This window comes from Cupressus sempervirens, chromosome 4 (assembly GCF_028749045.1).
Source record: "Cupressus sempervirens isolate cs-2001-9-10 chromosome 4, ASM2874904v1, whole genome shotgun sequence".
Classification (NCBI taxonomy): Eukaryota; Viridiplantae; Streptophyta; class Pinopsida; order Cupressales; family Cupressaceae; genus Cupressus; species Cupressus sempervirens.
In genome coordinates, this window is record NC_143121.1 from 389,597,147 (window position 1) to 389,741,325 (window position 144,179).

Sequence of the window (144,179 nt, forward strand, 5' to 3'; positions counted from 1 at the left end):
AGAACATGTTAATATAATTGAGGACAACTAAGATATATAATTTTGTTTTTTTTAGATAGAACTTTTTTTCTTATATCTCACTACTAATAAGATGAGGAATAGTATAAGATTAGGCATAATATACTTCACTTTCATATTTTTCATTGATGAATTACTAATTTGAATTAGTATGTATTACTTGTAAAACTAAATAAAAATGAGAAGTAAGTGTACCTAACCCATTGACTGATTAATACTATAAGTTATTCTTATATTAAAAATTCAGGTAGATTTTGAAATTGAACCTTCATGAAATTATTCAAATACTCTCATATTTGGTTGTTAATTGGATATTCTATCGAATGATTTTTTTCTTTCAAAAAAAAAAGGATATGTAAGTCTAAATTCTAGATGGAAGTATTTTGATTTTATCTTTAAAAGCATAATTCAATTATGATGTACCAAACATTCTTACTATGTTTGTACAAGACATTTTATTTTGATCATTCTACTAGTGGAAAATAGATTTGAATTGAGATTTTTTTTTTTTGTTTTTTTAATCAAATAGAAACAACTTCGAATTATCATGCATTTACTATATATAAGTAATTTGGTTTCAATATAAAATTTGTGCCAATAAGGAATCTTTATAACCCGATTTATTGAAAGGGATGATGGATGAAAAATTGTCCATAAATATTTCAATATAAAATAGTTTATACCCTTTGATTCTATCGAATAGGGCATTTAGAAATGGTTGAAATAGTTAAATAGGAGGATTACTATGACTATAGCCCTTGGAAAGTCTTCCAAAGAGGAACAAACTTTATGTGATATTATGGATGACTAGCTATGCAAAGACCGTTTTGTTTTTGTGGGTTGGTCTAGTTCATTGCTTTTTCCTTGTGCTTATTTTGCACTAGGTGGATGGTTCATGGGCACAACCTTTGTGACTTTGTGGTATACTCATGAGTTGGCCAATTCCTATTTGGAAGGTTGTAATTTTTTAACTACTACAATTTCTATGCCTGCTAACAGTTTGGCACATTCTTTGCTACTATTATGGGGTCCTGAAGCACAAGGAGATTTTACTCACTGGTGTCAATTTAATAAATATTATTATCTTGGAGTTAAATTTGATTAGAAAAAACTCTTTCAATGGGTAAGAAATACCCTTTCATTTCTTAAGGATGATTCCCAAATAGTGGGATGCTACCTATCTTGCTTGTTAAGAGCAATGGATAACATTGAATTGCATTGGATCTACAATAAGTAGACAAAATACTTTTAGGTGCTAGATTCTAGTACTTTAGGTTTCCCAGGACTTGAACTCGGAGCTCATCGAATGGAGTGGATTATTTTCTCTTTTTAATAGGAGCAAGAAATCTCTCCCCAAACCATACTTGCAATTTTCATTGCACACGGCTTTCTCCATGTAGTGATTTGATCAATCATTTGGTTAGATTTCTAGTTGGAAAAGATCTATAGCATCATAAATTGATTCTGGCAATTGCTCAATAAGAATTTCATTGGTCAAAATCAATTTTCTATTTCTTTATTCTACATCTTTTGCCAAAAAATAGCCAGGGGGTGTATCTGGCTAATTTCTAAATTCCAAATGCATTCTCTTTGTGAACAATTTTTTGAAAAGGACAAAGAAATGGATTCTCTTTCTTTTGAAAATGATTTTGTAAAGAGTTTCAAACCCAATTGTTCTTGAACTACATGTATAGTACATTTGTGTTTATAGGCCAAAGTTTTAGCACATGAAATTAAAAGTATATACTTTATATGATATAAACCATCTTGATTGATGGATCCACTATAGTAATGAAAAATATTTATCCAAATTTCATCAAATCGATCGAGAATATCATCATCTGATAGGCTGGTCCAAGGCAATTTACTAATTGGCCACCCTAAGATGTTGAAAAACTATTCTTTGGGTAAAGAAAAAATAATTGATTTAATTAGAGCTATTGAGTTTAATTCATTGGTAATAATATCGATAATGAATAAATCATCTAGCATTTTGGCTCTAACCATGAGAGGTCTCATTTTAACATGCATAAAAAACCCTGAAAAAGAAAAGGAAATCTTGGATAACCAAAGGTGAAAATAATATTGCCAAAAATGAAACAGATGATATCTACATTTTTTCACTTGAAGATGCATACCCTTTAGAGCTATAAGGGATCTTTCTCCATATCTCACATAATGGATGAAAGAATCCTTCAACAAACAGATCTTTTTTGTTGAAATTTTTTTAAGAGGAAATATAACAATATCTTTGATCTTTTTCTCATTTTGATTTAAGGAAATAAATATTATTATCTTGGAGTTAAATGTGATTAGAAAAAACTCTTTTGATGGTAAGAAAGACCCTTTCATTTCTTAACAATGATTCTCGAATAGCAAGATGCTACCTATCTTTCTTGTTAAGAGCAATGGATAACATTGAATTGCATTGGATCTACAATAAGTAGACAAAATACTTTTAGTTGCTAGATTCGGGTACTTTGGGTTGCCTAAGATTTGAACCCGAAGCTCATTGGATGGAGTGGATTATCTGCTCTTTTTAATAGGAGCAAGAAATCTCTCCCCAAACTGTGCTTGCAATTTTCATTGCACATGGCTTTCTCCATGTAGTGATTTGATCCATCATTTGGTTGGATTTTCGATTGGAAAAGATGTATAGCATCATAAATTGATCCTAGCAATTGCTCAATAAGCATTTCATTAGTCAAAATCAGTTTTCTATTTGTTTATTCTGCACCTTTTGCCAAAAATTAGCCAGGGGGTTTATCTGGCTAATTTTTGAATTCCAAATTCATTCTCTTTGTGAATGAGTTTTTGAAAAGGATGAAGAAATGGATTCTCTTTCTTTTGAAAATGATTTTGTAAAGATTTTTGAACCTAATTGTTCTCGAACTACACGTATAGTACTTTTATGTTTACAGGCCAAAGTTTTAGCACATGAAATTAAAAGTATATACTTTATATGATATAAACCATCTTGATTGATGGATCCACTATAGTAATGAAAAAGATTTATCCAAATTTGATCGAATCAATTGAGAATATCATCATCTGATAGACTGGTCCAAGACAATTTACTAATTGGCCACCCTGAGATGTCACAAAACTTTTCTTTAGCTAAAGAAAAAAGAATTGATTTAATTGGAGCTTTTGAGTTTAATTCATTGGTAATAAGATCGATAATGAATAAATCATCTAGCATTTTCGCTCTAACCATGACCCATGGGTAAAAGCACAAACCTGTGTCACCTTTTATAAAGAAACGTGATATCAAAATGTGACAGTTCAACATTAATGACAAAAAAAATGGTATTTGTGTTTAAAATATGAAGATGATGTAAACTGATGAAATGTGTAGAATTGTATGAATTTTATGCCTATAATTTCTATAATTTTTTTGACTAACAATTTATTCATTTTATTTTATTTTGAAGTCCCTTTTTTAACTATAAAAAATATAGGATGTAGTTTCTGTCAAACAAGTATGTGTAAATCATCTTTTTTTGTTCTGATTTGAAAATATTTTATAGATGACATGTATAGCTAGTGAACAAAAAAAGAAATAATTATTTTTGATGTATATTTTCTTTGTTATAAGTACTCAAGTTTGACCTTGTCAGAATCCAACAATTTTTTCCTCCCGTCAAAACTTTCCTATCAAATCTATACCTTCTTGAAAAAAAATTAGATATTCATGAAGAGGATTCTCTCCTCTAGTGATAAATATTATTTTTTTATTTTTTTGATATGATTTACTATTTATTTTTATTTTTTGAGAGAGCATCTTCTGAAATGATGAAATATTGACTTATAATATTTTGAGATTATAACATATTATAACTAATCAAAACACTCAAAAATTTATATAATGATGATATTGAATCTGAGATCTATAAAAGGGTATTTTTAGTTTTAAAAAAAAATTGAGTTTTGATAGAGAAATGAGATTTGACCAAAACAAGTTTTTGTATCACAAATGGTGACACAAATCTGTGCTTTTACCCCCTGGATATAGTACTGTAGCTAACACATTAAGTATCCCATTTGGGAAGTAGGTTCACAAGAATGAAACTCAAAGGAATTGACGGGGGCCCATGCAAGCAATGGAGCATGTGATTTAATTTCATGCAAAGAAAAGAACCTTACCAGGGATTGACATGTTGTGAATCTTTTTGAAAAAGAGTAGTACCTTTGGGAACATGGACATAGGTTGTGCATGGCTATCATCAGTTCATTCCGCAAGGTGTTGGGTTAAGTCATGCAAAGAGTGCAACCCTTGTGTTTAGTTTGCATAAAGTTTGGAACTCTGAATAGACTATCAGTGTTAAGCTGAAGGAAGGTGAGGATGATGTCAAGTCATCATGCCCCTTATAACTTGGATGACACACGTGCTACAATGGCTGAGACAAAGAGTTGTGACCCTGCGAGGGTAAGCTAACCTCAAAAACTTGGCCTCAATTTAGACTGTAGGCTGCAACTCATTTGCATGAAAGTAGGAATCACTAGTAATCACCAGTCAACCATACAGCAATGAATTCATTCTTGGGCCTTGTACACACTACCTGTCACATTAGGGAAGCATGTCATTCTTGAAGTCATTATCTTAACTACAAGGAGGGAGATGCCCAGAATGACTAGTTACTAGAGTGAAGTCGTAACAAGGTAGCTGTACTTGAAGGTGTGGCTAGATTACCTCCTTTTTAGGGAGAGCTAATGCTTGTTGAGTTCATACGCTATTATGCTTGTGAAAGAGAGTGAGTGACACGAAGATGCATCTACAAGAGCTTAAGTCTCTTTTGGTTTATCGGCTGTGAAGTTCATTATAGTCATGTAAGTAAGAATGAAGTTCATAAGTAAGCTCCTTTTTCTAGGTTGAGACAAGTGGATAGTCTCCTATTTTCTATGCTTGTTTTAGTTTATTCAACCATTTAGTATCTTGAATTTATACATTAGAAAAATAGAAAAATCAGTATTTACAAAACAAATAGAGACAATAGAGACAATGATTTCAATTTTGAAATCATTGTTTCTATTTTTTTAATTATATATATGCCTCTATCTTTATTTAAGATGTGATTAATTATTCATTTATTGAAGAATTTTATGGCTATATTTAAAAGACTTATATCATTAGTTTCTTATTTACTTAGGTTAGTTTCTTATTTTCTTAGGGCATTTTTAACTTTATTTAAGAAGCTTTTGGCATTGGTTATTTATTTAAGAAGCTTATGGCATTGGTTTCTTTATTTAATTTCCTTATGACGTTGGTTACTCATTTATTTAAGAAGCCTATGGAATTGGTTACTTATTTATTTAATTTGCTTATGGCATTGGTTTCTTTATTTAATTTGCTTATGTCATTAGTTTCTTATTTTCTTAGGGCATTTTTTACTTTATTTAAGAAGCTCATGGCATTGGTTACATATTTATTTAAGAAGATTATGGCATTGGTTACTTATTTATTTAAGAAGCATAATAAGATCCCCAAAAAATGAGAGAGGTTATTATAGGTCTCCACAATATGGTCCTATAGCATCTATAATCGCATCCATACCTCACACAAGCTCTGAGATATGCCTTGTCAAAGATCATGACCCTATGGCATTTAGTGACTCTTAGGGATGATTCAATTTGGCATGCCTGAGAATGTTCAAGCGCTCAACAAGATAGGAGGAGCATAGGGCTAGGGTTTACTTGGCCAACTAGAGCTAAAAAAATAGATAGTTTTATCCCACAAAAAAAGGTGAGAGAGATTCTATAGTTGGAAAATTTGTACTAGCCAACACTACAAGTTTTAGCATCACCCGAGATGGGGTCACAAAATCAAAACAAAATAAGATCTCCAAAGAGAGAGAGAGGTTATTGTCAATCTCCACAAAACGGTCCTATAGCACCTAAAATCACATCCATACCTCACATAAGCTCTGAGATATGCCTTGTCAAATATCGTTTCCCTGTGGCATTTAGTGACTCTTAGGGACGATTTGGTTCAACATGCCTGACAATGTTTAAGTGCTCAACAAGATGAGAGGAGTTTGGGGCTAGGGTTTACCTGGCCACCCAGAGCTAACAAAATAGATAATTTGATCCCACAATGCATGGTGAGAGAGATATAAATAAGATATCTATGCCTAGGCCTCTTTGTGCAAGATATGAGAAAAGGTTGCTAATTAGGAAAAATTGGGTCTTTTGAGCTTTTGGTCAAGATAGCCTAGGATTAGGTGTTATTAGTTGTTTTTTAATATTTTGGAACCTTTTCCAAGTCCTACAAGTGAAATCTAGTGACCACCTTTTTAATACAATGACCAATAGTTGGCCTAACTCCCCATGCCTTCTCATTCCTATAGAGAAAAGATTAATATATAGAGGAATTGCAACTACATGTATTAAATATATAGAGGGAGATATAGAAAACCTGCTTAATAGAGATATTAATCTGAGAGAAAAGGACATTTTAGAAGAAAATGGTTATCTTGGTACCATCTAGAGGATGCCAATTACTTACGATGAAGATAAAAAAATCTACAACTATTGAGAAAGAGTGCACATGTACACAGACACAAAAATTTTTAGATAGAGAAGTAACATGTGCTATAGAATTATCCATGGAGCAATGTGAAGTGAAGCCTCAAATTTTCTCTTTAGTAGGCAAATAATTTGGTCACGCACTTCATTCCAACACCAAAAATGTTTCAATTAGAAATTTCTATACATCAATGGCCTCGCATTTATAGGACTTGGGAAGCTAGGATACTCAAGTTGGGTATGTGATGGGGAAGCTTGGGATAGACTAGCTAGTCTATGCTCCTAAACCTCAAGTGAATCTAAGTGTTCTTTTGACACATCTAATAGTTTCTAGGATTCCTTCATAGCCAAGGATCCCCTAACCTACCCAAACCTACCCACCAAGTCAAGAATTCAAAATCCTTAGCATTGCAAGTTTTCTCTCTAGCAACCATTAACTCTCTATAGGTTTATAAGGGTCATTTATGGTTTTTCACTAACATAAGATCTAATATGGATTATTAGGAGTTTTAAAAATATTTTACAACCTATTCCACATGATCAAATTGATATTCAAGTTGGTTTGATACCCAATTGAATAGTTCCTTCATAAATAGGGCTACTAGAGGAGCCCCAACTAGGCCCCCTTGCAGATTTCTAGGGCTTTTACCAACATTTCCTTAAGGTTTCATAAAATCTAGTAATAATAAAAGTTGTTTCCAATGACCTACCCTAAAGGATTTTTTGGGTCCTGAGCCACCAAAAATCCATACATCAATTATGTTAAAATTAAGGGTTTTTGGGGATTTTGAGGGTTACCTATTGTCCTCACTTTTTAAAAACCTTCCCAAACCTATCAAAAATTATCCTTCACAACATAACACCTTCTAATACTCCTCTTTAATCCCTCCAAATGGTTTATCTTAAAACCCACTCCTCTTCATTCTAGAGCAAATTTGTTGTTGTACACTCCTAGCCAGATACTATTGTATTCACCTAGGGAAAGCTCAACAAAAAATGCTACATGTGCATCCAAGGGCCCTACACTTTTGTAAAAACAAAATGGGGTCTAAAATTAAAGATTCAAAGGTTCCATGGTTTTCCCATGGTGGAAACCAAAGATACATCCACTAATTTACATGGTATGCCAAAACTAGTAGCACACTGTATAGTTTGAAAAGAATATTATAAAACACTACCAAAAATACAATAATCTAAAATAATGCACAAAAATGAAGCCCAAGACACTCTTAAACAATAGTTCATTAAAAATTTACACAAAACTCCACTCTATCCACAAGAAATCAGTCATGAAAGTGATTGTTCCTCAAAGATTATTGCATACAGTCTGTTATTTTGAACTTTAGCCTACAATGACTTTCGCCAACTCTTGGTTTAGGGTTTCTCATCACCTTTATATTATTCCCATCAGCATTTTTTTTTTGGTTATGGATTTTTAGCCTCTTATTAAATTTGGAAAAAAAAAAATAAGAAAAGTTGCTAGCAAGTTTTTGTTGCTTGAACAACTTTTTCTCATACATTGCCACTGACTATTGTAGGTCTTCATAAAGCACAAATGTGCTTAAAATCAAACCAAATTTATATCCTTAAGCTTCTAACCAATCATTGAACTCCTTATGCATTCATCAAAATATATTAATGATCTTAACAAAATAGAAAAAATCTCATTTCCACCTTTAAATGGAGACTTGAGTTTTAATGGATATTGTCAGTTCCCAAACATGTCTCAATCAAGTAGATGACCAAGATGTTTCTTGAGTAAAGGGGATACTAGTTTATTAAGGTATCTTTATGATCCCACTTGAATTTAGTTACTATTTTTTAAGCAACCACCCAACTTCTTTGATATGGGATTTCTATAATATATAATGTCCTCATACAAGTACATGCCATTTTTTGTTAAAAAAATCTATTGTAAAGGATTAGTGAGAAATATTTGTAATGTCCATTTTCAAGACTAAAGAATATAACTATTAAAATTGAAAATCTTCCATGAGCTTTGTAATGGATATTATGTGCAATATCATTTTGCTAATTCTGATTTGGTCAATAATACTATATACATATATAAGAATAATTAGTTTCATATATATATATGTATGTATGTATGTATGTATGTATGTATGTACATACATACATACATACAAAGATACATACATATATATATATATATATATATATATGTATGTATGTATGTATATATATATATATATATATATATCTATATATATATATATATATATATATATATATATATATATATATATAGATACATACATACATATATACATATATAGATACATACATACATAGATATATACATATATAGATACATACATACATATATATATATATATATATATATATATATATATGTATATATATATATATATATATATATATATATATATATATATATATATATGTATGTATGTATATATATATATGTATGTATATATATATATGTATATATGTATGTATGTATATGTATATATATATATGTATGTATATGTATATATATATATATACATATATATACATATATATATATGTATGTATGTATCTATATATATATATATATACATACATATATATATATACATATATATATATATATATATATATATATACATATACATACATATATATATATATATATATATATATATATCTGGTTTCCAATTTTTTGACTATTATGAATTACTTATTGTCTTTGGTTTGGAAATATCTTTGTTGTATACAGGTGATTCCACAATAATGGGTTCCACTTTTTGACCAATTTTGACATTGAAATCAATATTTTTGCAACAAACATCACGTTCAACTGACTATAACTCGAAAACTATAAATAATTTCAAGATGACATAGACTAATGATTTTGAGTACTCTATTCCTAATTTGTAACCATATTTTTTAATCTAAAAAAAAAATTATTTGGGTCAATTTTTTCATCTCCTTTGAAAAGTGGTACATAATAAAATTCAATATTTTTAAAGAGTGAGAGTCTGTTTGACACATATAACTTTTTTTCTAGAAATGATAATGATGTAATTCTTTTAGTGTTAGATTTTTAACATCAATATCCAGAGGATGCATTTGGTTTGATTCATTTTGGTTGAATATTGTATAGTTTATGAAGTTTTGAAGTGACACGAATTGTAATTCAGACATACGTTCCGTTTGACATAGATAATTTGAAGTCAATCTATCAGAAACCTTTTTTATTTTTTTGAATAGAAAGGTATCTCAATAAGCTAGTTCCTATATATTTTTAAAAAAAAATTGACCTAATTTACTAATTTTCTCGAGGTGTCGAAGTCGATTGATGCTGAATTGGTAATGAACCTATAATGAGTTAAACTCATATTTGAAAGTCTTAATGAATATAATATGTATTACAATTATAGTCGTTGGAAAGCTTGCTCCGAGTAGCACAAATTGGTATTTTTTATTTTATAGTAGGAGATCATTCAATCTCAATTTTAGGGGTCAAAAGACCCAATTTCATTTTTTCTCCAGAAAACAACACCAAAAATTTGTAATTTGAGAAATATTCTGGTAGTCAAAAATTTAATCCGGCAGCTAGAGATTTAATTTAATGTGTTTGCATGAATATTTATAATAATTTTTGTTTGCACGAACATACAAAAAAGGAAAATTTATCAAGATCTCAAATGGAGAAGTGGAATTTTAATCACAAAATCATCGTTACAAATATGTTGGCACGAACATATTAACAAGGTATGTTAGCATGAACATACCTTATTTAAACTCAATATGTTTGCACAAACATATAATTCTCATATGTTCACATGAACATAGCTACCATGTTCGGGTGAACATACATAAAATTCTATATGCAAATTTTTCATCATTTCGCGATTTCCTTTGTCCCCCATAAGTAGTACCCAATATTGTGGGTTCACCCATACAATACTCAATACTTGTATAAGTTAATGTTCATATATGCATATAGATCCTTCAATGATGTTCCTTTTCTTTATTGGATGCACTTGCTTTAGATTCTCAAAATGACTATTTATTACCTATTGGAGGATTGTGTCTCTTTGGCCCCTCTCTCTCTCTCTCTCTCTCTCTCTATATATATATATATATATATATATATATATATATATATATATATATATATATATATATATATATATATATATATATATATATATATATATATATATATATATATATATATATATATATATTCAATCTAATGAACCAATTGGATCTGCTCTACATTTTAATGTCTCAAGTATTCCCTCATGGTATGACTCACAAACTTTCCAAAGAGTCCTATTATGTGGTTTTCCACCATATTTTATCAAGTGGAAATTTGATGTGATAAAAATGTTCAAATAATGAAGAATATTCCTCTCTATTTTCCAATCCTTGAATAACCACAAGTTAGGGTTCTTCATAGAATATCATCTGAGCCGTGTGCCAGTTATAACCATTGAACTTGATGCAGGAGCATCTTGCATGGAAAATTAAATTATTAGAAAAAAAAAAAAAGAGAAAAAAAAAGGAAAAAAAAAAAAAAAAAAAATTCGTGGAAGAGAGAGAAAGTGACGAAAATGGAGGGAAAATAATTAAAAATAGAAAATAGGAAAAGTGGAGAAAAGAGGAATTTCTATTTTCAAGATGCATAGGTGGCGTAAATAGAAAAATAATAAAAATAGTTGTTATTCCATTAATCGAGGTGTGTAGGTGGTATCTTAAAAGTTTGAGGAAATTTTCTTAAATCATGCATTTAATATTTGTTGGGTGCTTAGTTGTATTTGGGTGGGAATTTAATATTTATTTAAAGGTAGTTGTATTTACCTTTTATCCCACATTGGTTGTGTTTGTAATGTCTTGGGTTAGAAGTGCCTATTTAAGCAAGGCTTATAATCGTTTGTAATCAAGTTCAAGAAGTTCAAGAAATGGAAGCTCTTCTAATGGAAGTTGGAAAAATAGAAGCTCTTCTAATGGAATTTCGAGAAATAGAAGTTCTTGAATTGTAAGCTCTTCAAATGTAATCTCTTGTAATGGATTTCAAGTATTAATGGATGCTTTATGAAGCATTTTTGTCATCTCTCTCTTGTCTCCATATTGTTGCATTTTTGGTTGTGAGTTGGTACGGGTGGTGTGGCCCGTCATCAGTGGTATCAGAGCAGGAGTTCCTGAGTGTGCGGACAGATCGCTGAATGTGAGGCAGTTTGCACCAGGACCTTGAGTTGGGTGAAGTTTGTGAAGAAGTTCTTGATTGTGTAGACAGAATGCCGACTGTGAGGCAGTTTGCACGAGGTTCTTGTTTTGGATGAGATTTTTCTTCTGAAGACTTGATTATGGAGAAGAGAAATAAGAAGATGACTTTTGTGATTGGATGGATTCTGAGGATTCCTCGACTTGAGAAATTTAGAGCAAGAAATCAACAATCATTGCTAGTTGATTTGCAGAAGCAAGTGAATGAATTAGAAGCTAAGTTGCGGAAACAAAGAGCATGTCACCAGAAAAGAGATGTTGATAATTCCTTGGATGTGGAAAAGAAAGATGATCCAGTGGAAGAGCAAGCGGATGAAGAGGAAATTATTTGCGAACCTAAAGTTGAAGAACATGAAAGAGAAGAGGAAGAGCATAAAGATGACAAGATTTATGAACCTGAAGTAGATCAAGATGATTTGAAGATTGCAGCAATGGAGGAAGAGTATAGTGCCTTAGTTGGAGATCAAGCAAGTGGAGTAGTTACGTGCATTGTTGATGACATAAAAGAGGCAAGCAAAGATGAAGATGTCAAATAGGTAAATTCTTATGAATCATGGGATGTTGTCTTTGATATGAATTTAAAAGATATTGATGATGGTTTGCATGAGGATCTTGTTAGTCATGTATGGTATGCAAAGGAAGATTGGTATGGTGTTGCTGGATTTATTACAAGTGTGATTAATTCAACAAGATTAGATGAGGATGAGATTTATACTTGGATAGAGTTCATTGCAAAGGAGAAATTTCAGCATTGGATACTTGTTCCAGCTATGTGTTGGAGGAAAAGAAAAAAAACTTTCAACAGTGGCTATTTCATTTTGTGAATCCATATTCACAAAATTTTTCCTACCATGGGAGTCGGATGCAGGAGCATCATGCATCAGCAAAAAAATAAAATGTGGAAGATTTGTATGTTGGTTTTCTTGTCCCTATTGAGGTGGAAGCTTGTGGTGAAGATGAAAATGGTTCTATATCTTTCTTTTGACATCAAAGTGTGGGACACACTTTTCTATCTACCAAGGGAGTCTGATGCAGGAGCATCTTGCATGGAAAATTAAATTATTAGAAAAAAAAAAAAGAGAAAAAAAAAAGGAAAAAAAAAAAAAAAAAAAAATTGTGGAGGAGAGAGAAAGTGATGAAAATGGAGGGAAAATAATTAAAAATAGAAAATAGGAAAAGTGGAGAAAAGAGGAATTTCTATTTTCAAGATGCATAGGTGGCGTAAATAGAAAAATAATAAAAATAGTTGTTATTCCATTAATCAAGGTGTGTAGGTGGTATCTTAGAAGTTTGAGGAAATTTTCTTAAATCATGCATTTAATATTTGTTGGGTGCTTAGTTGTATTTGGGTGGAAATTTAATATTTATTTAAAGGTAGTTGTATTTACCTTTTATCCCACATTGGTTGTGTTTGTAATGTCTTGGGTTAGAAGTGCCTATTTAAGCAAGGCTTATAATCGTTTGTAATCAAGTTCAAGAAGTTCAAGAAATGGAAGCTCTTCTAATGGAAGTTGGAAAAATAGAAGCTCTTCTAATTGAATTTCGAGAAATAGAAGTTCTTGAATTGTAAGCTCTTCAAATGTAATCTCTTGTAATGGATTTCAAGTATTAATGGATGCTTTATGAAGCATTTTTTTCATCTCTCTCTTGTCTCCATATTGTTGCATTTTTGGTTGTGAGTTGGTACGGGTGGTGTGGCCCGTCATCAGTGAGCATCATGCATCAGAACTGATATGGTATTGTAGCACCAAAAAATGGGTTAAATGCATAACATACTATGAGAAATCACAAAAACTCAATCACCATACATTAGCACCCACTAGTCTACCATGAAAGCCAAACTAATAAAGAAAGCAATAAAAACCCCATCTTTTATTTGTAGCTCCCATGTCCTTCTTTCTTCTCCAAATGATTGTAGCTCCAAAGTTGCCTGTAGTGCACACAAAATTGAAGTAAAATTCTATGATGTGGATAATGCCATGAGAATACTAGAAGTGTGATTTTAGTGTAAGAGAAGATAGTGTGAAAATGAAAAGAAGCTAAGGATCTAAGGACTTCGAAGACAAAGAATTCAAGGATTCGAGGATCCAAAAATGAGAGAAAGAGTGTCCATTTTATAATTGACATGGAGGATAAGAGCATTGGATTTGTCACCCATAGATATGGGATGTGGCAAGAGATTCCTTTGAGAATCCATGAGACATATGACAAAGTATGCCTATGGTGAGATTCTATGATGCATGGATGTCAAACTTGGCTAAACATGGAAGAGAATCTATGACGCGTCATAAGACACCTCAACCCACTTAAGGCCAAGAATCTATGATAAATAAGCCAAATAAGGACATGCGTAAGAGAATAAGAATATTTGGTTATGACATATCTTATCCAAGTTTCAAAAGAGAATCCACGAGGTGTTATATCAAAGTGTCATGATGATGCAATATTTTATGAAATATTTGAATTAAAAATCCTTTTATTTCACAATATAAGAATTAATAGAAAATGGAATTAATGATGGAAAATGGAACTTAGGAAATTTTAAATTTTCATGGTTTGTAGATAATGAATCAATTAATTAATAAAATTAATTAGTTGAGGATGATAATTAGGAAGAATAATAGGATTAAATTATGGGTTATTTAATCATATAGAAAAAATTAGTAAATGATTGGTCAAATTGATTAAATGAATGCAACTGTATCCTTTGATGAAAATGTGATGATGATATAGATATCGAATAAGATGATGATAGATAGACCAAAGCCATGGTCAAATTGATTGATAGATTGAAATTGATAACATGCCAAGGACACATGACATGAATTGGTTGATATGTAACATTTAACTGACATTGTAAATGCTACAGGATTGAAATTGATTGATAAGGTTTGATCATAATAACATCGACAGACACTGTCAATATTATTAAAATGGTTGATGATGCTATGATCCAACATTGAAAGCCTCAACAACATCAAAGATTGAATGACATGAATGATAGTTTGACCTAGCACTAAGAGCCATGACAGTACTAAGGTCAGATTGATAAGATTGATAGGTTGATAGATTTCCAAGGCACTGAAAGCCACAAAAATACCTAGGATAAGATAAATGATGATTGATTTGGGATGTTTGATATGTTTTGGGTTGATTAGGACTAATTTTGAGTGATTTCAGGTTGATTTGGGGTGATTCTGAGTTGATTTGAAATGGTTTTGAGTTAATTTGATATGATTTCGAGTTGATATGAAATTGATGTGAAAGGGGATACAAATGACAAAATATGGTCAATCTGGCCAAAATATCAGAGTTAGTAGAATGAGAAAAATTGGACAAATTAGTATGAAGAAGTGATGAAACCATAGATGCAAACCATTTTTGAGCATCTACATTTTACCCCTCTTTGATACAATGTGATTTAGAGCATTGTATCAAAGAATAACTGATGAGAAAGACACAACATGCCCTAGTAGGGATGATATATATGGTTGCCCCCTTTAGAAATTGACTAAGATAAGCATATGATAAGTCAATTTTTTGACAACAAGAAGACAAAACCATAGCAACTAACAGAATGAAAATTAGAGCTAAAATGTGAAAGTTATGAGGCCCAAAGTGCAGAACAGGGTCAATCGAGAGCCCAATAGTAATTACATGGGTTACCACTCAAGAAAAACACAAAATGATGCAAATGATAGTTCATTTTTTCCAAAATGAAGATACAAATCCAATGCAACTGAAGAATTGTAAATTTGAGTTAAAATGAAAAACTTATGGGCTTCAGAGTGCAACATAGGGGCTCCGAGAGTAGTTCTGGACATCCTACTATCCCAACTATACCCAAAACTCAACCAAGTGTGTCAATGATGCAATTGGTAAGCCCAAGTGCACCATGATAGTACCAATTGTGTCAACGACACACTTGGGAAGCCCAAGTGGACTCGAAAAGTGCAAGATGTGCCCAAAAAGGCTCTAAGGCCAAAATCAACATGACAAGGGGCAACTAGAAGCCCAAGAGTAATTTCAAGGATTATTACTCCATATAGTGACCAAATAAATAAATTGATAGCTCATTATGTTCACAAGAAAGATATGAGTCCAACGCAACTAATGGTTCATAAATCAGAGTTGAAACACAAAAGTTATGGCCTCCGAAGTGCAACCTAGGGGTTCCAGGAGTAGTTCTGGATAACCTAGGTCCCCAAGTGCATCAATGATGCAATTGGTATGACCAAGTGCATCAATGATGTAGTTGGGAACCCTAACTGTGCCCTAAAAGTGTAGATTATGCCCTAAAAGGCTCCAGGGCCCAGAATCAGCTCGATTGGACTTGGAATGATCTGAAACTATGTGTGCATGGCCAAAATGATGGAAAGATGGTAGAGCATGAGTAAAATCATCAAAAATGGTCATATTTGGTCAAAGATGATGAGAAAAATCTCAGATTGAGGTTGAACTAGGTGGAAAGCCATAGAAAGTTTATTGACAATGCAAGATGATGCAAGAATGCATGAATGCAAGATGAAGATGATTTGGTGAATTAGAAGACATGATCATGATGATGGAGAATGAGATGAAAAGAAAGATGAGATGCAGAGATGTTAGTATGATGGAAATAATTTTACTTCTAGAAAGTGCACTATATGTCAAATGGAGCTTTATTTTGATATGGCAAATAGAATGCAATGCATCATGGCATAAAGGGCCAAAGTGCAAATGCAAGCCTTTTGCATAAACAAGCATGATGTAGACAAAAAATGACCTTGTCCTTCTTGAGGCATATGTACATGCCCTAGACTCTCAAAGGTACATTGTAACAGGCAAAAATAGAAAAAGATGACCATGAACCATCCTGGTTACTCTCATAGATGAATTTATATCATTGAGTAACATAGGGACATGATCAAAGAAAAAAAAAGAAAAAATAAATCACTCACTAAATAGCATGAGCCAACAGCTATTTTTGTCCATTGTTACTTGCTTTTGAGTGCTTTTAGGTGTTTAGATGGTGTTTGATAGGTTGATAATGTGATAGCTCTATTTGTGGATTCAATTGATAGGTTCATAGTGATATGTTGGATTGATTATTAGTTCACGTTGCCTGGATAATGTGATTGTCTTGAAAGTGTAGTGCTTTGAGTTTTAGTCTGCAAAGTGTAAGTGTGTGCGCAAAAGAGATGGTTATGCACAATGAATATGTACAAGGTTTATTGCAAATTTTTGATGGGTTTTGTGATTTTTAGGGTTTTTGAGGATATTTGATTTTTTTGTGACTCATTTTTTCAGGACATTTTACAATTTTTTAGGGTTTATTTAGGACATTTTATGATTTTTAGTGATTTTTTTAGGATCGTATTTGAATTTTTAAGGATTTTTTTAGGATCATAAAAGCATATACAAGTGTTAGCTCCAATTTGTTATGCGATAGGTGTAATGTATAAAAAGAACTTAGGGATATGCCCCTAGTTCAAATTCAAACTCATGCACCATGTAGGCAATATTCCTCGAGACAAGACACACACTGTGTACAGACGCCAATGATAGAGTGTGTGTAGATTGGGGATTCTTAGGCAAGGTAACAAAGGACATTAACCAATCCATGAGCCATGATAAGGGACCAAGGATGTCTTGCAATATGAAGGATATTATATAGGAATGACAGAGGGGAAAAAGACCAGATGGAATCTTGATAGATGGAGGAGCAACAATTGATTACACATGGTGCTTGTTTGATAGGTTTCACCATGGTACTTGCCCAAAGTGCCTATTTGCCAAGTTTTGACTTTTGGATGGAATTTCTCTCTTGACTCAAATTTTTGTGCCAAGATTCTTTTTTGCTAGGTTTTCATCAAGACATCCATTTTCTCATGACTTTTTTCACTTTTTTCTTTTCTTTTCTAAATACTTTTTGCTCTCTTTTTTTTGATATTTTTTGATGACTTTTAGATGGAATCAAGAAGGTCACTAACAAATACTAAGAATATATCTATTCTTGGTGCTGCTAGCTGATAAGCTTTGGATCCATGACTGACCATAACTACATAGGATTTGTTCTAAGTCTATAGCTAAAACCAAACCACCAAAAAGGCCTCGAGATATACCATCGTGTACTGTATGTAAGACAATGTCTATCTCTTGTGAGTCAACTCATGTGAGGATAATTGGGTCAAAGGATGTTGTGTATGGAATATCATTGATGATGAAATATGAAAAGGCTTGTTGGATAAAGATTTGATCTTTGTGTTGTGAAAATTAGGTAGCTAGATGTGGGGATAAACAACTAGATATAAGGGAGGGTTGAGACCAATGACCTTCCACATGAATGCTGATTGAGAGAGCTCCAAAAGACTTTGTGGCATGTTGAACACTGGAACACTAATATTCATGGCATCATATTTTTCATTTTGTATCCTTGGGATCTACTTAGCTTTTGATTTTTCATGGGCTAATGGTGCCTTTCAATTTTTACCAAGAGACCTATGCTCATTATTATTTTCTTTGCTATCACGTGGAGTTGACTCCCAACAATATGCCAATGTGTTCTCTTCAGGAGAAATTACTTCTTTATGATTATTGTCCATAATGCCTTCATATATTTCAAAGTCTGTTATAAGAGTGTCATCATTGTCGAATTGATCAAAAATTGGTGGTCCACATTGGTCCCAATCCAATAGTTTAGGATAACTTGAGGGGATGTCATCATCAGTACTAAATGGGCTTTGGTTGAAGGTAGATATATGGGTAACTAATTCAACTAGTTCATTAAGGTTATGCTCAGAAGCTAGAGGATTGTTGGTTTCAAATGGGATATCCTCAGATGTCTTTTCATTGTTCAAAACATCCATAGTCTTACACATAGGTATCATAGTACTAGAAGGACCTATTCGTAATGGTTTAAATCCAAGCCCCAAACTAGGAGGTTGTCCTTTTGTACTGATAGGTTCAATGATTCCTTGTTTCTGAGATCCAAGACCACTATAGCCATCATAGCCTTGTTTCTACATGATAGTAAACCCAAGTCCATACTTGCTAGAAGATATCAAAGTGGGTTCTTGTTCTACTTTTGCTTTCTCAATACATACGGATGTATTCTTATTGATAGAAGTGGCATTTTTTGTACTGATGGGAGAAAGTGGTGACTCCTTGATGTGGGATACATGAGACAAAAATTATTCTCCACACCCATTGTCTTCAATCTTCATCTTTTCCTTGGCCTTACTGAGGAGTATATTAGCATCCACATACTTAGACAAATTTGTGGGTTGTGCTTCATTGTTTGTTAGGATTTGGTATGCAGTAGCATCTCTTAGATTAGCACAAAATTGGAAAGGATCTAGATCATTGGGGATGGTAACCTCCATGTTGTCATATGAAAATGTTAGAAATTGATGATATGTAGAAGGGACTGCTTTCATAGCATGAAGCCAAGGGCATCCTAGTATCATGCTGCAATTCATTTCGATGTCTAGGGCATGGAACAATGTGTCTTCAATAGTTGGGCCAACTCTAATAGGTAATATGATGATGCCCTTGGAGAAGTGTTCACCATCATCATAAGCTTTTATTGTGATTCTTTGAGAGGGATCCACATCATCTTCAGAATAACCCAAACTTTTAACAACCTTAAGAGTACAGATGTTTAGTCTTGCTCCTCCATCTATTAAGACATGTTTGACTTTGGCATTATGGTTGAAGACTTTAAGGTGGAGGGGATCATTGTGGTTGGTTTTTTCTTTAGGAGCATCTTGAAGGGAAAAGGTGATATATTTTGAGGTAGATAAGTTCCCAACCATGGCTTTGAATTGGGAAACATCAATGTTATCTGGGACTAGTGACTCTTTAAGGGCTTGCTCTAAGATCTTTTGGTGTTGGGGAGATGCACGTAGTAGGTCTAAGATGGATATTTGCATAGGGGTCTTGTGAAGTTGTTCAATGAGGCTATAATCAAATAAAGTAGGGGTAGTAGGTCTACCAAGGGGTGTAGGTCAAGTAGAAGCAGTAGGTCTAGATGGATCTCCAGGTAGGGTGATCTTGGTACGGCGTGTAGTGATAGTACAACAAGGGTCTTCAACCTTCAATGTGAATGTGGATATGTGGGAATCAGACTCATTGAAATAGTTGACAGTGTAGTCATATCCCATGCATGTGTAATTCACATTAGCTTGTGAGTTTGAGTTTTAATTGGAGGGCTTCTCTTTGTCATGATTACCCAAAGGATCTCTAAAAATAGTGTGATCAGAGTTGGATGCTAACAGTGATGGATCAATTGTGATTACACCAGCATCAATAAGGTCTTGTATTGCATGTTTCAATTAGAAGCATGATCAAGTCTTATGTCCTTTGGTGTGATGGCAATCACAGTACTTTTTGTCATCCTGCCAATCGGCTTTAGTTAATGGTTCATCTTTGATTGGGGGTAACTATATGAAGTTATTACTCAGTAACTATTGTGATGTAGTCTCAAGAGGTATCCCCAATGGTGTGAATTTTTTGTCCTTGGTTCTAGAATGTCTTCAATATTTTTCTTGCATGGAAGTCTCAGTTTTCTATTGTTGAGGTGTTGTTTGATTAGGAGTTTGTGAATTTGTGGGGTTTGCACCTTTCAAAGTCAATTGAGGTTGTGTTGTGCTAATTGTGTGAGCATCCACAATGCCATCATTAGTCACATTCTTATTTTTCAAGAAATTTTTTGGCTTCTCATTAGACGAGTTGGTATTGGTGTTGTCCTTGTTTGTGTTGAGGATTCCCTTACAGATAAGAGCATTTTTAATACTAGCCCCTTTTTTCATTAGTTTAGAAATGGTGCTTGGGCTCTTGATTTTGAGTTCATACATTAAGTCTTGGACTAAGTGCTCAATGCACAAGTTAACTTGTTGTTCTTCAGGAATGTCTAGTGAGCATTGACTAAATAAGCTTCTCCAAAAGAGTAAGAATGTGATGAATGACTCTCCTACCTTTTGTTTAGTTGAGCACAAATCAGAAAGTGTCACCTCATTTGTAATGTTAAAGGAAAAGTGGGAGATGAACTTTTCTGTGAGTTCCAACCAAGATTTGATATTACTAGGAAGTTTGGAGTACCATTCAAGTGTGGCCCCACCTAGAAAATGAGGGAACAATCTCATAAGGTAAGTGGGCTTATCACTGAGTTTGGTAGATGAAGCACAAAATTCTTGGATGTGATCAATAGTGTTGCCTTTTCCTTAATATTTTTCAAACCTTGGAGCTTTAAAGTGTTTTTGGAATGGAGGCATATATAGACTTTTATCAAATGGGTTCGAACATAGGTCCCTTTCTATATATAGAGCCTATTTCTTTTGGACTCCCAATGCCTCGACTTTTTTGGAAAGTTGTTTGAATTGTTGTAATAGTTCTTCATTGGCATTTTGCATGATGGTCTTGCCTTCAAGTCTTTTGTGTCTGTGAGTAGACCATTTGCTGTGGCGAAAACTATGTCTACTTGGTTCTGACATTTTTGTATCTGATGAGTATGGTGAAGTGTCGCTAGGTGGTGGAGGTATGTTGGCACCTCGAAGACAGAAGGGTCCTTGTTGTTGAGGTACTTGTTGTGGGATTGATTGTAATTGTTGTACCATGTGTTGTTGTTGTGCGATGTGTTGTGGTTGTTGTTGGGATACCTCTGTTGGTTGTATGTGAGACCATGTATGTGAGTGTTTTTGTAGAGGTATCTGTTGAGGTTGTTGTGGCACTAGTTGTTGTTGTAACAAATGCTGCTGGTATGCAATTTTTTGCTCAAGGTGTCTTTAATATTCCATTTGTTGTTTGAGTTGTTCTTGTTGTTTAGAAAACATGGTTTTTTGTTGTTGGAATTGTTTCTGAAATTGTTTTTGATAAATTGTGTGTAAGTCAAGTGGGTTCACATGGGACTGCATATTAGGAATGTTGGATGTTTGCATCACTTGAGGTTGTTGTTGTTGTGGTTGATGTTGTTGTTGATATGTGGGATGTGTGTTAAGTGGATCTATACTTGATTGATGGTTGGAAGTGTTAATTCCTTGCACCACCATAGGTTGATGTTGTCATGGGAATTGACTAAGTCCTTAGGAAGTGATCGTCATGTTGGTATTGTTGTTTTGGCTCCTTTGTTTTTTGGAGGTTTTTGCTTGGGACATCATATTAACTTGATAATGAGGTTCATTCCTTTTGGGAATTAGTGTAATGTTAATAAGACTTTTCCTTTGTATGTCAATAGGGACTGTTGTAGATGATGTTGCACATAGTGCACTCATGGGAGGCTTTGTAACACTTGATGTCATATCACTTGGAAAAGTTAGGAACAAAGGTGTACTTTGTTGATTTGCCTCCAAAAAAGGTTTGTCTGGCATCCCTAGTGCACAAGTCCCTTTAGGTGCATCTTGTTGTTGCATCATGTGACTAAAATCAAGTCTTAATGTCCTTTTGGGGTGTTTAGGGATTGGTGGTATTTCATCGAACAAGGGGTTAACATTGATGTGTTCAAATGTACTTTGGAGGATTTCAATGGTTAATTCCTATGGGACATTATAGGTGTCATTATCATGTTTGAAAAATCCAAAGGCTTTTTTCCCTTATCTAAGTCCAAATTGATCATGGGTTGTATTTTTTCAATAGTTGTGTTGGTTTGATGTTTGGACTTGGGTCCTTCCACGTTTGGGTAAATTTGACAATTTCTTGGGCTACCAAAAGTTTGAAGTTTTTATGGAATTTTTTGTCTTGACATGCCCTAGACATTTCTTCATCAGCGATGCCATAGTCAGTGTCAGAGTCATCATTGAGGTGTACAGTACCTTGTTGTATGTTTGATGTGTTATAGTTGAAGGTACTTGTGCTAGGTTGGCTAAATTTGAAGGAATGTGATTGTTCATCTTTGGGTGTGGTTGGCACACTTCCTCCTCCTGGTGGTATTGGCACAAATATAGGTTCAAAGTATAGAATCCACTAAACCATCCCATGTGTGGGGTAAGTATTTGGAGGAAATCTCATGGTAGGTGCATTCTTTAAGTTTTTTTGTTTCATAGCTTGATTATGGTGCTCTTGTGGATACATGTTTAAATGGTCTGCAAGTAAAGGTTGTGATGCCTCAATTTGTTCTTCGTCAATGGTTTGTTGGGTTTTCTTGATCTTTCTTTGTCTTAGATGAGTTTTTGGTTGTGCTTGTGCCTTAGAAAATAAAGTTTGATAGAGTTCCTCAAGTCTCTGAGCTGATTGTGTCCTAGTAAGTGCTGGCATGATATGTAATAATGCAAATACAATGGAAATTTTGAGTGTTTTGGGTGATTTAGAGTGGTGGGTATGCAAGATATGAGTTTTTTTGGGATTTTTAAGTGTTTAGAAATGTTATGCGATGTGAGGAAATGCTAAATAAATTAGGGTTTTGATGTGAAAAGTGAAAATGTCCTAGGGATGTTATGCCAATGCAAAATGCAAGGTGATGTTTTGAAGTTTGATTAGAGGGGATGAAAATGACTCTAAGGTATGCAAAATGACAATTTGGGTTATGTTTTGGACTTCCTAAGGATGCTAAAGGTTGGTGTGTACAAGGTAGACTATGTATGGGGTTGTGTTCAAGGGCTGATAATGACGTTTGGGACATGCAAAATGAGGGTAAATGCTTAAGAAGGCAATTTGGTTGATGGACAATTTGATAGGGTTTGGTAATGAGAATGATGCTAAGGTTTGGACCATGCAAGATGAAGGGGATATACCACTAGGGTAAGTAAAAATGATGTTTGGGGATGCTAGGGATATGATTATGCTATGACAAGGGTATATGGAAAGTTTTGAACTTAGGTAAAACCTTTTAGAAAGTATTTTGTCTAGAAGTTTAACCTTGTGATAAAGGACTTTGGATCTTGACCAAAAAGTGATAAAAGATGAAAAGATCAAAGTGATAAAAGATGAAAAGGTCAAATCTATCAAGACATAGATAGATTTTGACCAAAGAAAGTGATAAAAAAAGATAAAAACACTAGTCAAGATCCATTATCTGTCAACACTAGGAGATACTCTAAGACTCATACTTTGTCTAGATTTTTGACTAAATTCAAAGGTTTTGGCAGTTCAAAATGATGTTTTGAGGATTCAAAATGGTAGTGATATTGACTAGATATGTGATATGGAAAATTCATATGATGCAAAAGGGGATTTTGGGAGCAAGATGCAGTTTTGGGTAAAGTGTAGAATGAGGAGGTGTAGAGGCTCCTAGATGTAGTTTTGGGGTCCTAAAGTGCAGTTTGGAGGTGCAAAATGGTCATGTAGGTACCCAAGTGTACCCTAATAGTGAAAAGTGCACCCTAAAAATTCCAATTGCATCATTGATGTAGTTGGGGCTAGTTTGGGCGCAGTTGGTAAGCTAGGAGGAATGTTTGCTGATTTAGAAAGGTATGGTTGCCAAACTGATATGCCAGGAAGCTAAGATGCTAGGGTTGAAATTAGGATGGGTTGGGAGATGTAAAAAATAGTTCATGATCTAATTATTGATGTCATAAGTAAAGGTAATGAAGACTAGGTGATGCAGAACACAGATCTGGGCAAGCTAATGCAAGGGGAACTAAGCAGGTACCTAAAGACATAATTAAAGCCCCAAAATGTTATCTGGAATCCAAAATTGGGTCTTAGGACCACCAAGTGTGCCTATATAGTGAAAAATATTTTAATGACATAGTTGGTAGTTTCTAGCTACAGTTGGTAGTTTCTAGGCACAGTTGGTAAACTGGGCTGAAACCAAGGCAATTTTGGGAGCTATGGTTTTAGGATTGATGTCACAGAGAGGTAAATAGTAGGGGATAGTGTTAGGGCCAGTATGAATTCTCAAAATGATGGTTATGACACTTGAAATGATGTTTAAAGTGGTCAATATGATGAATAGGTATGTAAAGATGCAAGGTGGTGAATGCAAAGTGCTAATTTTGAGATGGGAATGAAAAAGTAAGGGAGGTAAACCAAACACAAATTGATGCAATATGAAAGGTAATGCATACTAAATGAGGACTAAAAGGTGCAATATGAAGTCTATATGATGCACAAATGAATCCTATACTAGGGTGAATGCAAGTGAAGTCTATGCAAGTGTGAGATCTACATTTTGCCTAGCACATTTAGGAGCACAAGTCACCATGTTTCCCAAGGTTTTAGTGTGTTGAACCAAAGTTTGAAAAGTTTGAACAAGGGCTAAATTTTTTTGACAATGTGTAATGTTTTGACAAGTTCAAATGATATCCAAAGTGTAAATTTAAAATTTTGGCTTTTATCTTGATTATGTTTTACACACACGCAAGACACATTAAGACAAGAATAGTTGTTGTTAAAAGTTAAAAAACACACCAGAACCTAGTCTTTTAGGACTGTATCCACTGAATTCCTACTTGAATCAAAGTTTAGCCATGCTTATCCAAAGTAGACAACCTAGGATCTTGGCACCACAGGCTCCCCCTTACAACACACTCACTTCTCGAGGCTACCAAGATCCGCTTCCCAAGGGGCATGACTTCCCAAGGGACTATTGCCTCTACTAAGGATGGAAAGAATGTAGGATGTCTTCACATGCATGGGTGACCCCTTGAGCCAGTGGATAGAAAGGATTTTGGCCACTAAAACACAATTTTTAGTAAGGGCATTTCATTTAGAAAGTGAATGATAAACTTTCACATAAGGTCTCCAAGCCCCGAGAACCAAGGTTTGACACACCACAAGGCTTCTGGAGGAGAGTTATCACACATCAATACCACCAACATGGCTTTCACCATAATCAAATTTTATATAGTAGCTAGAATTTTGAATTGGCTTTTGGCCCATTACCGCTCTGAGGTCATCCCCTAGCATACCCAATATCGAGTATCTTGGTCCAAAATAGGCCTCCTATAGAATTTACATAGATTTCTCTTACACCCAAGATCCACAAATGGTGAGGGGAGAGGATATGTCCAATGCAACTCCTAGGGATTTAACATTGTAGACACGCCAGACAAAAAAGAAAAAGGTTCATTTTAGGCACCAAATGAAATATTGTCTAATCTAGGAAATCCACACACATGGTTTTGACAAGCACACAATGGTCTTCGACAATGTCCTACAAAAAAAACATTAGTATTTCATGATCATGTCTTCATCCCATGATTGCCACATGCTACAAAAAAACCATCAGTAACACAAAATCATCTAAGCTAAGTTCTAGAAGGAAATGGAAACCTTATGTGCAGATTCTTATTAATGTATGTGCTTACTATGAACCAAGTGTGCTCTAATAGAGAAGATTGCACCCTAGAAGGGGCATAGTGCAAACTGCATCAATGACACAATTAGGCCCTAGTTAGGTGCAGTTGGTAGTTTTTCGGTGTAGTTGGGAGCCCAGCTACAAACTGTGGGGAATTGGTGCCTAGATAAGACCCAGAAACTGAATTTTTTTGACACCTATACTACCAAGTGTGCCCAAACAGTACCAACTACATCAATGAAGTAGTTGGTAGTTTTATGATGCATTGGTAAGTTAGAAACAATAGGAAGGGGTTTTGGTGGCTTCTAGGCTCCTAAAATAGCTCCTAGGAGTCCCAAGTGCACCCTAACAGAGCAAAGTGCACCCTAGGACAGCAAGTTGACAAAGTGGGTAGAATGAAAGGATACAACCATCTTACTAGACCCCTAATTAATCTAGGTGTGAAAAAGAAGATTAGATAGTTTTTATACCCTTCCAAGTGAGCTCCTTCCTTTCACCTACAAGCACAAAACAAGAAAACCCAAGTTAGATGTGCATGTTCACGTTGGGTTCACCAAAGGTAGCACCAAAAAATAGGTTAAATGCATAACATACTATGAGAAATCACAAAAACTCAATCACCATATGTTAGCACCCACTAGTCTACCATGAAAGCCAAACTAATAAAGAAAGCAATAAAAACCCCATCTTTCATTTGTAGCTCCCATGTCCTTCTTTCTTCTCCAAATGATTGTGGCTCCAAAGTTGCCTATAGTGCACACAAAATTGAAGTAAAAGTCTATGATGTGGATAATGCGTGAGTATATTAGAAGAGTGATTTTAGTGTGAGAGAAGATAGTGTGAAATTGCAAAGAAGCTAAGGATCTAAGGACTTCCAAGACAAAGACTTCAAGGATTGAAGGACCTAAAAATGAGAGAAAGAGTGTCCATTTTATAATTGACATGGAGGATGAGAGCATTGGATTTGTCACCCATAGATATGCAATGTGGCAAGAGATCCCTTTGAGAATCCATTACCCATATAAAAAAATATGCCTATTGTGAGATTCTATGATGTATGGAAGTCAAACTTGGCTAAACGTGGAAGAGAATCTATGACACATCATAAGACACCTCAACCCACTTAAAGCCAAGAATCTATGACAAAAAAGCCAAATAAGGACATGTGTAAGAGAATAAGAATATTTGGTTATGACATATCTTATCCAAGTGTCAAAGGAGAATCTATGAGGTGTCATATCCAAGTGTCATGATGATGTAATATTTTATGGAATATTCAAATTAAAAATCCTTTTATTCCACAAAATAAGAATTAGTAGAAAATGGAATTAATGATGGAAAATGGAACTTAGGAAATTATAAATTTCCATAGTTTGCAAATAATGAATCAATTAATTAATTGAGGATGATAATTAGGAAGAATAATTAGAAAGAATAATAGGATTAAATTATGGGTTATTTAATCCTATAGAGAAAATTAGTAAATGATTGGCCAAATTGATTAAATGAAAATAGAATGGAATTTTTTGTGTGTGGATACTCCATGAACTTGCATCAAAGCTTCTAAAAGAGTGTGACTACTTGATCCTGTTATTGTGCAAAAATCCTCATATGGTGCAATGTTAGTATTATCTATCAACCAAAAAAATATAAGAAATATAGACTCACCTTCCTTACCTAGAACCATTGTAGCGTTATGCCACTGGAAAATGGATTTCAAATATGGCAATATTGCTCCATCTTTTTACTTTAGTTCTTCAAGAGCTAAGGCTCTTTTGATGCATGTGCCTACACAATCATGCTCTCCATTTCCATGACTAGCTTCTATGAAATTCCACATATATTAAATTCTAGACAACCTGTGCATCCTGCTTAACCAATAGAACATCCATGCATTCTTGAATTGAGATGCACAATTGTCTAAGCAAATAATGTGTTGATGATATGATATGCTCATGTTAACCAAATCTTCATAAAATAGTATCTAGTAGAAACTTATCCTTGCACAACTTGAATTACAAATCTATCCATCGAGCTCTATGTTGATGCCTTGCATACTCGTAAATAATATTTTCACAAAAAATCCTCATGAACTTATACATTAGAATCTTTTCAATGACTAAATCACATCTTTTACCCTATTTTCCATGTTTTAGAGCATATCTCACTATCTTATATTTTCCATTATCTACTATTTCGTTTCCAATTGCATGTGTACTATCCATATATTCACAAGTTGATAAAAGTTTCAAAGAACCACAAAATAAACATGTACCATCCAAGCATGATGCCTTGTAAAATTGTTGGCCATCCCCTATTTCACATAAAATATTAGATATGAATTCCCTTGAAGATCTAGGTGGCTCATTCATCTTCACATAAATATGTTTACCCATCTAAAAAAATCTTTGACTTATTCAAATTTGAGGATACATACCAATAAATTTTGCAAAAAATTGTGTTTGAGTTGAGTCCAAAAAACTGTTTCCCATTTGGGTCACAAATTTGGCTACCAATCCTCCTTCTTAAAACATCTCTTTGATTATGGGAAACACATGTGTTATTTGTCCAAAATTATTCAATCAATGATTTCAAAGCTTCGCTAATTTCTTTATCCTTTCATGGTAGCCTACCGCTAAGTGTCTATAACTCATTTTTTGTTGGATATTTTAATCTCTCATGCCTTAGCATGGCTCTCCTTAGAGTACTTCTACCAATTTTCAATGTTTTTCTTGTCTTTTTCATGAGTCAAGCTTGTTAGGATTAAACCAAAAATAGAAAACAATAATTACATGCAAATATAACTAATGACAAAAAATAATAGATCACATAGAAAAGAACACAAGGCACCAAGATTTAAGGTGGTTCACCCAATCCTTGGGCTACATCCACCAAAAAAAAAGTATGATATTTTTATAATCCATTGATTACAACCTAATTACAATCTGTAATCCATTATAGGTCAATACCACTGTAAGAACCAATTTCACATCACAACTATGAAATAACCCTAACCCTAAGCACTTTCATACAAGTATTAAACAATTTTAGGGTTACTACATGTTGGCCATTAATTAGCCATTACTTTAGTGGCAAATCTATGAATTGCGGTGATGCCCCAAGCCCCAAAGAATTTGTGAAGTATGTATAGTACTTTTTTGATCAGTCACCACAAACTAACAAAGCTTTCTTCATTTGGGTACTTACTATTGTCGATGTTAGTACTCATCTTGTGATATTAGTATCTTTGGTGTGTGATTGAGAACCCACTTTTTCATAAGCACTCATTAGATTTTTTATAATGTCTTTTTCATTTGAATTGTCCATTGTTCTTAGCCCAAGAATCTTTGTGATAGGCCTAAATTTTAATTCCTCATTATTTATAAAAAATAATTGGCATTGACCTGTAATATTTAGTTCTTCAAAGAATAATCTCCACATACAATTAATTTTTCTTTGAAACATATGCTTTCTAATCTTGTTACGCATTGATTTCAAAATGTTAGTATCAATATCAATCAAATATTTTGGTCTTCTAAAATGAATTCTAGAAGGTGTTATAATCTCTGCCATTCCCTCAACATTTTGAACATCAACATAAGGTTGAGTGCTTTGTGTACCTTAAACCAAAGATGATGTGCCTTGGCAATAAGATGCAAAAGATGAAATATCACCTACTTGGTATGTTGATGTTGTGCCTTCAACATCAACAAAGAATAATCTCCGCATACAATTAATTTTTCTTTGAAAAGTATGCTTGCTAATCTTGTTTCGCATTGATTTCAAAATGTTAGTATCAATATCAATCAAATATTTTGGTCTTCTAAAATGAATTCTAGAAGGTGTTATAATCTCTACCATTCCCTCAACATTTTGAACATCAACATAAGGTTGAGTGCTTTGTGTACCTTAAACCAAAGATGATGTGCCTTGGCAATAAGATGCAAAAGATGAAATATCACCTACTTGATATGTTAATGTTGTGCCTTCAACATGAGATGATAGAGTGTGTACATCATCAAATGTACAAATTAGTGTCTCTTCAACATGAGATGATGATATGACTCCAATATTGGAAGATGGTGTAGCTTCACAATTCAATTGTCTTCTTGAGCATAATAGTCTCATTCATTCTCTTTGTCTATCCAATTCTTCCTCTTTATTTCTTTGTATTAGTGGTTCTTATTCCTCTTTGAAAGATAATTATTCATTATTGCTTTATAATTTTCTTTGTTCACATAGTAGTTTCATTTTATCTCTTTTAATTGCCAAATCTCTCTCTCTCTCTCTCTCTCTCTCTCTCTCTCTCTCTCTCATTGTTTGAGTTTTGGTTTCTTCCTTGGCATGATAATGATTTCTTATATGTCAAATTATTCAAACATCTGAATTACTTACAATTTGTAAATTACAAATCATTCAAATATATATACAAATTATAATTATTTCAATGAATACACAATATATATTAAACAACTTATCAAATTTCTAACCATTTCCAAATAACAATTCATTCAAACATACAAATTTCAATGAATTCACTATATATTAAATAACATGTCAAATTATAATCAAATTTGTTTCTATATAATAAAAAAGACTATTTAAAAAGGACTGCACTAACCTTTTCTATATAAAGAATATTCAAAAAGCCTTCAAATAGTGTATCTAGTGATTGAATTTGGTGTTTGATAGCTTCAAATAGAATGAAAGAATGTTCAGAAAGCCTTCAAATAATGTTTTCTAACTTCCAATAGCATGAAACCTATATTTTCTCTTGGAACAATAGAATACACAATAGACAAGAAACAAAATACATATTAGTAGGGATCCAAACTTTTGTTATGACCATTTTTTAGTATTTTCATATAGTGTGTATGCACTATAGCGCATATGCACTATAAAGTGCATATGCACTATAGTGAATATGCAATATAATGCATATGCACTATGTGGAAAATAATCTCTCCCTATCCCACCATCCCCCATCCCCTACTCTCTCTCTCTCTCTCTCTCTCTCTCTCTCTCTCTCTCAGACTACTCTCTCTCTATCTATCTCCCTCTCCCACTACTTACTCTCTCTCTCACTCTCTCTCCCATCCCTTACTCTCTCTCTCACTCTTTGTCTCCCATCGTCTACTCTCTCTCTCTCTCATATCCCCTACTCTCTCTCTCTTGCTCTCCCTCTCCCACTGTCTACTCTCTCTCACTCCCTCTCCCATCCCCTACTCTCTCTCTCTTGCTACTCTCTCTATATATCTTCCTCTCCTACCACCTACTCTCTCTCTCACTCTCTCCCTTCCATCCCCTAATCTCTCTCTCTCTCGCTCTTTCTCCCACTCCCTCTCCCACTACTTACTGTGTCTCACTCTCTTTCTCCCATCCCCTACTCTCTCTCTCTCTCTCTCTCTCTCTCTCTCCCTCTCACTCTCCCTCTCCCACTGCCTAGTCTCTCCCAACCCCTACTCTCTCACATTCTCCCACCCCCTACTCTCTCTCTCTCAATCTCTCTTTCCCCAATCCCCTACTCTCTTAGGCTTCTCTCTTGCTCTCTCTCTCTCTCTCTCTCTTCTCTCCCATCCCCTACTCTCTCTGTCTTATAGACACACACTCCCATCCCCCCTCTCTCTCAATCTCTCTCTCTCTCTCAATCTCTCTTTCCCCAATCCCCTACTCTCTTAGGCTACTCTCTTGCTCTCTCTCTCTCTCTCTCTCTCTCTCTCTCTCTCTCTCTCTCTCCTCTCCCATCCCCTACTCTCTCTATCTTATAGACACACACTCCCATCCCCCCTCTCTCTCACTCTCCCTCTCCCACCACCTACTCTCTCTTTTTTAATCTCTCTCTCCCATCCCCTACCCTCTCTCTTACACACACTCCTATCTCCCCTCTCCCTCTCTCTCACTCCCTCTCTCACTCCCTCTCCCACCTCCTACTCTTTCTCTCACTCTCTCCCATCCCCTAATCTCTCTCTCTCTCTCTCTCTCTCTCTCTCTCTCTCTCTCTCTCTCTCTCTCTCTCTCTCCCATCCCCTACCCATCCCCTACTCTCTCTTATACACACTCCCATCCCATCTCTCTCCCTCTCCCTCTCCCACTCCCTCTCCCACCACCTACTCTCTCACACACTCTATCCCATCATCTCTCTTTGTGGCTACTCTCTCTCCTCTCCCATCCCCTACTCTCTCTAACTCTCTCTCTCATTCTCTCTCTCCCACTCCCTCTCCCACCACCTACTCTATCTCTCATTGTCTAGACCTTTGTCATCCCCTAATCTCTCTCTGGGTAATCTTTCTCTTGCTCTCTCTCCTCTCCCATCCCATACTCTCTCTCTCCTCTCCCATCCCATACTCTCACTCACTCTCTCTCCTCTCCAATCCCTTATTATCTCTCAAGCTGCTCTCTTTTTTATATATCTCCCTCTCCCACTCCCTCTCCCATTTCCTACTCTCTCTCTCTCACTCTCTCTACCATCCCCTACTCTCTCTCCCTCTCCCTCTCCCACTCCCTCTCCCACTACCTACTCTCTCTCACTCTCTCTCTCACTCTCACTCTTCCCCTCTCTACTCTATCTCTTACATCCCCTACTCTCTCTCTCTCTCTCTCCTATCCCATACTCTCTCTATCACCCCCTACTCTCTCTCTCACACTCCCTCTCCCATCCCCTACTCTTTCACTTATACACACTCCTATCCCCCTCTCTATTTGTCCCTCTCCCACTCCCTCTCTCACTAACTTCTCTCTCTCTTCCATCCCCTACTCTCTCTCTCATACTCTCTTTCCAATTCCATACTCTCTCTTACACACACTCACATTCCCCTCTCTCTTAAGCTACTCTCTCTCCTCTCCCATCCCCTACTCTCTCTCTCTCACTCTCCTTCTCCCACCACCTACTCTCTCTCATTGTCTAGACCTCTCCCATCCCCTAATCTTTCTCTCTTAGGCTACTCCCTCTCTCACTTTCTCTCCTCTTCCATCCCCTACTCTCCCTCTCACTCTCTCTCCTCTCCCATCCCTTACTCTCTCTTGCTCTCTCTCCTCTCCCATCCCCTACTCTCTCTCTATCTCCCTTTCCCACTCCCTCTCCCACTACCTACTCTCTCTCTCACTCTCTCTCCCTTCCCCTAATCTCTCTCTTATTGTCCCTCTCTCACTCCCTCTCCCACTGCCTACTCTCTCTCTTTCACTCTCTCTCTCCCATCCCCTACTCTTTCTCACTCTCCTCTCCCACCACATCTCCCACTACCTACTCTCTCTCACTCTCTCTCCCTCCCATCCCCTACTCTCTCTCACTCTCACTCTTACTCTCACTCTCTCTCCCTCTCTACTCTCTCTCTCCCTCCCATTTTCTCACTCTCTCTCTCTCCCATCCCATACTCTCTATCTGTCATCCCCTACTCTCTCTCTCTCTCACACACTCTCTCCCATCCCCTACTCTCTTTCTCCCTCTCTCACCCCCTCTCCTACTACCTACTCTCTCTTGACCCCTACTCTCTCTCTCCCCTCTCCCATCACCTATTCTCTCTTTCATACACACACTCTCATACCTCTCTCTCTCTTGTCTCCCATCCTCTACTCCCTCACACACACACACTCCCATCCCCCCCTCTCTCACTCTCCCTCTCTCACTCCCTCTCCCACTACTCTCTCTCTCTCTCTCTCTCTCCCTCTCTATTATCTCCCTTTCTCTCCCATCCCCTACTCTCACTCTCTCTCCCCTTCCCTAATCTCTCTCTCTTTTCCACCCCCTACTTTCTCTCACATCCCCTACTCTCTCTTGCTCCTTCTCCCATCCCTTACTTCCTCTCTCTCTCTCTCTCTCACACTCCCATCCCCCCTCTCCTCTCTCTCTTGCTCTCACTCTCCCACTCCCTCTCCCACCACTGACTCTCTCTCACTCTCTCACTCCCCATCCCTTTCTCTCATTCTCCCACCCCTTACTCTCTCCCCCATCCCCTACTCTCTCTCTCTTCCACCCCCTACTCTCTCTCCCACACCCTACTCTCTCTCACTCTCAATCTCTCTCTCATCCCCTCTCTCTCTTTCTCTCCCTCTTCCACTACCTCTTCCACTACCTACTCTCTCTCACATCCCTACTTTCTCTCTCTAACTCTCTCCACCATCCCCTACTCTCTCTCTCTTCGTCTTTCTCTCTCCCATCTCCTCTCTCTCACTCTCCCTCTCCTACTACCTAATCTCTCTCTCATTCTCTCTCTTCCATCCCCTACTTTCTCCCCCACCCCTACTCTCTCTCTCTCTCTCTCTCCATACCTATTCTCACTCTCTCCCATCCCCTATTCTCTCTTTTTCACCCCTACTCTCTCTCCCATCCCCTATTCTCTCTCTGTCACCCCTACTCTCTCTCCCATTTCCTACTCTCTCTCACACACTCCCATCCCTCTCTCTATCTCCCTACTCTCTCTCTCTCTCTCACTCTCCCATCCCCTACCCTCTCTCTTTCTCTCCCATCCCCTACTCTCTCTTTCTCTCTCTCTATCCCTCTCTCCCTATCCCACCTTCTTCGATCCCCTACTCTCTCTCTATTTCTCCCTCCTACCCTCTCCCCCTATCCCACATCCTACTCTCTTTCCATCTTCTAATCTCTTTTTTTTTCTACCCTCTATGCCTGTCTCCTTCCCTCTCTATTAAAATTTAGGTCTTAATAGTGTGTGTGCACTAAAGCACATATGCGCTATTAAGACCCAAATTTAAAAAGCTTTAAATAGCATGTGCACACTATAGTGTGCATGCACTATTCAAAGCTTTGTATTCTACCAAACCTAACGCTTGGTTTTTCCTTGGGGATCCAACCCAAACATTTGGAGTCCCTAAACTGGTCTGTGATGTGTTTTGATGTAAACATACAAAAAATGATTGATTTTTCTTGTGTGCTCTCCTTCAAGTTTCCTTGTGGTTGAGCATCAATAAAATTAGATTTCACAAAATTGTAGGTCTCTGTGTTAGCTATATAACCATATAATTTATTTTTTATATGAACTATTTCAAGCCTTTCAACTATAATTTCTTTTGAATTTATGTTCATTTTCTATCAAAAATCAACATGTACTAATTGGGTTGTAGGTTTTAGCTCATTCATCAAATTTCACAACTTAGTTTTTTAGAAACTAGACTCGATTCTACACACTTAAAAAAAGACAAGTTTTGATTTTAGATTAGTTTTCAATAATTTCTAGGGGGAGAACATAGATATTTGAAATTTTTGGGATGTATCCAATTAAAAAGTTCATAAAAAAATATACATTATAAAATTTCCCAAAAAATATGGGATAAACTACACAGTATTAGGTAACTTTTGACCAGAGTGATTAAAGAATTTCAAAAAAAAACTTCAAATTTTAGGGGGGCTACACTTTGCACTATGTTATGTTTTTTCTAAACAAATAGTACCACACTTTGTGGGCCCCTTTTTTGAGGATCTAAAATGAAACCATTTTGAAAAGAAAATAGTTGTTTAGAAACTAGATTCAAAGGACTACTACAATTGTTTTTGTCATATCTTAAAATTTTGAGTGTAACTATCTTCAAATTCTTGTTGAAGTTTAGAAATTATAGATTTTAGGAAAAAAAAAGGTGTCCACTTATACCCCCTTTTGGCACCACAACTTGGTGCACTTACCCCATGTTCTTCATTACCCAAAGAGAGAGAAGTAGCTAAACCTTTATCCACACAAAATGAATTTGGATTTGGTGATGGTGGAGCTATTTTGGGTTCTTGTAGCTGAGGCAAAAATTGAATCCAATCTTCTTGTTGAGGTTGATCAATCAGAGTATCCCTCATCTTATCTCCCACCAACACACTATCAACAACCATCAAATCAAAAAATAACATCTAAATGACATCAATCCATTGTTGCAACTCATCCTTTGAAGTAGTAGGCTGAATAGGCTAAGTGGGAATGGATGGTGGTGTAATGGTGGAGCTTCTTCTCCACTCTAACTCCATGACCCTAGCAAGAAAAGTCCTTTGACACAAAGGTAGGTTATCTTATTTTCTTCATCATCCTCTTCTTCCTCTTCTGGAATGACCTCTGACACTAATGGAAAATTGATAACCTTTCTAATCACCTTTTGTCTCCTCTTGACTACAATTTTTATCTTTCTTCTCTTAGGAGCCAATGGGGAGACTTATACCTCTTGTACATGTGGAGATACTTCCTGTATTTATGCTTTAGTTCTTCCTTGCCATTTTTCTATCAGTGGCACTTGAGGATTATCTTGGGTCTGCATAACTTCTACTTTCTACACTCCTTGTAGATTCTTTGCCTCTTGTTGTGGTGGTACTTGAGTTTATCCTTCTTCCAACTTAGCTTGTTGGGGAGAAGTTTTTTTCCTCTTTTCTTTACCCTTCTGATCCCTATAGTATCCAACTTGTTTGTTAAGTTGGTGCACTTTTTCTAGCCTCACTAGAGACTGAGATGTGAAAGTAGGCATTATCACCTTGGCTCCTCTACCTTTTTTTGGGTGGGTTGTATCTTGGAAAAATATTGCTTCAGGAACTGGATCTAGCTTGAATGGTATTTTGATCTAGTCCTTGGTGAATTAGATAACATGCTTGGCCCTATGATTAATATCTAAATTTCCCTACTTATCAATCCCTTCATTCATAATAGGTTGATCAAAAATCTTATCTCTATTGTATAATGGATCTGGGACCTCTTGAATATCTTGCTATACTATCTTTAAAGGAACCTTTATCTCCAAGGAACTACCTTCTAGATAGAGAGTAATCCTATAATAATGCCTTGCATGGATTTTGTAGTCAGCTATTATGTTCATCCAATGATCCTCTATTGCATCTTCATGTTGGAATTGTTTCCCAACTAAGTACTACATGCTTCCAATGTTATCAAAATAGGGAAAAGGAGATTTCTATTCCTCTAAGGAATATTGATCCCACTCAGACTCAAAAGTTGGAATATCCTACTTATGAACAACACTAGATGGTCCTATAGTAATGGGCCATACCCAATTTTTCTTGTGTTGCTTCCTCACAATCTCATATGTAGACAATATTTTTCATGCAATCTCCATCAATATAAGCCTATTAGATGGATATCTAGGGAGCTTCTTGGGATTGACAGTCATACCAACTACCCTCAAATAAGTGAATATTTTAAATTGGATGTAGTAGGCACCAATTTTGGTAATCTTTGTAACTCCCTCATCTAACATCCTTTTCACATAAGCCCCTTCAGTGAGCTAGATGATTACAAAAATGAAGACATCATTCACTATTATGTAGTCCTTACTATTCTCTAAAAGCTTTTTCTTCACCAACTAGGGGTATAGTATATAAGGCTATGCATTTTCATCTTGCATTCTACCCCTTTTGAATATTCCCAAATAGTCTATTGCTCTCATAGCTAATAGGTACATTAAATAGGATGTCATATAGAACTTATGGTTATTCTTGACTACCACCAGTTGCCCATCCAAATTCTCACTAAGAATCAAAGCCAAATCAATTGGCATCTTCACTATTCTAATGGTCTCAATGAAATGTACCATCCATATGTTCAGGTATCCTGATGTCGGTAACCCCATGACTCTACTCGAAAGTATTATAGGATATTTGATATCATCTTTAATGTAGCCTCTTGTCATTTCCACTTTTCATACTTTTCATCCAAGAGGAGTCTTCTCAATGAGATATGGGGATTGAATGATTTTAGATTACTCCTCTCCATGTTCTCTATACTGCCTTTATACCTAATGATATGTCAATTTGATATACTAATCTTCTCTCATAAGATGAAATACCTTCTCTATGTTCTCAGGTCTCAAATCTAGCATGATCTCAAAAGAAAGGATTATTTTCATAATCCTTTCTTTTGAGACAGGTTTTTACCAATGCCATTATATATTCTAAAGACTGTACTGATATTGGGTGTGATGTTGCATTGACTAGACCTAATCTAATAAGAGTATATATTATTAGGAACCTCTCAATAGGTTTTTTTGCACAGAACTAGGAACATGTTCCATTCGATATGGCTATTTCAAGACCATCTTTGCAACAAGGGAGGATGATGAAGAAGAAATTGAATCTGCACAAAATCAAGATCCATTAGTCTAGGGGCAAAAAAAAAAACTATCATAAACCCTACTTGGTAAAATTACAACCCAGAATGTTAAAACTTATAGAAATAGCTAAAAAACCTAATTACTACCTCTAGAAGACAAAAAAATGTACACCTTGCACACCTTTGAGGTGTGCTAGGTGCATCTTCTTCTATGAAAAAAATCACTAAGGGTTCACAATTGCACACGTGATGGGGTGTTATAGGTGGACACCCTTATAAAATACAAAGGAAAGGAAAGGTGTTGGAAGGGGTTCCCACTTAACACACCTTGTGGGTGCCCTATTTGTACACCATTTATTTACTTAGAGGAAAGCTTGTCCTTAGTAAAGGTGCTCAACTGCACACATTTCACTAGGTGAAGGGATGTTAATTTTTGGTTTTTATTTATGTTTTGTTAATGTAAAAAGGTTCACACCTAGGGAGATGTTCAAGGTGTGCACCTTTTTGTTTGTTCATTTAACATTTGTGTTATGTGTGTAGGTCAGGGAGAAGGGGTTAGACATAGTGGAATGCCACAGCTCAGGAGGCACAATGATACGAGAGACTGGAGAAAAGATTGAAAAAAGACAAGGAAAGAGGGAAAGGTCTTGGGCTTTATAGGGTCGAGACTTAGCACACCTCTTGGATGTGCATAGCTATAAACTTCCAAGAGGTAAGTGCTTTCCTTCTTGTTACTTAGGTAACTTAGCACAATTTTTGAGAATCTAGGTTTATGGGTAGAGACCCAACTTAGGTAAAAATAGTAGGAAAAACCATAAAAAGACTTAGACCTCAAATTAGGGATCTAGAAAGCTAAAAAAAATAAAGTATGGGTTTCCCATTTCAAGGAATATTGGGGTGTGCGTTGTGAAACCACAAAAAATAGCACCAACAAAAAGGAAGAAATAATAGTTAAGTCAGAAATATGAGTGTTTTGATACTTTCAAAATATAGTTAATTCATCCATGTAGATGACTATACATTTTTTTATTAACCCCTTAAATGCTTCATCCATGGCTCGTTAAACTATAGCACCTACACTAATCATCCCAAAAGGCTTTCTTCTGTAAGCAAAAGTGCCCCATATAGTCATGAAGGCCTTCTTTAGCCTATTCTCTTCATCAACCATTACCTAATTATATCCCAAATATTTATCCAAGAAATACATTATCTTAGAACCATTGAAAATTTGTAGAACCTCATCCAATGAAGGCAAAGGATTGTTGTCCTTTTGAGATGAATAGTTCAATTTATGAAAATCCACACAAAGATAAATCTCTCTAGTCTTTTTCTATTCAACAAAATTAGCCACCCACATAGAATGGAAAATGGGAAAGATGATCTTGGCATCAACAATTTCTTAACTTACTTCATTATCAAAAGTTCAACAATAAGATTAATAGGTCTTTGCCTTTGACAGAAGGACTTGACATCTAGTTTCAAAGTAATGCCATGAATAATGATTTCAAGATCATATGTTTTGAGCTCTTCATAGCTCCAAGTAATGACATCCTTGTACTTTGTAAGCAATTTAAGCATATCTTCCCTTTCTTGTGGATTGCATGCCTTTTTGACCATTACTATTCTAGGATCTTCATCAGTACCAAAGTTGTATGAATCACATTCTTCAATCCCCTTTTCTTTGGCCATTATTTTATTAAGCTTTGATTCATCATGATTGAAAATGAACTCCAACTCTACCAATCCCCTTAGGAATAGTGTTGGTTTTTAAGTTTAGGATCCCACCTTCATCTTCAAGTTCACCATCCTTAGGTTTTTTGTCTGGAGTATCATCAATCTCTTGCACATTAAAAATGATAAATTCAAGTATATGTTGATCATCCTGAAAGACTTGGAAGTTTGTAATATTGTTTGGGATAGATGGGGCAACAACCAATTCTACTAAAAATCTTTTCAATTTTTTTCTCTCAATTGATCGTAATGCACTAGCTAAAATGGAAAGGGCATCTGCTACCATGATTGTCTTCCTTGGAATGGACTTTATATTTAAAGATTCAAAATCATCCATTAGATCCCATACTCTTTTCCTATAAGAAAGAAACCTCCTATCATTGTAAGAGTATATTGATTTCACTTGTCTTATACCCAACTGAGAATCTCACTCAACTATGAGAGCTGTGATTCCTTCCTCTAATGCGAAAAGAAGTGTTCAGATAAATGTTTCATACTCTAAAACATTATTAGTACATCTAAACTATAACCTATATGCTACATAGAAATACTTACCTTTAGGGTTGATTAACTCAATACCTATACTAGCTCCTAATTTTCATTTAGAATTATCAAAGCAATGTTTCTAGATTAGATCTTCTTTGGGCTTCTTAACCTTATGCTTATTTTTCCTTAGCTTTTCTTTCACTTGGGCCTGAAAGGATTGTTTCTTGGGGATCTATTGTAGTCTTTCATAGGGTGGACTTGATGATTTTCCATTGTTAGTTCTTGATACATGAAGTGTATGTTTTTCATTTTTATCCTAAATTTCCCCTATCAATTTTCTAATTTCATCCACTTTGGGTTTAGGATGGATGACTACTGAATTCCATCCTTGGCCTTTCACATAATGTAGATCCTTCTTTGGACTTTGATCATTCCTAGTGGAGGAGAAGACAAACCTCCACCATCTAAAGAGGTATCACTGTATGATATGTATAGATCTTCAATCTCCTCTTCAAACTTTTCCAGAGACTTAGATATGTTTGTAGAATGTTGACTTTATATCGGTTCATCTTTTGGAATGTTACCACTCTTTATTTCCATCATCTGTGTTAATATCTTGGTGATTGCTTCTTGGCAAAATGAACATTTGAACTCTGAATGACTAACTTTATGCAATCATAAAAATCCTAGGAGAAGTAGGATATTGGGGTCATCTTCTTCTCCTAAACATTGTAAATTAGTCACCATGTTGTTTATGAACTACATTATGATTTCCTACTTTGGGATTGAAACCATGGATCTTCCATCTTGATCATCTGATATTTTGGTTGAAGTTGTGTCAAAAGCCATCACTTTGTGGGATCCTAATTCTGATTGTAAAAATGCAACCTCATTTGGTGCACTGTATTCTATAATCATTGTTTTTAACTTTGGCTCTACATCTATCTTGATTTGATTATTCAACCCTTTCCATGGTAACCATTATTGGGTAAAATCCATAGAAAACCATCCTCTTAAGTTTTTTGTCCATTCTCTACTTAGTAAAAATCCATGTCTCAAGAATATCAACTACATGTATATCAATGATGTCTTGGATTTGAGGGTCAATTATCAATTGTACCCAAACATATTTTAATACACCAATAACTTTTACCTCTATTTTATCCAATTGTATTACTATTCAATTAGAGGGCTAAGAAGTGACTCCCAACCTTTGTGTTGTCAATAATGGCATAAAATTGCAAGGGGCTAATGAATCAATTAGAAAATTATGAAGATTCTTCCCCTATATCTTGATGCTAAGAAAAAATGGGGGCACCTCAACCTTGTCTTTAAACATAGTTGGCATTGCCTCTAAAGCATTAACTTGTTGAGCTACTATCTTTTGAGGAACAATGCTTTTATTCTGCGGTGCCTTTGTATGATCAAGAGTTTTCATTAGTGCCTCTCATTGATGAGAATAGTTTTGCAACATGTCAAACATGGACATGTTGGCCTTTTTTCATTTCAAATCTTCCACTAAACTATACGTTTTAGTAGACCAAGCAAGATTTTTGAAGATCATTGGCACATTTCCTTGGTTCTAATTTTGATGTCCCCTATATGAGGGCCTAATTGGTACTAGATTATTGCTTACTCTTAGATTGGGAGAAGTCAGTTGTAATTCTGGAGGAATTCCATCTCTCTAGGTTTTTTCTACTTTGTAAATTGTAAGTATTATGATTGTCATTTTGAAAAGAAAGCATCTCTTCCAATTGAATATCTAGTTCTTGACTGAATGGAAAAGAGAATTCTTCTTTGACCAGTTGTTCTACTTGTGTGTTCTATGTAGACTTGTAAGATTCTAGTAGCATGAAATTAAATTATACAGGAGGAACATTTTCATTCACTTTTGAATTCTAATTCATGTCTTGATTTCTATTGTAATATAAACCATTTTTGTTAGATGTGTTTTGATCATTGTCATATTGATTGATGTCCACATACTAAGCATTATTGTTATTGTTATCTACAAGAATGCTTACACTGTTTGTATGAGTGTTTCATTGCCAATTCTATCTTTGGAAGCCATTATTATGATCAAGAGGATTAAAATTGTTTCCTCCATTATTGTTTCTTGCATTGTTATTCCTAGCATTGTTGTTTGGACTAAAATTTCTATTGTAGTTTTGATCATAATTGTTGTTTTTGTAAGGACCAACATTGTTTCTCTAAATTTTGTCATTTTGTCTTAGTGAAAACCTCAAGTGATTCAACTCATTGTTCATTTGTAACATGGTCTTCTTTAGCTAACCAAAATTGGAGGCAAAATTGTTGTCTTCTTTAGTGGATATTGTTGATTTTTTCTCAAAGAAAGCAACTTTTGGAGGTCCATATCCTAGATATGTTATAAATAAGGTTTGTGGAGTAGGTGCTTATTGTAATGGAACTAAATTCATTGGTATGAATTGGCTAGGAATCACAGGTGCTCTGATAGGAAATGTTGGCATCATTGTAATAGCTTGGGCTGGAAGCATCAATCCTCCTCCATTAGGATTGGCTTTCTTAGTAAAGGAAATTGCTTCTAAGAAGACTTTGTCTAATGCATTGATATTTTCAATAGGAAGTCTTCTTAGAATTATAGTAATAACATGATCCATAGCATTCAAATAAATTTGAATTGCAGCTTCAACTAGTATAGTGTGTGGCATTTCTAGCTTGTAGTATCCATATGAAATCTATAGTCAAAGTGTGAAACTGTCTTAGCTAAGTCCCTTTTGATTGATATGAATTTTTGATGTATCACAATTGGGTTAATGAAAGTTTTGAATTGTTCAAAGAATGAAATTTTTTAGGAGTATCCCATTCCCCAATACAAATAGTGGCAAATTAACATACCAATTAAAGGAAAATTCTCCCAAGGAGTAGGGGAATAAGTGAAGAATCACATTCTCATTAGTAATCTACTTTTGGTTGCAAATTTCCTTGAATACTTTTATGTGATCTTTACCAGTTCTCATCTCTCCATAGATGAACCTTGGGAAAAACTTATCAAGATTCTTAGGAAGATCATTGAGTACATCTATCAAATTGATTGGTGAGTCTATAACATTTTTGAATAAGGCCATCAGAGGATTTGGTGAAATAACAATTGGTTGTTGTGGAGGCAGAACTGAGGAAGATGACAAAATGTTGAATGGAAATGGTAGAATTAGAGGTAATCCTTTTTCACTATGAGGCTTACAAAAATGGCTAGCTTTAAGGAACTCATGTGCACTAGGTGAAGATCTTAAATCTCACTAAAATGGAGATGATGGATCAAGATATTCCAATTTGCATCAATTCTAAAAAAAAGTGCACCTTTACAAAAGTGAACTTTCACAAAAATATGGTGTACCTTGGAACCTTGCACACCTAGCACACCTTGGAAGCTTAGAAAAAAAATTGAACTTGTAAAGAAAGAATAATTTTGAAATTGCAAGTTTTTTTCTTCTATTTCGAATGGTTGGGGTTCTTCTTCTAGTGCCACTTGTGTTGTGCTATCATTTTGGATGATGCTTAATGATAGGAATCCTTTCAAACTCCTCTCTTAAAAAGTTGACTTGGGATCAACTCCAAGGTTTTAGGTGATCTTGTAACCTACTAGAATCCACTCAATTAAAGATAAATGTATTTTTTCACAAGGAGGCCTTTCCTTGTTTTGACCAATTTTGGATAAGATTTTGAATTTGCTTGCTATCTCAAAAGAAAAATCACACAAAAAGAAATATATTTCTTGTATTTTATATATTTTTTAATGAATGCAATCTAAAAATGAAACTATATAAATTCTTAAATTAACCAAGTGTTTGTAAAAGTAAATAACAAAGATAGGGTAACAAGAGGTTTAAGAAAATAACTTGAAAAGTAAATTCCTAATGGACATAAGCTACAAAAACAACACAACTACGAGTTAAGCTTTTGAAAAGATTAGTAGGTAACAAATGAAAATAGGAGCAGTACTTCCTTAATTTAACTAATTCAATCATTGATTGGAATTTAGTACTCGTAAGATGTTTCACTTTTCATCAAATCAACAAGCCATGAAAAGTGTGCTCATCCGAGACAAAAGGCTATGCATGAACAAATGGAATGATCTCTTCTTGAACTAAGTATGTCAATAGAATTTTTAAAACTATAGGAAATACCAAAATTAAAAGGCCACTTAATTAAAATGATGCAATAAAAAAATTGGTTCCATTACACTCCATGAACATACATTCATAAAATATAACACACTCAGGCAAGAATCACCACACTCCAAATGCGAGCACCAAAAGCATATATTATTGCATCAAAACAATGGCATAGAATACATGTTACATTCCTAAATTTATAGGAAATATTCTCCTTAATTTGTGTTCAAAGTGAGAGATCTCTTTATGCAAACATATGCTTCTAAACTAATAAAAAATATCTATTTATGTACAAAATGACTCTCTAACTAGTGCTTAGTAGGACTCCGTCCTTATTTAAATTATTAAATGGATGCATGAGCCTTTACATGTCTTAAAATAAAGAAAGAATGAGAAACTAAGAAGAACAAAGCCATTAGATGATGTGGGAGTGTTTGGAAGTGCCAAAAATAGAAGCTTGACATTCACTATATGTTTTTAGGAATTAAACTGTCGTTAGAATGCATTGTTGGTACATGGAAAGCTCTAAATTTGGATCTGGTAGTTAACTATCAGTGCACCTCTAAATTCTTCAAAATATTTTGGTGCACCTTAGAATAATTTCACCTCAAAAGTAGCACACCTGGTGTGCCTACACATCTTGGAAGCTAGTGCAACTCGAAAGCAGGTCCAAAAAATGCAAAATTTTAGCAAGTGTCAAAATTAAAATTCTAGCTTGTGGGTTTTGTTTCCCTTCATACCAAAGCATTTTCTAGGCATTTTCTCTTGGATTTCTCTATAATATTAGTGAATTAGGCTATATCTAGAAATTCTAAAGCTTCATATTTTTTCTTCACTTTTTGCCAATAGTTTCCCACCTTGATGCGAGTCTCTACAAAATCTCCCAGTTTCACATCCAAATATAGTAATGTATCTTCAATCTTAAATGGTTGTCTAATATTTTCATCAGTGGAAGCTTCTTCAAAATTCTTCCAGAACTATTCAATAGTTACTTCTACAATCATCAATTTATCTCTTGAATAATCTTCAAAAATGTCTAAGCATGCATCACTATAATGTCTCTCTACCTCCAAAATTTTCTCTTGGGTTTGATCCTTGAGCTGATGAATATTTGCATGTAATTTTTCCATTACTTTATTTCCATCCACAATCTTCTCTATCCAATCATCAATTTTATCTAACTCATCCATTGTATATACATTCATTAACATCTGATACTTTTGACCCTTTATGGATTGTAACACTTGTAGGTTGACATAGGGAGGACATAGTTAGTAGACCAGGGCCAAAGGTACACCCAGCTAATCCAATCCAACTTGCAAGAGTTGGAATAGTGGAAACACAACAAGAGAACACAACCATAGAGAAGAGAATAAAAAATACTTTATTATTTCTTCAAATGATCAGCATACATGCCTAGCTGTAAGGCCTTCTAGGTTATGGCCAAATAAACATATATGACAATCTTTATGGACTTTCACATTCTTCTCCCCAATTCCTCTTCACTATCCTTAACTCTAAGCCTAAATATTCTATATATACTTGCCAAAATGGTTTATAGATCATTCTAGAATATAGAAAGCCACAAGTCAGCTCACAACCTATTAACTACCTATACCAAAATTAAATACAAGAAAAGTTAGCCCAAACTAGAAAGAGACACAAAAAACTCGACCAACGAAGGCTTCACAAAATACTAGCACTTGGCATCCATATGAACTCGACACCCAAAGGAATCACTTAGTAGTGACTCCAAACTCATCATCCAAAGAATTCACTCAAACAACAAAGGAATCACTTGACACCCAAAGGATCACTCAGCAACCAAAGGAACTTGACAACCAAAGAAATTGGTCAGCACCCAAAGGATCACTCGACAACCAATGAAACTTGGCAACAACATAAGAACTTGGTAGCAACTAATTGAATGAGAAAAAGTGAGGATTACAAGGCAACCTAGGATGCTCTTGCATCAAAAAACTAGGGTTGGAAGAAATGATTCTCTTGAATCATGCAAGTGTCACAACCCGAGCTAAATCCAACTTAGATTGAGAAATTCATGTAGCATCCTCAATAGGTCTGTTCTTCCACTTCACCAAATACTCATAGTAATCGTTTCCCCTTTTTCTCTTACAAATTCTTTGATTCAATATTTTTTCAACCTCTTCAATCTACTTCTTAGGATAGTCATTAGGTACAATAACTTCATCATTTGACCAATGATACTTATATAGATCAGCAAAATTGAATATAGGAGATATATCCATGTCATTAGGTAACTCAACTTCATAAGCATTACCACTATCAAATTTTTTCAAGATTTTACAAGGTCCAAAATTATTTATCTTCAACTTACTATATGTTCCAACTACAAATCTTCCCTTTTTCAGATGAACCATCACCTCATCACCAACTTGAAAATTATGATGTCTCCTAGACTGATCAACATTCTCCTTATACTTCTGATTACTTTGTTCCAATCTCAACTTCACTTCCTTATGCAAAGACTCCATAAACTTAGAAAATGCTTCCCCTACAACAATTCTCTTTTCTTTACCAATAACATCTCTCAAATCTAATACTCCCCTAGATTGCATTCTAGTGATAATATCAGAAGGTGTTTTTCCTATACTCCTATTCAGAGAATTGTTGTATGCAAATTTAGCTAGTGCCAATACTATCTTCCAATTACTTGGCTTGTCTCCAACTAACCATCTTAGTAGATTACTCAATCTTTTATTTACAACCTCTGTATGTCCATCTGTTTGTGGATGGAATGTAGAACTAAACTTTAACTCAGTACCCATTTTCTTCCACAAAGTCTTCCAAAAATAACCAACAATTTTTTTGTCTTTGTCAAAAATGATACTTCGTGGTAATCCATGCAATCTCACAATATATTTAAAGAAAATTTCAGCAACATGCTTAGAATCTAATTTCTTCTTACATGGTATGAAATGAGCCATCTTAGAAAATCTATCCACCACAAAAAATGTGGAATCATGCCCCTTCACTATTTTAGGCAATCCAAGAACAAAATCCATACTAATGTCACTCCAAGGTTTCTCAGGAATAGTAATAGGTGTATACAAACCAGTATTTTCACTCACCCCTTTTGCAACTTGAAAAAATCTACAACTCCTTAAAATTTTATGAACATCCTTATATATTTGTGGCCAATAATACTTCTCTTTCAATGAGCTCAATGTCTTTTCAATTCCAAAATGTCTAGCTAAGCCACCACTATGCTTCTCCTTGATCAAATGAAACCTCAAAGGGATACACAATTGAATACCTTTGAAAAAAATACATTCTTGAATGAAATACTCACCATACTTACTTATGTGATCTATCAAATTTGGTGCTCTATACTCTCTCCATGCCTCAAAAAAATTAGGGTCAATGTCATACAATTCTTTCATCTTATCAAAACCAAGAACTTCAACCTTCATTTCAATCAACAAAGAACATCTTCTACTCAATGCATCAGCATCTCAGAGATAATATGAGGCTTTAGATTTACCAGATGTGGCCAAGATTACTGAGATTATAGATAAATTCAAGGGAAAACATCTAGACATAGCTTTGGGATGAAAGGGAACAAAACCTAGAAGCCAAAATTTCAATTTTTACACTAAATAAAATTTTGAGATTTTGGACCATTTTGAGGTGCATAGGTTTTCAAATCTATAGGTCCACAAGTTTGTAGGTGTAATTTTCCAAAGGTGCACTGATAGTTAACTACCAGTTCCAAAAATAGAGCTTTTCATGCATCAAAAATGCATTCTAATGACAGATTAACTCCGATAAAAGTCCAGTGGAGGATCAAGTTCCATGTTTGGCACTTCTAGACACTTCGACTTTGAGTGAAAGCTTTCTTATTCTTTCTCCTCTCATAAATTCTTTGTTTTTGACATGTAAATGCTCATGCATCCAATTAATGAAGGTAAAATGGATGGAGTCCTATTAAGCACTAGTTAGATTATTAGTTTGTATATAATTAGTTTATTTTGTTAAATTAAAAGCATATTATTGCATGAAGATATCTCTCACTCTCAACACAAATTAAGGAGACAATTTCTTATAAATACTCCACTGTAATATGTAATTGGGGCCACTGTTATTTTGCAACAATATTATGCTTTTGGTGCTCGCATTTAGAGTGTAGTGATTCTTGTCTAAATGTGTCATTGTTTTGTGGATGTATGTTCATGGAGTTGTGATTGAGCCAAAAGTTTATTGTTTTGGTTTTAGTTTTGCAATCTATGAATTCTAGTGGTTGCTATGGTTTTACAAATTCCATTGACATACCTAGCTTGAGAAGAAACCATTGAATTGTACTTCCATAACTTTTTGTCTTGCATAAGCACACTTTCTATGGCCTTGCAATTTGATGAAGAATGAAACATCATATAGTTACTAAGTTTCTCACCAATGATTACATTAGTGGAATCAAGGAAGCATTGCTCCTTATTTCATTGGTTACCCACTGATTTCTTCGAAAGCTTAACTTGTAGACATGTTTTTTTTCTATGGCTTATGTCCATTAGGATTTTATTTTCATGTTATTTACTTTAAAGTTTTGTTATTTTATTTATTAACTCCCCTTTGCTAGAATAAGGATTCATACTAGTTTCATTTTTAGATTGCATTTATTAAAAAAATATAAAAACATAGTTCTTTTGTGTGTGTATTTTGAATCAAAACAAACCAGCAAAGGCCTCCTAGTGAACAATCACATTTATCTTCAACTGAGTGGATTTTAGTAGGTCGCAAGATCACCCAAAACCTTGGATTTGACTCACAAGATTATCTTTTCAAGAGAGGAGTTCACAAGAACTCATGCCATTTAGCATTGTACGTAATGACAACTCAACAAAAGTGCACAAGCACGCACCAGTGCACCACTGAAGGTGATGCACACTTGTGCAGCAGGGTAGCTGCTTAGGTGCATAATTTTTTTTTGACTTTTTACTTTTTGACTTTTCAATATTTTGACTACTAAATTTTTCAAAAAAAAAAAGACATATCCTTTGAAAATTTGACTCCCTAGTGAAGATGTAGGATGCAATTATTGGGGACTAAGTAAGACCCAATGACTTTCCCAGATCTTGAATTATGAGCCCAGGATCTAAAAATAAAGTAGGGGGTCCTCATTCCTACAAGGGAATGAGATGTGTGTTTTGTAACCACAACATCACCTAACCTCAAGATGATTCATATATTATCTCCCAACTTTCACTATTTAGTTACACTAATGTTTCCATCATTTGCATCCATCCTAGAGACATTTCAACTTGTCCTCCAAACACTCAATTTCAAAAAATTCGGTAATTATACCTTCAAAAAGGAGTGAGATAATTGAATTGATGGTTTTGGACTTCCACTATACTCTTGGTCTTAAAATCCATACACTTCTCTATTGATCCCTTCAAACTTGGCAAAAGTACCCCAATAAGGCCTAGTTGAATTAGGCCTACAAACTTGATTTTTGGACTATAACTCCAAATTTCTAGTAAAAAGGTGGAAAATAATTTATAATATGGATAACCTTTCAAAATAATTCAATATTATATAGGTTTCAAGCTCTCAAATTGTCGGTACACTACTTTGCTAAATTTATGCATGTTAACAAGGGCTTTAAGAATTTCATGTCAACACTTGCTAGGTCTAATGAAAAACTTAGAAAAACTTTTCACAAAGACTTATCCTCTCATAAATAGCTTCCTAATACATCTATCCTCCTTATCCAACTCTTAGATTGAACTTCTTAACACATTCAATCTACCAAAAGCAACTTCCAAGTGCTTCAATTGCCTAGCCATGCATCAAAAACTTGACTAGGACATCACTTGAAAATGGGAAAAAAAGATTGTCCAAAATTTTCCTTTTCTAGTACACTATAAATGGACTCTACTTCCACATCCCTTAATTCCATGATGATTCTATGGTGAGGGTTGATGGGGGAGCCATATTTCACAAAATTGTCAAAATAGGAGTAGCAAACTATTAATTTACAAATGGATTTTAAACTACAAGCCATTGAACTCCTATCAACTTGAAATATAAACTAAAATGAACTATAAGAACATGTAGTACAAGTATAAAATGGAAATAGAAGTCCTTGAATCCATTAAATCACTCATACAATGAAAAATACCAAAACTGTCAATTCTAGAACAATATTTTTGTGGCTTTTAGTTTAGGAATTCAATTTTACAGACTCCAACCCTTGGAATGGGTCTCCTTTTTGATCTTATAGGTTTTCTCAAAGGTTTCAAATAGTTATCCTAACTATCAACTCCATCTCCACAATATGCAACATTCTTGTCTAAATCTTGTCATGCAACTTTTCAAAGTTGTTGACAATATTTTGCATTTTCTAGCAACTTTGGCATTTATCACTTGGAAACTTCCAAATTGGCCCATTATGATGTATTTACCATGTCTAAGCATGATTTATCCTTCTGAGCATCAACTCATTTGATTTGGACTACTTTACCCTAGTTGACAACTTTTGCAACAAATTGAGATGTTTCCTAATATTGTACCACATGACAACATATGACCTCTAAATTATGAAAAAATATGTAAATATGCCATAGAAGACTTAGAAAACTCAAATCAAAACTTTCTCTAGACTTCTAGAGTATAAGACACATAATCCTAATCTTTTCTCCTGAAAAACTAAACACAAGATAAAAATATCTAGAATGGATTGAGCTTGGTCAAATCCATCTAGGAGAGAACTTACATGACCTTCTAAGGTCCAAAAACACCCAATTGACTTGGTTAACATTAGTACAAGCCAAAACAAAAAATCTAGAACTAGGACTAGGAGCTAACCTAAGTCCTCCTGCACCATTATCAAAATAGGATACTTTACTTTTTTGTTTCATCCATTAGGGGTATACCTACATAAAAAATCATGGAACTACATTCAAATAAAATAAAAGATGCCACTTGTCCTTAAGTTATCCATCCTATGAATTGAAGATAGTGACACTTTTGTCCTTTTTTTAACTAAGTTATGTTTAGGATAGTTGTCATTTCCCTTCTATGCTTGAAGCTTGTTGTAACTCATCCTATATAAAAGTTTTCCCAAGAAGGTCCAATTTTTCATTTTAAATGAACACACACTTTTATATTTTGAGTTAGTCCAAAGTTGTATAATTGTAGTGGTCCATAAATGCTATTAATGGAAATAAAAAGTTAAGATGGCTAAGTCTATTTTGAGTTTTTCTCAGTGAAGTTGACACTAAATTGTATATTTTCAAGGAAGATAAGACAAGAATTATATACAATCTGGATAGCCAATCTAGATCTCGTCTCTTCTTCTGTTGCTTTTGATTTATTGAATTTGATGATAATGTCTATTGAATTTTAGTTATAATTCACTTTGAATTGTATCCTAGTTCATATTTTGCTAATAATTCTATGGGTTATATAAATGCTTGATATGAATCTGGTAGAATTAAAATTTGTCTAAAAGAAGATCATGATAAGAATGAGATTTTAGATTGATTACTTTTCTCCTTTTCATAAAGTGGTAGGATAGATCTGGTTCTATGTGTCAAAATTCTATGAGTGGTAGTCTAATGAACAAGGCACTGGTCATATTTTGAATGGGTAAAATCTGGATGGATTATATAGCACAAAATTTATTCAATCAAAATATTTAAATTTTGTTATTGTAATCTTGAAAATATAGCATGCACTTGTAAATACGAAGAATTTGGGTCCGAGGATTTTGTCATCATGTGTCCCTTTTTCATCCCTAACAATAAAAGAATTAGAGCCATTCATCTATTATTTTGGAATTCATTTCAAGAAATGATAAATATGTTGAAGACTAGTGAATTCTTAGGTATACCTACTTGAATATTACATAATTAAAAGGGAAGAAGACTAAAGTGGTCTTAATAGTTGGCCCTATTTATTTTTTTAAGAATATCCATTATGGTTTTTGGTTGTCTCCTAGGTTTTTTCCTTTCTTCTTTTTGCACAAGTTCATCTTGAAAATTGATTTCATATTCATTTTGTATCTCTAGTTCTAGTTCGGGTTTAGGTTCTACTTGTAGAACAAGATTTAGTATGCAAAGAACATTAACAATAAAGTAAACATTCACAAACCAAAACTAAATTCACATATATGTTTAGACAAAGAAAAGCAAACAAGAAGTGCAAACCTCAAAAGAGAAAACACTCCATGCTTTCTTGATTTTGTAGATGTGTCCTTTGATGTGGATGTATGCTCAAGATTCTCAAAGCTGCTTCAATGGAGATGGGTAATGGAAAATTGGTAGCTTTGTGAGCTCTCAATTTGGCATTATAAGGGTATGGGTATGGATTTTGGCTCTCAAAATGGCATGATAACTTTAGCTCAAGGATTGTTTTTGAAATGGCTTGGGATGGGATTCAATTTATAGGCCAAGGGGTAAAGGGATGGAGGGCTTAGATGCTGAGAAGAACCTCCTTATAGCAATATCGTGAGAATGCTCGAAATAACAGAATACAAAGTGATAGCAGAACTCAGAATAAATCTACTGATCGCAGGCCACTTCGAGGGGGTAACCTCCTTTGAGCAAGCTCAATACAATAAATTCGTCCGTGCCCATCAAGGGCCTCAACCTATTCTTATATACTGGGTACGATCTAGAAAAATAATACTACCTATGCATGTGGGATAATAAAATAAACTCACGGGACGACTTACAAAGCATATGCGTCCAACAACTCTACTCTAACAAAATAAACAGAAGGAACACACAGGTTCCTAACATCCCCTCTCCCTTAGAAAAAAGCTTTGTCCTCAAAGCTTAAGGTGTGGAAATTGTTGTTGAATCGGAAGAAGGGGTTCCCAGGTAGCATCCTCTGGTTGCATGCCATGCCACTGAATCAAGACCTCAGAGATGGAGCGAGAGCGAAGCTGGCGAGTGCGCTGGTCAATGATTGCCACCGGCTCCAGGATAATGGATCCTTCCGTATCCATTTCAGGGAGAGTAGTTTGTGCTCTGACAGTGGTACCCAGAACTTTCTTTAGACAAGAAACATGAAAGACTGGATGAATGCGGGAAGAAGGAGGAAGTTCCAGTTTATAAGCAACTGAACCAATCTTCTGCAGAACCTGATAAGGCCCATAAAATTTTGGGGCCAGCTTATGACGCCCTTTCAGCTTTAGTGAGGATTGTTTGTATGGCTGTAGACGAAGAAAAACATATCCCCAACTTGAAATGAGCGCTCAGAATGGTGTTGATCTGCTTGTTGTTTCATCCGATTACGGGCCATGTGAAGATTATCCTGTAAGGTACGAAGAATCTGATCCCTGCTGCGGAGAACTATGTCAACTGCCTGGACTGGTGAGCTGTTGGGAGTGTAGGGAAGGAGCACTGGAGGTGCCTGACCATAGACTGCTTCATATGGAGTCATTTTAGAGGCAGTGTGGTAAGAGGTATTGTACCACCATTCAGCTAAAGGGAGCCACTTGGCCCACTGATGTTGCTGTTCGGAAGTGAAGCAACGAAGATAAGTTTCCAAGCATTTATTGACAATTTCCGTTTGACCATCAGTTTGTGGGTGATAGCCCGAACTCATCTTCAGTTTGGTGCCAGTTTTCTGAAACAGTTCAGTCCAAAAATGACTAGTAAAAGTTGCATCACGATCAGAGACAATGGAAGAAGGGAGTCCATGAAGACGAAATATCTGGTCCATGAAGATTTGTGCAACAGAGGAGGCAGTATAGGGGTGGCTGAGGGCACAAAAATGACTATATTTCGAGAGACGATCAACCACAACCAAGATCACTGTCTTGCCACCGGATTTAGGAAGCCCTTCAATGAAATCCATAGAAATATCAGTCCAAATCCGAGTAGGGATGGGCAATGGTTCGAGCAAGCCAGGAAGGAGGGTCGTTTCACCCTTGTGGCGTTGGCAAGTATCACATTCAGCCACCATCTGTTGAATCGTCTGTTTCATTCCTTTCCAAAAGAAGTTTCTCCTTGCGCGCTCATAAGTTTTGAGGAAGCCTGAGTGCCCTGCTGAAGGAGAAGCATGGAGTTCATAAAAAATAGCCTGATGTAGAGCTGGGTTCTGAGGAAGCACTAGCCGACCCTTGTATCGAAGAGAAGCACCATCCCAAGAGTAATGTGGTATAGCAGAAGGATTATTGGCTAGCTGGTGAATGATTTGAGATAAAGAAGAGTCACTGTCATAGCCCTGCTGAACAGACGCTAACCAATTGGGAATGGGCTTAGAAATAGCGGAAAGGGAAGCTTGATTATCAAATGTGCGAGAAAGAGCATCTGCCACAATATTCTCCTTACCCTTCTTGTAGGTGATCTCATAATCATACCCCATGAGTTTGCTGACCCATTTCTGTTGTGTAGGAGAGGATACCCGTTGTTCCAGGAAGTATTTCAGACTTTGGTGATCGGTTCTGATGCAAAAATGACTCCCTAAGAGGTATGGCCGCCACTTCTGTACAGCATGCAAAATAGCCATCATTTCTTTTTCATAAGTAGAGAGGGCTAGATTCTTACCAGAGAGGGCTTTGCTAGTGAACGCAATAGGATGGTCATCTTGCAGGAGAACAGCACCCAATCCATTGCCGCAAGCATCACTCTCAATAGTGAAGGGTTTGGAAAAATCTGGCATCGCGAGAACAGGTGTACTGCACATAGCCTGTTTCAGTTGTTCAAATGCAGTCTCAGCAACAGGGGTCCAGGAGAAGGCATCCTTTTTTAACAGAGCTGTCAATGGTGCTGCAATTTTCCTGTAATCTTTGACAAACTTGCGGTAGTAGCCAGTCAACCCCAAAAAACCTCGAAGGCTCTTGAGAGTTTTAGGATGCGGCCAAATTTTCATGGCATCTATTTTTGTAGGATCCACCCGCACTCCATGGTGTGCAACAATATGCCCAAGATACTCCACTTCCTCCTGGCCAAACACACATTTAGATAGTTTTGCACAGAGTTGATGATCAGAGAGAAGTTGCAAGACAAGCTCCAGATGATGGAGATGCTCAGCCCAAGTTTTGCTATATATGAGGATATCATCAAAGAAGACTAGAATGAATTTCCGGAGGTATGGTCAAAATATGTTATTCATCACTGCCTGAAATGTTGAAGGAGCATTCATGAGGCCAAAGGGCATGACTAAAAATTCATAGTGACCATCATGTGTGCGGAAGGCAGTTTTAGGTATATCCTCCTCATTAACCCGAATTTGATGATACCCAGAACGAAGATTTAACTTGGAGAAAAAATGAGCCCCATGAAGTTCATCAAGAAGTTCATCAACAACTGGAATGGGAAACTTGTCCTTTATAGTGAGATGATTAAGTGCTCGGAAATCAATGCAGAGTCGCCATGACCCATCTTTTTTGCGAACAAGCAGAACTGGAGAAGAAAAGGAACTGGTACTAGGGCGAATAATACCTTGCTTCAGTAAGTCACGGACAAGTATCTCGATTTCGGTCTTCTGATGAAATGGGTAGCGGTAGGGCCTGATGTTGGGCGGAACACTGCCAGGAAGGAGCTGAATACGGTGGTCCTCTGGACGAGAAGGAGGTAATCCCACAGGTTCAGCAAATATACCAGAATACTTGTCCAAAATGTGTTGGAGATCGGCAGGAGTGCTAGAGACTGCTGATGGCTGCATCTGAATGGAATGGAGCTGAGCGATGACACCATGTGAATTCTTCTTAAGAAGTTTTTCCATACGGTGTGAACTGATGATGCTGAGAGACCCTGGTTGTAAGCCTTTCAAAGTGTGTTGGTGCCCCTTGGCTGAAAACTGCATCCAAATTTCAGCAAAATCCCAGAGAATGGGGCCAAGAGTGCGTAACCATTGGGCACCCAAAACCACATCACAGCCACCTAAGGGTAAGGCAAACATGTCAGAGTGCATGTTATAATCTCCAATAGAGAGACGCACATTGCGACATTTCCCTTTACAAGGTAAAGTGCCCCCATTGGCAATCATGACTTCAAAGCTAGAGCAGGGATGGATAAAGCAATCAGCCTGTTTGGCTATTCGTGGATCAATGAAGTTATGAGTGCTACCAGAATCAATGAGTATAGTAAGAGGGATCTTCTTGAAGAAACCCTGGACCCGCATGGTTTGTGGAGTAGTGACTCCTGCCAAAGCATGGACAGATATCTCTGGTGGAGCTTCTGGGGAAGGAGGTTCAGGCTGGTGAGGCTCAACCTCAGCATCCACTGTTTCCTGAGCATCTACATATTCTTCCAGTTCCAGTGGAGAATCCACATCCAAGAGATAGAGCTTTTGCTGAACACATCTATGGCCCCGAGACCATTTCTCATCACAATTATAACAAAGCCCTTTGTCTCGCCTAACTCGCATCTCTGTTTCAGACAAGTGCTTGATCGGAGTAGTTCTGGGAGCTGGTATGACTGGAGGGTTGTGAGAACCTGTATTCTTGAATGGAACAAAATTAGATCTGGAGCGTTGTAGAGCACTAATCTCCGCTAACTTAGCCAACCCGAGGGCTTCCATCATTGTAGTAGGTCGAAACATTTTGACTTCTGAGCGAAGTGCATCCTTCAGACCACTGACAAAACAACTACGGAAGAATTCATCAGACAAGCCCTCTGTGTGATTAGCTAATTTTTCAAACTCTATCTGGTATTCTCTTACAGTGCCTGTTTGACGCAGTTTAGTGAGTGCTCCTGTGAAATCATCAAAGGAACTAGGGCCAAAGCGCTCCAAAATGAGGGTGCACAATTCGCTCCACGTTGGGCCTACATTAGCCTTGATGTACCAACGGAACCATTGAAGAGCTTCATGTTCCAAATGAAAAGATGCAAGGGAGACTTTGTGGTTATCCAAAGTATTATGCAAGCTGAAATACTGCTCTGCCCTATAGATCCATCCAGTCGGATCAGAACCATCGAAGCGTGGAAAATCAAGCTTTGGTCCACGGAAATTGCCAGAAGAGGACCCAGTATCTCCTGAATGGTTTCGGCTCATGGCTGACTGCTGAAAGTTAAGACCCAGAATTTTGTCATCCAGATCTTGAAGTCTGGTTTTGAGGGATGCAATTTCCTCTTCCATGATTTTTGCTCCTGTACGCGTAACAACCATAAAACAAGGTTTTTTTTTTTTTTTTTTTTTTTTTTAATTTTTTTTTTTTTTTTTTTAATTTTTGAAATGGGTAGAAGATGAGAAACAAAAACTTTTTTAGTTACGGCAAACTTGGATTTGGGTAAAACTCATATAGGAAATGGGTGTTCGACGGGTGGTGGGAGACTATCTGGGGACAAGGGAAAAAGAAAAATGAGGGTTTCAAGGGTAGGGAGGCGAAATGAGGCGAACAGTCCAAGAGGGATAAGGGAGCAAAATGAGGAATTGAATCTTGTGGCTCAGTTTGGTGGCGATTGGATGAGAGGTGAAAAAGATAGGGCAAACCCTAAAATTAGATAAATGAGGGATTTAGGGCTTTGATATGTAAAATTTGGGGTTGGGTCGCCAAGGAAGGAAGTATGCGAAATGATATTGCAGACGTTCTGCGGAAGTATGAGCAGAAACAGAAAGCAAACAAGGAAGCTACGACTAAAAAACAGAAAAATTTTTACTCTTTTTTTTTTTTTTAAAAAAATTTCTGAACAGTCGACTTAGAAAAATTCACTCATAGACAGAACAACTGAAAAGAGTTATTGCAATAACAAGAGATATTAGAAGTGAGAGGAACCTGAAGGCCACGACAGAAAAAAAAATTTGATGTAATTTCCACCCAGCGAGCCCAAGAGAGTGCTCTGATACCAGATGAGAAGAACCTCCTTATAGCAATATCGTGAGAATGCTCGAAATAACAGAATACAAAGTGATAGCAGAACTCAGAATAAATCTACTGATCGCAGGCCACTTCGAGGGGGTAACCTCCTTTGAGCAAGCTCAATACAATAAATTTGTCCGTGCCCATCAAGGGCCTCAACCTATTCTTATATACTGGGTACGATCTAGAAAAATAATACTACCTATGCATGTGGGATAATAAAATAAACTCACGGGACAACTTACAAAGCATATGCGTCCAACAACTCTACTCTAACAAAATAAACAGAAGGAACACACAGGTTCCTAATAGATGCAAGGATGGGGAGATGGTTAAGGAGGGCTAAGATGCACTCAAAGGGGAGCACATGGATTGTGCTTTATTAGCACCAATGGGAAGGTGACACTTGTCACAAGGAGGATGAGTGTGAGAGGGTAGGGTAAAGGGTTGGTTAAAGGCATGATGAGTGGGGTTGAGTATGTAAGAGAGATATAAGAGGAATGAGTGTGGAAGAGGGAAGAGTGTGGAAGATGGATGTAAGAGTCATGAGTGGGCTTGTAAGAGTATTTTATGGTTTATAAGAGCACTCATGACTTGGTGGTTGGGATTTTTGAGGGGGGACTTTGGTTTGGTTTAGGAAAGTCTTAAACTTGTTTAGGGAATGTGACATCATTAAGGGGTGGATTAGGCTTGGGTTTAGGATTAGATTAGGAATGTTAGAGATGTGCAAGTGGATGGCATTAATGAGGGTGGGTGAGTTAGTGGCTAAGCTTGGTTAGTATGGGTGGATGGGGTGGATTAGGCTAAATGGAGGGTTAGGGATAAGTTAGGGGTTTTTGGATTTGAGGATTTTATTTATCAAATAGATTTATTTAATAAATGGGGATTTTTGGAATTAGATAGAAGAATAGGATTTAATTGATAAATAATAGGTTTTTTTATTTATCAATTAGGACTATAGATGATTAATTAAATTAATCAACTAGGGATGGCAAAGGATTAATTAAATAAAAATTTAATAAATGATGCCTTTAGAGATAACTAAATAGGATTACTAAAGTGGTGTAATCAAATGTAGGTGTCTACACTACTATCTCACCATTTTTTTCTTGATGTTTAACATTCTCTTCATGAATCTCAATATCATTTTTCTAATGCTCGATACCTATAGTTTGTTACTCGATGACCTACTACTATAACTCAGCATTCATTATTTAGTATTGCTTGGTAGCTTTATTATCTTACTTAGGTAACATGAAATGAACACCATCATCCACATAAATGAATGTGCTATAATCTTGAAGTTCTGCCTTGCATTCAACTTTATTGTTTTCTACATATTAATCAACTTTTACATTTTCACATTCCATGACTTTATTAACGCTAGAGTTCAAATGTGTAAATCTTTAATCTTAGTGGAATGTCCTAGGAATATGCCTTCATCACTTTTACCATCAAGTTTTCAACTTCTATTATCTTTCAATATATAACATTTCCTTTGAAAGACTTTAAAATATTTCACATTAGGTGCATACCCATACCATAACTCAAAGGGTGTAACATTTGTAGCTTTCTTGACTTGCAATCCATTTAAAGTATAAACTATTATACTTCTAGCTTCTCTCTAGTATTTCAATGACACATTCTTCTTCATAATTAGTGTTCTAGCATAGTCTATAATTGGCCCATTTTTCCTTTTAGCTATTACATTTTCAAGAGGGGTACTTGGTGATGAAACCTACCTTTTGATTCCTTTATCATTGAAAAATATGTTGAATTCATTAGAGATAAACTCTCCACCTCTATTAGATTTCAATAACTTCAAACTCTTACTTGTTTCCTTTTCAACTCTAGCCAAATACCACTTAAACAATTTAAAAACATCATATTTTTCTTTAAGAAACATTACAGTCATCATTCTAGAGTAGTCATCAACGAATAGAATAAAATATTTATCTCCACAATATCTTTACACTCCAATGGGTCCACAAATTTGATTATGAACCAATTCCAAAATATCATTAGATGTATAGGTCTTTCTCTTGAAACTATACTTTATCATTTTCTCCAATTGACATTGTTTACACATAGAATTGGCGAGTTTCTTCAATCTTGGTAATCCTCTTATCTTTTAATCTTACTAATGCTTACAAAATTATCAAATTTTATATGACATAACCTCTGATGTCATAACCTTATATCTTCATTTTATGCAAACAAACATGTCTCATATGATAAATCTAGATAGAAAAAGTTACCTCTTGTCTTATCTCCACTTCGAATCAATTCACCACTAACATCAAATATCTTGGCATTTCTTTGATGGAATTAAAATTTTTATCCTAATTTTTTCAACTATAAAACACTCAAAAAATTATAATTAAGTCCTTCAACCCAATAAAAAATATCAAACTTGATCTTATCAATCAGTTGTATTGATCATTTACCTTTCACAAGACATGGTGCATCATTACCAAACTTAACACAACTACCTTTGTATGGTTCTATATTTTCAAAATTATTTTTATCACCAGTCATGTGATGTGAACAACCACTATCAATTATCCACCAATCATCTTTACTCATGAAATGAATAATTTTTTCTCATCTTCATCAGAATCTTCTTTCATAGCAACATAGACAACATCTTCATCATTCATTTAAGATTCATTATCAATTTCTTCTTTAGTAATGTAAAAAAAAAAAATACCTTTTTTTTTGTAGTCCTTATTTCTTTTATTGCCTTAGTCATCTCTTCTACCTTTGTACTTGCTTTTCATTTTTTACATCCTTGCATTTTCTATTAGACACCTTGCAACAATATGACTAACTTTGTTGCATGAAAAATATATTATAGGGAGTTTTCCTTTGTATTTTACTCTACCTCTTGAAGGTCTTCTAGACATTATTGATTAAAGCTCATCAAGTTCATCATTAGAAGCATCACTGCCACTATTCACATGCTTTCCTTTTCCTTTCTTACAAATAACCAATCAAGATCTAAAAGTAGATTCTATAGTAGTAGGAGTGAAATTATCAAAATTTGACATTTCAAAATTAGTAAGCCTACAAATTTCATCTTCCAAAGTTAGGTTATTACCAAGGGTACATCTCAATTCTTATATTGTAGAAACTATAGTAAGATAGATAGGAAGTAGAGTTTCAATTCCTTGTTGATCACAATCTCGTCATCAATCATTCCATTTTCTCCTCTTAAATAATTTACCACCTCTTTGATTCTTCCATAGTATTTCACAATATTTTCACCTTTTACCACTCGCATTTCATCAAATTTACCTCTCAAGCTTTCTAATATTTCTCTCAAAACATTTGTGTCCCCTCCATAGATAGTTTGCAATTTATCCCACATTTTCTTAGTAGTAGTGCAATCCTTTATGTCCTCAAACTCAACACAGCTAAGGGCTTATTCAATCTCCAACATATCTTGATTGTGTTCTTCTTTCTCTTTCATTTGTTGGGCTATTAGAGGAACTTTTATAGTCATGTATTCATGTTATGTATAGTGTATTGCACTATCTCCTATTTATATTAGATGCAACTTCATTAAACTCTATCATGCAAGGAAGTTATGTTTTTTCAAATGGTGCACCTCTTTTTTGTACATCTTGATCTTTTACTCTAAGTACCTTCAAAATTTTCTCTACAAGCACCAATGCTATGATACCAACTATTAGAATGATGTAGAGTAATTGAGAGGTGGGTGAACTAGCTATCCTTAGGTCTTGATGTGCCAATTGAAATTTCAAACACTTCAAATACTTCAGATCTAAACATTAAATAGTTTGGTCTCTATAGAAAATAATTAGTAACATAAACTTGTAGTCCACTATCCTAATAGTAAAAAAAACTTGCAGAATGTAAAATATTAATAGTAAAACATCTCAAATGACGTCCACAAAAGTATGACACTAGGATTTAATGTAAAAATCCAATTTTTGAAAAACCACTAGTAACATGTCACCAATTTTTCACTCTTCTAAAATGAGTTCTATTAGGAGCCAACCTTATTAAAGGTTACAAAAAAAACTATTAAGTGTAACCTTGTTCAAGAATTTAACCACTCTATTAGGAGTGGCCTTGTTAGAGGGCTTAAGAATATTCCATTAGAATGCCACCTTGATTAAAGGATTTCAATACTGATATAATGGTTAGAAAATAATAGTATATTTAATTTGACAATGACAACTCATGCATCAGTTTGCTAATTAAGATCACAATTTGATTCATATCTTGATGCAGTGAATGGTCTCCATTTTCATCTTTGTCTCTAATCTAATTGGCAACCGTTCAAGCAATCACTCTTCACCTCTTCACAACTCTTCTTGTCCTCCTACAAAATTTCATCAATTAATAACATCAATAATACATGCAACCTTATTAGGTCTTCACCATCTCTACTAACCTCTTTAAGTTTATCCCTTGTTTAAATAGGTAATTTTGGTCTTTTTCTACTTAAACACCACCATAGATCTTAAGGTTTGGTTGGATTTCTTAAATCCTTTAGACATTTCATCTCCTCTCTTCTCTTCTAGAAACTTCTCATTGAATTCTTAAATAGAAACATTAAAACATAGTTTATCTTGAATTGAATTTTCTAGATCACCAATCCTTTTCTTCAACATGCATTACATGTTCCAAGAAATCAACTGTGTTGGTTGGAAATCATGATTTCCTAAAAAAAATTAAAATTTTATCCATCATCCAACATTGTGTTCTAACACTTAGTCATAGCTAGGATACTTGGTTGTTACTAACTTTTTTGTTCTGCACTTATACTGTCACTTGGTCAATATTGATGCTCAATCAACACTATACTTTCTCATATTATATTGGCACTCTTTCAACATTAGCATCACTCAACATAAACTTCAAGTTCCTTAATATTTTGCTCTTTTACTCTATCAAGTCTATGCATTTGGTAATTCTTTGATCACTTCTTCTAGGCTTTTGTATAACTATCTTCTTCACGTAGGTAAAGACAATGAATTTATCTTTTTGAATTCTAAATAATCAAGTGCATATTGTATTTCATCATAACTCAACCTTTCCTCTAGGTCCTTTCATTATGTCCTTCTCAAATCCTCTTTATCAATCTGTCATGCCCAAAAATTCTAGCAAGACATACACTATCATTCCCAGATATTGTAGCTAGACATACACTCTTTAGTTATTTTTTATTTTATTTTTATAAATCTACATCTATAGTATACTCATGAGAAGAAAAACACAATGCAACTATCTAAAAATTATCTATTCTAGTTTGTAATGGTTATGTGCTAATGTTGTAAATCTCCACAAAAATAATTGCTCTTTCAAATCTTAAGATAAATATACTAGAAGATGAAATAAAATAACTTTCTTGTGACTAAACTTAGTGTTTCAAGTTTCTATTACATCATGAGAAAATCTTGCACAACTTAAATCAAGAACAAAACATAAACTTCTTACAAATTGTATCCTTAAATCACAAAATAAGTATACATGAAAAGTAGCTAAAACACTAAATAACCTTGCTCTTTTTCACCCCATCATAATGTCATTATTAGATCTCCTAGATCTTAGCCATATCCCCAAGGAAGAGAACTCATTGCAACCGAGTTATTAGATGTTATCTTATGAGTCATTTTTAAGATGTTGTGTAATATTTCCTCTAGACTACATTTTTATCACAACAAGAAGAATCCTATTCAGAAAGAAAAAGAAGTATCACTTATCTTTTACAAGCTATCCCTTATCAAGTACTCCATCTTCAAAATGAAATATTTTTCTTTCCTCTTCCTTCATCCTTCTCCTAACTCCACCAGAAAAATTGTCTTCAAGATGAAGAATGTGTGAACAAGGAGAATGTTTTCGCCTCTTCCTCTTAAAATCCCCTCCTTCCCTCCATATCTCCTAAGTTTTCTTGGGATAAATATGGGTGGTATTTATTTATCCTCCCAACCTATCCCATTCACAATAAATTTCCTTAGTTTGTGTTCCCACTTACACACCTTCAAGAGAGCATTTTTTCTTCCCAAATTTCACATTCTTCAAGAAGTGTCCTATAAATTCATCTATCTTGGGAAAGAAAACTTTTGGTTGGTTCCCTAAATCCATAGTGAGGGTTTATAAGTCTAAAATTTTACCTACCCCCTAGGTATACCATGTGGGTCTTCAAAACAAGTACTAACCCAACCTTAAGAGCCACCATTACTCCCCTTGAAACCTATGTAAAGGTTGTGTATGAGTTTCATTTACTTTTGACCATATTCAAAGCTCTTTGATCAAGGGTTTCACAAATGGAACTTGCATGACTCAACCTAAAGCATCATTTCAAACCTTGTCTTCCTCAAGTGGACTTTTTTATTTTCCACCTAATCATCTACAAGTGTCAATTAACACCATGATTACACACTACACCTTCCACTTTTTATGCCTATTACATAATTATATAATTACATATTATAATTTTACTAATTCATATTTAAGAAAATTTCCAAGTGGTCTCATTTAGGAACAAGTCATGTTTCTATAAGGTATTGCAGACCCAACTATTGCACATGGATTTAGTCCTAGTTCCTAGTGAATCTCTTGCACAATTTAATTCATACATCAATAGAAGACAAAATTTTACACCTATGAAATGTAAATAAATTATATCATCAACCAAAAAATCAATTCCCTATTTCCCAATACTCAAAACTATAACATACTCATTAGAACCATTACCATTTTAGAGTCACTTTATATAGAACATATTCATTGTAACATCACATTTATTCAATCCAATTTAATCAAATTTCTATTAATAAAAGTATGTAATTATTATGAAGAGATAAGATGTGATATTGTTCTTACCAATAAAGTTAATTTCATTAACTAGTCTAGCTATATGCATGATTATGTTAGCATAATTATAAAATTTGTCATAGCATGAAATATATCATATATAACACTTTCAATCCTTTTTTGAGGTAACATGTCCCTATTACATATGCATCATCATGTCATTGAGTTGAGAAGTTTTAAATTTTTTAGATCTCTATTAGTAACCATTTATCAATTGTATTCTTTAACCCAATTACTCTCAATGTTATATATATACATATATCTATTTTTCACACCCTTAACTATGAATAACATTACTAGTTGATCACAAGTCATGTCCTATTTTTCACAACAATTTACCTTTCCCAAAAGAGGTATTTCCTATCATGTATACAAACTTACATTAAAGGCTTTATTCTAGAAGACATCATTAGGAATAGCTCATAAGCTTAATAATTCTAACACTTTCCTTTCTATGTAAGGATAGGTTGTTTACCACAAGTATCACATACACATTTTCACATCAAAGAGTTAGATCCAAAATTGTTTCTTTAGGACCTATTAATTCTAGTTAATTCTATCCAATGATGCATAAAATATAGATAATCATATTTAAGTGAATCACAAGGGAATCATGTTATTAACTAGAGAATATAAGAATAAACCATTGAAACATGGTACATATGTTTGCTAATGGCATTATGAATATTTCTCTCACAAATAATGTTGATATAATGGGTGTTGCACACATTGCATAATATTGTTATATTGTATTCTTTTATTTTACTATGTAATGTTGCACCTAGAAGTACCTAGATGGACGTACAACATGGAAAGATTCCAATGGGATATACTTGATGAGTTGTATTGTAACATTGTGATAAGATTTCATTTAATTATTTAATATTCAGGAAAAAAATTAAATTTCCAATATTAAATGTGAGGTCAATGGGTTAGATATCACATGGTTTATGTTATACCACTTGGTAGTTTTGTGCACTAGTAAATTTGGACTCAATTTTCAATGAATTTTGGTCTTGTAGGTTGGTTGAAATTTTGATGAATACATTGGTCAAAAAGTCTTTGCTTTGATTTATCATTTTTGGTCAAAATTTTGACCAAATATTGGTAGAAAAATTTCACTAATTGGTCAAAATTTCCACCATTTTTTGATAAAAAAACTTTCCATAATTGGTGGAAATTTTGACCAAATATTGGTAGAAAATTTTCAAAATTTGGTTGAAATTTCCACCAATTTTTCGTCGAAAACTTTCAAGAATTGGTGGAAATTTTGACCAAATATTGGTAGAAAATTTTCAAGAATTGGTTGAAATTTCCACCAATTTTTGGTCAAAAAATTTTAAGAATTGGTGGAAATTTTGACCAAATATTGGTAGAAAAATATCAAGAATTGGTCAAAATTTTCACCAATTTTTGGAAAAATTTTAAGAATTGGTGGAAATTTCAATCAAATATTGGTAGAAAAATTTCAAGAATTGATAGAAATTTTGACCAATTCTTGGTGGAAAACTTTCAAGAATTGGTCAAAATTTTGACCAATTCTAGCTCATCCCACAACCAGGATGCTATGGTCATGACCAATCGGTTGGTAGAAATTTTGACATTTGTTCGGTGGAAAAATTTCAAGAATTGATCAAAATTTTGGCCCATCCCATGAACAAGATGCCACGGTCACAACCAATGAGTTAGTAGAAATTTTGACCAATGTTTGGTGGAAAACTTTCAAGAATTGGTCAAAATTTTGACCAATTCTAGCCCAGTCCATGACCACAATTACATGGTCATGACCAAAAGATTGGTCAATATTTTGACCAATTGTTGGTGGAAAACCATGAGAAGGTGGTCAAAATTTTGACCAAACTATGAGGTTTTAAAAAAAATAGAGCAAGTGAATCCCCCTACAAATTCCTACCCGTGGACTCTCTCTTAGATCATCTTCTTAGACTAGCGCAATTTTGGAAGAGGCTTGGTAGAAATTGCCATTTTCTAGCACATTTGTTCAGTTGATCTAATGGTGAGCCCTCATCTAGCATTAGGTGTCTACTTAGCACTCTAGAAATTTTTTATGAACCTATCATGGATAATGGGAGATTTGATAATGAAAGCTCCCAGTAACTCTCCAATAGAATTAGTGTTGGTGTTCGAGAAAGACAAATTTTTTAGATTTCAAATATTGGCATTAGCATACTTTCTATTGGAGGGCCATGAAGCATCCTGATTGTTATGCAAGGGCTCCCCAAAGTTGTCTCTATGCAACTTCATTAGCATAATTTTTTGAATGGTTCAATAGTGGTTATTGTTGTGGTTACCTAGAAAGTGATCTGAAGGGCGAGTCATCATCTAGCAGATGTGCTACTTATCACGAGTGATGAGGGAGCCATTTCCAAGAATGAGAAAAGGATGAATGTAGTAATAGATTCCAAATAAAATAAATGACACCAAATCTATAAGAGCATAATGAAGTAGTAGCTTGGTTGCTATGCATAGCTCCATAATGATGCTTTTCTTTCTCACTCCATTTGCACAAATTTGGGAGTGTAGTTCAATAGTGATTGTTGTTCTAGTGTGTCATTGTGGTGATCTAGAAAGTGATGGTAATGGTGAAGCTTTCATCTAGCACTTTGGATGTTTGTGCAAGTGAGTAGGGGACCTTCTATTATGCAAGCCTGGTCAGATTGAGTAGAGCTATTGGCACCATTACCAACCACAAATGAATCATTAAGAGCAGAGTCTAAATCCAAAAACCATTAGGGGCATCAAGTTTGATATTCTTAGGGAGGCCCTTCAAAGAATCAACCAACACAAGTATGTACATGAATATCTTCCATGACAGCAAGGTTTCAACATAAATGGAATCATTGTTGTGTGAAATCATAGCACACTACTTCCGACAGTGGGATCCAGCCTGGTACTATGTACATGTTGGTATTCAGGTCTTTGGATTCATCTTCAAGGTGACAGGTGTAGTTCTTGGAGTAGCATTGTATAATAAATTGGATTTCAATGTCCATGCACATAGAGTACTTGGAATATTCATACTTGTGTTGGGCATCCTTCAGGTTTGTTAATAGATCTATATATTTTACTTTTTTCTATATTTTTTTTAAGAAAAAGATATTAATACTTTAATCTCATTCCAACACTCATGGAAATGTGAAGATGGTTATTTTAGATTGATAGATAAGTGAAAAACCATCACCTCTACCACCTCCATTGACACCCCCAAAGTTTCTTACTATATGGCACATGCCATTGCATACTTTAACATTAGAAAATTAGTTTGTCTTTTTCTAGGCATTGCAGAGATGTCATATTGCAGGTTGTGCCTTGAAAATTTTAGTTCACCTCAATTTGTATATTGCGCCACCCTCTCCATCATTGCTCCTATGCCATCCCCTCATTTTCCCCTCACCATCAACAAATTAAATCCCTTGGCCTTCTCATCCCTCTGTTCCCCCCATCTATCAAGCCCCATGGAACTATGGTTTTGATAGATTTTTTTATGGAAGCATCTGTAATTTTGTTATCTAATTTTTGCCCAAAAAATAATGATAGCTCCTTTTTCCACTGATGATAAATTTTTTAATTTTTTGGTTTTATTTTTCTTTGCACATTGTTTATTACATTTTTATGAGGGAGGGTTAGCAGAATATCGTAAGCAAGGGTGTTCACCTTTTTTGATCCCATGATTAAGGTTGTGTCATGATATAATACACAAAATTTTGAGCCTTCCCGATCACACAATATTTTTTGTATCATATGATCATATAACCTTTTTTTTTTTTTGCATTGTGGTCTTCTCTAATGTTATGACAAAGGGCTTTTCATGGCATTGGGAGTAGAGAAAGGGGTCAGTTACGATCCAATGCTAAGGTGTTCATCATTAGATTGTGAAGCAAAAGATGGAGGTCTACAATCCCACAATGTAGTCGTATGGTCAGGAATTTTTATTTGAAGGCTAAGATGCTATGTCAATGGCTTTGTCATGTGATCATAGAAGAAATATGAAGGCATTGTGATGGTACAATACTCTATCATTATAAGATCATAAAGATATTAAAGGTGAATAGGGAGATGAGCTATCAAATAGGTGTCTGCTTCTTGATTGGATAGAGCAAGTGTACAAGTTCTAGGTGTGTTTGATGTCAAAATTAGTGGGACCAGAAAAGGTTTAAGTTGGGTAGCAAGCAATGGTCTCTGATCTTATGGTGAATCCTTCATTGTAAGATCTCAAGGTTATGAAGAAGGATCTCTGATGTCATGACAAGGTGTTGATCGTAAGATCACACAAGAAAATTAATAAGCCACCAATGTTACAATATGGAGGTTTTAGGTTTGGCATAGCATCATGTAAGGCAACTTGGCAATAAAGAATATAACCGTTTCCACATAACCCATAATAGATCTGAAAATAAACACGGAATTAAAATCCACATGCAAGAGAATAGAAAACATACCCACAAAATGTGACACAAGATATACCCTGGGAAACCCTCATTGAGGGAAAAACCCAGCCTCCAAAAGCATCCATCATCATGTATTATTCAGCAAAAATACCATTGCCATACAACCATGGAAGCCTTCATGGCCATAGCCACAACCGAGAAAACTATGTGAACAAGCATGAATCCACACATCCCATGACATGCTTCCAACCTTCACAAATGCTCCCTTGGCTAACCTGTCAAGCCTTGTCCCGCTCGACTCTTGCCTTTTGTCTTCTCCTTGTCACTCTTTTTTCTCTCTCTACAACAACTACCCTTGTGGCTGCTTATATAGTAGCAAGTCCCACAAAACCACCAAGTGGTATTACATAAACCATGTGCTAAAACCATGTGCTACCTAACCCACTGACCCCACATTTAATATTGGGCATTTAATTCTTTTCCCCAATATTAAATAATTACATAAAATATTATCACAATGTTACAATACAACTCATCAAGAATATTCCATGGGAATCTTTACATGTTGCACGTCCATCTAGGTACAACATTACATAATAAAATAAAATAATAAAATAACAATATTATGCAATGTGTGCAACACCCATTATCTCAACAATCTCCCACTTGTTGTATACATTGCATAGGGTCAATCCGTAGCCACACAAAAAATGAACAAGGGAACAATCCCTCCCAGCACATCCACCATCATGGATCAAAATACACCAAGTGCTCCATCCTGGTACCCGCAACAAAATCAAAGTATCCAGCATCTCGAACATGAATGATCTCACCTCCTATTATGCCACTCCCATTGGACATACATAGAAGCCATCCAAAGAGAAAACCACCCAACCTGTCGCATTAGAAGATCATAAAATCCTGTACCAACTGAAATCCAAGTACAAAAACCTGATCCAAAGGTAATCACATGTATCCGTAGTTGTCAAAATATCCATAGCTGAAATAGCACCCACAGCAAAGTGCCAAACCCGTCCAACTATCCATACCTCAAAGGTATAACAAGTGAATTCTCATATCACCGACATATCCAATCTATAACCTGCAATCACAAGCCTCAAGAGCAATATCTACCACATATATACCAAGAAGCTCCCACTGCAAAAGATAATGTCAAATCTATAACCAATCCACTCAACACATCTCAAAGAAGTGAATCCATGTAGTATCAAGGACATCCACAATACATAAACTAATATCCTGCAACTCTCATAACAAGTCTCCAATGCTCTCCCAAGTTCTCCACAACCAACAAAGGAAAGAGATAAAAAGGAATAACCATGTCATCTCTCACATGACATACATGAGCACAAACCAGTGATCACAATCTCTAACCAATCTCAAATCCAATGTAGGCAAAATTGAACATCCAGGAAGATAACCAAGACCAGAGAAACCATGCAAATCATAACCTGTATCATGTCCTTCTACACACACCTCTAGATGTAAACTGTGCAAGTATGATCTCCTCCATAAAACCCCAACAAGAAGCCTCAACAACACCCAAACCATACCATATAACTAATCATGGATGTAAGCCTCTCACAAGAAGATCAAACTCAATAAAACCATTCCTAAACCAAGGAATAACCATTCCTAATCCAAGGAATATGCCCAATAAAAAAACCATCTCCCAAACTCAACCAGCATAACAACATATGCACATGGAGATAACCAATGCTAAACCATCTCTCAAATGAACCCTCCAGAACTAACTCATGTACCATAGCTCAAGATCCATATCCATGAAAGACAAGCATAAATATAATGCAACTGAGAGAAACAATGGGCTATACCTCTCAAGTAGCAAACCGCCGAGTAGACCAAGAGTGGGGAATGAGAATGCTCATCAAGATACCCAAGTCTCCAACCAAGACTCATCTAAGAACAATCTCCTCTCAAGTCCATATCAGGTGACTGCCCCTCGGACTTCCTGCTGAAACCATCAACTGTCCCAACAAATACTTCTCTAATCCAAAAGAAATCAGCGTCACCACCGTCTCTAAGTATCCATGAGCACCTGTAACCAATCAATCCATGCCAACTCCAAATGCAACATATCAATATCATGAAGTATCCAGCTTATGATCAGTGTACTCAATACCAAGAAACTAAACCAAGATCAATGTCAAAGTTCCAACCATGGCCTCAGGAACATAAACATGACAACATGATCTTACCATCTCAACTAAAGAGATAACATGCTCCACATGAACACACCATAACATGTCACAACTCTAAACGCGTATCAAGAGTATACCATGACATAATAATGAAACCATCCTCATACCAAGGATAACATGCCAAATAAAAGCATAAACCACACCTTTGCCAAGAACCCTGTGAGTCCTCAAGATGCAACCATCTCCACACACCATGAAGAAAAACATCTCCACATACCAGGAAGAACCATCTCCACATACCATGAAGATAACCAAGAACTCCATGAGTCTTCAAGATCTAACCATCTTCAAACACCATGAAGATAACAAGTGCACCATGCAAATGTCAAAGACGCTTCTGCAGCAACAGGATCTAAGACAAACCTCCAACATCTGCAAACACTCAATAAATATATCAATGCCAACAAAACTCCCACTCAACCGTGGTACCAAGTCACCTATGGCATCATAAAATCCATCCTCTCAAAACCAAGAAGATATAAATCAAACCAGGAACTAATCCTGCACTGTCACCCCATCACTGTCACAAGCTCCCACTAAACTGTGTATCCAAGCTATCCATGACATCATGATGAAAAATAACCATCCTCTAACCATGAGAATCAACCAAGGCATCAAACCATCAAAGAACTCAAAGTGCACATCATGAGCTCCTTAAAAGAAACTAAATAACTATGATCCTCAACCAAGAAGATATACCACCATAACTGAATCAGAAATCCAAGCTAATGAACATCAAGGATGTACCTATATAACCAATCATGTCATGCCAAAATCCATGACACCATGATCACATCCATGAACCGAGCATCTGGCTCTCAATATGTCCAACCTGTCAGCATAGTCAACCACAATCCTCCACCATGACTGTACCTGGTAACAACATCTCATCCCTTCTACATGAAGATAAAATAGTAAATCATGTGACTTAGGGCATAGACAACCCAAATCCAAGCCACCAATCTGAATATGCATCAATAATGAAAGATCAATGGGCAAAGACAACCCATAACCAAGCCATAAATGCAACCTGTAAGTATAGACCGCTTACAACACTGCACAACTTGTAGATCCAACAAGTCATCATGCATATCCAAACCAAACACTGATAACCATATCATCATTAGACCAATCTGAAATATGAACTGAGTATACAATGACATCAAAACTTAAATCTCCAATGCCATAAACTCACAATGTTACCATAGTCAAAATATATCTATAAACTGTTCAGATAAATATATCAACAAATAAATCATGCCAAACCTGCACCAAATCTGAACCAATGTGTAGAGCTCTCCAAGAGCTTTCCGTTGACTACTCGAAGTCCAAAATCCGACTCCGTATGCCCAAGTTATGCCCTAATTCGTGCTCAAAATAAATAACATCTGACTTTAGGGCTCTCAAAACCTAAAAAAATATCAAAATCATAGAACCAAACCTACACCATCTTGTAGTGCTCTGAATTAGCTTTCCAACGCCTATAAGAACTCTGAAATCCGATATTCTGAGAGAAAGTTATGGCCGTTTTACTAAGACAGTCTTTTTACCATTTTCAGTACGATTTTTCATTTTTAATTTTTTTTCAGTGACGAAAATTCCGACGGGATTAAATTTGACGGCCATCATGGGCTGAAACCAAAAAACTCTTTCATTTTCTCTGAACATGGCCAAACTAGGTCATATTATATATCAAAATTTATGGAAATGTCGACCCGGATCCAATGGTGAGGTCTGTTTTTACCCAAGAGGTCATTTCTGCAAGCTACCCCCCAAAACTCTCATTTAAATGAAACATCCGAAAAAACCTTTTTGTCCAACAATTTCCCATGCCCAAATCTTTTAACATCCCATTATAACAGCAAATCCAAAATCATCAGATCTGCAATAAATCAATCATATATCTTGCCCTTTCTTTTATCCTCTCATGCATTCCCATGGATTCAATCTAGGGTTACAAATAATAAAACCATAGCTCTGATACCACTTGTAAGGCAACTTGGCAATAAAGAATATAACCGTTTCCACATAACCCATAATAGATCTGAAAATAAACACGGAATTAAAATCCACATGCAAGAGAATAGAAAACATACCCACAAAATGTGACACAAGATATACCCTGGGAAACCCTCATTGAGGGAAAAACCCAGCCTCCAAAAGCATCCATCATCATGTATTATTCAGCAAAAATACCATTGCCATACAACCATGGAAGCCTTCATGGCCATAGCCACAACCGAGCAAACTATGTGAACAAGCATGAATCCACACATCCCATGACATGCTTCCAACCTTCACAAATGCTCCCTTGGCTAACCTGTCAAGCCTTGTCCCGCTCGACTCTTGCCTTTTGTCTTCTCCTTGTCACTCTTTTTTCTCTCTCTACAACAACTACCCTTGTGGCTGCTTATATAGTAGCAAGTCCCACAAAACCACCAAGTGGTATTACATAAACCATGTGCTAAAACCATGTGCTACCTAACCCACTGACCCCACATTTAATATTGGGCATTTAATTCTTTTCCCCAATATTAAATAATTACATAAAATATTATCACAATGTTACAATACAACTCATCAAGAATATTCCATGGGAATCTTTACATGTTGCACGTCCATCTAGGTACAACATTACATAATAAAATAAAATAATAAAATAACAATATTATGCAATGTGTGCAACACCCATTATCTCAACACATCATTGAAGCAAAAAGTATCATTCACAATGTTATGAGAGGTGAGCTTAACTATGTTTGTATGATCATAGGTTAAAGAAAACTGACCCGTGATACTATGACAAGAGGATGTGCTTGTTATATTGTAATATGGTTGGGGATGCTCAATTTGAGGTGTGCGATGATATGATGGGCCCCTCTTTACATGTTCTCTAAAAGTGACCTGATATGTTCTTTACAAGAAAGAACTCCCACAAAATGGTGACTTTTCTAGGGAGTCTATGAAGGAATTCATTGTTTAAAAGTATTGGAATCTCTAGTATACATAGCATTTTCAGAATTTTTATAATAGACAAACCTAGAGAATTTGAAGAAAGATTCAATATAGTAAGTAAGAATTTGCTACAGAAATAGGGTTGTGAGGTGTTTTCCATTTCTCTACTAAAGATTCATGTCTCCCAATAAGTTTTGTCCCTAGACAGTAGTATGTTGTAAGAATTGGATGTAAATTGTGTTCTATGATTGTTATAGGTCTATCTTCAATCAATTCAATTTTTGCAATTGTTGTTGAGAGAATTTAGAGTCAAGAATGAACATAAAGTCAGTGTTCTCTTTTCCAAGTTTGTAAATCTACAAAAGTGGTTTGATGGTTTGCATTTCTCCTACAGCAAAAGATCTAGTTCAAATTTGTCAAGTGCTAAATTATATTTTATTTCTCACAAACTATGAGTAGCAACTCTCAAATATCTGTACCAGTTTGTTCCTAGTTGATTTCATTGCATAATTTGAAGGATTTTTAGTTGTATGGGGAGATCTAAAGCCTTTGATAGTGTCTTCAAAAGGAAGTTTAAGTTCTTGATAAAAATTTATAGTGTTTTTTTTTAATAAGAAAGTGAATTATAAAAAGTAAATCACAGTAGTGATTTCTTATTCCTCTTGTAAAGAGCTCATAGTTTTATAAAGTTTGACCAGTGGTGTGAAGGATTTTTAGTCTTGCACCTATGCCAAATCAGAAAATTAAAATCTTGCATCAACACTTGAGGTATTTTGGTTTTCATGTTTTCTTTTCATGGAAATCAAATGTTAAAAATATGGTTGCCTCTATTTAGTGATTTTTAGCACTAGGATAAAGAGGTAGAAATTTTGTTTTTGAATGGAATTAGATCTTAGATCTGAAATTAGTTTACCAAGACATGAAGATGTGCTAGAAGATAAGGTAGAAATTAAGAAAGATCTTTGGCAATCAGATTGTCAGATTTATAAGAAATGTGGTAGGAAGTGTTCAAGGTCTAGAAGATTATTAGTTCTATGAAAGGTCTAAATCAGCACTTATGGAGTTGTATGTGTCTTTAAGACCCAAGGAATCTTCTTGACCTATTTCTTTCTTAGATGTCTTTATGCCTAATTTAGTTAACTGGCCATCACATTTAAAGCTACAAAAGGTTTTTTATGTTGATAGTCTTTTCAAGAAATTTGAGAATGATTTAAATAGTCAATGTGAATGTATTGAAAGTAATAGTGAGTCTAATGAATCGATAGATAATGACAACATTTCTTGTGATTCTAAAGAAATGGATTCTAGATCTACTGAATTAGATGATTTTAGTCAGTAGGATGAAGATGGTTATGTGATTGAAAATAAATCATGTGACAGTATGCATGAGAGTGTGGAAAGTTTTAACAATAGTAAAAATAATTCTTCTTTTGGTAAAGATGAGAATGACAAATCTAGTAAAGGGCTATTGTGCAAAGAAGAGGTAATATGTTGTAGTATGGATTTTGGTTTTTCATATTGTCATATCAATGGTACTGATACTATAAATTTTTTAGATCAGCCAGTTTATCATCAGAACCTAGGAGAAGAGACTTGTGATGAAGTCTTGTTGAGTGTTGATGAAATTTTAGAACTGCTAGCTCATGATCTCAAAAGATATGCAAATGTTTCTCCAAATACTCATGTTGTCTCTTGTGGTATTTCTTCTCAAGGTAAGGTCATTTCCCCTAAATTTTATGTTGACGAAGATATAGTTTCAAAAAATGCTATGTCAAGTTTTGGAGGTGTATGTCATGGTAGTTCATACATCAATACACATGACGACTTCTATGTTGAGAAGAAAGATATAGAGATAAGGTCTATTGTTGGTTCATTTTCTTCTTGTTTTCATGAGGTTGAGATACATTCAAATTCCTCATATGAGGAGGAAAGTAATAGTAATGAAATGGTTTACTCTAATGAGTTATTTGAGGAAAACATTGATACAGATCACCATATTATGAACATGCAATTTCATGTTGATTCTTGTGATTTGGTATCTAATTAGTTGTTTAAGTGTGAAGAGGTTGCAATGAATGTTTAGTTTAATTTATGGAGTACTAATATTACAAATGAGGAGAATTTAGATTTTTCATTCCCTTCACATCTAGATGCACAAGGTGTGAATTCAGTTTTGCCAAATGTTCTGTTTCAAGATGCTAATCTAATTGGTGGAATTGATGAGAAAGATAAATTTTGTTTACCTCAAGAAAATGTCAATGAGAATCAATTATATGGCAGAGGTAGGAAACTTTGAAACTTTTTGGTGGCTTGGGGTCACCATCTTGTACAGTTAAATTAATTTCCTTATTTTTAGTAAGTTATTTGAGAAATTTTTTGTTGGAGTGGTCTACTTCTTCCATAAATTCTGAATTCTTGCATGGATACAAGTTATCCATCATCCCCAACTAGAGCCACTGATAGCTCCTTTTTCTATTGATGATAATTTTTTAAAATTTTGTGGTGAAAATTTATAAATTTTTGATAGGGTTATGTTTATATTATTCCCATTCATAGCTTAACCCTAGAAAATTTGCATGGTCTCTATTATTTTATTCCCTAATCCTAGGCAATATAAGTGAGTAGGTTTTTAATTTTCCTTGCACATTGTTTCTTATGATGTTACAAGGGAGGGCTAGTGGAATATCATAAGCAAGGGTGTTCACCTTTTCCGATCTCATGATTAAGGTTGTGTCATGATATCATGGACAAGATTTTGAGCCTTCCCAATCACACGATATCTTTTGTATCATACGATCATATAACCTTTTATTTTGTTTTCATTATGGTCTTCTCTAATGTTATGATGAAGGGCTTGTCATGGTATTGAGAGGAGAGAAAAGGGGTGGTTATGATCCTATGCTAAGGTGTTCTTCATTTGATCATGAAGTGAAAGATAGAGGCTTATGATCCCACGATGTAGTCGTATGGTCGAGAAATTTTATTTGAAGGCTAAGATGCTATGACAATGGGTTTGTCATGTGATGATAGAAGAAATATGAAGGCATTGTGATAGCACAATACTCTATCATCATAAGATTGTAAAGATATTAAAGGTGAATAGGGAGATGAGCTATCAGATAGGTATCTGCTTCCTAATTGGATAGAGTAAGTGTACCAGTGCCAAGTGTGTTCAATGTCAAAATTAGTGGGACTATAAAATTTTTAAGTTGGGCAGCATGCAATGGTCTCTGATTTTACGATGAATCCTTCAATGTAAGATCTCAAGGTTATGAAGAAGGATCTTTGATGTCATGACAAGGTGTTGATCATAAGATCACACAAGAAAATTAATAAGCTATCGATGTTAAGATATGGAGGTTTTAGGTTTGGCATAGCATCATTGAAGCAAAAAGGATCATTCACAATGTTACAAGAGGTGAGCTTAACTACGACTATATGATCATAGCTTAAAGAAAAGTGATTTGCGATACTACAATAGGAGGATGTGCTTCTTATGTTTTCATATGATTGAGGAGGCTTAGTTTGAGGTGTGTAATGATACAATGGCCCCTCTTTGTCATGAGATTGTATAAGGAGATGGGGTTGATGTCGATGTTGTGACAAAAGGGATGTCATAAGATCATGATGGGTTTTCCTCCATGTCTAACTAATTGATAGAAGCTTATCAAAGGGTGTTTGTAAGATCAAAAAGCCAAGGTTACAGTGGTGTGATGTTACGAAAGGTCTTTTCAGCTACCTTTTTCATAATATTGTAGGAGCTTATTTTGATAGAAACATAGTGTCATGAAATTAACAATAAGCTTCTCAACCAGTAGGATTTGGGTGCAGCCATGTGTATAAAGAAAAAATTATTGAGCTTGAGGCCAAAATTCAGGAACTTGAAGATGAAATCACATCACTCAAAGAGCAACTAGTACAAGTAAAATAGAGGATTGCTCCAGCTCGGAGTGAAGAGGGACAAGGAACATCAATACCAATCAAGGACACTGTTGAGGCCCTAATTCAAATAGAAGATACCAAGGATGTTGAGTCATCACAACCAAGAGGAGTGAGTATTGATACTCAATCAGTTCAACAAAGAGGTAGCTGAAATATTTTGCAAATAGGATAGATAAAGTGCATGGAGAAGAAAAGATCGCAGATTCAACATTAATGTTTTTTGGCCTTCTTAGCTACTTATCTTTTTTATCGATATTTTTGAAAGAATGTTCTGTGTATTTATTATGTACATCTTCCAAAAGTTTTTGTTTTCCATTAAAATTTTGATGTGTGCCCTCCTCTCATCTGTAGCTTGTTGCAATCTTATATATGGATTCCCAAGATGAGAAGTAGAGGTCGGTTGTCTGTAGAATTTTTATATGTGTCATGTATTTTTTGCAGTCCATCCATTTTTGTTCTATAATAATCTAAATGAGTTCACATGTATACATACTTGAATAAAAAAGGAATATTTGGGACCAATGGTTTAATGTCTATATCATACTATGAGTTTTATTTGTAGTGTTAAGATTTAAATTGAAGGATTTATCCTTAAACATCATTATCTTTGAAATTTTATCTCTTTTTCATATATTTATAGCTTTGGGACTAAATAGACAAGTTTCTCTTCAGTTTAATACAATCCAAAAGTTTTTATGTCTCTTATTGATTGCTGCTGATTCAAAGAATTGGGTAAATTTCTTTCTATAATTGACAAGTTTTAGGGTTTATGGAAAGGATGAGAATTAGAATGAAACTAAAAGTTTAATTTGACATTTTCAATCACAAGTTGATTAAAAAGGTCCAAACTTGCTAATCTCTGACTCTATATCCCACTAGATAAAACACTAGTCCATTCTAAAGTTCAAGAGTACATTAATAATTCACCTTTTTACATAACAATCACAACAACAAATGAATTTCCCATTTTATGTGTTAAAGAGATAAAAGTGCAAGTCATTGCTTATTTTTTGTTACTTTCTTTGGTTGTAATTAGCTACTACAATTAGGAAGTTTGTCAGCAAATTATAGAAGAATATTGACCATTTCTATTATAGGGGATAGTCTTGCATAGAAGAAAATAAAGTTAATAAGATAAATCCCATAGGTTTTAATAAGATAAATCCCATAGGTTTTCTTGCCTCAGCTTAATAGAACCTAAAGTGAAGTAAGTCCTATTGACTCTATTAATATTTTTCCTAGAACTAAGATTTAGCCTTGCTAAATATAGGATTTAGCTTATCCTTAGGCTTGTCGCTATCTTTGTTTCCTAATATCAGGTTTAAATCCACCTTATATGTTCTTTACAAGAAAGAACTCCCACAAAATAGTGACTCTGCTGGGGAGTCTATGAAGGAATTCATTGTTTAAAAGTACTAGAATCTCTGGTATACATAGCATTTTAAAAATTTGTATAATACCAAAACCTAGAGAATTTGAAGAAAGATTCAGTATATTAAGTAAGAATTTGCTACAGCAATAGGGTTGTGTGGCATTTTCCATTTCTCTACTAAAGATTCATGTCTCCCAGTAAGTTTTTATCCATGGATAGTAGTATGTTGTAAAAATTGGATGTAAATTGTGTTCTACGATTATTATAGGTCTATCTTCAATCAATTCAATTTTTGCAAGTGTTGTTGAGAAAATTTAGAGTCAAGAATGAACATAAATTCAGTGTTCCCTTTTCCAAGTTTGTAAATCTACAAGAGTGGTTTGATGGTTTACATTTCTCCAACAGTAGAAGTTCTAGTTCAGATTTGTCAAGTGCTAAATTATGTTTTATTTCTCACAAAGTGTGAGTGGCAACTCTCAAATCTCTGTACCAATTTGTTCCTAGTTGATTTCATTGCATAATTTGAAGGATTTTTAGGTCTATGGGCAAATCCAAAGCTTTTGATAATGTATTGAAAAGGAAGTTTAAGTTCTTGATAAAATTTTAAAGTGTTGTTTGCAATCTACTATTATAAGAATGTGAATTATAAATAGTAAATCATAGCAGTGATTTATTATTCCTCTTGTAAGGAGGTGGTGGCTCTACAAAGTTTGACTAGTGGTGTGAAGAATTTTTAGTCTTGTACCTGCGCCAAATAAATAGATCAAAATCTTGCATCATCACTTGAGGTATTTTCGTTTTCATATTTTCTTTTCATGGAAATCAAATGTTAAAAACATGGTTGTCTCTATTCAGTGATTTTTAGCACTAGGATAAAGAGGTAGAAATTTTTCTTTACAATGGAATCAGATCTTAGATCTAAAATTAGTTTACCAAGACATGAAGATGTGTTAGAAGATATGGTAGAAATTAAGAAAGATCTTTGAAATCATATTGTTAGATTTATAAGAAATGTGGTAGGAAGTGTTCAAGGTCTAGAAGATGATCAAATCTATAAAAGGTTTAAATCAACACTTATGGAGTTGCATGTGTCTTTAAGACCCAAGGAATCTTTGTGGCCTATTGCTTTCTTAGATGTCTTTATGCCTAATTCAATTAATTGGCCATCACATTTAAGGCTACAAAAGATTTTTCATGTTGATAGTCTTTTCAAGAAATTTGAGAATGAATTAAATAGTCAATGTGAATGTATTGAAAGTAATTGTGAGTCTAGTGAATCCATAGATAATGACAACATTTCTTGTGATTCTAAAGAAATGGATTCTAGATCTATTGAATTAGATGATTTTAGTCAGCATGATGAAGATGGTTATGTGACTAAAAATGAATCATGTGACAGTATGCATGAGAGTGTGGAAAGTTTTAACAGTAGTACAGATAATTCTTCCTTTGGTAAAGATGAGAATGACAAACCTAGTAAAGAGGTATTGTACAAAGAAGAGGTAATATATTGTAGTATGGATTCTAATTTTTTAGATTGTCATATCAAAAGTATTGCTGCTACAAGTTTTTTAGATTAGTCAGTTTATGATCAGAACCTAGGAGAAGTGACTTATGATGAAGTCTTGTTGAGTGTGAAAGGTTGCAATGAATGTTCAGTTTGATTTATGGAGTATTGATATTATAAATGAGGAGAAATCAGATTTTTCATTCCCTTCACATGTGGATGCACAAGGTGTGTCTTTAGTTTTGCTAAGTGTTCTATTTCAAGATGCTAATCTAATTGGTGGAATTGATGAGAAAGATAAATTTTGTTTATCTTAAGGAAATTTCAATGAGAATTAGGTATATGAAAAAGGTAGGAAACTTAGAAACTTTTCAGTGGCCCAGGGTCACCATCCTATATAGTTCAATTAATTTCCTTGTTTTTACTAAGTTGTTCGAGAAAGTTTTTGTCAAAGTGATATGCTTCTTCTAGAAATTCTAAATTCTTACATGGATACAAGTTATCCATCATCCCTAGCTAGAGCCATTGATAGCTCTGCTTTCTACTGATGATAAAAATTTTAATTTTGTGGTGAAAATTTTTAAATTTTTGATAGGGTTATGGTTATATTGTTCCCATTCATAGTTTAATCCTATCAAATTTGCATAGTCTCCATCATTTTATTCCCTAACCCTGGGCCATATAAGTGAGCAGGTTTTTATTTTTCCTTGCACATTGTTTCTCACAATGTTACAAGGGAGGGTTAGCAAAATATCGTAAGCAAGGGTGTTCACCTTTTCCAATCTCATGATTAAGGTTGTGTCATGATATCGTGGACAAAATTTTGAGCCTTCTCGATGATACAATATCTTTTGTATCATATGATTGTATAACCTTTTAATTTTTTCTATGTTGTGGTCTTCTCTAATGTTATGATGAAGGGCTTGGCATGGTATTAGGAGTAGAGAAAAGGGATGGTTATGATCCTACGCTAAGGTGTTCATCCTCAGATCATGAAGTGAAAGATGGAGATCTACAATCCCATAATGTAGTTGTATGGTCAAATAGTTTTATTTGAAGGCTAAGATGCTACAACAATGGGTTTTTCATGTGATCATAGAAGAAATATGAAGGTATTTCAATGGCATGATACTTTGTCATCGAAAGATTGTAAAGATATTAAAGGCAAACAAGGAGATGAGCTATTAGATAGGTGTCTACTTCTTGATTGGATAGAGCAAGTGTACAAGTGTTAGGTGTGTTTGATGTCAAAATTAGTGGGACCAAAAAAGGTTTAAGTTGGGCAGAAAACAATGGTCTCTGATATTACAATGAACCCTTCATCATAAGACCTCAAAGTTATGAAGAAGGATCTCTGATGTCATGAAAAGCTGTTGATCATAAGATCGCACAAGAAAATTAACAAGCCATCGATGTTATGATATGGAGGTTTCAAGTTTGGCGTAGCATCATTGAAGTAAAAAGGATCATTCATGATGTTATGAGAGGTGAGTTTAATTATGATTGTATGATTTTAGGTTAAAGAAAAGTGCCTCACGATACTACAACAGGAGGATGTGCTTGTTATGTTGTTGTATGATTGGGCAGGCTCAGTTTGAGGTGCATGATGATATGATGGGCCCCTCTTTGTTGTGAGATCGTATAAGGAGATGGGGTTGATGTCGATGTTGTGACAAAATGGATGTTGTAAGATCATGAGGGGTTTTTCCTCTATGTCTCACTAATCGATAGAAGCTTATAAAAGGGTGTTCATAAGATTAGAAAGCCAAGGTTAGAATGGTGTGATGTTACAAAAGGTCTTTTCAACTACCTTTGTCATAATATTGTATGAGCTTATTTTGACAAAAATATAGTGTCATGAAATGAACAATAAGCTTCTCGACCAGTAAGATTTGGGTGCAGCCATGTGTATAAAGAAAAAATTGCTGAGCTTGAGGCCAAAATTCAAGAACTTGAAGATGAAATCACATCACTCAAAGAGAAACTAGCACAAGCAAAATAGAGAATGGCTTCAACTTAGAGTGAAGAGGGACAAGGAACATCAATGCCAATCAAGGAAACTGTTGAGGCTCTAATTCAAACAAAAGATACTGAGGAGGATGAGTCATCATATCCAAGATGAGTGAGTATTTGTACTCAATTAGTTTAGCAAAGAGGTAGCTGTGTAATGCCTCGCCTAAAGATCCTTGGAAAAAAGGATGAAATACAAGCCAAAAAAAAAAAAATTCAAGTATGAATGCACATGACAACATCATACAGGGATCACAAAGATCACAATGAAAGACTTCACCACAATCCCATCAACCGATGAATCTCTAAATGTCACTACCAAACTGACACACACAACCAAAGCCAACAATGACAATGCACATGATGAGGGCTCAAGAAATTACCACTCATCAACAAAACACCAAGCTGGGGTAGAATGCAGAAACTTGAAATTTGGCCAAGCCTGAAATCCTAAATCCCTAAAAATTGGCTAAGTCTGGATTTTTGAAGCCCTAAAATTTCCTAGAATCCTTAACTTGTCTTCGAAAGGTCTAAAAACTATCTCAAAAGATTTATCGAATATATTAAAATATATCTTAAGTATAAGGATGCATATATTAAAATATGCATCAACTTATACTTAAACTATATATTTTAAAACCTTAGGAAATCTATTTTGAACAAGGAAGGTGTAAAAACCAAAAGGGTGTCCAAAACCAACTTCTAAACTTACATTTGACAAGCCTAAATAGCCCCTATTTCTCATGCGAGAAAGAAAATTGGTCTCGAGTTTCACGCGAGATCTTTCACCCCTGCATGCAAGAAAGTGCGCAGCTTCGCATGAGGACTTCTGAGCATTGCACTAGGGCTTTCAATCTCGTGTGAGGATGCCTTGTGTATCGTGCAAGGATATACATTCTTGCGCAAGGAAGTGTATTCTCTTGGGCAAGGAAATACATTCTCACATGAGGATTTACAGTCTTGCATGAGGAAGTGTATTCTCTCGGGCAAGGAAATACATTCTCGCATGAGGAACTACCTTTACATGCAAGAAAACAAATCAGTGCAACATCAAAATGCAAATGAAAAGCTTAAAAACAAGGAAACCTCTGCACCAAGGAGTATTAGATCCATGCAAATCGAGGAGTAAACACTCGAGTGCATAATCAACAAGATGCCACAATCAAGAAGGAGATACATCTATCCATCTAAAAACTACAACAGAAAAGAACGTACTAAAAGAAACATCGCAAGTACATAAATACCAAAAGAAACTAAACAACCAAATTAAGTGTGTGGTTCCTCCCAACCGTCAATAGCATCATAAGACCATCATGGATCCTCATCATCCCCTGCGCATAACATCCCAAGCCACCGATCCAATCATCGGTACTGTCGTAATAAGTTTAAAACATGATTTATAGCCATACTAGACAGGGTGAGGATTTGATTATAATGGAACTTTTGCACCTATAGCCAAACTTGACATAGTGAGGGTTGTGTTTGTTATAGCAGTGCAAAATAAATGGAAAATATGTCAAATGGATGTGATGTCTACACTTTCAAATGGATTTTTGGAAGAAGGGGTTTATATGAAATTACCTCTATGATATGAAATTCATGGACAAAAAAATGTAAGGTCTACAAGTTAGAAAAACAATATATAGATTCAAACAAGCACTCAAAATATGCTATTAGGATTAATTAATACTTGAATAAAAAAGGAATCAACAAGAGTATAATGACATGGAAAAAGCATTGGATGCCATGTTGCAAGAGAAAAACACTAAAGGGCTAATTGGGAAAAATCTACATTCATTCATAAGTAATGTGGGAATGATTTCAGAAATAAAAATTAATCTTCCCTATAAACCAAGAGATAATTGTAGTCTAAGTAATCCATGAGAAAATTGTAGTAGTAATGATATTAGAAAAACAAATTAAGCTTCCCTATAAACCAAGAGATAATTGTAGTCTAATTATTACACACCACAAGTATATATAATCCTTCAGATAATTGTAGTCTAATTATTATGTAGACTACAAGTAGCTATAAAGCATGTGTACCTTTTGGTGAATAGAAATAAGATTCTAGTCCAATGGTGTCTTATGTGTTGTTAATGCTAGAAGAAATCTTCTATTCTGTTAATGTTGCAGCAAATCTCTGCACATCAAAATATGGAAAATAGCCACAATAAATAGTCTAACATATGTACATCTTTGATTTCGTAATCTCTATGTATTCATATTAGAGGAGCTGTAAAATATCTACAATGAATGCAATACAAATTTTGATAATCAATGACCAATAACAAAAAACAAAACTCATGAGACCAAAACTACATGTGTTTTTATGAAACAAGGAATCTATCAAAATTACAATCAATGACCTATAATAAAATAAAATAAAAACAAAAAACAAAAAAAAAAAAACTCAGCACACTAATATTACATGGGTTTTTATTGAAAATTGAATCCAACAACACTTCTACAATATAATACAATGAATTTTTTGCAATTTTGAATGTAATTCCATGGATCTCCAAGGATCTAGAACATAAAAAGACAATAAACATATGGGTAAAAATGTTTTGGAGCAATAACTCTTAATGAGCATACCATTCAATGCATGTCTACTCCACTCGTTTGGCAATCTCCACAAGCCTACTATCTTGGAGCTCTACAATATCAAATTTCCCTAGTCAGGCATGGTTTGGCTCGCCTAGGTCAAGAGCTCAAAATTGCTCCCTAGGATTTTGAGGGCCTTTCCTTTTGCCAAGAGGAGGTACATAGAGTACACTCACTATCCCTAAGAAGCCATACTATATCTACAGTGGGATAGTGAGTTACACCATTTCTAATGCCAACTTCCTAATTTAGGATAGCAGATTGGCAATAAAGAAAAGAATTTAAAAATAATGAAAAATGAAACAAATACGCCTACTTTACTGAACCAAAAATGTCCTAAACTATTATAACTACAACACTAAGTGATACAACAATCAAAATAACTCTCAAAAATTTCCTTTACTCTCAAATTTTCCTTCTTACAGTCCAAAAACTAATATTCCAGTATATAGTTTGTACACTAACACAACCAACTAGAAACTTTAGGGTTTTAAACAAGTCCTCTTAGGTCTTTCTCCTTACCATTTAGGTCTTCCATCAGTCTCCTTCATGTTTGGAAAGGTAATTATCAACTTTTTTGCAAAATTGCAACATTTCTTAAATAGCAACTTTTGCAACTTTTCTTGTTTTCAATTTTTAACATCTTCTAGTTGCTAATTTGGGCATCCCTTAGCTTTTCCATGTTAGGGACCCCTCTCTAGGCTAGAGACATATGCTAGGACTCCAATATAAATAATCCCTTAAGTTCTAAGTCACTTATTGCTATATACCAAGGAATGCCTTCATTCTAAGACCATTCAGTAACTTCTTGCACCCTAGTTAATGTTGCCAAAATAAACCTAGGTCCTCAGTCCTTTATTCTACTTACTAATAATTTTCTAATAGATAAGAAAATAAAAAACATACCATGGCATGAACTCCAATGGTTGATGAGGATTAAGATCCCTCTAATTTAATGGTTTAAGTTGCCTTCTCCACACACTTGGTGCTTGATAAGGTGGACTCTGTGTTTTGGATGTTTGGTGTACACATCATGATTGAACACCATATGTTGAATATTTGAATTCTTCAATATTATTATTTATGTTACATTGTTGCATCCAAAATTTGAGGAGCACACTGCAAGGTTTCATGTAGAATTAAATCCAAGGTGAGCTTGTTGAAAGTGAGCCAGTAAGGTGCAAGTGTTGATTCAAGAGTGTTATTAGGAGCAAAGAACAAGTATCTAGTCTTAGCATTGCAATTGAGTTATCTAGCATGCAAATCAATTTTTTGAGGTGCAAAATGAGTTGTGTTGTTCCCAATTGAAGCTATCAATATTTGATATTCATATACTATGAATGGTGTTAATAGGAGCACTTGGAAGGTGTATGTATGGATACATTGGAATCATTAGATGTACCTTTTCTTATAATGCACTGTAATCTTATCGTAACTCATGAATATTTTTATCATAATTTGAAGACATAAATTTATGAAAATAGAAATGACAATAATAATTTGTATTAGATGTGTACTATATCATTCATGCTTTTTTTTCTTGCTAGATATAAGAAGTCTTTTTTATATGCATTTTAGAAGATGTGACATTTACATACCTAAATCTCATAGTAAGAGCATCTAAACTCCACTTTTTTGTTCTCTCTATAATGAAGAAATATGTGTTCTCATATTAATAGCCAAAACATCTAGGAGGTTATGGGAATATGAATAAGAATGTGAATGGTTTTCTACTATAGTAGAATAAGATATCTCACAAACCTATTCTATTGCAGCTCATTTATATGTTTGGTGTGCATGAGAGTTAGGATCTCAAGCATAGAACTCTATAAAGAAACCAATGTTTTAAGGTTCTCTTTAAAAAATTAAGTCATGCATGAAAAAAACAAAAATATTTGATAAATGCATTGATAGCTCACTTAAAAACTATTTAATAATATTATATAAATTTTTTTTCTAACAATCTAAAATACAAATTTACCTATATAGGTCTAACATAAATATTTGAGTCTTACTGATTATTAATATTTTCATTTACCTACTTACTTCATCTGCCCCTAAAGCTATTTTGAGAGAGCACTTAGTCTTGTAGGATTTAATTATAGTTTCTCAACACCATTGTGGAAGAAGGGAAAAAAGAGGAGACTAGATTTTATCTGTGGTCCTATTTTAACAAGAATCTCTTTGTCATTTTCGATATTGGTAGTTCATAATATAAAGCCTACAATATTCAAATCATATGAGTCAACTATAGTATCTATTTGGATGTGAAATAGGTTTAGTATTGAATTTTTTTATTGGTACATTACAAAATAGATACCTTTGCAATATAAATTTCTTATACAACAACAAGTTTCTATAGTCAAAATAATATGAACAAATGGAAGACAAATAGATCTGTATAGCCTCAATAGGGAAAGGAGAAAATAGAAAAAGGCTAAAAATTAGAATGAACAAATCAATCAAACCCATAAATGCAATTAGTTATAGGTGTTCTATAAAATCTTTGTAATGGCTAAGAGATGAATTACTAAATTGTGTCCATTATTCCCAACTAAAATAATTCTTCCAAAGCTTGGGTCAGTATTATTAATGTTTCCATTAAGAATTACTACAGGCTTCTATGTCTCCCCCTATTCAACTTTAAATGATAATGGGATAATAAAAACAAATACACCCCATGGTGCACTCCAGAGAAATTTGTAGCTATCACTACCTGCAATATTAGTAAAACTCCTTTGAATGGTAAAAGAGTTAATCAAATTTGCCATTGTACTTGAAGGAATGTTGAGTTCAAAACCCATTCTAGTGTTTGATTTGCACACAACCTATGTAATTGAGAACCACTGGTGCTAACCCATTTATGTTGCATAAGAATGCAACATAATCATCAAAACTTGGGATTTAACCATATCAATGAAAGTCAGTTCTTGCATATTATGATTTTCTATGCTCTCTATTTGAACTATTATAAGAAATAATACAAAAAATAGTGCCCAAAGAAAAATATTTAAATATCCTATTCATTGCCAATGAAATGAAAGAGATAAAAAGTGTATAAAATAGGATCTTTTGTCAAAATAGGTTTTTTAGTTGCCATGAGAACAGGCACTGAAAAATTAGATAGCATTTGTTTTGAAGAAATAAACTAGAATTTGTACTTGTATTGATGACCAATCCTAGATCTAAAAGCAATAGTTGGATTCATAGACCCACTTCCCATTTCAAAATGGGCGGTTGGAGGAAGACCAACATCAAGATTGTTGTAGAAATCTTGTGCCATAATTGGTGATCATTACTTGTCATAGACTATGCAGTGGTGGACAGTGTTGAACCAATGGATGCTGGGTTGAAAATTCAATATTTATGTTTCAGAAGAGCTATAACACCTTCTATAAGTGGTGTTACCATGCATCTCCCAAATAACATTTCAAAATTTGGCTAATTTAGCAAGAATTTTGAAGCACTGAGCTCTCTTTTGTCATTTTTTTTAATATCATGTAAGATATATAGTTCAAGATTGAAGAAAATTATAATCTATTACATTGTATTAAGAGGAATGTAGAAATTTGAATTTCAAAAATGGCAAGATTGAGAAGATTGAAAGTATTGTGCTTCAAATGGAAACCAATAATCATAATCTATCACATTATACCAAGAGGAAAATGGAAATTTGAATTTCAAAAATGGAATTAAGCTTGTCAAGGGAAGATTGGAAATATTGTGTTTCAAATGTAAACCAAGGCCATCCTTTTAGATTTCAAAATAAATGCATAATTTGCATAAGGTTCTCACCCCTTTAAATAATCAACATTTCTATATATTGCAAGGGATTTTTGTAGAATGATCAATTTAGATTATTCAAATTATAAATTCTAAAAATAAAACCAAAGCCCGCTTTATTCATCATTTATAATGAAATTCTCAGCCTATATATGCCAGATTAGTACACTATGTCACCTGTTACCTATCCAACAAATCAAATTTTTTTAATGGACACTATTATACATAGAGTACTACTAATGAAAATTCACACCTAATAAAAAATTGATTGGGATGCCCTTCAAACTCAAAAGCTTATTGTTAGTCTTCATAAAACATGGACCACTTTATAAGGTAGTTAGTACACTACCCAAATAAATTGGCAGATGGAAGTAGTTAGATACTTGGTAAGTTGAGTGTTTATGTTTCATGAAGCTAGAAGAAGTTGGATGCTTGGTTGGTTAACTACATAGATTATTTATGTTTTTTCTATGAAATAGTCTAGAATATTTAAACTAATCCCTTTTGGAGATACAAATTTGTTAAGCATCACAGTTGGAGATCAATGAGATAGAGCTTTCTAGTAATCTCTTAAGAGGATCTAAATGTTATTTGAGGTCCTATCGCACTGCTAAAATACATACAGTCCCATGTTGTGCTAAAATTTATAAGAAAAGTTCATAAAGAGAATTGGAAGCTACTACGAAATGGAAGAATTGTCCCCATATTTGTTAGACTCTGAAGATATTTACTTGGTAGATAGACTATTGTAGAGAGCATGCTACTTTAAGAAAATTTGCTATCAATTTCTTTGTGAAAAGTAGGGTGGAGTTCAAATGATGTAGTATAATTTTTCAACATTAATTACAATTCTATTAGGAGGCCCAACTAGAGCATTCATTTTCCTTAGTGTGTTGATAGCTCCCCACCCTACCTCATTTTTTGATAACTTATTTTTAACTTCCAACCAAAGATCCTTCAAAAAAGGAAGCAAGGGTTTTTGAAGAATCTGATAGGGAGTCTGAGGAGGTGAATGTTCCACAAAAGGTTAATACTTATCCTTGTTCTTGGTTTTATTCTAAGTTGTCTTTTGAAGGGAGTGTTAATATTTTGTTCAAAACTTTCCCTAATACAAGGGCATAAAGAATAGTTGTAGAAGAGTTATAAAGGAAATTTCTTTCAAAATTTATGTCATGAGCACACAATAATATTAGAAGTAATAGTCAATAAATGGATAGTGTATCTTATGCACATAAATAGTGGTACAAATATATCTGTTATTGTTAGTGTTATTATTAGGTAAAATGAATGTTTCTATGTTCTAAATTTATTATCATCTAGGGGGGATGCAAACTACATATAAAATCTCAAATCTTTGATATTTTTTACATTTATTATATTAATGTCAAGTTTGTCTTATATCAATATTGAAATTATTCTATCCTACCTTCTTAGATATTGTCATTTTCCCTTAGATTGGTTGAACATTTTGTGTCTGGATAAAATATTTTAAGAGGTTCATCAATAGTTAACTCGATAATCTTTTATCCATCATTACAAGTTAGAGAAGAACGGTAAGTTATAGATCAATGCCTAATTAGTAGTAGGCTAATGTTTTGATAGGTGAAGCTTAATTAAAATTATAAAAAGAAATATCCAAAACAAAAAAGCTAGTTTAGTGGTTATTAATAATTTTTGGCATTCTATATTATAATATTTCTATAGCTATAGAAATCCACCAATATCCAAAAATTGAAAGAAAATAACTCATGTAACCTATAATAGGAAAGGGGATTTTGTTCTAAATTAACCTAGGAAAATCCAGGAGAAATCCAAGTTAACCTTGCAGAAATCATAGTTAAAACATCTAGAAAAGAATATTTATGTATTTGTTAATAATATTGCATCGAGCCTTGGAAGAGAATAAGAACCTAAAACAATGGAATTCCTCTAATTGGAAAATGGAGCCCCAGCTTCCCTAGGTCTACTGGAACAAGGGTAAACACCCCTACTAACTAAAGAAATACCAAATCAAGACTAATCTGAGTTAGGAATCATCGATGGTTTGGGGAGAGTGAAGAAAACATCGTGGAAGAGGCATACAAAAAACCTAATCTAAGATGGGGCTTCTTTATATAACTAAATGGGAAATTTGCAAAGAAAAAATGGGAAATTTGTAATATTACCTACCAATTTCAATGTTACCTAATGCAAAATGAAGCCCCTACATAATAAGAATAATAAAATGACTATAAGCCCAATGTGTAAATAAATAAGAATAATAGCATACGAGTATAAGCATATATTTTGTTCTTCTTTTGTTATGACTCGAGTTGGTCAAAATTTTGACCAACTTGGGAAAACTTAGGACATTTTTTACCAATGTAGGGATAAAAACCCAAAATAAGATGAAATCATAGCTTTGGTTGAAAATTTTGGTAGAAAAACAAGTGCAAATGTACTAATGGTGGGACTTGCTACTATATAAGTCCACATGGGTAGTTTTAGTGATAAGAAGAAGGGAAAAAGGCAAGAGTCGAGCAAGACAACTCTTGATAAGTTAGCCAAGGTAGTATTTGTGAAGGTTGGAGCATGACATGGGATGTCTGGATTCATGCTTGTTCACATAGATTTCTTGGTTGTGGCTATGAATTTGAAGGCTTTCATGATTATATGGCAATGGTATGTTTTGTTGAATAATACATGGTGATGGATGCTTTTGGAGGCTAGGTTTTTTTTCCCTCAATGAGGGTTTCCCATGGTATATCTTATGTCACAATTTTTTTGGGTATGTTGTCTATTTTCTTGTATGTGGAATTTAATTACATATTTATTTTCAAATCTATTATGGATTATGTAGAAATGGTTATATTCTTTCTTGAAAGTTTCCTTACAAGTGGTATCAGAGCTATGGTTTTATTATTGTAACCCTAGATTGAATCCATTGGAATACATGCGAGAATAAAAGTAAGGGAAAGTAATATGAGTTGTTTATGATGGGATATTGGTAGATTTTGGGCATGTGAAACTGCTAGACAAAAGGATTTTTTGGATGTTTGATTTAAATGAGGGTTTTAGGGGGTGCTTGTAGAAATGACCTCCTAGGAAAAAATAGACCTCACCATTGGATCTGAGTTGATGTTTCCATAAATGTTGATATATAATATACCCTAGTTTATGTTGGAAGCATGAATATTGATGATATTCCTATGGGGAAGTATTGTAGAAACATGATTATATCATTATCATGATGATATGTTACATTCATGACTGTGTTTTTTATTGATGTCAACATAGCAATTTTTTATAGTATTTGACAAAAGAACAGCGGTAAAGATCAAGCTAGTATGGATAGATTGATGAGTACATTCAGTAGCAAGGTTAAAGGGATATTATACTATGTATATAGTATATGTAGCTAACCTAAAAAGCATAAGATATTAATTTTGGAAGAAGTTATGCAAGTTTTAGTGAAGACTATTCTAAGATAGAGTTTGTAGAGGCATATTCTGGTAAACTTGTTATATCTCTTAGCAAAATTGTTTTCTAAGAAGCCAAAGTTAAAGATGTGAAGAAGACATGTTGATGATGACATGGCTAAGCTCACTCATCATAATTTTATGTGTATGAAAAATTATCTAATTTTCAAAGAGAAATATTAATGTTATCATTAAGTGTAACATGTCCTTAATGTCATCCTGTAATAATTAATTAAGAAGGTTTAACAACCAACTCAGGGAATTGTATTATGGATTCCATATAAAGGAAGGATATTTTTATTTATCATATATGATGGATTTATGGACTAATTTTAATGATTATAAGTTGCACAAAGAGAAAAATGCAAAGATAAGAAGAGAAGAGTGAAGGTGAAGGAAACTTCATTGCCAAGGTTTTATTGTGTGATCCGAAGTTGGATACTTGAATCTAAGGTTTATGAACTATTCTACAAGGTCTAAACTAGTGATTCACCTGATTGACAAGACAAAGGGAATAAGTTAGAGTATAGTACATACAATTATTTTGCAAGGAATAGTTGAGAGATTAGTTGGACAGTGAGTTTAGTGGTCTTGTCCTAGAAGCTATTTGGACAATTGATCCTTTTGTCTTCTACAACTCCTAACAAGGTTGGAATATTCTAATAAGGATTCAAAGTCTCCTAACAAGGACTTATATGTACTAAATATTGTAATAGACTCCTAATAGGGTCCATCCTCTAACAAAGAATATTTATATTAGCATATCATCTTGTGGGCATCATTCTCATTGAGGATTTCCCTTTGATCAAGGTTTTCCCTAGTTAACATATCTAGTGTAATTATTTATGTGCATATTATTATGGTTTTTTTAAACTTTGATTGAATGGATAAGATTATTTAAGGTTGATAAATATTTTAATTATTGGATAATTGATTCACAACCCCCCCCCCCCCCCCCACCGCCCCCCACCTAGTTATCTTAGTGGACTAGTGTTTTGAACAATTGGTATCAGAGCATCAGGTCCTTGAACATAAAGTTTAACGACTTTGGGAGATCCATGGTGAACATATTCAAGAAAGATAGTCAAAATTTTGATGGAACAAATTATGACAATTGGAAGGAAAAGATGAAGACACATCTTCTGTTTATGGGTCTAGGATATTGAAATTTGACAAAATTAGAAAAGATAGTCATTGCTAAAAGTGATTTAGAAACTTGTATTGAGAAAGAGAGAGATATTTTAATGTGTGACATGAGAGCTAGAGAAGCACTACTAAAATTGAATACAACTAGGTAAAGTCACTTATTACTTTTCATTTAATTTGGAAAGCTTTGGATAATAGTTTTGAAGGTGATGAACATTCTACTAAATTGAAGCTAGAAAGTTGGATTTGTGCATTTCAAGATGCTAGAATGATGGAAGATGAATCTATAAGGACATATGCAGGAATCATATCAAAAATTACTATAGGTATTAGATATCAAGGAGGAACCAAAGAAGATGATGAGGTGATATGGAAGATATTGAAGACCTTAACACCATCATTTAAGTCAACATTTCAAATGATACATTTTTTGATATTTCACAAAGGAGACATTGCTTAGGAGATGTAGTTGAGAATGAGCTTAGACAATCTAGAGAATTGACCAAAACAAAAATGGGTTTCAATGCCTTGAATATTTGACCTAGTTTATCAAGGAACACAAGTGCTAGAAGAGACTTTGCTAGCAACAACACATCTGATGAGAACATAAAGATTGAAGGAGTAACCCTTCTTTTAAGAAAAGAAAAGGATGGTAAGAAAAAATTTTAATGTTGGACTTGTAATGAATTTGGTCATTATGCATCTAAGTGCCCTAAAAGAGAGAAAAAGTATAAAGAAAATTTCAAACCTAGAAGAGATAGAGAGTGTCTATATGCAATGAAGAAGATTATTTTTATGAACAAGTAGTAAGTGCTAGTGATGATGAAATATGATTTGTATAAATTAAAGAAGAAAGTCCAAAAAAAATAGTTTTGGTATCATAGGTTGAAAATAAATTTGATTGGATAATTTACAATGGTTGTTCATATCATATGACTAGTGATATGAACAAGTTTTTTGACTTCAAAAGATATGATGGAGGCATTGTTAGAGTTGGAAATAATGCAGCATGCCATGTTAAATGTATTGGATCTATAAATCTTGATGGTAAGAGTAACACTGAGGATGTAGATTTTGTTGATGGTTTAAAGCACAATCTTCTGGGTGTTGGCCAACTAGTGGATAAAGGTTATCAATTAAAGTTCATAGAAAAGACATGCATGATCAAAGACAAAAAGGTAATTGGAATAGGAACTAGATCTAGAGGTAATGTATTTTAGTTGAATCCTTTTGAAATGACATGTTTGGTTGCAAAGATAGATGATAGTTGGTTATGGCATAAGAGATTTTTTCATATAAACTTTGGTAGTATTGTGAACACTATTAGTATGTCTGTTGTTAGAGATTTTCCTAAGATTATAAAGCTTACTAACATAATTTGTAAGGTGTTTTTTTTTAGAAAAGCATAAAAAAACTTCTTTTTCCAGTAAGAAATTTACTACCACAGCAAAATTGGAGATTGTACATATAGATCTTAGTGGTCCTACGAAGACTAAAGAATTCTATGGTGAAAGGTATTTCATTATTTTAGTTGATATGTGGATTACATTTCTTAAAGAAAAATCTAAGACATTTGATAAGTTCAAGATATTCAAGAATAGAGTTGAGAATGAATCAAACATGAAGATTAAATTTTTAAGATCGAATAGAGGAGGAGATTTTACTTCAAATGAGTTTAACATCTTTTGTGAAGCTAATGGAATTAAAAGATAGTTATTAGCTCTGAGAACCCCTAAACAAAATGGTATAGCAGAGAGAAGAAATAGGTCGGTAACAAAAGTAGCAAGAGCTATGTTAGTTGAGAATTATGTATCCAAGATATTTTGGAGAGAAGCTATGAATACAATAGTCTACACTATGAATAGAGTGCAAGTTAGGAAAGATAGAAACAAGACCCCTTATGAATTGTGGTTTGGTCACTTACCTATAGTTAAGTATTTCAAAAAAAATTGTAGTAAGTGTTATATCAAAAGAGATGATGATATTGGTAAGTTTGATGCTAGAAGTGATGAAGGTATGTTTCTTGGTTATTCATTGAAAAGAAAGGCTTATAGATGTAATAATTTGAGAACTAAGACTATTATGGAAAGTGCAAATGTAATAGTTGATGAAAAATTTAGGATACAAGAAAGAGTAGTTGAATACAATTTAGATGATAATGTTGCTACTAAACCAAGGAATGATGAAGTAGACTTTGAGACTAACAATGATTTACAAAATGAAGGAGAGATAAGACAAGAACAAATCTCAAAACCTTCATCAAAGCTAAGAGTTGAGATAAAAACTCCCACTTTGAGTAATAATATCACAAAGAATCATCCACCTAGGTAGATCATTGAAAGTAGAGATAAAGGTGTGATGACAAGAAGTAGAATCAATGAAGAACTATTTTTGATATCTCAAGTTGAACCTAAGAATACAGATAAAGCATGTAAAGATGACTATAGGAAAAATCCTATGAAAGAGGAATTGGATTAGATAGTAAAGAATGAGACATGCGAATTGGTTCCCAGACCAATAGACAAGAATGTGATAGGAACTAAATGGGTATTCAAAAACAAGATGAATGAACAAGGTGAAGTAGCAAGGAAAAAGGAAAGATTGGTATATAAAGGTTACTCATAGCAAGAAGGAATAGACTATGATGAGACCTATGTTACTATAGAAAAAATAGAAGTGGTAAGGTTATTCTTAGCATATGTAGCATATAAGAAATTCAAAGTGTATCAGATGGATGTCAAGTCAACATTTCTTAATGGAGAACTTGAAGAAGAGGTATAAATAGAATAGCCTGAAGGTTTTCCTTTAACAAATGATAAGGACATAGTATGTAGATTCAAGAAAGTATTGTATGGCTTGAAGCAAGCACCCAGAACTTGGTATGCAAGGTTGGACATGCATTTGATAAAGATTAGATATAACAAGGGTATGGTAGATAGTAATCTATATTGGAAAGAAATTGATGATGGATTGATGATCTTGTTAATATTTGTTGATGATAACATATTTGGAGGAAATGATGATGAAAGTGACAATTTTGCAAAAGAAATGAAGAAGGAATTTGAAATGAGAATGATAGTAGAAATGAAATATTTTCTAGGATTATATATCATACAAGACAAAGAAGGAATCTTTATTTCTCAAAATAAATATTTGAAAGATTTGCTAAAAAGGTTTGGTTTGGAAACATATAAATCGATTGGAACACCTATGGTAACTGGACACAAGTTATCTACAAAGGATGAGACACCTACTATTGAGAAAAAGAAGTGCATATCTATCATTGGAGAATTGAAATATCTAACTCATACAAGGCCAAATATAGAAAATGCAATTGAAATTGTTGCAAGATTCCAAGCTAGTCCCAAAGAAGCACATTATGGAGTAGTCAAAAGGATACTTAGATACCTAAAAGGAAAACTAGAGTTCATATTATGGTATGATAGATCTAATGATTTCACTCTATATGCTTATACTGATGCTGATTGGGCAGGTAGTATGGATGATAGAAAAAGCACCAATGGTGAAGCCTTCTTTCTTGGAGGAATATTAGTTTCTTGGCTATGCAAGAAGTAGGATTGTACCTCACAAATTATAGTGGAAGCAGAATATGTTGTAGCAGCAAACAATTGTAATCAAGTTATTTGGATGAAGTAGATGCTGGAGGATATAAGGATAGAATTCAATAAACCTAGTGTCATACATTGTGACAACACAAGCATAGTAAATATGTCTAAGAATCCATTGTTGTACTCTAAGACCAAGCACATTTCTATCAAGTATCTCATGTTGAGAGAGAGAGAGAGAGAGAGTTGTAGAAAAGGAAATTAGATTAGAATATGTAAATAGGGTATGTGCAGGATCATGGTGTACCAAACTATGGCCTTAAGTGGCAGTGAAAAACCAGCAAATCAGGGTTATGTCAACTTGACACATAATTTTAAAGTGGTTCTAGACTCTATATCAAAAAGTTGTAAGAAAATAATCTGTAGGAAATTGAATCTAGTTTCTAAGCTACAAGGCCTTATCTAGAGAAAAAATTATTTGATTGGTCAAAAGTTTGGATTTTAATGTAGTACTACAAAAATTTTAGGGCAAAAATAAAAAGTAGGTGTATGTCTGACCACCTTAATCATAATCAAATGATAATATTTTTAAATATAATTTTAGATATAAAAATTAGACTCATGCCTGGATGTGACACATATTTTTGGCAATTTTTATTCTAAATAAATAATTAATTATGAATTTTCTACTATACTATTTTCAGAATTGAAAACTCTCGTGTCTGACCACCTTAACTAGTTCAAAAAAAAATCAAAATTAAGTTTTTTTTTTTTTTTCTTATACTAGTCAAAGCATAGAATGTGATGCATCTTTTGGATTTCACAAATATTATATGGTTTGAAAGTTATAGCTATTTTTCAACCAGTATGTCAATCAACACTTTGTAGCTAACTCCATTAGAAAATAAGTAATAATTACTTACTGAACTCATAATTTGACAAAACTTACATTTATGAAAAGCTAAAAACATTCTTAAGAAACCCTTTTCATTACATCAAATTTTGGTTTAAAAAAAGTCATCAGCTACATGATTGAAGTAAAAAACACATAAGAACATGCCAAAAACACATTTTCGGGATGTTTTAAAGATGACCGTATAAGGTTGGTATTGAAAGATATAGTAGGAATTATAAAGGTATTAATTGTTTTCATTTAGTATTAGGATGGGTGGGAAAAAAGTGGGAATAGATTTTGAAATTTTTTGAGGCATTTCAGAACTACATATTTTTCAGATCGCCACTTTTTGGCACACCATGATCCTGCACATACCCAACACCAAAGAGAAGTTTGCAAATATCTTCACTAAGCCTCTTCCCAAAGAGACTTTTTATTATTTGCAAGGTATGCTAGGGGTTATGCCCCTTCCTGCATCATAGTAGATGATGCAAGAGTGCATTAGCCTAGTGTAATAGAGCACTATTATTTTTTTGGACTAAATGTCGATGCTTCTTATATGAGTGATAATATCTGATGGATAGAGTCATCTAGGACTCTTGTTGGATGTTGATTTTGAACAGTATGTTTAGACACTTGAGCTAGTTAGAAATAGTTGTTGCAGAGTTTGATGGTTACTAAAACCTTTGACATTGATGTCAATTGGGGAGAAGTATAGCATGGAAATTTTTTTGGAAAGCATGGAAAACAAGTACAACATATTCCAAAAATTAGTTGGAAAGAAGTACAACAGAAAAAGTATAGCATCGAAAAATAGTTTGATGTAAATCACATTGAGGTATATCAATGGGGAGAATGATTGATGAAGAGGATTTGAAAAGAAAGATTAATAGTCTTTTGCAATTGGTATTCTTGGAGCTAGATTTTTTCATCTATGTTGCCATCAATACCAAAGGGGGAGATTTTTGCATACATGAATGCTGATGATATTCTTATGGGGGAGTATTTTAGAAACATGATTGATGAAGAGGATTTGAAAAGAAAGGTTAACAACCTTTAGAGTTGGTATTTGTGAAACTAGATGTTTTTCATCTATGTTGCCATCAATGGAAAAGGGGGAGATTATTGGAAGCATGAATATTGATAATAATTCTATGAGGTAGTATTGTAGAAACATGATTAGATCATTACCATGATGAGATGTTACATTCATGACTGTGTTTGTCATTGATGTCAAAATAGCAATTTTCTGTGGTATCTGATAGAAGAACAATGGTAAAGATCAAGTTGGTATGGACAAATCATTGGTTACATTTAGTAGCAAGGTTAAAGGGAGATTATACTATGTGTATAGTATATATAGCTAACCTTGGAAGCATAAGATATTAAGTCTAGAAGAAGTTATGCAAGTTTTGGTGAAGATCGTTCTAAGATAGAGTGTAAAGAGGCATGTTCTGGTAAATGTATTATATCTCTTAGCAAAATTTTTATTTTGAGAAGCCAAAGATAAAGATGTGAAGAAGACATTTTGGTGATGATGTGGCTAAGCTCTCTCATCATAATATCATGTGTATGGAAATTTATTTAAGTTACAATGTCAAAAATTAATGTTATTACTAAGTATAATGTGTTCTTAATGTGAGAAGGTGTACCAACCTACTCAAAGAATTGTTTTATGAATTTGGTATAAAGGAAAGAAATTTTTTTTTATGATGTATGGAAGAATTTGAATGATTGTAAGTAGTACAAAGAGTGGAATGCAAAGATAAGAAGAGCAGAGCGAAGGTAAAGCAAACATTTTTGCTGAGGTTTTATTGTGTGATCCAAAGTTGGATACTTGGATTTGAGGTTCATGACTTGGTCTTCAAGGTCTAACACAAATTGGTCTAGTCGATAGGATAGAGGAAAGAAGTTAAAGTATAGTACATAAAATTATTCTAAAAGGAATAGTTGAGAGATTAGTTGGACAATGAGTTCAGTTGTCTTGCCCTAGAAACTATTTGGATAGTGGGTCCTTCTATCTTCCACAACTCCTAACAGGGTTGGAATCTTGTAACAAGGATTCAAAGTCTCCTAATAGGGAATCATATGTACTAAATGTTGTAATAGACTCTAATAGGGTCCATCCTCTAAAAAGTAATATTTATATTAGTACATCATCTTGTGGGAATCATTTCTACCAAGCTTTAAGGGTTTCCCTAGTTAGCATATCTGGTGTAATCATCTATGTGCATCTTGTTATGGTTAATATTTACTTTGGTTGAATGGTTAAGATTGTTTAAGGTTGATAAATGTTTTAATTATTGGATAATTGATTCACCCCAACCCCCCTCCCCCTGGCGTTATCTTGGTGGACTATTATTTCTAATAGTTTGGCCAAATTCAGAGGAAATAAAAGAATTTTTTAATTTTTAGCCTGTGATGGCCATCAAATTTAATCCTGTCAAAAATTTTGTCAAAAAAAAAAAATTGTAGTGAAAATGGTAAAAAGACTATCTTAGTAAAACGGTCATAACTTTCTTTCAGGATATCAAATTTTAGACTTCTTATAATTGTTGGAAAGATAATTTAGAGAACTACAATTTGGTGTAGGTCTAGTTCTATGATTTTGACATTTTGTCAAGTTTTAAGAGCGTAAAATTGAGATGTTATTTATTTTGAGCACAAATTAGGGCATAACTTGGGCATACAGAGTCAGATTTTGGACTTTGAGTACTCAATAGAAAGCTCTTGGAGAACTCTACATATTGGTTTAGATTTGGTGTAGGTTTGACATGGTTTATTTAGTGATATATTAATCTAAATAGCTTATGGTAAATATATTGATTATGGTAGCATTATGATTTTATAATGTTGTATTTTTGGAGATTTAAGATTTGATGTCATTGTATACTCAGTTCATATTTCAAATTGGTCTCATGATGATATGGTTATCAATTTTTTCTTTGGATATGTATGATGACTTGTTGGGTCAACAAGTTGTGCAGTGTTGTAAGTGGTCTATACTTACAAGTTACATGTATAGCTTAGTTGTGGGTTGTGTTTTCCCATTGATATTTTATTATTGATGCATATTTAGATTCATGGCTTAGATTTGGGTTGTCTATTCCCTAAGTAATTGTGGAGGATTGTGGTTGACTATTTTATGCTGACAGGTTGGACACATTAAGAGTTATTTTCTTAATTCATGGATGTGATCATGGTGCCATGGATTTTGGCATGACATGATTGGATATACAAATACATCCTTAATGTTCATTGGCTTGGATTTCTAATTTGGTTATGGTGGTATATCTTCTTGGTTGAGGACTATGGTTATTTGGTTTCTTTTGAGGAGCTCATGATGTGAACTTTGAGTTCTTTCATGGTTTGATACCTTGGTTGATTCTCATGGTTATAGGATGGTTTTTCCATCATGATATCATGGATAGCTTGGATACATGGTTTAGTGGGATCTTATAACAATGATGAGGTGATAGTGTAGGACCAGTTCCTAGTTTGGTTTGTATCTTCTTGTTTTGGAGATCTTGGTTTCACTTGGTATTGACACATTGTCTATGTGTATAGACCTAGAGGATCTCAATGTAAGAGATGGATTTTATGATGTCATAAGTGAATTGGTACCATGGTGTTGTCTAGGGTGGAATTTGATCAGTCCCCAAGTGGGAGATTATTAGTTTGTGCAAATGTGATGTATGATGAGATAGGTTGTTCTTGCAATAGTATTGAGTTGTAAGGGTTTGTACTATAATCATTGGATAATAATAAAGGTTGGATTGTAATGCCCCACCAAAGGATCCAAAGAATTAACCTAAAATTTTTCACTAAATTTGGTAGCATTTTTTTTTTAATGAAAGTAAATACCACATATAACTTATACACAATAACGGAAGCAATAGTAATGTCCATCTGAAATTAAACATAACATACATAACAGATTACATTCTTTAAAGATCTCTTAACATTGGATTACATCTAGATACATGAATCCATCTAATACAAAATCCACATGAAATAATAATGATAAGTACAATGTTTATACACTACATTTCAAATGCTCATTCATCCTCTGTACATGTCACAGGGTATGACAAGCTCAAAAGAATATACATACATAAAATAAGGTACATCATCCTATTCTAATCCATGATACATCAAAGTAAAGATAATCATATGATACACATGATACATCATCATAGACAACAAATACATCCATCCTAAAGATCAAACATAATAAACTAAGTGCACGGTTCCTCCCAACTATTAATAGCATCATTAGACCATCGTGGATCCTAGCCATCCCTCTATGCGTAACATTCCAAATTATCGAAGAGATCATCTGTATTACATAGTAGGAATTTCACTTCTAACAACATCATATGTAGAAAGTAAGATAACAACATCTAACATATGCTAATCATCAATGAAAAGGATACATTTCCACCATCATGAAGGACGCATCAGCCATGATATCTCAATGAATCTCAAAATGATAAGAGTGGAAAATACACTACCACCCGACCGCGTGGTACCTAAGTGGTTCACTCCCATCGTGCTAAGGAGATAATCTCAAGTCCCAAATGGCTAACAAAATCACATAGCAAAAATCTCTATAAGTCCAGGAATCTTAACAGTATACTAACTCAAAAGTTCCAAACATAAAATTCGACATCTAATTCCCAAAGGCACACAATTACATGTAGGAACCTACTATGCAAGTGAGAAAATATCATCACAATTATCACGTACAAGTTACCATGGCAGTTAGCTAAACTCCACAGGTCCATACTGATCTCATGCGGCCACTAGTATCGTCTCATACTGACGAGGCATACTACAGAATGCAAGGTCGCAACCATGCATTCTCACTACTCCCATCCTAGCCTGTACAAGAACTCAAGGCATGGACGAGAACAAAATAGTTATCTTTTTAGGTTCATTTAGTTAGTATTAGGTGTGAATGTTACCACTTATTAATCCAACTTACAATGAGTTGCCCTGGCAGCCTCTTAGGGCCCCAAACCCCATTGCAAGCCACTTCCCGTCACTACATGCAGATATCCTACCTTAATGCTCATGGAATAATAAATCTCAAAATCACAAAAGATAATCCATAATAAAATCATCAAATATGCATAAAAGCATCAAATCTCCATGAGCAAGCATCCATAGAAAATCATGATCACAACAGCTCTCTATTGGCAACTGAAGCATCACTGATAATCAAAAGTATCCAATGGTTCTCAATAACCAAAATATATCTCAATCATACTAATCGAAGACTTCAAAAATGATTAGGTCAAATATGTCACAACATGACATCATCAAGAATAAATCCACATTTTAGTCCCATCGTGGCAACTAGAAAATAATCAAGGATAACTGATCGATGACCAAAATAATGGTTAAGTCAAGTGTCTCATACATAAGAATCTCAACTATAACAATCAGTAATCACATCCAATACATAGAGCATTCCATCACACCATGGTTGCATTTATAAAGATCAAGATTAAACACATCATCATGACATTACAATCACATAACCCCCAAGCCTCTGGTAGATGTCCTATACTGGTCAACACTAGTCACCCAAAACCCAAAACAATAGCATAAAGAATACACAATGCAAACACATGTTTTGGTTTTGCTAAATTTCAAATTTGAATTTAAATGTGGAGGTTTTAGTTTACGTTTTCCAACTTAGATATCAAGTGGAGAAATTTCATGTTTCACCTAACCCATGTATTTGTTTGATAGATAAAAGTTTCTCCCAAACAATTAGATTCAATTTTCTATTTGATCTAATAACATTGTTTGAAAATAACATTTTCCAAAGAAATCAACATATTTCAAAACTTCGATTTATAACACGTTCTAATAATCAACCTTAATTAAACTAAGTTTAATTAAGTTAATTATTAATAACTCTTCATTTTAATAATAATTGATAAATTATTATTCATATTTTTTAAATCATTTATCTTTACAAATTGATCCATCTATACAAATCATTTTAAATAAAATAATTAGTTATAATTAATAATATATATATATATATATATATATACACACACACATACATAAATACATATATATATATATATATATATATATATATATAATAATAACATATAACAATATTTAATAATGAAAATACTTAATAACATTATATGTAAAATTGAATAAGGAAAATCGTTATACAAAAGCGATATCTCATCGCTATCGCCCGTACCCCGTGCTTGAATGTATTCAGCGTGGGTGTTGGGTCTGTACTACCCACGGCCATAGTAAACACCTGCGACTACTGTCGTTGAGCCGTATATAGGTCACGACGTCAGTCGTGTTAGCCGCCACAGTCCCTCCATTAATAACAACAGTGGAAAGGGAGGGGGTATGGGGTATAACCCGCCCCTCCAAATGAATTTATATATATAATTTTTATTTTTAATTGCAATTTCAATAACGTTTTGAATAAACATTTTTCCACTGTCAATCAATTTTAAACAAATATATATATATAATATATATACATATGTATGTATATATATATATAAAGGTATATGTATGTATGTATGTATGTATGTATGTATGTATGTATATATATATATATATATATATATATATATATATATATATATATATATATATATATATATATATATATATATATATATATATATATATACAAAATTTAAAATAACACAGTATATGAACATATATATATATATATAATTGCATATATATATATATATATATATATATATATATATATATATATATATATATCTGTGTGTATAAGCAAATTGACAATATATGAATACAAACTTCAATTTTCAGAATTCCTCCATAGACCTTTGATCTCCAAAATTTCCAATAATTAATCTAATGGGTTTGACTATGAATTTCAACCCTAGCCCCGTGCTCTTTTTAGATCCATGCATATAAAATTCTCAAATAAATTAATCTACCCATATTGAGAATGCATACAAATAAAAATATGAAACTTCTCAAAAGACATATGGAAGACACAAAGAAGACAGGGAATGCATGATGCGGAAATAGCATAAGTAAAATCGCAAGAATCTACCCGAATTCTGATGCTAAATCGCTCTTCCTCAAAAAATTTGCAGAGCAAGCTCCTCCCTTCTTCAGAGTTCTCGAGTCCTCTAATGCTCGAATTTGCACTCCAACCGCTATGTCTAGGCTTCTAAGAATGCTTGAATATAAAGAGCTCTCAGGAAACATCTAGAATGCTTTTAAAAATAGCTAGAAGGTGTCACCAAATAAGCATGAGTCTTTTCCATCCTTCTAGATGGGTCATAAGGTTGTAGATACCATGTGCTTAATTGATGCACAAACCCCCGTGTTGTTGACACTTGAGAAATAGAAAAGTGCGTTAACTCCCATGCAAGCTTATAACTCCAATTCACTTTTTATATAATTTCTATTTAAATCTTTATGACTTTTCATTTTAATTTTTATAACTTTTATTATTATTATTTATTTGTTACTTTATTATTATTTTATAATTATTATTAATTTTAATTTCTAGTTTTCTTTTATTTAATTCTTTTTCCTCAATTAATTCCCATTCAATTAATTATAATCAAAATATCAAATGACATGATATTTTATATTAATTTTCTCCAATACTTAATTTATTAATTAAATCTATTACTAAGACTTAATTAATAGAAAATTCACCATAGACCTCCAAAATAAAATATGAAAACCCATCATAGAACAATTCACACAAAATCAGTCTAAAGGGTTAAAAATCATGAATCATGTCATCCGACACATTCGGTGGGTAAAATATCTAGATACTTGTCCTACCTCACTAGGACAATTGGCTTAAGGGTTTGGGATTTGGACTTGAGAATTTATCTCCCTTCTCTTATCATTGAGATAGTATAATAGGGTATGCTCATCCTGGCAATTCAGGGAAGTCGATACTCGATACCTGCAAACTGTAGAAAAACTATGCATGTACATACAATATATATAATGCTAAGCTAAATAGACAATGGCAGGAAGTGGTGCATCATGTAGATCTCGACTAAGCAGGTGACTACGACTCCCTTCCTTAACCACATCAGAAATGCCATACAATGAAAAAACACACACACCATACACATGCAAATATGGGGTAAGTATCCATAATAAAACACATAAGATAATAGCCATCCAACTAATCATCAACAATAGCTGAAAACAATATAATGATCATCATGTATGCATGAAATGTAAAGTCTAAATGATCTCATCATATAACCACTGAATCCATAACATAATATCTGATAGTCAAAACAATACCACTAATCCACTAATACCTAAATATAAAGAGCTCTCAGGAAACATCTAGAATGCCTTTAAAAATAGCTAGAAGGTGTCACCAACTAAGCATGGGTCTTTTCCATCCTTCTAGATGGGTCATAAAGTTGTAGATACCATGTGCTTAATTGATGCACAAACCCCTGTGTTGTTGACACTTGAGAAATAGAAAAGTGCGTTAACTCCCATGCAAGCTTATAACTCCAATTCACTTTTTATATAATTTCTATTTAAATCTTTATGACTTCTCATTTTAATTTTTATAACTTTTATTATTATTATTTATTTGTTACTTTATTATTATTTTATAATTATTATTAATTTTAATTTCTAATTTTCTTTTATTTAATTCTTTTTCCTCAATTAATTCCCATTCAATTAATTATAATCAAAATATCAAATAACATGATATTTTATATTAATTTTCTCCAATACTTAATTTATTAATTAAATCTATTACTAAGACTTAATTAATAGAAAATTCACCATAGACCTCCAAAATAAAATATGAAAACCCATCATAGAACAATTCACACAAAATCAGTCTAAAGGGTTAAAAATCACGAATCATGTCATCCGACACATTCGGTGGGTAAAATATCCAGATACTTGTCCTACCTCGCTAGGACAATTGGCTTAAGGGTTTGAGATTTGGAATTGAGAATTTATCTCCCTTCTCTTATCATTGAGATAGTATAATAGGGTATGCTCATCCTGGCAATTCAGGGAAGTCGATACTCGGTACTTGCAACCTATAGAAAAACTATGCATGTACATACAATATATATAATGCTAAGCTAAACAGACAATGGCAGGAAGTGGTGCATCATGAAGATCTCGACTAAGCAGGTGACTACGACTCCCTTCCTTAACCACATCAAAAATGCCATACAATGAGAAAACACACACACCATACACATGCAAGTATGGGGTAAGTATCCATAATAAAACACATAAGATAATAGCCATCCAACTAATCATCAACAATAGCTAAAAATAATATAATGATCATCATGTATGCATGAAATGTAAAGTCTAAATGATCTCATCATATAACCACTGAATCCATAACATAATATCTGATAGTCAAAACAATACCACTAATCCATCAACATAAAACTAGTCCATCATAGTCTGATAACAACAACAACAATATGTTCAGAAAAGATATGAACAAGGGTAGGCACTACATGGATGGTTGTGTAGGTGGACATAGCCAAAGTTTTGAGTGAACCAAGTTAAATCTATGTGCTATTTGTGTTCTTATGTTTTCTTCTTTTGTTTTTACATTTAACTGTTTATTCATATATTGTTCCAGATTTATTGAATCCTAACACATGATTGAGTGGGAATTTTTTGGCATTGATATATTTATTAAGTGCTTGCAGATGTTTGAGGTTTGTCTTAGATCCTATTTTTTTAGAAGCATTTTTGACATTTTCATGGTGCACTTGTTATCTTCATGGTGTGTGAAGAAGGTTCTTCATGGTATGTGGAGATGGTTTTTCTTCATGGTGTTTGGAGATGGTTGCATCTTGAAGACTAATGGGGTTCTTGGTAAAGGTGTAGTTTATGCTTTCATTTGGCATGTTATCCTTGGTGTGAGGATGGTTTCATTATTATATTATGATATACTCTTGATATTTGTTTAGAGTTGTGACATGTTATGGTGTGTTCATATGAAGCATGTTATCTCTTTGGTTGAGATGGTTATATCATGTTTTCATTTTTGTGTTCTTAAGGCCATGGTTGGAACTTTAACAATGATCTTGGTTTAGTTTCTTGGTATTGATTACATTGATCATAATATAGATGCTTCATGATATTTCTATGTTGCATTTGGATTTGGCATGGATTGATTGTTTACAGTACTTATGGATACTTAGAGATAGTGGTGATGTTGATTTCTCTTGGATTAGAGAATTATTTTTAGGTATAATATTTAGTTTTAGTAGGAATTCCAAGAGCCATTGACCTAATATGGACTTGAGAGGAGATTTTTCTTAGATGATTCTTGGTTGGAGACTTGGATATCTTGATAAGAGTTCTCATTCCCCACTCTCAGTCTACTCAATGGTTTTCTACTTGAGAGGTATAGCCCATTATTTCTCTAGGGTGCATTATGTTTATGCTTGTCTTTCATGGATATGGATCTTGAGCTATAGTACATGAGTTAGTTCTAGAGGGTTCATTTGAGAGATGGTTTATCATTGATTATCTCCATTTTCATATTATGTCATGCTAGTTGAGTTTGGGAGATAGTTTTATGTTAGGCATATTTCTCAGATTAGGAATGGTTTATGAGTTTGATCTTCTTGTGAGAGGCTTACAACCATGATTAGTTATATGGTATGGCTTGGTTTTTTTTTAGGCTTCTTGGTGATGGTTTTATAGAGGAAATCATAATTACATAATTTACATTTAGAGGCATGTGTAGAAGGACATGATATAGGTTATGATTTGCATGGTTTCTCTTTGGTCTTGGTTATCTTTTTGGATGTCCAATTTTTCTTACATTGGATTTGAGATTGGTTAGAGATTGTGATCACTACTATGTGTTCATGAATGTCATGTGAGAGATGGCATGGTTATTTCTTTATCTCTTTCCTCTGTTAGTTGTGGAGAGCTTGAGAGACTCTTGGATATTTTTTATGAGAGTTGTTCTTGCAGTTTATTGGTTTATGTGTTGTGGATGTCCTTGATACTACATGGATTCACTTCTTTGAGATGTTGTGAGTGGATTGGTTATAGATTTGACATTATCTTGTATAGTGGGAGCTTCTTGGTATATATGTGGCAACGTAAAAGCACAAACCTATGTCACCCTTTTGTAAAGGAAAAGGCTAACAAAAGTATAATTGTTTACCTTCAATGACATAAAATTGGTATTATTATTTTATATTTGAAAATGAAGTAAACTAATGAAATGTATAGAAATGGATAAATTTTACAATTATAATTTTTAATAATTATTTAGAATAAGAATTGATATATTTTTCTAATTTTTAAAGAATTTTTTTAGCTATTGAAATTTTCTAAAAATTAGGGGTCTAGTTTCCACTAGAAAACAATGTGGAAATAAAATTATTTTCCTTTGACCTCAAACTACGTTATAGATAACATATATGGCTAGAATAATCAAAAATAAAAATTGAATTGAGACCTATATTTTCTCTTTTATAATTATGCAAATTTAAAATCACCTATAATCAATAGTTTTCATCTCCAACCACATTTTTCAAAAAATATATATTCTAACTAGCAAAAAAAATATACATTCTAGAAGAGGACTCTCTCTTATAGAAAGTCATATAATTTTTTAAAAATTTGATAGGATTTAATATTTGTTCTTTCTCAAAATCAACATCTTTTTGAGTGTTAAAATACATGACTATAGAATTTTTAAATTATAATATACTATATCTAATTAAAATACTATAAACTCTATATAAGAATATTCTTGGCTCTAAGCTCTATAAAATGGTGTTTATATATTATTTTAATAGTATCATAAAAAATAGTAAGAGTTATTGAAGTGCCACTTTTCTAAAATAATTTTATTTCTTTGGTAATTGGATAGAAAATAGTATAAAACATGCATATAATAGACATTTCCAATTGGAAAAGTGTAAAACCATATATAACTTAGCTATAGTGAATTTATCTAGATCATATGCTTGAACAAAATTTATTTTTAGATAGAAATACTCAAATTCTATTGTTCTAATAAGTCAGCTTGAAAGGTGACATAGCTTTGTACTTTTACCTGATAGTTAATACTTTTGAGGCTTGTGATTGCAAGTTATAGATTGGATATTTTGATGATGTGAGATTCACTTGGTATACCTTTGGAGGTATGGATAGTTAGATGGGTTTGGCCCTTTTTGTGGGTACTATTCTATGAATACATGTGATTACCTTTGGATCAAATTTTTGTGCTTGGCATTTTATTTGGTATAGGATTTTATGATCTTCTAATGTGACAAGTTGGGTGGCTTTTTCTTTGGCTGGCTTCTATGTATGTTTGATGATAGTGGCATAATGGGAGGTGAGACCATTCATGTTTGAGATGTTGGATACTTTGATTTTGTTGCAGGTAACAAGATGGAGCACATGGTGTACTTTGATATATGATGGTGAATGTGCTAGGAGGGAGATTTTTGTTGTTCATTTATGTGGCTATAGATTAGCCTTATGCAATGTATACAACAAGTGTGAGATTGTTGAGATAATAGGTGTTGTACACATGGCATAATGTTGTTATATTGTATTATTTTATCTTATTATGTAATGTTGCACCTAAGAGTACCTAAATGGGTGTGCAACATGGAAAGATTCCCATGAGATATACTTGATGAGTTGTATTGTAGCATTGTGATAATATTTCATGTAATTATTTAATATTGGAGAAAAGAATCAAATTTCTAATATTAAATGTGGGGTCAATGGGTTAGGTAGCACATGGTTTATATAATACCACTTGGTGGTTTTGTGGGACTTGCTACTACATAAGCAACCACAAGGGTAGTTGTAGTGATAAAAAGAAGGCAAAAAGGCAAGATTCAAGCAAGGCAATGCTTGACAGGTTAGTCAAGGGAGCATTTGTGAAGTTTGGAAGCATGGCATGGGATGTGTGGATTCATGCTTGTTCACATAGATTACTTGATTGTGGCTATGGATTTGAAGGCTTCCATGGTTGTATTGAAATTGTATTTTTTGTTGAATAATACATGGTGATGGATGCTTTTGGAGGCTAGAGTTTTTCCCTCAATAAGGTTTTCCTAGGGTATATCTTGTGTCACAATTTTTGTGGGTATGTTGTCTATTCTCTTACATGTGGATTTTAATTCTATGTTCATTTTTTGATCTATTATGGGTTATGTGGAAATGGTTATATTCTTTCTTGCAAGTTTCCTTACAAATATTATCACTAATTAATTATGTTTTAATACTCCAATGAAACCATATCATATTTAAACTAATTCTACTAAGAAATATGGTCTTAAAAATCCCTAATGAGGTCAAATCTTATACAATTATCTAAATATGACACTCAAATCAAATAGAAAATTATCTTACCAATAAGGTGTTTCCTCTTGATTTAAATAGATTTGAATAACCCAATGATAAGAATGAATATGACTAGGGTTTAGCTACTTCCCATATTCAACACACCTATTCAAACATCAAGGCCAACTATGAGGTTGAACTCCTTGTCCACTTCAAGCTCTGCGAGACCTAGGTGCATAGACCATAGATTCCATTATGTTACTAGTGTAAAAATAGTAAATCTAAGTCTATATTAAGTAAATAAAAATCCTAAATCCTTCTATTCTCATGCAATGATAGAGGCATGAAATAGATAATAACATGACCTATGAGATTCACAAGCTAAGTGTAGGTACCCTTTTCAGCTCTACAACATGAAAGGTAAAATGAATTTGATTATAAGTTGATTATCAACATAACCCACATTTGAAACAACAAGATACATGTAGATCATATGACTGATCAGTGCCTATCCATTGGGCATTCCATAAATTGCAACACGTCTAGATATTAATGATCTATCCAATCACTTTGTGAATCAAACATCTATGTTCAAACTGAATCTCATACTCATTAGATCCTTTAATGAAATATGAAACCTTATCAAGATATATCAAGCATTTACTTGATTCTTTGAATCAATGGAAATATGCATTAAAACATACAACCCAAAATGAGATGCAACTAAGATCTATGATCTTTGTCCATAAATCAAAAAAGGTTACAAACAATAGATATAGGAGACAACAATTAGAATGAAGCTAAGTATAATATAGAAGAATGAAAATCTTGGATTTGATATCAAACTGACACTTATCCACTTGAATCTCTATCCATTTCTTAAAAATATCTTCTCTCCTCTCCTCTTTCTAGATTTGAAAACTAGATCAAATCTCATCATTGTGCATAACAAACTTTGAAATATCTCTTCTAGAATGATGAGAAACCCCTCGATAAAATATCATATCTTCTATCAAAATATTGCCAAAACCTTCACCAAACTAGTTAAGAGGAAAAGTAACATCACCAACAAGACTCTCTCCAAGTTTTGTGGATACCCACTTCCCCACTTTGTCACAAATTGAAAACTGAACTAGCATATTAGAATATAGTTGGAAATGGAGCACCATGGTTAAACCTAGGCATAAAATTTACCCACTAATACCTATATAAAAATTGATAGAAAAAATAGATAGTAGACTTTGGGACCTTTCCATTGATATATGATTTTGCTTCCAAAACATGTCCTAGGTGTTCAAACGAAGTTGTAGGTCCAAACAATAAATAAGACCTTATTATTTTTCAAATATTCCACCTTGTTATAAAGTATAAACTTTATAATATGAAACACATTTATTTAAAACTGTCCTTGTATGTTCAGATGAGGAAAATAACAAAAATTATTATTTTGGACAATTTGAAAATTTTTCCCTTCTTTTCAAATTCATGTCAAACCTAGGTTGACTAGGTCAACATGTATCAACATGTGATTCATTACTCATGTCCTTGTCATATGGTCAGTCTGTGCCACTTGGCACTCCCTAATTGGTCCATTTGATCATCATCAACATCTAGTCAACATCCCTAGGAAGCTTGCTACCTTAGTGCCATGTGGCATGCTTTGATTCATTTGATATTCTATCTCATAACTAGGCCCACCAATACCACACTAAAACTTGTCACATTCTTGCTTTTGTTAACTTTCAAGCACCTTTCTTTTCTGACTAAGCAATGACCATTGATCTTGTTCCATATGGTGAAATCTTGTGCATCAATTTAAACTGCTCATCTACCATGTGTCAGCATGTCTCTTTTTCATATACCTCATCAACACCTTGCCACATCATCATGACTACACAACCACTTAACATGTAGTGTAATGCCCCACCTAAAGATCCTTGGAACAAGGATTCAATTCAAACCAAGATATATTTTTTTCCAATTATGAATGCACATGACAACATCATATAGGGATCACAAAGATCACAATGGGATACTTCACCACAATCCCAACAACCAACGAATCTTCGAATGTCACTAACAAACTGACACACACAAACAAAGGCCAACAATGACCACGCACATGATCAGGGCTCAAAGAATCTACCACTCATCAACATAACACTAGGCTAGGGTATAAATGCAAAACCCTGAAATTTGGCTAAGTCAAAAATCCTAAAGCTATAAAATTTGGCTAAGTCTAAATTTTTGAAGCTTTGAAATTTATTAGAATCTTTATCTTATCTCATAGAGGTCTGAAACGTATCTCAAAAGATTTGTCATGTATATTTAAATATATCTTAAGTATAAAGAATTATATTTTAAACCCCTAAGAAAGATTATTTTGAACTAGAATTGGACCTTAGCCAAGCCTAACTGCTCCCTATTTCTTGTGTAGGGAAGTGCATTGGTCTCAAGTTTCACACGAGACTTTGCATCACTATATGCGAGAAAGTGAACGGCTCTGCATGAGAATTCACTACACATTGCACAAGGATTTGCATCCATGTATGAGGAAATACATTCTTGCATGAGGAAGTACATTCTCATTTGAGGAATTGCCTTTCCATGAGAAAAAACACATCAGCACAACAAAAGAGCAAAAAAAAGCATTAAAATATGAAAATCTCCACATCAAGGAGTACCGAATCCATGTAAATTGAGAAATGAACCCTCAAGTGCATAAACAACAAGGAAGAGGAACATCCATCCATCTAAACCATAGCAGTAAAAAGGGTACTAAAAGCAACATCATAGTAAACATAAGTAACAGTGCAATGTACAGAACAACTAAGTACATGGTTCCTACCAACTATCAATAGCATCATAAGACCATCATGGATCCTAGCCATCCCCTACTCATAACATCCCAATCCATCGATCAGATCATTGGTACTATTGTAATGGGGACGTCACTACTAAAACATGCTACAATAAGCATAAGGAAATCTAACATGCTAGTAGTAAAACATAAGATATTCCTTGAAGTAGATAACATCACCTATCACATGTTGATCATCATAATAAGAAAAACTAACATGCTAAACCAATAAGCAATAGATATGCTAATAAAGAAATCAACATCATCTAATCATATGCTAAACATCATAATATGGGAATGCATAAAATAAACTAACATCATCTAAACATGATATCCAAGCATTCTAATGAAAGCATAAATCACAAGAAAGCATACTTCAAAACTTGAAGCATTAAGTGAAAACATCCAACAACAATCACACTAGGATAAAATACTATCTTTGTACACTAGTCCCTAGTAGTGGTATAGGTAAGTACACCTTCCAACCATGTGGTACCTGTGGGTCCACACCTACCATGTTGATGGAGATAATGATCCAACCACAAACACACAAAAACAACATCCATGGCTAACACTCATGCTAGACAATATGAGGGTTGTAACCAAGAACCTAAGATAATGCAAGGAGTACAAATCTTGGTCAGACACTCAATAGGCTACTAATTGGGGGCTAACATCATGGAGAGTTGCTTGGCATCAAAAAGCCTATGCTTGGACTTATGCATATTCAACTCCTCACATTACCAATCACACATTTTATTTAGTTATCACTTATTTAAAACTTCCTCCACCAACCCTTTGGGCACAATGATCACCAAGCTATGAGATAGAAGCCCCCTCCATATGCTACCCTACCCTACCCATGCTCATCCTACAACAAGTGCCCATGGGCATGCATACTCCTATCCCAACCCCAATGATCATAACTTTCAAAAGTACTATAGAAGATTGGGCCTTGCAAGTCACTCGACAAATATACGCACATGTACTCATGTATGGCGCACCACCATCACAAAGATCATAAAATAAGGACTGGATGAGAATACAATGCAAAATAACACTCAACTAAAAATAACTCAAGAGGATAGATTCTATATGAATCCCAAGAACCAATAAACCCATACATCATGAAATCACTCAATCGACCTCAATCCGAGAGTATGGATTCTACATGAATCACAATGATACAAAAAGACCAAACATCATGAACTCACTCAACTAGCCTCAATTTGAGAGTATGGATTCTATAAAAATCCCAATGATGCAACAAGACCAAACATCATAAACTCACTCAACCAACCTCAAGCTAGGAGTATGGATTTTACACAAATCCTAGCATCCATGAAACAACAACAAAGGTCCAAAAGAAACCATAACACTAGGTATAAAATCACTCAACCAAACACAAAGTTGGAAGTATGAATGTGACACATATCCCAATGCAAACAAAAAATTGCAACAAAGGTCGGATTGATATCCAAATAGATAATCTAGTTCCATGACCGACCTCATGCCAAGAAAACCCAAGAAAATAGGTGGCATGCAAAATGAGGTAAAAACCTCAAATTTTGGAAAAAGCTTCAAAATTAAAACCCATTTGGCCTTTGGGTACAAAACCCCCAAAAATTCAAAAATAAATGAGTTCAGACACTATATAAATGGACAGCATAATCATGCAAAACCCCAAACCCTCATCCTGCAACACAAGGAAATGCTCATTACCCAACCAACGGGGTAGAACTAGTAAACAAAAATAGAGGGGAACACTAGTTCTCACCTCTAGCCAAATGGCTACCAAAAATAGAAGCAAAAATAGAGAAAAAACAATAAAATGAGAGAGCCCTACCTCGCAGCCAAAAGGGCAAAATGGAAAACTAAGCCATAAAATAAAAAGCCTACAAAAGTGGCTGAAAATTGCGGCAATCCAAGGTCTCTCCAAGCTGGATCCAACGAGCTCCACCTCACAATGATCCCATGCCCATAGCTCCCACAACAAACAAAATAGTAAATTCTCATGAAGAGGATTTTGGGTTTTACTCTCCAACTTTCTAATTCAAAAGTGAGAAGTGAGGAATTAAATTCCTTTTTGGATACTTATTCACTTTTTGAGTGAATAATTGATTAGGAAAATTAACCAGCCAACCTAGTTAAACCCTAAATTGACCCAAATGAAAATAGGCTATTCTTAGAAATAGGAATTCATCTATGGAAAAGCTACCAAAAATTAAAATAAATCAATGAAAAAGCTTGAAAACCCAAAAAAACATAAATTTCTTTAACAAATTTCACGACAATACGAACCTCTAAATGCACAGACATGCTCACTAGCCTAATCATATAATACAAATGAGTTCAAATTTAATAATCACCAAAAGGTTTAATTAAATAATTAAAATAAGGATATGTCAACCAACTAGGGACGACATTGGTAAAATATGAATAGCTAAATCACTAACTCCATGTACCACTACTAGGGATATAAGTCCTACACACTAAACAACATGATCAAGTGCAATTGCATATAACAACATAGCTGAAGCAATAAATGCATTAAATCACCTAATTTAACCATTTATTTAATTATATAAAAATAATCTATTTACATCACTCAAATTTGCATAAAGCATAACAACGTAGGAATGAAGTAAATGACCATAGCATTAAATCCATCACATAACATAATCAGTGATATGTCCAAATATCAAATAACCAGATATCATCATAAAACACACTATCATCTCAAAATGGCATCATCATGAAATATGATCAACTGAGCAGCATAGTAGTCAAACATCTATGATACTAAAATCAAAGTATAACATCTGACCCTCAGGTCCTCTCAATTGTAAAACATAACATAAGTAGATATCCATAGCACATAACCAATGAACCCAACAAGGACAATCCATTTCTAATAATTAAGCATTTAATAATGGTTTTTTAAACAACAACAAGGAGGAACTTAAAACACATAAGCGAACATAGTCATAAACATGACTAACCACTACTACAGGAACCTAGTCTAGTGTACCATGGTAATAGTACATAATGCAATCTCTGCACACATCTTAGGGTAATCACAGAACAACCTCATGATACCACATCAATCATGGTAACCACTAGCACAAACCTCAGTGAACCAAAAATCACATCATAATCTCACAAATCAATCATAAGCATAATCAAAGAAACTAATACAAAAACATAAATCAAATCACCTCTATGATGTAGACCACTCATGGTCACAATCATGATCCATCACAATAAAAGATCAACAAGGTTGCATCCACCAGGATGACTTACAGAAGTCAAATGGGAGAGGCACTACATGTAGCATCCTCATCTAGCTCACCACCTCAATCCATGTGCCACATTTCACTATATCATGTCACCTCCTCTACCACATGTTAGTTTTTCACATTTTTTCATGCCTATTCATCTTTTTGCCACATCATCATTTTAATGCAACAGCTTGCCAAGTGTCAATTTTGCCACGTTAACACCTCAAAATTGAGGCTAGCTATCATTTTTCCATTGTTCTAGGTTTTTTACATCACTATCTAGGTCATGCACACTATTAAAAATTTATCTTTCAAGCTCATCTATGTGGCTAGGGCCCCACACATGATTTTTTTTAACTTGCATCCAAAAGCATTTAGCTTTTGACATTCACTTATTGTGCCCTCAGACATATAAATTGATGAATAGAATTTTATCTCATTAATATGGGATAATTTGTAAATGGCTTTCCATCGTGAGGAACATACCTTCTCTATTGCTTATAGTAGTGTCCTTGCAACCATATATGTAATTAATGAAGCATCTCCACACAACTCAAAACCACGTCTTGCAAACTACTTGCAATAGTAAGAATGACTTGTCTAGAATTTTGTCTATCTTGGTTTTCACTTGGTGATTAATACTCAAGAGAACTTACTCAATCCATCTCATCATTCTTTTTTTTTTCAACCCCTTTACATAGATTGCAAACACCAAACCTCTTGCATGGACTACAGGTGCATACTTAAAAATCTTATTACCTTAATCATGACCTGGGCTGACAAATTTTGGTGATGCCCATGCTCAAAACATTTTCCTTAAGAAGGTTACAAAGACAATTCTATAATGAGACCCCTCATTTTAATCTTATGTGCATTCTCCATATTTCCTACAATTGCGACTTACATTAAAATGGCATTGACATTTTCTCAACATATATGATCTACAAGAAAAGTTAACCTACACCTCTTCACCAAAATTCATTTCTCCAAAGCCATTGTGTATGTTGTCTACTGTGTGAAACTGAAAAGATTCATTTCAAACTACATTGCTTTCAATCTATACTCACCTTTGATCTTTGAATGACAAACCCCTCTATTCATATCTACATAGTAATTGGAAAAATTGAAAATGGACTTTTGCAAGCATGCACTTTGAGTTCCAATACATTCAAACCCCTCCTTGATTACTAAATATTCTATTTGTAGAAAACTCCCTACAATTTGTGTGGAAATTTCTAGCTCTAGAAGTGATTTTTCTTTGAAAACAAATTTATCTAATGAGTTTCATCCTTGCATATAAATTGTAATTTTGTGAGAAGACTAAGGTATGGATTTAAAATGGAGGCATCTAATTTAAAATGCATTCACAAAATGTGTGATGGGTGCTTTTTTCCTTCACTACATGTCAACTCTTCCATGTACTTAACAAAACTCAAGCACTATCATTTCTCACTGGGCCTCTGCCATCTAGTAAAGGTCCATTTCAATGATCTATACCATCAAGTCCTTCCCCCCATCTAATCACAGATATCTTTAAGCTATGAATATTTGTGTTTCCAAATTGGGAATCAGACATGTCAAGCTTAGAAAATGGTAAAATCAGCACCTTATTCATTTGCATCTCTGGCTTTTCTCACATGCACTCAAACTGCTTAACATCTTTGTAAATAAAATACAACTATCTTCACAATCTCCATGTGAAATTTTGTAAAACATTGCACAAACTTAGCTTTTGGACAAGTTGGAACAGGCTTGGACTAAGGTGATTCATCATTTTTTTTTCACTCTACCCATCGCAATATATTAAATCAACACCATTCTTGCACTCTCTTATCAACAATGCTCCATTCAAGTTTCAATGATGCACAATTGAATGGAGGATGAATTGAAAAGTTTCATTTGGATTATTATGTTTTTATGTGAGTAGCATATTAGGGAAATAATTCAATACTGAGCATATAAAATCATCCTCAAATTGTTGTTAAATCTATAACCTTCAAACTTATGTTTAATATTTTCCAATTCTATCACTGAGTCACCATATAAAATCATCCTCAAATTGTTGTTAAATATATGACCTTCAAATTAATATTTAATATTTTCTAATTCTATCACCAAGTCACCAAGTCAACATGCCTCCAACTGGCATCCCATATCATATATCTTTAAGGTAATTAGGCATTAGGAAAATTGAGCAGAGTATCTTCTAAATTTAATTTCCATGTCACAGTTGAATAACTCATAACATTTCATCTCATGCCAAAGGTCTTATAAAGTAGTTTTTTAGAAATAAAAACTTTTGAGCCCTTTTAGTATGCTCACCATGTGTATAATGTTGTACACTTATTTTCATATTGCATAACAAATGATTTTGATGATCACAACCATTATATCTTCTCAAGACACTTTTACTCCACAAATATAATTTTTGTAATTTGATGAATTTAGCTAGGTCTCAAAGTGGGTCTGGCTAAAAAAAATCATTTTCAAACAATTAAACTATCAAATTGCTTCATTGGGAGTATTTCACTAATTAGGTTCAAATTTGATCATTTTTTGAACCTTTGAAACTTATTTTTTACTCTTTATACAAACTATTACCTTTATGTCAGGAGGCCTATGAGCTGGCTACAAAAACTGACCAAATCAAACAACCATGCTCTAAAAACTTGTAATAACATTCTCTGATCCACAATATTTTAGTCTACAAATCTCTCCTCATGACGATTATCCATTCAAAAGATATGGACTAACAAAGAGGCACTGTTCAATGTATCCTACAAATGACATGTTAGAAAACAACAAAATGCACTTGGTTGACTTTGAAAATAGGTCAAACAAAAACTTGAGGATATAAAATATGAGGCATAATTAGTAGACTCTTATATGGATAAAATAAATATGCAATTTAGGTTCATGACAAACAACTAGAAAAACTTGGCAAGTGCATGAAGTTGGGTACTTGGAATTGCAGAACTAGGAACACTAGCAAAACAATAATTTTTGCAACCAGAATGGACCTAGGAAAGTGTGTAAATGAATTTTTCAAAACTTTCAATTGGCACACTTGAAGCATTTTTTATTTAGAATGTAGTGGTGAAATACTTTTGGCTCTATCTATTGTGATTTCAAAGTTATAACATCCTGAACAGTCCTTCTGATCAATCTACACTTTTAGTTACCAATAAAACTTAAGAAATTGCATTTGGAATTGCATTTGAAAACTATTCAAAAAGATTCGTCATAAGCTCAAACCTAAAACACATCATTTTTCTAACCCCTATATTGCAACAAAAAATGAGTTTTCTAAATAGGGTCAACTAGATCAAAGTTATGACTAGTCAAACAATGCTACTTGCAAACTATCAGAAAGGGCAACTGGGCAATTTTAGGTTTTTGCAAATGGAATCAACTTGGGAAACTCATCAAACATATTCATTAGATCTTTAAATCATAAACATAGGATATCTTTTATAACTATAATGCATTGGCATGACCATTTCTTTGAAACACTCAACTAGTTGACCATGACTCACTGTCAAATAGGGCTTCCTAGAATTCTAAAGAATGTGCATCAGCATGACAACAATGAACTACCAACTACCAACTTTGAGGAATATAAAACCTTATCAAAACATGTCAAAATGTCTTGAAATATGAAATATAGGTTCCTTAATGTGCACACTAAATACTCCCAAAGTGGCGAGTCATAAAACTTTATCAGGTGCAAGATATTTAATTACAAATAAGGCTTTTGATCTCTATTTGACACTTAGGAAAAAATGCAAATATGACTAATGCTCAAAATGACACTTCATGAAATGACTGAGAATAGAAACTTAACATCATGATACGCATACATATACTAAATGAAAGGTACTAAAAACACGAAACACATCAAAGGCCTCAAAATGACAATTGGGTACACATGAATGAAAAGCTTTTATAGGGGATTGATTAGACTTAGTTAACAAAATGGTAGTCAAATCAAATGTTAAAATTTTGAGTCTCAATAGTGGCTCTATCTGGGGATACATGTCCCTTGTAAGCATGGAAAGGATTCAGATCTCTAGGTGAAGTAGACTATTCCAAAATTTTCTCTCTCAAGAAACTTTATTGGAAGCAAGAAACCTACTTCTAACTATACAAAATGATGGCCTTAGGCCACTAAAACCTCAAAAAAACTTCTTATCTCTATCAAACACCTGAGTTTCATTTCCACTTTCATGAGGGAAGATGTAAATATCACTTACATCAATTTTTCCAACAACATCAACATTATCAATTAGCTCACTTGTCAAAACAAACTCTATATCTTCACTTTCATAATGCATAGAAAAACTAGAATGAAAATCATCACAGTACTCAATATGAAAGGATGCATTAATATTCTCTTAAACTTCAAAATTAGACTAAAATTGTTTTCCATCAAATAAATTATGTACATGCTATTAATTTGAAACACAAAGGATTCATACTCTACTAGACTTAATGAGTTACACACATCATGGATTTGCAACTCACCTTGTGTATCTATTTGTCAAGGGTGAGTGAAATTTGATTTCTCCTCATTTCCAACCTTGTTATTCATCCAATCAAATTCAACAAGTACTGAAACTCCTTCGCATTCCTCAAAAAACGTATTAGTCACCAAGTTATAAGAATTGTAATGAAAGTGTTCACATACACTATGTTTATTATTTTCATTTTCTTTCTCAAATAACTCATTAGAATGAACCTTGAATCTACCAAATTTATTATCCTAGGATTTATCAGCACGAGGATAATTCATAATTTGAATCAGCACTATGTCTCCCTTTAGTAATATTCTCCACATAAGATGATTAATCATGTGTACTGGCACTTAAACTATTGTCATATACACCTCCAAAACTTGACACAAAATATTTAGATTTTGTATTACTTTCAACATCAAACTTTTGGCAGTTGACTTCATTGTGGGAAAGAAGCATAATAAGGGGAAGTAGAGAATCCTTAAAAACATTTTCATACCTTTCAAAGTCACAAGCCAATAGTACTAAAATGTCATCAATGGTTAGTAAGACTTCATCATAAGTCTATTCTTCTTGGTTGTGATCATAATCTAGACAATGTGGAAAACTTATAGTAGTAGTATCATTAGTAGAATAATCTGAAAAATCATAAACATTACAAAGCAACATCTTTCCTCTTCTCTATATAGAAATATACTTGAAATATCATTAGGTTCACTTTCATCACAAGAAGAGTTAGCCCTACTGATGTTGTATTTTTCCTCCTCATACATATTGTCATGAAAAGGAAAATCAGTCACATGTTTATCTTCAAACTATTGATTACATTCATCTGATTCATTAAGGTGAGATTTCTCTTCTTCATAATAACAAGACATGTCATCATGAGTGGAATTCTCACATTAACTATAACTTTCAGAACATTCACTTTCACTATCAGAGGATTTAATATAGTATCCATTTTCAAGCCAATAATTTTTATTACTTTTCATAGATTCTTCAATGCATAGCCTTTTCTAATCTCAACTACGCCTATCAATTAACAAAATCAAACATGAAAATGTCTAGGAATACAATAGGCCATGAAGACTTTTTAGGTCTTAAAGAGACATGAAGTTTTATGAGTTTTGATTTAAATCTTGTGTAAACTTGAAGCTTACTTTGATCTTGAACATTTCCTAGTTCATTTCTTCCAAAAGTAATGATTTGATTACAAAGTTTCCTTCTCAACACACAAATCTCTTTACAAACACTTTCATAACTTGGTAAACCATTTTTAGATCTGAGATATGACTCCATTTTAAAACTATACCTCTTTCTCCTAGTGTTGAATACACCAAATAAAGGTATTACTTTTACCACTTAATTCTCATGGAAAGAAAACTCATTAAATTAAAGTACCTTAAGTTCTAATGTTGAAACTTCATCTACTGATTAGTTCCCTATCCACTCACTTTGTGAATTAGACATCTATATTTAAACTAAATCTCATACTCGTCAAATCCTTCCATGAAATCTACAACCCTATCAAGACAAATCAAATATTCACATGATTCTTTGAATCGATAGAAAAATACATCAAAACATACAACATAGAATGAGATACAAATGAGATCTATGATCTTTGTCCATAAATTACAAAAGGTTACAAAAATAAAATATAGGAGACAAGAATTAGAATGAAACTAAGCTCATTTCTTTCTTTTGTATTCATTTATTTGAAACAAGTACATTCAAAATGCATGGAACTAACTCATAAAATACCTAATAGATCATTACTAAACACTATAAAATTCATTACTATTGTTCATAAAAAAAAAAATGTTGAAAGAATAGTGGAATCACATCTATGGAACTTGTCCAAAAGTCTAGAATCAACCATATACAAAGAAAAATAAAAGGTAGATATAGAATAATGAAATTCCTCGATCTAATATCAAATTGACACTTGTCCACTTGAATCTCTATCCATTGCTTAAACATATCTTCTCTCCTCTCTCTAGATCTAAAATCATATCAAATCTCATCATTGTGGATAACAAACTCTAAAAAATTTCTCTTCCTAAATGATGAGAAACCCCTTCTTGATAAAATGTCATATCTTCTATGAAAATATTTCCAAAACCTTCATCAAACTAGTTAAGAGGCAAAGTAGTATCACCAACAGGACTCTCTCCAAGTTTGGTGGATACCCACTTCCCCACTTTGTCACAAATTGAAAATTGGACTACCATATCATAATAGAGTTGGAAATGGAGCACCTCAAACAAATCTAGATATAATGTTTACCCATTGATACCTATATAAAAAATGATGGAAAAAATGGGAATTCAACTCTAAGACCTTTAATACAGTAAAAATTATTATTTTTGACAATTTGGAATTTTCTCCCTCCTCTTAAAATTTAGGCCAAACCTGGGTTGATTGGATCAACACATTTTAACATGTGATTTTTTGCTCTTGTCGTTGTCATCTTCTTGGTCGATGCTAGTTGGCAGTCCCTGATTAGTCTATTTGGTCATCATTAGCATCCAACCAATATCCCTAGGAAGCTCACCCACATGGCACATTCTAATTAGTCCAACATTCCATATCATCTATGCCAAATGGAAACATGTCACATTATCTCTTTCATTAACTTCTAAGTACCTTTCTTTTTCAACTAAGTGATGACCATCAATCTTGTACCACACTACAAGATCTTGTGTTTCGATCTGAAGCTGCTTATCTTCCATGTGTTATTACATCACTTTGTTGGGTGCCTCGTTAGCACCTCTCCATATCATCATGACTATGTGACCGCTTGAGACATGGAATCCTAATTTAGTTCACCTCCTTGATCTATTTGCCACATGTCATTGTGTCATGTCACTAACTCTACCACATTTTAGTTTGTCGCATTTTTGCATGCCTAATCATCTGCCTAACAAATCATCATGACAATGCAATGACTCGCCAAGTGCTAGTTCACCATGTCAGTACCTCAAAATCCATGACACGTGTTTTTTTTCCATTGGTTTGTTTGGTTTATATCACTTTCCAAGTCATCTACATTGTTCCAAATTTATCTTTAAAACTCATCTAAGTGGCTAGGGCCCCACGCATGAGTTTGTAATGTGTGCATCCAAAAGTGTTTAGCTTTTGACATTCACTTATTGTGCACTCAGACATATAAACTAATGGATAGAACTTTATATTGTTAGTGTAGGATAATGCTTAAATGTCTTTCCATCACATGTAACATACCTTCTCTACTTCTTATAACAATAACCTGGCAACCATATGTGTAATTAATGAAGAATCTTTGCACAACTCAGAACCATGTCTTGTAACTTTCCTACAATAGTGAGAATAACTCATCTAGATGCTTATGTATCTTAGATTTTACTTGGTGATTAATACTCACATAAACTTACCCAATCCATCTCGGCATGAGACACAAGAAAAAAGTTCGCATTTGATGTTTTTGCTTGGTTGACAAAATTTGACAATAGTTGATAGCATAGAAAGTTTGATATTCAAAATAATGTTTTTCCAAGAAAGATAGTGACACATGAAGTAGTCTTCACAATATCAAGCAAGAGACAAAGAAGCCTTCCATGATACACACATATGTGAGGTCTAAAAAGAAAACCCAAGAACTACCATCATGTGTATGTTCAAAATATTTACACAGGTATAGAATATTAAAGAACACATCAAGAAATGTCTACCTAAAAGACATGATTCATTACTCAATATCTTATAGATGGGTTGCCCACATCTAAAGGAACATATGTGGTGAGTCAAATCTTAGGGAGATCTAGGTAGTCCACTAGGATTGATCTGTGCACCAAGATATTGATCAAAAAAATAGGGTGGCCTCTAATCCTAAGGTGTCTAGTAAGGGATTCTATTCATAGAACTCCCCTTGTTCCCGATTACATGACACCTTACCTTGTGAAAAGTAATAGACCTGGAAGCCACAAGAGTACCTTAAGCATTCTTGACTAGTATTTTCCTCATGGTCTCAATCCCACAAGTAGTCACACTAAGAGAAGACAAGAACTATGTCTACCAAATTTTTTTGTCCTTGATAGCCTTGAGTTTATAGTGGGTCAGAATAGCTAGGTTCTCTTGTCCCCATTTGAGTCATTCCTTTTGATCACTAAAGAGAAGGCCCTCTAAATGATTCTAGACTACACAAAATAGATCCACTTTTGGAGGTCAAAATTTTGGATTAACCATAAGGGTGAAGAGCATACTCTCCTATTCCAATCGTTTCTCCCAAACACACCAAAAAGCTCAATTATCCCACTTACTTTGAAAACCTAAAGGTTGATCAAGATTTCTTATTCACCCCAAGGGTGAAGAGCATACTTTCCTACCACAAAAAGATCCTAATTGAAAGTTATATGTGCCTACAAGAAATGAATAACTAGTATAATGCAGCACACAAAATAAAAGAAATACAAGAACACTTTTTTATTTGTTTTTGTGCTTTTAGGCAGCTTGCAAACAAATGTTAGTAGCCTCTTAGCATAGATTCTTTAACATATGTTTTTTTCCTTTGTTTTGGAAAGCAAGTGTGAAACCCATACAAAACAACAAGGTTAGGGCATCAAAAATAAGGAAGACCTACAACAAAAAGTAGTTAGTTTCCTCAAAAACCAATTTTTCTTCTAATCAAGCATATGCAAAAATTAAAATGTAGACTAATCACAAATGCTTTCTTTTGTACTTTTTATTTTTGACCTAGTCAATAAGATTTGATTTGTTTGATATTATTTCAGCTCCAAAAATAGAAATTTAAAGAAGAGACCCCTACTAAAAACTAGAGATCTTTCCAAAAATATAATAAATTCAATACTACCTCTTAATTTTTTCCCTAGGGACCCATTTTGTCAAAATAGACTAGTTTTTAAAATCAAGTTATTTAGCCCTAATATGACATCTAAATTCAAAACACAAAGAACTAACCCCTAGTAAAATTCATAGACCTTTCCTTAAATTTATTTTTTTCTAAAAACCTTGCTGATTTGTGACCACAAATGGCTTTTTATGAATATTAAACAAAAAATCATAACTAGCGCAAATCAACTCAAAACAATCAAAAATTTGAACTGAGCCATCTCGAATGCATCACTAACTTGAAAATTATATTTCATAAATGAACTCTGAATGATTTAGGAGATATGGCAAAATATCTAAAAATATAGAATTTTGGCCTCCAAATGAATCTGCACAAGGGTTAGCCTTAAAACCAAAGTGAGAAACCTACAAAATCACTTGATTAGATCAATAAGTTGTTTTAAAAATATAGAAATGAAAATGTAACCAAAAGAAAAGAAAGAAAATGGAGTTAGAAGCTTGATTCTAGCCCCACGGTGGGCACCAAAAATGTGTCACACTTCTATAAAATATTATTCTTGAGAAAACCCATGAAAGAGAGAATCTCAAGAGGTAGCTTATAGTTCTCTATATATGGCATACAAAGGTGCAAATAAAAGTATGGTGGCTCTCAAATGAAACAAGATATGCAACCCTTGCAAGGTGCACCATAGAACAAGAGATTCAAAGAGTAGAGGCAATGAGTGCCAATATCAAAGAATCCTCAAATGAGCATGTAATGCAAATGCAAAGTAAACTAAATTAGATGAAAGATGCAAGCTAACAATTATGAAATATTACAAAACACCTATTTAGACTAGGTGAGCTAATCTAGAGCATAAAAGAAAAGCTAAACTATGAATGCCATGATACAAGAATGAGAAAGAAAGTATGAGATGCAAATGCAAGAGTGCTCCCCTAGAAATCATGTAGCATAATGTTAGCATAAGAGTCTAATATTTGAGAATGAGGAGAGAACCATCTCTTTTAAATAAAAATGGATAGTTGAGATCGAAACCCAAGAGAGACTTAATCAAGGGTGGAGGATGCATCTTGAGTGATCCATGTGCACAAGCATCTCAACAAATAAGAAACAATAGTTGAATTTTGAGAGGTTGAAATGTGTGGAGGAGAATTAATGTTATTTTTAAAAACTAAAGATTCATCTCACATAAAAATTGTGCATTCATGTGTAGACAAAAATGTATTTTCTTTTATATTTTAAAATAGGAATAATGCTTTGTGTGCAACTTAGGATAAGTGGAAAATGGGGATTTTTATTTAATTAAAAGGGAGCAATTTCTTTTAATTAAATATGAGACTTAACATAAAATGGTCAAACCATAGGTTATAATTGAATAAGTGGTTTATTGAGCATTTGATCAAAGATAATTAATGGATAAATTAAGAAAAATTGATAGAAAGGGGGATGATAGTCTAGATGAAAAATTTTCGGTGATTAAAGAGGGATGCTAGTCTCCCACTACCAATAACCCCCCTCCCAATGTTACTTGCCACAACATGTAAGGATTCAAAATTGTGATCAAGATCTAATAATAATTTTTAGTAATGAAATGGGGGCTAAATCAGTTGTGTACAATAATTATAAACTTCAAAATTCTTTAAAAAATTATTACCAAGAATATAAAAGTGCATAAAAAATGAAATCTAACACCATAACACAAAGATTAAAGTTCTTGAGTAAAACCCTATTAAGAGGAAAACTCCAGTGGTGATGATACCCACTAGATTATGCACTAATATGAAAATATCCCTGTAAGGAGACCAAACACTATTAGGAATTAATACAATACAATTAGTATAGTTTTCCCTATTAAATTATCGGTCCTCATTATAGGATTGAACCCCTATTAAATAGTTCCCAACCTATTAGGAGTTGATGAGAACAAAAGGATCATTGTCAGAGCATATTAATCATAGAGATAAGGTTAAACCTTCCTTCAATAAGACTCACTATCTAAAATGAGAAGGTTAAATCCACCTTCAAACATTTACAAATTTGAATATTGAACTAACTGATGACAACACACTTCCATTAATAGTCCAATGAAGTACACTTAGGGATGATAACGGAGTCCACTCATACCTATACTACTCAATTTGGAAATCCTTCATCTCTACTCTAATATCAAGCATTAAGACTTATAGATACAATCTCAATCAATCAAATTTTAACTTGGAAAATTACTTTCCTTTATACAAGTTATGTAAAAAAGCAATTGATCTGGCCTATAAGAACTTCCCCAATGCATAGATAATTAAATAGAGTGATGCTAAGGCACATAAAAAACCTTTTACAATTAGACAATAATTCTAATTATCAAAATAAATGATATGATATGTCATTAATGCTCACCAATCTAAACAACATGCTAAATGATCATGTTGGCTCCAAAAATAAATAATTCCTATACCACTTTCTAGCAATTATCATAGCATGAACCAAATGAACTAAAAACTCAGAAGTATACATGATTTCAAGTCTTCCACAATCATTTATGCTCACAAAAATTAAGAACAACCAAAAAGTTATATCTAAAATATAATAACCATGCCTTACACATTTCTTTGTTACTAACTTGCAACCACTCTTCACAAAAATAAATGTAAGTTACTCAAATAATTGCATCAAAAAAAAGTGATCATAGAAATAAGATCTAGACTCATCCTCCAACACATCTAATCTCACATACTCAAAAATGGCATACATTATTTGTACTACTCTGATAAATAGTTTGTAACAAAGAGTCTACTTAGTTCCTTTCTAAATTTTCTAAATATATATCAGCATTAGGGACAAAACCTACATGATAACACCTCATATAGAAATAATTCATACCCAAAAATCAATAATATACCTAATATTCAAAAATAATAAGGATATTATTAATGGTTCAGTCATGGTTATGTACTTGGGACCATTCCCCTATAAGAATACTATAGCCATGCCAATCAATATAAAAAACCAAAAATACCATGCAACTCAAAACACCAAACTGTACGCATTAACTATGTTACTAGAATTTGGACACCATACACCAAAACTACATGTACTAAAAAATTAGAATGCAATACTAAATCCTTAATATTATACTGATAATATACCTAAGAAAATAGTTTGAATATTTTGACATCAATGATAATAACGTTGGTGACATCTTCATAAATCTAACAAATATTATATCCTCCATTATAGGGGATTTCATGAACTTCCATTTGACAAGTCTATTTTAGGGTCATGTGTTGACATATATGGCCAATGCACTCCTCCTAAAATATAGTTTATTATAAGCATATTCATTAAATTGAGAGACTATACATTCACATATGGCTTAAAATAAATCCTTATGCACAACATACCACATAAGGATATTATATTATTTATTGTTCAATAACTTGTCAATTCTTTCACAATACTTGCACTACATAATATTTATATGCAATCATACACAAACCCTATACTAACTCTTATTATAGTTAAAGTGGCTCCTTTATCAATTCTACATCAATATTCTTATAATTATTAAACTATATCATTCGTAGAGCCTACACCAAGACACAAGATTTTGTGTGGTTCCATTGGGACTAAATTAACTATATCCTCATGTATTCATTCATCTAAACTTAAAGTTGAAAATGTTTTTGTGTTCTCAACTTGATAGATGGTATAAGTTTTAAAATATAAATTGTAGCAATTTTCTTCTATATTATCTATTTATTGCAAGTTCCACTCACATGTCATTATGTAGTGATGTGTAAAAAAGTTTAACCATAGACTAGGACATCCAAAGGAATGTAACATCATCTAATTTTATTTTATGTAAATTATCTACTTTCAATAATAATAAATTTTATTTCTAATTTAGAATTTCATATTTATGTACTAGTTTAAATACATCTCAAAATTCATGGGGATACATAGAGAAAATTACATGCATCTATCTTTCACCTTCTTTTTTTTACCCTCACTTTTAACATTTTTCTAACCTTTCCCATGATTCTCAAGATACTATCTTTCACCTTGTTATTTTACCTTCACTTTTAACATTTTTCTAATCTTTTCCATGATTCTCAAGCTATGTTACAATATGAACAAGCTGGTAATGGTCTAGTAATTTGTCACCTTGAATGCTATTGTCATATCCAGACAACTAGTGGACTTGATTCATTATAGAGTTCTCCAAAATAATAAAACTACCACCACTTAACCAACACACTAATTAGTGAACCCTGCAATACCTTCTATTTTAAGATAATCTAGATAATTCATTAACTTAATAATTTGTTAATTCCATAAAATATCATATAAATTATCTCTTAAAGTAATTACTAACTATTGAGATTCCTTCTTAGATATTGTTTCATGGAAAAATTACATAAAATATGCCCATTGTATCTTCATTCTAGTAAAATTAACATTGTGAGGTTTAAATTGCAATGAAGTAAGCTTCATAGTTTTATTCCCAATAGAAAATCCCCTTCAAATGCACTTTAAATGCCACATTTTATTTAGAAATAAAGTATAGAGGTGCATAATATTAGAAATGAGATAGTGTGTATATGTCACAACTTTGTTGGAAGGACAAAATTGTAAATAGGATTTCATCATAGACTTTATAGTATGTTGATTTGATAATACATATAGTATATAGACTATTAAGTTTAACACTAGGTTATAATTTGATTATATCTATAGCTAAGTTACTACAATTATTCAAAATCATCAAATTATTTTGAAATAACTAAACAATATCTTTTTTCTTTTGCATATATAATTTATATATTTTAACTATTATTGATGAGTAATTTACTAAACTAAAAGAAATGTTAGATTTATATGCTGTTATTTCAATAAATTTATTTATATTTTCTAAATTTATATACCAAAAAAATTTGAAACTAATCCCAATTTTTTTTAAAAATGAGGTTAGAACAAAACATTCAATCTTACATCAGAAGAGTAAAGAAAACTCGTATGGAGAAAATATCACCTTTAAAAAAAATGAATGCGAGGAGACAAATGGTGTAGTGAACTATACTAAAGATGCAGTCATCCAAATTGCAAAAAGGTACAACTCTTTTATGCCGCCAATTTCAAGAAAGACTAACATGTGCAAATAAAGGCACCCTAGATCAGCATTAAGCAAGCAAGCCATTTAAAGTTTTACTTTTTGAAAAGATCTTTTGACATACCTTGAGTGATCTCTGATGGCAATGCTGGAATCCAATTTAGCAACTGCTGACTCGCTCGCTAATCATTCGAAGATGGAGAAGAAATAAGCAAGGAACTTTGTTGTGATTTGCTATATCTGAGTTGAAAGAAAACATTATGGGGTAGGTGACAGCATATTAGTTTTGTTTGTCATCAACTAAAAGAGTAACTCCCAAAGATGAAAAGGATAAAAGAGCAAGAAAGGTTAAGAAAGCACAGTATATATAAAAATCTTCAGCAAAGCACAGTTGATAGCTGATATTCGAAAGAAAATAAACATTAGCATAGATCAGTAGCCTCTAATGTAAAAAGAAGAATGAGGAGCCATAATGAAATATTCATCTTATGCAAGAGATAAGAGCACAACGGACACTGTTCAAAAATAAACTTATATATTGTCTGTTTGATGTTTTTAAAAATGGTGGTTTAAACCTTTCTTTTAGACACCTCTCCTAAGCTTCAATGTTATAGTGCATCTGGCAGTAATCTGTTTGATTTGGAGATTTGGGTTTGACAATATTAATGTAGAGCGGACAGCACATTTGAAGCTTTGAATAAACTGGCTCATTTGAAAGTGATTTTGAAAAAACTAATGCAATCTCGGATGAATCACTAAGCAAGTCAAATTTAGAGTATGTTGTTTAAACCCAATTCACAATATCAACCGCCATAATCTATGAACGATTTTTTATAACCATCTTCCTATTGGACATACCACAATGTCTTTCATCTAGACCCTTAACTATTCCACTTTTGTTAAATTAATCCTGCATTGCAGCATCTACTTATAGTAATCTAATGAATTATTCCTGCATTGCGGCATCCGTTTATAGTGATATAGTGCATAAATCCTTCATTATAGCATCCTTTTATAGTAATATACTTCACTAATCCTACATTACATCATCAATTTCTAATACAAGTTGAAATGTAGTTGACTTTAGAGCATGAAACCTGAGCAGCCAAGAGAATAACTGCAAGTCTAAAGTAGACCGAATATGGCCGTATGACGATGAGAATCCACGTTGCTTTGGAAACCTGTCGCTACAAAGTAGAAAAAGGAAAACAGTGAGAAAATGTTAAAAATGGGACCAACTTCGCAAAAGGTAGTTTGACAATGCTTTAGTGAGAGTAATGCTGCAATGCAATTCAGCGGATAATTATGCCATCGAGAAAAAAGTAGATGGAATATAAATTTATCGAGGACCAAATTCAAGTTTCCACTTATAACTCACAAGAAAGTTCTACTCACATCATGTCCATCGTACTGCTGAGCTTATCAGCTGTTGAGTTCCAGCTACAACAAGCAAAAGAAAAGGTTTTCCTTTACCAGCTATTGAATTACAGCAATACCTATTGTTACCCTGGTTGAAAAGCAGGAAATGTAACTCTAATTCAGATTGGAACAATACAGTATGTTTGTAAAGTTTTGGTTATAGGCGTTGGAGTTCTAAAAATGTCAAAACTTGGAGTGTTGTTTAAGTCAGGATTGATAATAGTTTGATTGCAGAAAGATACTGGTATATGGAGGGAAAAATACAGATATATTTTAGGTTTTTAGACATAAGCTTCTCACATAAGCAATCGGCATATTTGATCACACTACATTGATTGTTTAAGGTAGAATTACTTATTTATCAATGGTCACCTAAATAAGGCAAAGTTTAAAGTGTACCATTTAGACAAAGAATTGATGATAATGTATATGAAAAATAGATATTTTCTCATTTATCCATGTATTTGTGATCGTTATAATGATCACAATGAACCAGTTGTTTAAGGCAGCATACTTTTCATTCATATAATTGATACACTCATATTCTGAAACCCAGTTCCTATGTTGTCTTAACTGTACTTCTGCAGTGGAGAGGCATTCTGAATTCTATGAACCCTGTAATCAGAAAAATTAAAAAGAAGAAAAACTGAAATCAAGCATTTACCAGGGTATTCCAAACTTCATGTTCAACATAGTACTAGAATACAATCTATAGTAGAGAAATAAGTTTACACGACTGGCTCAATAATAGTTTCATTTATCACAAAAAATGTGTACCTGATTGCTGTGATAATATACAAGTGATATTGGCGCGGCTCAATCAGAGATCACATTACAATCGTTTTGTAATCATGTTTTCAGATTGAACCGTCCCAATATCCCTTTCACCGATCAATATATGTGTACAAAACCTCTGTTGATCTTCTCTCAGGCGACATTATCTCCAATGTTCTTTCACTTGACCGGGCCATTATATAATACAAAAGCATCGCCACTGCAACCCCATTATATTCAGTTTGAAGACCTAACACACACTCAAACCTACCAAATTTTTTACTTACAAGGCTTCTTAAGCGGCCAATACTCAAACAAGAAGGGAAGCAAAGGCAGATTTGAGGTCATAGCCTAAAATTCTATTTAAGACTATCTCAATGAATCCCAACAATCAAGGGGGAAAATGGTTGTAAGTTCCCTAAAAATGAGGTAATATAATATGCACCTAAATGACCTAAATTTCCATTTCAATCAGTCCAAGTAATACAATACACGCTTAAATAAGACAATATGCAAGTCAATCCATCAATCGAAACAAAATAATACAGACTAAAATGACCTAAAATTCTATTTATAACTATACCCAAGTGATTCCATCAACCCAAGCAGTGTAATACACCGTTAAATGACCTGGGATTCTATTTAAGACAATACCCAAGTGAGACCCTCAATCCAAGCACGCTTAAAATGCCCTAAAATTGTATTTAAGACAATACCCAAGTGAATCCATCAATCAAAGCAAGCAAGGAAACGGTGACAGGTTTTCTAGAAATCAAGTGATCTAATCTAATCCATCAATCAAGGAAGGCGGCTAAATCACACTTAAAACACTCCCAAAATCCTATCTACACGTTACCCAATTGAACCAATCAATCAAGGAAGGCGGCAAGAAGTGATTATAGGTTTAGAAGAAGTGAAATGATCCTGGCTGCTCCACTCTCAAAATAACGAACTTTAACATCTGGATTTGGGAAACCACAAGAGATGAAGAGAAGGACGAAGCATAACGGCATTTTAAAGCGGAGATTGAGGAATCCAAATGATGTTGAAGGAGGTGGTCGATATGATGAGGAGGGTCGATAGATTGTAATGAATGATGTAATTAAGAGAGATTGTTTATTGTATACGCATGGAAAGGAGGCATTGGGATCCTGCTTTGAATTGCTTGAAAAGGATGAAAAACATGTCCTTTCTGGTGAAAGAAGAGGAAAAAATTAATGGGTGTGAGAGTAACTGTCTCATTTGTCTTGTCGGAGAGTTTCATCATTCTACCAACCCCACGCGTGAACATTTCCATTCTCACTTAATCTCCTTATAAAAAGGTGGCCGACCATATTCCACGCCAACACCCAATTCCATTTCACCCTGAAAGCCCACCACTTCTGATTCTCTCTCACTTTTTTTCTCTTTGTTTCTCACCTTTTTTCTCATTCTCTCTCACTTTTTTTCTCTCAGAGATGCATGCCAAAGCTATGGAACTTTTGGAAAACAGTGTATCATAACTGTTTGCCTCCTCCTTCCAAATATGTTCCCATTTCAGTGCTTTGGAAGCCCCAATTCATTCTGTAATCTAATTCAAGTGGGTCCCTAATTATCTCTCCCTTTTTATGCTTTTCATGCTCTTTCCATCAGCTTATAAAATACAAAACTTCAGAGGGATTCTTTATAAAGTATGGTAGAAGTAGAAAAGCATGCTGTTGTCTTGCCCGAGCCAGATTCCAAACAGTGACTGACTTGGGTAATTATGAAAAGAAGAAAGACAAGTAAAAGAAATCTTAAGCAATGTTTAACACTTTTCAGAGGCGCAATGGGGATGCACAAGATCCCAAGTCGATAAAGCTCTCTTTATATCCATTCTGCACTTGAAGACTTTATTACAAACTGCCATCGAAAAAAGTTTTTCAATTTGATAATAAACTTTTCAACTTCTTATCCTCTTTTACTTCAACAATTTGAATGTTGTCATGTATTCATGTTTTTGTCTTAAGTTTTCTGTATTTATAAGATAATTTATAAGAATGTTTTGAGTAGTAGATAATTACAGAACACATGGAGTATTTTTATTAAATATAGGAATGTTAACAAATGAAGAGGAGTTTAAAATAGCTAACATGTTTTAGTTTAACAATTAGAAATTTGCTATGGTAATGGTATCATGTGATGGTCAAAATGATGATATTGTGATTCTGATTTCAAAAGTTCAAATTCTATTAGAACCATATTATTGAGTATTCATATGTTTAGTTTCAAATTTAAAATATTAAATGTAAATTTAAAATATTTAATTTAATAATAAATAAAGAAGAATGTACAATTATTTAAACAAACTTTTTGAATTCAGTAATGAAAATGTTTGAATTCATTAATGAAGACTTAATCTACCCTTTTGATAGATCTTTATAATTATTTTCTTGAACTTCAAAAAAAGAATATAAATTACAAGATATAACTTCACTATTTAAATTTTACAATAAATAAGCACTCTTTTCTTTTAAAATTAATTAGTTTAGTTAGTTTGAATTTCAATTAAAGAATAGAAGATTATGTACTAGCTCTTGGACCTTTGAAGGTTTTATGGGTTAAGTTAATAATCTTGTATACTTATGATGATGTTCTTGAATAATTATTCATAAACTCTATTTGTCTACTTCCCTACCCCCATCTTTATATCTCTCTTATTCATAAGCATAGACACTCCTTTCTCCCTCTCTATCTCTATCTTGTCTTACCCCTTTTTACCATTCGGTTTGATGTATCTATACCATATTTCATATATATCTCTTTGATTTATTCTATGTATGTGCTCTATATATTTATCTATTCATTGTGCATCTATCACCTCATATATCTTTATCATTCTCTCTCTTTGTCTCCCTCCTCTTCTTTTCCTATTTATCTTCGTATGGTCCATTATATTTCCCTATCTATTTTTATCACTATCAATCTTTTTATCTCTTCACCCTTTTTCTTCTTTTACATTATTCATCTTACTCACTCCCCACGCCCCCCCCCCCCCATTACCTTTGTATCTATCATTACAATTATCTATCCCTCTCGCTCTTATTTCCTATGTGAAATGGACAACCTAGCTATTTGAAATCAATAATTTGAAATTGTCTTTATCTCATCAATCTCTTTCTCTCTATCTTACTCTATATTTTTGTATCTCTCTATGTTTATATCTATGTCCCTTTCTAGTTCACACATTCTCCCTAGATCTATCTCCCTATTCATTCCTTTATATATTTCTTATACATGCATATACTCCTTTCTCTATTCCTATCTCTATCTTAATCTTACCCCTCCCTTTACCATTCACCTCTCATTGTCTATATTCAATTTTCTCTATTTTTCTTTGATCTTCTATAAATATCTATCTATATACTATCTATCACCTCAAGTATCTTTATTATATATCCTCATATTCTCACTCTCCACTCCCCTCTTCCTCTTCCTCTTCCTCTTGCTTCATTTTTCTATGTCTTTCCCTTCATATTTGACAAATGCAATGAATATTAACTTTGTAAAAATATTTCATCATATTCTCTAACCATATTAAGGGTTGGTTTGCTTGAATTTTATTAAACTCTACCATAACTTTAACCATTACTAGAATTACAAAAACTCTAATCTAAATTCAACACTACTCATAAATCTATGTTTGTAAATCTTATTTAGATTCTATCGTGTCATAGTATCATATAATTTTAAAATAAAATAAAAGTACATGGATAAATATTTTGTGGGGCTTTACTTTGAGGTGAATATGAAAAAAAACTAAGATGGTGGTATAGAATTCCATTTTTGTGGGAAGATTAAGGAATTGAAATCATAGTTTTGTTTAAATTAGTTGTGCCAAGATAATGTTTGATTAATAGTATAATTTTGGTTAGTATTTATAAAGTTGACAAGATTATCTTAATTATAAGATTTCATTGAATCTATCAAGCTACACAAGGATTTGATTTACATTATTTGACATCTCTTGGGATCTTGGAGATATTATAGTTATACAAGTTAAGCGTGTAGTAATATTAAATCCTATTTAATCATTCTTTAATAGTACATATAAATAATTTGAACTTATATCTAACTATTCAATTATTTTCTCTTGCATGATTTTTTTATTTGATTTAAATAAAATTATTAAAGGATCTTATAATTTAATAGAATTATCATCAAATAAAAATTCTTTTGAAGATTATATGATTATATTTTCAAATTTTCCATTTATTTTTTAATAAATATTTTCAAAGGATGCAAGTGTTGGAAATAATCAAGACTAACAAGGTTACTGAGAGGGGAGGGGTGAATTAGTAACTCTAAAACTTTAAATCAATTCTACATAATAACATATTCATCATTCATCCATCTAATCTACTGTATGCATGAAAAGATAAACATTTATAACACATGAACACACAGATTTGGTGACCTAGACACCTTCCAATTAGAAAGTAAAACTGGGGTGGGGATGATGCCCACAAAACTTCAATACTGTAGTATAAAGTTGGCCTGTTAAGGCTTACAATGATCACTTCTGATGATCTTCCCTATTAGGAGCAAGTAGGATTGCTAGATCCACCTTGTTAGAGGATTTACAAACATACAATGAAGTATGCACTCTATTAGGAGATTTACACAAGACTATTAAGTCTACCCTGTTAAAGGATTTACAAACTGATTCACCTGTTAGAATGAAGCAGTGGATCTAGTTACAACTTATTGCTGATAAGATCTTTTATGCTCTGATCACCTGATGTGATAGATATAACTTTTATGCATCTATATTGACCTTGCTGTATTCCTTTATTCTACTGCTGATTCGCTTTCCCTCTTCTTAAAATATTGCAATACAAAATCCCATCCAATTTCCTTATCATATATGTACAAATGATATAATACATCACATATATACCATTCCAATATTTACTTAACAAGGTCGGCCAAACACAAGTGAACAAAACATTACTGAGTCAGCCAGATGGTAGAAAACTCAGGTTCCTCAAATTGACTTGATGACCTTCTGATACTTGGCATCCACTACAATAAACCGCATCGTCATGCACTCGATAAGAATAGAGGCATGGTTCATACTGACCATTCTAAGTAGCTTGGAACTCAGTAACCATTGGTGACTCAGTGAATATTGTGTTACTCGGTAAAAACTGAATCCATTGACAACCTTCTTCACTTGGTAAATATTGATTCCTTCATTTACCTTGATCACTCAGTAATCACTAAGTTCTTTGTTTACCTTGATCACTTGGTAAACACTAAGTTCTTTGTTTACCTTGATCACTTGGTAAACACTAAGTCTTTCATTTACCTTGATCACTCGGTAAACATTAAGTCCTTCGTTTACCTTGATCACTCGATAGACACTAATTTCAACTGATGACTAAGTGAGCATAGAGAACTTGGTAAACATTGCGAAGCTCGGTGACCACTAACTGCTTGGAGAACACTGTTCTGCTCGGTAACCACTACGAACTTGGTAAATACTATTGAACTGCCCATAAGCTCGATTTTCAAAGGAATGCTCGGTATGAGCTTGGTAAGCATTCAGAATCGAATAACTGTTGTAGCTAATGAAAAATATATCATAATTCCAGCAATCTCCCCCTTTGGCATCAGTGAAAAAAACACTTATGGGCCAAAATTATATACATCTGACATACTGACGACTGATTCTGCTGAATATACATGGCTTCCTTACATATAACTCCCCCATACAATATACACAAGGTATTTACATGAGTTATATGACTTTTATTCACAGTATTTCTTTGTCCCTTTTGTACATTTATCTCACCAATGTTTCTTCCTGAGTATCTCTTTCTCCCCCTTTTTGACAATAATGCCAAAGAATAAAATAATGTATTTACATAGAGACACCAAAATGTGAGATAAACTTAGAATGTACCTAGAGAATGAGTTGCAGAGTCTTATCCCAATTCTGTTGTAAGATTTTGCATGTGGATAGAGCTATTTGAACTTCTGCAGAGAGTTCAATCACATGGTCTGCAACAGAGAAATTGTTGTCATGGATCAATGTTTTTGAATGTGCAATGTGCTTCTGCATTGTATCCATGATGGGAAGGATCATATTCTGAATATCTAATAATGTAGATTGGATCCTTGCCTCTTCCCTCAATAATTCTACCTACTTCTCTGACAAAAATTTGATCCTAAGGTGATGAGATGAGCTTAAACTGGGGTCAAGCTTCCAGTTTTGTGTGCTTGCCTTTAGATCCTCATCTATCTTATTCAATTTCTCTCTTATCTCCTTAGTATGTTCAGTAACATCACAAAGCTTAGCAAAAAGAGATGTTACATTATTAAAAGAATTTTCAATGTTGGCCAAAACTGTGGTTAATTCAACCTATTTTATTGCTATATGCTGAGCAATGTGCTCAAGCACCTTATTATCAAACTTCTTTTCTGCCTTCTCCATCAACTTTTCTTGATCGGAGGTATCTTCATTGAATTTATTAACTGCCTCTTATAATTGTAACAAAATGTGTTAAGAGGTATCAACATCAACACCTATAGCCTCAATAATAATATTCTTTGCTTCATCAATAATTTTAAATTCTCTATCTCTCTCATTCCTTAGTTGTTTCTGCTTTGCCTTCAGTTCTATGCATTGACTGAGCAGTCTTAGTTCATCAACTGAAGTAGTATCCGTATCTATCTTGGGAATGACAATTTCATTATCCAAGTCTACATCCTCATCTACTATCTTGCCTGTAAGCAGAAGTTTTAATGGATTCTTTGGTTTTTCTACTGTCCTAACATCTTTGCCTTTGAAAATAAAGACAATGGTTGATGAGGTTGGACTAGCTATCAAAACTGGAATAGGACCAACTAAAGGAAGACTGAGAGAGGGACTAAATGTATCCAAAATTGATATAATTCCTAGAATTGATGTGCATACCAGAATATTCAAAATTGAAGAACTCACTGGTGCAAAAATTTGTGCTAATGTAGCTGAAGTTGACAAAATTGAAGAGCAAACTAGAAAACTTATTGTACATACTGCAGGAGGAATTGATACTTCTGATGTAGTGACTGCTATAGTAGATGACTTGATAATTGAAGAAGTTGCTTGCAGCTCGGTAGATGAAGTTCTTGGCACTTGTATTGGGAATACCTGGAGCTGGGAGGAGATTGGTGAAGATTGAGCAATTGATGTAGCAGTAGTGCTCACAATCTCACTAGTGGAAGTTGTCTCTATAGTAATAGATTTTGGTGGAGTGTGAGGAAGAGATGCAATGACTGCTGCTGCAATTTTCACAGGGTCATCCTCTTCTTTGTCTTCCTCATCAGCTTCTTCCTCCTTTTCTTCTTCCTCCTTCTCCTTTATCAGATCCTAAAGATCTTCATCAATTACATCCATGGAGATGGAATCATTACCTTGCTCAGCATCACTGTCATCATCCTTGATTTCAACAGGTTCATCACTTGGCTTATACAGTTTATAAGTATCATTCCAAACATCAATTGCATTCTTAACAACTGGTTCAATATTCTTTAATAATATGAGACATGTATTGAATCTCATATTCATTCTTCCTTCCTGATCCTTCATTGCCCTTTTGATTTCTGCATCTGTCAGGCTAGGTACCAATTCTCTCAGTTTCTGTTCAAAAATGTCTTTAATAGTTTGCTCAGTATTCTCCCATCTTACCTTTATTTTATCAAACAATATTTTAGGAATTTGGGAGACAAATTGGTCTGGGGAGAATTTCCAAGTCCCCAACTTCTCCATTACCAGATCTTCAATTTCTTTTTGTTCAGTAGGAGTCCTTGTTTCATACTTTAATGCTTTAAAGTTGTTGATTCCTGCACCAATCCTGAGTTGTTTTAGCCTATCTTCAAATGTAAGAGGAGGCTTGCTAAACACAACTTCACTTTCCTTTTTGCCTTTCCTCATTCTCCTTGTGAATGTTGCCTGAGGTTTGGTGATAATCACGTTACCTTTCTTCTTCACAGGTTGTTCTTCTGTAGATTCTTCTTCTCCTTCTTCTTCTTCACCTTGTTCTTCACCTTCTTCATCTTCACCTTTTCCTTTTGTGAGCATAAGAGGACTAGTTGTAGTTTTCAATTTAGCTATTTTCCTCTTTCCCTTGCTAGTGGCTTGTGGTAGCTTGATTTCAAGCTCAATTCTGGCCTTAGCTTCTTCATAGGTTCCAAAAATTTGTTGCCTTGGGTCTACATGCTCATTTACCAGTGCTTCTATGATATCTCTGGCTTCACCAATATTTACCTCATAGGGAAGAGGTTTTACCCATGCAACTCGAGGTTTGACTGCCTGAATGTATACCTTCTCACAATCAATCATGAAGCATACATCATCCTTATAATCTTCAACAAGCTTAGGAGGAATTCTAAATCTATTATTCATCCTTTCCTTGAAGTCTTCAAAATAATTATCCATAATACCATCAAAATTTTCACCCATCTCTGCTACAAACTCATTTATTTGATACAAAATTGGAATGTCTTTTCTCCATTCTACTGTTCCTTTTGATGGAAAGAATTTTTGTACATAGAAAAATAAACATATTAATAGAGATCCAAATTTACAGGGGTTGTTATTTGAAGTCCTTATGCTATCCATATTTTTATTTAGTTGTCTCAGCATTACTTTCGACAAATCAAATTCAAGATTTTTCTTTACAATCTTGAGGGCCAAATCCACAACTTCACAAGGTACACTATTTAATTCTGCTAGAACTGTATAATTTATATGCAATTATATGTATGCCAAATCTTAATTCCACATTAGGTATAGTGTTGACCTTTAAACCTCTACCATCCCACTCAGCTAGGGTTTTTTTTTGTAGCTCTTCCCGACCTAGGGTTTTGGTGGTTTTGGTTTTGCTGAGCATAGGAAGACTTGTGATTTTGTGAATCATCTTCTTTGTTATCACTACAGGTTGCTCCAACCACAATTGACCATTATGCACCCGACTCAGGATATACCTAATCCATTTGGTTTGGAATTTTCTAGGCATATGCACGATATGAGTCAAGCCCTTGGTTTCCAAATGCTTGTGGTC